The 144,179-nt window shown below is 40.3% G+C and overlaps 1 protein-coding gene across 1 annotated transcript; it reads right to left on the bottom strand.

Annotated features, from left to right (window-relative positions):
• Positions 1–23,617: 23,617 nt before the first annotated feature.
• STMND1 (stathmin domain containing 1) lies at positions 23,618–128,534 on the bottom strand. Its single transcript, XM_050788045.1, has 6 exons — positions 128,531–128,534; positions 51,037–51,126; positions 40,154–40,331; positions 33,881–34,032; positions 25,358–25,489; positions 23,618–24,314 (listed from the first exon to the last, which is right to left on the bottom strand). Exons 2-6 carry the CDS (start codon positions 51,115–51,117, stop codon positions 24,027–24,029), a joined length of 831 nt encoding a protein of 276 aa, XP_050644002.1. The 5' UTR covers positions 51,118–51,126; positions 128,531–128,534; the 3' UTR covers positions 23,618–24,026.
• Positions 128,535–144,179: the final 15,645 nt, after the last annotated feature.

The raw sequence follows: 144,179 nt of genomic DNA, 5'->3' as shown, positions 1-144,179 counted from the left end.
TGATTATGGTTTACATTGGTGCTTGCCTAGTCATCATTCCTTTGCCTTTCTCCCTTCTGAGTGGAAGTCAGTTTGATTCCAGAATCCACCCCTTACCTGCTTGCTTCAGGGAAAGTCATCCAATCCCTCACTCCAAAGGGAGATTTGATTGGCCTGTGGATAATTTCCACTCTCTAGATAGTGACTGGTTTAGGAATTGGCATGGATACAATCTGGGCATAAGGAATGCAAGGAGCCACTTTCATAGTCCCTTGGGAAATGTCCTTTTTGCTTTGATGGGAAAGCTTCCTGAAATGACCCTCTTCTGCTAGAAGGGAGGAACCATATAGCTCCAGTTGCTACTGAAAGTCATCCTATGACCACAAGGAATTTGCACCTTAGGACAAAGCTGATGTTGAGGTCAGAGGAGCCTGTTAAGCCCTGGATCAGCCAATCATGAACCTGCCTTATTTTTTGTGTTCTAGTTAAATACGTCGATATATTTATTTATTGTTTCAATTGATATGAGTTGGGCTTTTCATTATTTTTGGGTGAAAGCATCCTGAGTGATAAAATGACTTGGTTGGGGGTTTATTCCAGGAGTGGCAGTATTGTTCTGTATCAGTAAAAATGCTGATATAATTCATTCTATCAATGGGTTGGAGGAAAAAAGCAACATGTTCATTCAGATATGGAAAAACTCAAGATAATTCGTAGGTTACAGGTTCTCTCTTATTAAACGACGAATAGAAGAGTATTTTAAAGTCCTCTCAGAGAAAGCAGAAGCATCTGGGGGATGTAGCCATGTGAATGTGGCCCTCTCTTCTCCTTTACTCCCAGTCCAATCCATATGGATTTACTGAGCCAAAAAGCTGCTTAGGTCTACAGAAAGTGGGATGAAAGCACCGTCCTGGGTTTAATTGAACCAGCATAGGGTTTTCTCTCCCAGGGGTTAGATGATTGCCTGGAGACGAATTTCAGGGAGCTCAGGACTGACAAGGGTGGATATTGGGAAGAATGTAGTATTCAGAAATAACAGGAGCCCCTGGGGAAAATAACCACCTGCCCTGACAAATGGACCTGGTTACTGGGCTTCTAGGAAGGCAAGAAGCAGCTAAATGGGTCAGCTAAGGCCTCTCTGCCCTTGAGATGGGTAAAGCACGTGGAGACAGGGGTCAGGGAGCCTTCCTCCACGTACATCAGAAGGGATTGGCAGCCTGACTTCTTCCACATGTTAACTCTCTGGGATGGAGACTGATTTAGCACCCTCCTCCTGGGGTATTTAAATAATCCTATCCGGATCCTCTACCCAAACATCCAGCAGCAACAACAAATCCCACCTAATGACATTCAGCAGTCAAAGGCAGGATGATGAGTTATAACTAACAGAATATATAATCAATAGAATGAAGCTGCTGGAGGAGACAGACAACAATTTAGTGAGGAAAAAAAAGATCAAATAAGGAGGGTCACTGGCAGCACAGAAAAGAATTTCCGAAGTTAAAAAGCGTAATTTTCCAATTAAGCAATGTCAATAAGTCATTCCAATTAAGCAATGTCAATAAGTAGAAGAGAAATGTACTGTCAAGACACAACTTAGTTGCCAGGAAGAGCAAGTCCAAAAAATATCCCAGTGACCTGAGGGGAAAAAAAGTATATCAAGAGAGATGATGAAACTTGGAGAATAGGCCTGAAAGTCTAATTCTATAATAAAGCTTCTGAAGGAAAAGAGGCAGTCCTTTAAAAAATAATAAAAGAAAAGTTGAATCGATATCGGTGGCCTGTAGACAGAAACAGTATACGGATTTCCAGGCCATATTGATGAGAAAAGACTCATATCCAGGCAAATCCCAACAGAATTCCTGAATTCAAAAAATAAAGAGAAAATCATAAAATCTTAAGGCAAAAAGAACAAATCACTTCTCAAAGAAAAAGATTCTGACTGGCATTGTTACATTCCATCACATGCAAAGATAGAAGCTAGTAGAATTGAATCTGTAGACTTCTGAGAGATAAGAACTGAGAGCCACAATTCTATACCCAGCCAAGATATCGCATCTCCTGTGGTAATGAAAGAAATTTGAGAGTATATAAGAATTCAGAGATTATAAACCTAAGTGTTCCCAAATGAGGGATTTTCTTGAGCAAATACTCTAACCAAACTACAAGCAAATCCAAGCAGACATTGTGATAGCATAAGAAGATGAGAAGAAATGAGCATGAGCAGTGAAACTTGAGATATTTATATTCATCATCTATTCATATCTATCTATCTACCTAAATGACTAAGGGTAGACTGTCAATGAATCTGTAATATAAGTGCAAATATAGACTCTAGAAATAAAAGGGCATACTTTATGGGTAATTTAACAATATGAAAACAAAAATACTAAATTACCTCAGAAAAACTAGGAACTGGAGTGAAGAAATGGTAACTAAAATCATTCCCAAACTTTCACTTCAGACCGTGGAAAGAAGAAGACAAAAATGTATTGAAAACATTCACTGATCTCGTTGAGATGATGTGGGGATAGGGGAAAACAGTTAATTGGCAGCCAGCTCTGGAAGGGCTCAAGTTGGTTGATTGTTAGATTTCAGGAGGCATCTCAAGGGTCCTGGTGTCCCTCATTGACAGCCCAAGCTTTTCTTCCTCTCCCTACTGTCCTCACCCTTGTCTGAGGGGACCAGGGGTGCTGGCCATGCAGAACCCACAATGCTCCTATATCATACCTGAAATAGCAGGTTTTTATGAGACTGAATGAAATGAAATTACCAACAATTGTAATGTAATATTTAACCAAGCCAATAGTCTAAGGCCGTCTTCCAAGAACATTACTTTTTTCCTTTGCTGTACATTGTTTTGTGCTGGAGATGTTAGTTTTTCTAGCAACTGTTTGCAGACCAGCAATTGTTCACCTTGGACTGAGAACACAAGTCAAAATGAATATCTCTATATCAGCTGCAACTAGGATTACTTGTTTGTTTCTTTTGTTTGTTTGTAAATTTCCAGCATTCAGGCTGCACAGATTTTCGCAAGCTTGGAGGGACAAAGGACTAAACAGACCCTCCTTGGAACATTAAAACAAATGGTTCCAAGTTGTCTGAGCTAATTAAGCAGTCGCTGGTTGTCACAATATTTCTGTGGAAATGGCAATTCCCTGGCATTTGCCAACTTCCTTGTAATGTTACATACAAGATCCAAAATGGAATTTTTCATTTTATTTAACTTATGAGATTAAATTTAAGACTGACTTAATAAACCAGCCTATTTATGTGGACAGTAGAATTATTTACAATAACTCCTAATACTAATAAATTAAAAATAAATAAACTTCCAACAACAGGGATCAGCTAAATAAATAATAGTAATATCTTCTAACTTTTTTAGAATTGCAAACCCCTGAAGTGGTTTTAAAAATATTATTACCAATTTTGAATGGCACTTGAAAAAGAATGGATTTTTTTTTTTTTTTTTGACACAGAGTCTCACTCTGTTGACCAGGCTGGAGTGCAGTGGCACGATCTCAACTCACTGCAACTTCCACCTCCCGGGTTCAAGCGATTCTTGTGTCTCAACCTCCTGAGTAGCTGGGACTATAGGTGCGTGCCACCGTGCCAGGCTAATTTTTGTATTTTTAGTAGAGATGGGGTTTCGTCATGTTAGCCTGGCTGGTCTTGAACTCCTGACCTCAAGTGATCCATCTGCCTCGGTCCCCCAAAGTGCTGGGATTACGGGTATGAGCCACCATGCCTGGCCAAGAATGGATTATTCAATAAAAATATTTTTGGCCTGGTGTGGTTACTCAAGCCTGTAATCCCAACACTTTGGGAGGCCGAGGTGGGTGGATCATGAGGTCAGGAGATTGAGACCATCCTGGCTAACATGGTGAAACCCCATCTCTACTAAAAATACAAAAAATTAGCAGGGCATGGTGGCGGGCACCTGTAGTCCCAGCTACTCAGGAGGCTGAGGCAGGAGAATGGCGTGAACCCGGGAGGTGGAGTTTGCAGTGAGCCGAGATCGCTCCACCGCACTCCAGCCTGGGCGACAGAGCCAGACTCCGTCTCAAAAAATTTATATACATAATAAAATTTTAAAAAATATTTTATATATATGAATTTTTAAAATTTTGATCAACACATTAAAGATTGTGTTATAAAGTTTCCTTAAAATACAATAGCTGCAATTGGGTTTGAGAAGTTATTAGTTAATACAAATAGTTGTGAAATAGTAAGCTATATACATGTTGATCTCTGTCCCCAGTCCTGGGCACACAGCTCCTACAAGCCTTGTAATTTCCTGAGTGATGGGGTGCTGGGAAAATCTTTTGTTCTAATGTTTGGTCTCTGTCCCAGTTTCTGACACGGTGCTCTTCCTTCCCTTGAGATTTCCTGGGTGATAGCAGTCTTTTGTTCTAACGAGGTGACTCTTGATGGGCTCCTGGCTGGGGGCTGATCACCAGATAGACTAAGCCAGGATTAGAAGCTTGGAGCTTTCAGCACCGTCTCTCATTCTCTGGAGAGGGGAAAAGGGCTGGAAATGGAATTAATAATCTGTCATGCCTGTGTGAGGACAGTGCCATAAAAATCCCTCAACTATAGGGTTCAGAGAGCTTCTGGGTTGGCGAACACATCTCCATGCTCGGAGCGTGGCCCTCCCCAACTCCACAGGGACAGAAGCTCCTGCCCTTGGGACCTTTCTTTCACACCTTGCCCTATGCATCTCTTCCACCTGGCTATTCATCTGTAGCCTTTGTAATATCCTTTATAACAAATGGATAAATGTGAGCAAAGTGTTTCCCTGGATTTTGTGAGCCACTCTAGCGAATTAATTGAACCTGAGAAGGGGGCCGTGAGATCCCTGATTTATAGCCAGAAGTTTGGTAGTACTTAACAACCTACTGCTTGTGATTGGCAGCTGAAGTGGGAGGCAGTCTTGTGGGACTGAGCCCTTAGCCTGTGGGATCTGATGCTTTCTCCAGGTAGATCGTGTCATAATTGAATTGGATTAGAGAACAGCCAGCTGGTGTCTGCTAGAGAACTGCTTGACTGTTGGTGGAGGGAAAGCACCACCCATTTTGGTGACCAGGGTTGAATTGTTCTGTGCTGTATTGAGTGTATGAGCGTAGGAAAAGCACTTTGGCTTTTCCTAATAAGAGTCGATTAAGGAGTCTTGAGAAAAAATGCACATACATCTTAAATATTTTAACTTAAAACATTTATATATGCTTTCCTTTGAAAATACTTTGATGTGACATCAATGCATGATTACATTATGGATATAAACCATATCCATAATGTATTATCTATAGTTATAATTTTAGTCCCCTTAAATTAGAGGATGAAGTTTGGAAATTTACACTATGACGTGAGTGCAGAATCATCCTTTGAATATTTTTTGGCAAATTTGCCTATTCCTTTTCTAACTCCATTTTGAAAGAAGCTATTCAAAATTAAATATAAGAGCTGGTAAAATAGCATTAATAGGCCTTAGAATAGTTATAAGTGGTTCTTGGTAGGTATTCAGCTTGACCCTTGTGTACAGGGTATACTCAGGCATGCTGGAAAGTTGTCTCCTAGTCTGGAATGTGCATCTTATTGTGGGCATTGCTCAGTGTGTTTACAGACTAAATGGGAAGCATAGAGCAAACTTGAGCACACCTCAAAATCACCGGGAGGGGCCAAGTGAGGTGGCTCATGCCTGTAATCCCAGCACTTTGGGAGGCTGAGGCAGGTGGATCACTTGAGCTCAGGAGTTCAAGAACCCCTGGGCAACATAGTGAAACCCCATCTCTACCAAAAATACAAAAAATTAGTCAGGTGTGGTGGCACGCACCTGTGGTCCCAGCTACTCGGGAGGCTGAGGTGGCAGGATTGCTTGAGTCCAGAAGGCAGAGGTTGCAGTGAGCCAAGATTTTGCCACGGCACTCCAGTCTGGGCAAAAGAGTGAGACCCTATCTCAAAAAATAAAAATCACCTGGAGGCCTGGTTAAAATCCAGATTGCTGGGCTCCATGATCTGATGCAGATAATCTGGGGTGGGGCCTGAGAACTTGCATTTATAACAAGTTCCCAGGTGATGCTGATGCAGCTGGTTAGGAATCACATTTTGAGATCAACTGGAATAGGCCACATATGCAAAAGATTACAACTAGACCTCTTCCTTACACTATATACAAAAATTAACTCAACACGGATTAAAGACTTAAAAGTAAAAAACCTAAAACTATAAAAACCCTGTAAGATAACCTAGGTAATACCATTCTGGACACAGGCATGGGCAAAAATTTAATGATGAAGATGCCAAAGTAATTGCTGCAAAAGCAAAAATTAACAAATGGGACCTAATTAAACCAAACAGCTTCTGCATAGCAAGAGAAACTAGCAACAGAGTAAACAGGCAACCTATAGAATGGAAGAAAATTTTTGCAAACTATGCATCTGACAAAGGTCTAATATCCAGCATCTATAAGGACACAAACAACTTTATAAGAAGAACACAAACAACCCCATTAAAAAGTGGGTAAAATACATGAACAGACAGTTTTCAAAAGAAGACATACATGTGGTCAACAATCATATGAAAAAAAGCTCATCGCTGATCACTAGAAAATGCAAATCCAAACCAACATGAAATACCATCTCACCCAGTCAGAATGACTATTATTAAAAAGTAAAAACAAACAAACAAACAAATAAAAAACAGATGCTAGTGAAATTTTGGAGAAAAAGAAACACTTTTACACTGTTGGTGGAAGTATAATTAGTTCCACCATTGTGGAAGATGGTGTGGTGATTCCAAGGACCTAGAAACCATTTGACCCAGCAATCCCATTACTGGGCTATACTTGAAGGAATATAAATCATTCTGTTGTAAAGACACATGCACACATATGTTCATTGTATAACTATTCACAATAGCAAAGACATGGAATCGACCCAAATGCCCATCAATGATAGACTGGATTTAAAAAATGTGATACTTGGCCGGGCGCGGTGGCTCAAGCCTGTAATCCCAGCACTTTGGGAGGCCGAGATGGGCAGATCACGAGGTCCGGAGATCGAGACCATCCTGGCTAACACAGTGAAACCCCGTCTCTACTAAAAAATACAAAAAACTAGCCGGGCGAGGTGGCGGGCGCCTGTAGTCTCAGCTACTCCGGAGGCTGAGGCAGGAGAATGGCGTAGACCCGGGAGGCGGAGCTTGCAGTGAGCCCAGATCCGGCCACTGCACTCCAGCCTGGGCGACAGAGCGAGACTCCGTCTCAAAAAAAAAAAAAAATGTGGTACATATACACCATGGAATACTATGCAGCCATAAAAAGGAATGAGATCATGTCCTTTGCAGGAACATGGATATAACTGAAGGTCATTATCCTTAGAAAACTAATGCATGAAGAGAAAACCAAATACTGCATGTTCTCACTTGTAAGTGGGAGCCAAATGATGAGAACACATGGACACATAGAGGGGAACAACAGACACTGGGGGCTACTGGAGGGCAGAGAGTGGGAAAATGTAGAGGATCCAGAAAAATAACTAACAAGTAATAGGCTTAATACCTGGGTGATGAAATAATCTGCCCAACAAACCACCATGACACAAGCTTACCTATGTAACAAACCTGCACATGTACCTACCCTTGAACTTAAAAATTGAGGAAAAAAAAAAAGATCCACTGGCATAGGCCAATCAAGCAAGCTGGTAAGTGGAGGTCAGTTAAGTGATAACCTCTGTATAGTCTTTCTCTCATTTAACAAGTGAGCATTGCTGTTTATTTTAAATTAAGCAAGAAAAAGCATAAATTGTTGTCATATACATTTTTCCGTGATATGTTGTGTTTGGCTTAGGGATTGAACTACATTAATATAGAGAGAAAGTTTATGTATTAATTACTGGAAATTACTAGGAATTGAGTTACTGCTGTCATGACCTGGATGTTTAGGATGATTTCATTTTGTGCTTAAAAATAGCCAATCATTTGATTTTTGTGACTTACTTCTTGTTTCTAAATGACAAGAGAAAAAGTTTCAGACCCTTATCTACAAACACTTCTCTGCCAATAACATTTTGAAAATGTGGTTAGTCCTTATTCCTATCAATGGAAAGCCAACTCGGATATATGTAAATAACACTCATTTTTTTTCTCTTTATTACATGGACTTTTAAAAATCAAGCATACTTGAAGTCTCAGTGTGCTGAACTAAAATTGTCATGAGATGAATTCAACTTCCTAAACAGGAGAAGAGTCTGGAGGTGAATTTGCAAAACTGGTTGCATCAAGCTTCAGTGTTTGTTTACATTCATAGTCTTTGAGCGAAGAGCCCTGATCAAGAACAAAAACAATGGAAAGGGGTAATTGGGGAAAGTGAGAATAGCAGCTTCTGCTCTCTTCTGCTTTGAGGGCGGAAGTGTCCAAATTATTTCACTTTTCACCCATTTTCAAAACAGAAACGGAAGCACAGGTTTTTGACTGTCTTTAACTATGGGAAGCCTTAGAAACACAGTAGGAGAGATTAATCAATATTAAGAGAGACCATAATAGGAGAGACCATAGCATTAAGAATGGTACTGTGGAAGCAGATCTATTTATATGGGAAGATATTGTATTCTCTAGTGAAAAAAGCAAGATACCAAGCAGCTTATGTAGGATAAGTCTATTTTCGCAAGGAAAAAGTATTGAAGTACCTATAACACAATGTGGCAAGATCAAGAAAAATGGCAGATAGGAGGCAAGACTAAATTGCAGCTCCCACTTGGACAGAGGCAGCAGTGTGTGGAGACTCACACTGTGAATTTTTGCTTCAAGAACTACCATAGGAACATACCAGGAAACTCGAGAGAATCCACAGACCCTTGGAAGGAAGCAGCCTGCCAAGGAAGCAGGCTCCGTACTGTGCCTGAAAAACTGTGAGTGTCCAAAGTGTGAAAGGGGAAATGTCTGCCCCCAAATGTACATCCTCACTGGGGAACCTGAAGGACCGTATCATGGGAGAAGGATTTGACATTACCTGGAGCTGAGATGAATTTAGAGAGCCAAGTGAAATATAGGGGTAGAGGAAGCAGTGGGAAGAGCCTTGTGGGCACTCTTGGTCCCCAGGGAAGCCATTTCTGACTTTGTCTCACGGGGGTCCTTGGGTAGGGCTGCCAGTGGAACTGGGGAAAGACCACAGGGAGAAGGAAACTTCCAGTTAAATTTTGTAACAATTTTGACCAAACACAAAGTTTCCCGGACAGAATCGGTGGGGAGCAGGCAATCTGGGAGTGCAGATAGGAGCACAGAAGCCATTGCAGATGTGGAGGTGTGAAACCTGAAAACTCTGCTTGCTTTCTCAGTGGGGACGCTTGTAGCCTGGGGCAAGATCTCAGGCCTGCTCACTGGCTGCCTGGGTATAAACTTGGTGCTGTTGAGGGGACACAGTTGGAGTGAGAATGGCCTTGCTGGCTGCATGGAAGCTGGGTAAGGCCTGTCACTAACAGCTTTTCCCTACTCCCCTGGAGACCTGCATGATGCAGTAGAGGCAGCCATAATCCCACTGGAAACAACTCCATCAGCCTTAGAACCCCAACCCCAACCCCCACAGCAGCCCAAGAAGCATCTGAGCTCAGACATGCCTAGCCCTGCCCCAATCTGATGGTCTTTCTCTACCCACCCTTGTAGCTGAAGACAGAGGTCATAATCTCTTGGGGGCTCTGTGGCCCCACCCACCACCTGAGAAATCCCAATACATATCCAGGCAACTTTAGGGCAAGCTTTATCCTCCCTACACTACTGCAACTGATGCTCTCTTAAAAGTGCCACCTCTTGACTGGAGGTCAACCAACACTAAGCCAGCACACTAAACAAAACTACAACCAAGGACCCTCACAGAATCCACTTTACTTCCATGCTACCTCCACTGGAGCAGGTGCTGGTACTCACGGCTGAGACCTAAAGACAGATCACAATACAGGACTCTTTACAGATGCTCCCTAATAACAGCCTGGAGCCTGGTAGCTCGGCTGGGTAGCTAGACCCCGAAGAGAAATAACAATCACTGCAGTTTGGCTCTCAGGAAGCCCCATCCCTAGAGGAAGGAGGGAAAACATCACATTAAGGGAGCACGCTGTGGGACAAAAGAATCTGAACAACAATCCTTGAGGCCTAGATCTTCCCTCTGACATAGTCTACCTAAATGAGAAGGAACCAGAGAAACAATTCTGGTAATATGACAAAACGAGATTCTTTAACATCCCCAAAGATCACACTAGCTCATCAGCAATGGATCCAAACCAAGAAGAAATCTCTGAATTGCCAGAAAAAGAATTCAGAAGGTCGATTATTAAGCTATTCAAGGAGGCACCAGAGAAAGGTGAATACAGACTTAAAGAAATTTTAAAAAGTTAGAGGATATAGATGAACAAATTTCTAGAGAAATAGATAGCATAAATAATAAACAATCACAACTTCTAGAAATGAAGGACACACTTAAAGAAATGCAATATAGTAGAAAGTCTCAAGAACAGAATCAAACAAGCAGAAGACAGAATTTCAGAGCCTGAAGACAAGGTTTTCAAATTAACCCAATCCAATAAAGACAAAGAAAATACAATAAAAAAAGAAGAAAGCCTGCAAGAAGGTTGGGATTATGTTAGATGACCAAATCTAAGAATAATTGGTGTTCCTGAGGAAGAGAAATCTAAAAGTTTGGAAAACATATTTGAAGGAATAATCAATGAAAATTTCCCTGGCCTTGCTAGAGATTTAGACATCCAAATACAAGAAGCTAAAAGGACACCTGAGAAATTAATTGCAAAAAGATCATTGCCTTGGTACATAGTCATCAGGTTATCTAAAGTCAAGATCAAGGAAAGAATCTTAAGAGCTGTGAGGCAAAAGCATCAGGTAACTGATAAAGGAAATCCTATCAGATTAACAGCAGATTTCTCAGCAGAAACCCTACAAGTCAGAAGGGATGGGGGTCCAATCTTTAGCCTCCTTAAACAAAATAATTATCAGCTAAGCATTTTTTATCCAGTGAAACTAAGCTTCACAAATGAAGGAAAGGTACAGTCTTTTTCAGACAAACAAATGCTGAGAGAATTTGCCACTACCCAGCCAGCACTACAAGATCTGTTAAAAAGAGCTCTAAATCCTGAAACAAATCCTTGAAATATGCCAAAATAGAACTTCCTTAAACCATAAATCTCACAGTACCTATAAAACAGTATCACAATGAAAAGAAAAAAAAAAAACCAAACCAAGATATTCAGGCAACAACTAGAATGATGAATAGAATAATACCTCACATCTCAATATTAATGTTGAAAGGAAATGGCCTAAATGCTTTGCTTAAAAAACACAGTAGCAGAATGGACAAGAATTCACCAACCAAATATCTGTTGTCTTCAAGAGACTCACCTAACCCATAAGAACTCACATAAACTTAAGGTAAAGGGGAGGAAAAAGATATTGCATGCAAATGGACACCAAAGAAGGAGCAGGAGTAGCTATTTTTATTTCAGACAAAACAGACTTTAAAGCAACATTAAAAAAGACAAAGAGGGACATTATATGATAATGCCCCTTATCATTATATGATAAAAGGACTAGTCCAACACGAATGAAGAAGAATGAAACTGGATCCTCATCTCTCACCTTATGTAAAAATCAACTCAAGATGGATCAAAGACTTAAATCTAAGACCTGAAACCATAACAGTTCTAGAGGATAACATCAGAAAAACCCTCCTGGACATTTGGCTTAGGCAAAGACTTCATGACCAAGAACCTAAAAGCAAATGCAACAAAAACAAAGATAAATAGGTGAGACTTAATTAAACTAAAAAGCTTCTGCACAGCAAAAGAAATAATCTGCAGAGTAAACAGAAAACCCAGAGAGTAGGAGATAATCTTTGCAAAGTATGCATCCAATGAAAAACTAATATCCAGAATCTACAAGGAACTGAAACAAATCAGCAAGGAAAAAAACCAAACAATCTCATTGAAAAGCGGGCTAAGGGTCAGGCGTGGTGGCTCATGCCTGTAATCCCAGCATTTTAGGAGGTCGAGGCAGGTGGATCACAAGGTCAGGAGTTGGAGACCAGCCTGGCCAACATGGTGAAACCCCGCATCTACTAAAGACACAAAAAATTAGCCAGGCGTGGTGGTGTGTGCCTGTAATCCGAGCTAATCGGGAGGTTGAGGCAGGAGAATCACTTGAACTGGGGAGGCGGAGGTTGCAGTGAGCCAAGATCACGCCATTGCACTCCAGCCTGGGTGACAGGGCGAGATTCCATCTTAGCTAAAAAAAAAAAAAAGTGGGCTAAGGACATGAATATATAGACAATTCTCAAAAGAAGATATACAAATGGTCAAACAACATATGAAAAAATATTCAATATCACTAATTATCATGGAAATGCAAATCAAAACCACAATGTGACACCACCTTACTCTTGCAAGAACGGACATAATCAAAAAATGTAAAAATAATAGATGTTGGTGTGGATGTGGCAAAAAGGGGACACTTTTAGACTGCTGGTGGGACTGTAAACTAGTACAACCATTACGGAAAACAATGTGGAGGTTCCCTAAAGAACTAAAAGTAGGCTGGGCACGGTGGCTCACGCCTGTAATCCTAGCACTTTGGGAGGCTGAGGCGGGTGGATCACAAGGTCAGGAGATCGAGACCATCCTGGCTAACATGGTGAAACCCCATCTCTACTAAAAATACAAAAAATTAGCCGGGCATGGTGGCAGGCGCCTGTAGTCTCAGCTACTCGAGAGACTGAGGCAGGAGAATGGCATGAACCTGGGAGGCAGAGCTTGCAGTGAGCCGAGATCATGCCACTGCACTCCAGCCTGGGTGATAGAGCGAGACTCTGCCAAAAAAAAAAAAAAAAAAAAAAAAAAAAACTAAAAGTAGATCTACCATTGGACTACCATTGGATCCAGCAATCCCACTACTAGGTATCTACCCAGAGGAAAAGAAGTCATTATACAAAAACAATACTTGAGTTTATAGCAATTCACAATTGCAAAAATATGGAATCAGCCCAAATGTCCATCAATCAATAAATGGATAAAGAAAATGTGATATATATATATATATATATATATATATTCAGCCATAAAAAGGAACAAAACAAGGGTATTTGCAGCCACATGGGTGGTGTTGGAGACCACTATTCTAAGTGAAGTAACTCAGGAATGGATAACTAACCATCATATGTTCTCACTCACAAGTGGGAGCTAAGTCATGAGGACACAAAGGTATAAGAATGACACAACGGACTTTGGGACTCAGGGGAAAGGGTGGGAGGTGGGAGTGAAGAATGAAAGAGTACATATTGGGTGCAGTGTACACTGCTTGGGTGGTGGGTGCACCAAAACCTAAGAAATTGCCACTAAAGAGCTTATCCATGCAACCAAATACCACCTGTTCCCCAAAAACTATTGAAATAAAAAAATGTTGCTGCAGTTATTTTAAGGGGAGGGGAAAGCGTTGATTCTTGGTGTTGTTTTCTTCTTATAGTTTTTAATATTTCCTATTACATATTACTTATGTAATTTTTTAAAAACTGGCAGGGCGTGGTGGCTCATGCTTGTAATCCCAGCACTTTGGGAGACCAAGGCTGGCGGATCACGAGGTCAGGACATCGAGACCATCCTGTTCAACATGGTGAAACCCCGTCCCTACTAAAAATACAAAAAATCAGCCGGGCATGGTGGTGCGTGCCTGTAGTCTGCTACTCCGGAGGTTGAAGCAGGAGAATCTCTTGAACCCGGGAGGCGGATCTTGCAGTGAGCCGAGATTGTGCCACTGCACTCCAGCCTGGCGACAGAGCGAGACTTCGTCTCAAGAAAACAAAACCAAACCAAAGAGGCAGCTGTTATTTTTAAAAAGCAGATACAAGTGACACAAAGAGAATGTAACTGTCATCTTTCACAGTTTATTTTACAATAATGCCCTTATGGAGCTGTCTGAGATATAGGCTCCACTCTGCCCTACATGAAGGTTTTGTTTATACAGATTATGTGGATGCAAAAGTGATGTATACACTGACACAATTGAGCATTACACATCTTTAGAATGTAGTACTTACTGTATAAATTCTTCAAATACTAGCTATTTCCTGATAATGAAATAATGAACACAGAAATAGGCACAGTCATACATTTCTGGTAGTCACTATAGCAATACTGTGATAAATCTGATTTTATCCCTGTGATTACAAAATTACTTTTGCAAACCAAGTATCTCACAATGTGAGTTATTTCAAATATATGTGAAATATTTAAAAATACACCTCAAATATTATTTTAAATATATTATCTTAAATATGAGTTCTCCATAACTATTTTTTCCCACCTAGAATTAAAGAATTGCTAACTATCAAAGTACGTTCTGTTAGACACAGCAAGGTCCCCTTTCACAAGGAAAACTATACAGACATTTTTCAGTTGCTACCAATTCAGACGATTATACAGATTTACCTAATCATGTGTTCCCTGCCTCATAACTCCCAGAAGGTTGTGGTTTGATTTTAGTTGAAATACCCTGGTGGCTGTTCAAATATTTAGCTTTTAAGCATTAGAAAACCAACATTATTTTGATACATAAAATTGACATTATCCCAGAAGCTCTATTTTAGATATCTCAATCTTTCTTTTAGATTACTCATCAGTACAGAACATCCTTTAAGAAGAAAGAAAAGAAAGATGATCAGGGAAAAAGCCACATATACATTTGAAGTTTTTAAAAAATATTGAAGTAACGGAATTGATAGCATTTTGAAGGCCGAGTAGTATTCAAATACAAACTCCCTCCCTGGTTGATGGTAATGGCTCTGTGAGGGTGGGAAGTTGCTCAGGGTCTCTGATCTCTGTTTCCTTATCTCCAAACCCTGAGATGGTTTTTGTGAGTAGTAATGCACTTGGAACTTTAGAGAAGTTTCTGGAATCTAGGCACTCTGCAGTCTAATAATCGCTCTTCCCATCCTGTGAAAATGATATCACTAAGTAAATATACAAAGTAATACAAGGTAATTTCTATTTTATAAATTATCATAAATGATAATATGTATACTTTCCTATGATATAATTATATAAATGATATCATATAAATGATGATATACAGTACATTATAATCTGTGTATTTTCTTAGTGAAAATATACACATAAGAAAATATATTTTCTTAGTGAAAATATACAGATTATCATTTAGGATGTGTTTGTCTTTTGCATATGTAACTCTATATATGTAGAGAGGTTTTCAAGTCAGGATAGCAATGATAATGATAATGTTCACATTTATACCATAGAGGTGGTTTTTTTTTTTTTTTTTTTTTTTTTGCCAGAGTCTTGCTCTATCGCCCAGGCTGGAGTGCAGCGGCCTAATCTTGGCTCGCTGCAACCTCCACCTCCCAGGTTCAAGTGATTCTCCTGCCTCAGCCTCCCAAGTAGCTGGGACTACAGGTGTGTGCTACCACGCCCGGCGAATTTTTTGTATCTTTAGTAGAGATGGGGTTTCACTGTGTTAGCCGGGATGGTCTTGATCTCCTTACATCATGATCCGCCTGCCTTGGCCTCCCAAAGTGCTGGAATTACAGGCGTGAGCCACTGCGCCTGGCCTACCATATAGATTTTAATGCAATGAACATGTCATCTGAGCCATTATAAATAACAGGCAAGAGCATAAGATTATAAGAGAAAATATTATTTCAGTATTTGTCAAATTTGGGAATTTAATTTGGAAGTACTATAAATTTGGGTTGAACATATTTTGTGGTCATTTAAATTTTATTATTTGCAGAGATACGAATGATACCCAAATCTTTTTAAAATTGTCCTTGGATAATCATTTTAGCTACTCTAATATTTTCTAAGATTGACACATGCCACCATATGAACACTTCCATAGAAAAGTCTCAGGATGGGTGGAAAACATCATGTTGCTTACACAGAATTTTAGATAACTTATATGCTGTAAAATAGTGGCATATTCTAGTTTACATGCTGCATTTTATTATTTATTTGTGTTTTAAATCTGAGATAGATTTATTTTAAATTTTACTTATTTTTTCAACTTTTATTTTGGATTTAGGAGCACATGCACAGGTTTGTTACAAGGGTATATTGCATGACGCTGAGGTTTGGGCTATGAGTGATTGCATCACCCAGGTACTGAGCACAGTACCCAATAGTTAGTTTTTCAACCCTTGCTTCCTTCCCTTCTTTCCCCATCTAGTAGTCCTTAGTTTCTATCTCCATCTTTATGTCCATGAGTACCCAGTGTTTAGCTCCCACTTATAAGTGAGAGCATATGGTATTTGGTGTTCTGTTCCTGTGTTAACTCACTTAGGATAATAACCTCCAGTTCCCTCCATGTTGCTGCAAAGGACATGATTTCATTCTTTTTTATGGCTACATAGTATTCCATGGTATATATGTACCATATTTTCTTTATCCAGTCCACCATTGATGGGCACCTGGGTTGACTCTATGTCTTTTCTGTTGTGAAGAGTGCTGCAATGAACATACGAGGCCATGAGTCATTTTGGTAGAAAGATTTGTTTCTTTTGGACATACACTCAGTGATGAGATTGCTGGGTCAAATGATAGTTCTGTTTTCAGTTCTTTGAAGAATCTCCAAACTGTTTTCCATAGTGGTTGAACTAATTTGCATTCCACCAAGTGTATAAACATTCCCTTTTCTGCACAAACCTTGCCAGCATCTGTCATTTTTTGACTTTTTGATAGTAGCTATTCTGCCTAGTGTGAGATGGTATCTCATTGTGGTTAGGATTTGCATTTCTCAGATGATCAGTGATGTGGAGCATTTTTTTTCATGTTAACCACTTGTGTGTCTTCATTTGAGAAGTGTCTGCTCATGTATTTTGCCCATTTTTAATGGGGTTATTTGTTTTTTGCTTGTTCTATTGTTTAAATTCCTTATAGGTTCTGGAGATTAGACTTTTGTCAGATGCGTAGTTTGCAAATATTTTCTCTCAATTTGTAAGTTGTCTGTTTACTTTTATGATAGTTATTTTTCTGCGTAGAAGTTCTTTACTTTAATTAGCTCCCACTTGTCAATTTTTGTTTTTGTTGCTATTGCTTTTGAGGATTTTGTCATAAATTTTTTCCCAAGGCTGATGTCTAACGTGTTTCCTAGGTTTTCTTCTAGGATTCTTATAGTTTGAAGTCTTTTTTTTTTTTTTTTTTTGAGACGGAGTCTCGCTCTGTCGCCCAGGCTGGAGTGCAGTGGCCGGATCTCAGCTCACTGCAAGCTCTGCCTCCCGGGTTTACGCCATTCTCCTGCCTCAGCCTCCCGAGTAGCTGGGACTACAGGCGCCTGCCACCTCGCCCGGCTAGTTTTTTGTATTTTTAGCAGAGACGGGGTTTCACCATGTTAGCCAGGATGGTCTCGATCTCCTGACCTTGTGATCCACCCGTCTCGGCCTCCCAAAGTGCTAGGATTACAGGCTTGAGCCAACGCACCTGGCATAGTTTGAAGTCTTATCTTTAACTCTTTGATCCATTTTGAGTTAATTTTTGTCGATGGTGAAAGGTAGGAGTCCAGTTTCATTCTGCGTATGAATAGCCAGCTATCCCAACACTATTAATTAAATAGGGAGTCCTTTTCCTCATTTGTTATTTTTGTCAACTTTGTCAAAGATCAGATGGTTGTAAGTCTGCAGCTTTATTTCTGGGTTCCGTATTCTGTTCTATTGGTCTATGTCTCTGTTTTTCTATCAGTACCATGCTGTTCTGTTTATTGTAGCCTCATAGTATAGTTTGAAGTCGGGTAATGTGATGCCTCCTGCTTTGTTCTTCTTGCTTGGGATTGCTTTGGCTATTCAGGCTCTTTTTTGATTTCATATGAATTTTAGAATAGTTTGTTTCTAGTTTTATGGATTTTAGGACACTTTTTTCTAGTTGGTAGTTGTGATAGGAATAGGGTTGAATCTGTAAATTGCTTTGGGCAGTATGGCTCTTTTAACAATATTGATTCTTCCAATCCATGAGCATGGAATGTTTTTCCTTTTGTTTGTGTCATCTATAATTTCTTTCAGCAGTGTTTTATAGTTCTCCTTGTGGAAACAAAAAGGTATTTTGTTTTTGTGTGTGGCAATTGTAAATGGGATTGTGTTCTTAATGTGGCTCTCGGTATGAACGTTGTTGGTGTATAGAAATGCCACTGATTTTTATACATTGATTTTGCATCCTGAAACCTTACTGAAGTCATTTATTAGTTCCAGTAGCCTCTTGGTGGAATCTTTTTAGGCTTTTCTAAGTGTAGAATCTTATCATCTGTGAAGAGAGATGGTTTGACTTTTTTTTCTTTTTTCTATTTAGATGCCTTTTATTTCCTTCTCTTGCCTGCTTGCTCTGGCTCACAGTTTCAGTACTATATTGGATAGGAGTGGTGAGAGTGGGCATCCTTGTCTTGTTACGGTTCTCGGGGGAAATGCTTCCAGTTGTTGCCCATTCAGCATGATGTTCACTGTGGGTTTGTCATAGATGGCTCTTATTAATTGGAGGCATGTTCCTTTGATGCTTAGTTTCTTGAAGGTTTTTATCATGAAGAGATGTTAGATTTTATGAAAAGCTTTGTCCATATCTGTTGACATGATCATATAGTTTTTGTTTTTAATTCTATTAACATGGTGAATAACAGTTATTGATTTGCATATGTTGAACCAATCTTGCATCCTAGGAATGAAGCCTACTTGATCATGATGAATTAACTTTTTGATGTGCTATTGGATTTGGTTTTCTAGTATTTTGTTGAGGATTTTCGTGTCTATGTTCATCAGGAATATTGGCCTGTAGTTTTCTTTTTTAATTGTTGGCTTTGTAGAATGAGTTAGGAAGGAGTCCCTCCTCCTAATTTTTTGGAATAGTTTCAGTGGAATTGGTACCAGCTCTTTTTTGTACATGTGGAGAATTCCACTGTGAATCCATCTAGTCTGGTGCTTTATTTGGTTGGTAGTTTTTTTCTATTATTATTATTGATTCCATTTTGGAACTAGATATTGGTCTGTTCAAGGTTTCAATTTTTTCCTGATTCAATTTTGGGAGATTGTGTGTTTCCAGGAATTTATCCATTTCCTCTAGATTTTCTAGTTTGTGGGCATAGAGTTGTTCATAATAGTCTCTGGGGATCTTTTGTATTTCTGTGGGATCAGTTGTAATGCCACCTTTGTTGTTTCTGAGTTTGCTTATTTGGATCTTTTCTTCTTTGTTAATGTAGCTATCCATATATTTATTGATCTTGCTTATTCTTTCAGAATGTTAACTTTTGGTTGCATTGATTCTTTGTATGAATTTTTGGGTCTCAATTTTGTTCAGTTCCATTCTGATTTTAGTTATTTCTTTTCTTCTGCTAGCTTTGGGGTTAGTTGGTTCTCGTTTCTCTAGTTCCACTAGGTGTGACATGAGATCATTTTTGAGATATTTCTAACTTTTTGAGGTAGGCATTTAATGCTTTAAATTTTCCTCTTAACACTGCTTTTGCTGCAGTCCCACAGATTTTGGTATGTTGTGTCTCTGTTTTCATTTATTTCAAAGAATTTCTTGATTTCTGCATTAATTTTTTGTTTACCCCAAAGGAATTCAGGAACAAGTTGTTCAATTTCCATGTAATTCTGTGATTTTGAGAGTTATTCTTGATATCAATTTCTATTTTTATTCTACTGTAGTCCAAGAGTATGGTTGGTATAATTTCAATTTTTTTAAACATATTGAGACTTGCTTTATGGTTGATCATGTGGTCAATCGTGGAGTATGTTCTACGTGCAGATGAGAAGAATGTCTATTCTGTGGTTGATGGGTAATGTGTTCATTCTCTAGATATCTATTAGGTCCAATTGATTAAGTGTTGAATGTAAGTCCAGAATTTCTTTGTCAGTGTTTTGCCTCAATAATGTGTCTAATGCTGTCAGTGGGGTGTTGAAATCCCCTACTATTATTGTGTGGCTGTCTAACTCTTTTCATAGGTCCAGAAGTACTTGCTTTATAAATCTGGATGCTCCAATGTTAGGTGCATATGCATTTAGGATAGTTAAGTCTTCTTATTGAATTAAACCCTATGTCATTATGTAATGTCCTTTTATGTCTTTTTTTTACTATTGTTGGTTTAAAGTCTATTTTATCTGATATAAGAATAGTGATCCCTGCTCTTTTTTTTTATTTTCTGTTTTTGTGGTAGATCTTTCTTCAACTCTTTACTTTGAGCCTGTGGGTGTCATTATGTATGAGATGGGTCTCTTGAGACAGCAGATAGACAGGTCTTGTGTCTTGTTATTTTATCCAGTTTGCTTCTCTGTGCCTTTTAAATGGAGCATTTAAACCACTTACATTTAAGGTTAATATTGATATGTGAGGTTTTGATTCTATCATGAAGTTGTTAGCTGGTTGCTTTCCAGTTTCTATTGTGTAGTTATAAGGTCTGTGTCAACTTAAGTGCCTTTTTGTGGTAGCAGGTATTGTTCTTTTATTTCCATGTTTAGAATTCCAGTACAAATCTCTTGTAAGGCTGGTCTAGTGGTAACAGGTTACCTTAGTGCTTGCTCATCTGGAAAAGATTTTATTTCTCCTATGCTTATGAAGCTTAGTTTGGCAGGATATAGAATTCTTGTTTGGATTTTCTTTTCTTTCAGAATTCTGAAAATAGGCCCCCAATTTCTCCTGGCTTGTAATATTTCTGTTGAGAAGTCTGCTATTAGCCTCATGGGGTTCCCTTTGTACATGATCTGGGATTTTTCTCTAGCTGCCTTTAATTTTTTTTTTTTTTTTTTTTAATGTTGACAATCTGGTGACTGTATGCCTTGTTGATCATTTGGTATAGTATCGTGCAGGTGTTCTCTGGATTTCTCGTATCTGGATGTTTACCTATCTAGCAAGATTAGAGAAAATTTCTTGAATTATTCTCTCAAATATGTTTTCCAGGATTTTTTTTCTTTTTTTCTCTCAGGAATACCAGTAATTAATAGGTTTTGCCATTTTACATAATCCCATATTTCTCAAAGACTTTGTTCATTTTTAAAAATTATTTTTTCTTTATTTTAGTCTGACTGGGTTGATTTGAAAGACCAACCTTTAAGCTCTGAAATGCTTTCTTCTGCTTTATTCAGTTTATTGATAAAGCTTTCAGTTGTATTTGAAATTCCTTGAGTTTTTCAATTTCAGAAGCTCTGATTGATTTCTTTTTAAGATGTTTATCACTTCCTTTATTTTCTGGATTGCTTTAGAAGTTTCTTGGTACTGCTTTTTGATCTTGTCCTGTATCTCATTGAGCTTCCTTGCAGTCCATGCTTTGAATTCTTTATCTGTCATTTCTGAGTTTCCATTTTAGTTAGAAACCATTGCTGGAGAGCTAGTGCAATCCTTTTGTTTGTCACTATATTCAGATTTTTCATGGTGCAGAATCCTTGTGCTGGTTCCTTCTCATCTGGAGATACTGGCACTTCTAATTTTTGTTATTATTTTCCTGAAGATAGGGTTTTTTCTTTTTCTTTCTTTTCCTACTATATATATATGTACATATATAAAATATGTGTGTGTGTATGTGTGTGTATATATATATACTTGTATCAAGTATATATATGTATATACTTGATCTTTGTTTGTTGCAGAAGCTCTCTGTTGTCTTAGACAATGGGGTGATTTGTGGAATTCGCAGTGGTCTGAGCTCCCCTATGCAACCCTGGAGGGGGCAGAGGCAGGGGCCATGATGGGTGGGGCCAGACCAGGCAGGTTTGCCTGCACATTCCCCAGTGGCAGACACAAGCACAAGTTCTGAGGGATAATCTAGTGGGTGGCCACCAAGCATCCAGAGTTGTGCCTAGGTGTGGAGCTGGGAAACCTCTTCAGTCCCAAGTTTTCTGCACAGGGATGGGAGTTGGCCCAAATTCCTAATGCATGAGATTAGGTGCTCCAGATGCCTGAAGATCTGCCTGGGAGTAGAGCAGAGAGGGCCCCTCTGCACCAAGATCTCTGCACAGGAAGGGTGGGGTGATTCAGGCTGCTGTTCCAGGTGAGTGGGTGCTACGAATGCCTGGAGAGCTGTCTGGGCATGGAGTGGACAGGGCACCCCTGAATCAAGATATCTGCATAGAAGGGGTGGGACAACTCAGTCTGCTGAACCAGGCAAGCAGGTACACAGTATCTTTAAACACATTATTTCATTTGATTCAACTCTGTGACTGTGGCTATCCCAAATTAACATGTAAGGTAATCGAGATACAGAGAGCCTGAATGCCTCAGGGTCACACTGTAAGAAGTAGACTGACTCTAAAGCTTTTGGCTCTGCAATGAGTTTTGAAGAAGCCCCTCTACCCCCTTCTACCACCACCATCATACCTCACTGGCTGTAGGTGTCTGAAGTCCTACAGGCTATAGGAACATATACAACAGAGGTCCCCAACCTTTTGGCACCAGGGACTGGTTTCGTGGAAAACAAGTTTCCCATGAACGTGGGGGAGGGGGTGTGGATAGTTTCAAGATGATTCAAGTGCATTACATTTATTGTGCACTTTATTTCTATTCTTATTACATTGTCATATGTAATGAGATAATTATACAACTCACCGTAATGTAGAATCAGCGGGAGCCTGAGCTTGTTTCCCTGCAACTAGATGGTCCCATCTGGGGTGATGGGAGACAGTGACATCTGAAATGTGTTGCTTATGTCCAGTCTACTCCATAATCTCATTTTGTTTGCTGTCACTGCAGAATGCCCTGCTGCACAAAGATAGGATGCTGGAAATGGAAGCAGGCTTTTCAGTGCTTTTGTGGCAATGTCAGGATATTCCACCTGGACTTTAATTCAGAACATACGGAGATTTGACGTTGCCTCAAACATACTTTTAAGGCCACCAGATGCAGCTGTACAATTGAAGTACATTGACTCACTTGCCACTCTATAGCCTGTCACCAGATGCAACTTCATTGTCACTTGCCACTCACGGACTTTTGATATGTGTTTGCAAGCAAGTGAGGTGGGTGGATCATTTGAGCTCAGCAGTTTGAGACCAGCCTGGGCAACATGATGAAACCCTGTCTCTACAAAAACTTAGCCAGGTGTGGTGATGTGTGCCTGTAGTCCTAGCTACTTGGAGGTCTGAGGCTTGAGGATCGCTTGAGCTCCAGGAGGTCAAGGCTGCAGTGAGCCAAGATCATGTCACTGTACTCCAGCCTGGGTGACAAAGTGAGATCCTATCTCCACACACACACACACACAAAAAAAAAAAAAAAAAAAAGGGGGGCATCTAGAATCATAAGACCTGATAATTGATTGAATGTGAGTGGTAAGGGAGGGAAGAACCATGGTATATTGACAATAAGATGAGAACCAGCAGCTTCTCAGCTCAGCATGTCTGCAGGGAAGACAGACACTGGTAGCAGGCTGACTCCCAGTCTATCCCCACCCTCACAACTTCCTTCCTTCCACCCCAGCCTCAACTGAAGTTCTTCTGTTTGCACAAGAAGAAAACTCCATTCTTTATATAATTCTGAGATTACATATTGCTAACGTAAACTATATGGATAAAACTGTAATTCAACCAACTTCAAGACGTTGCTTTATTCCTTCACAACACGGAGAAAAAAATTTATAAAACCATAGACATACAGCATAAAAAACATACAAACCATTAAAATACTTAATACAAATCCATGCAATTTGTCTTAAAGGACCAGCAGAAGATGGACCCCGCCACAAGGCAGGAGTAAACAGGAAGGATTTCATTTGGCACGAACTTATTCATGTAAGCTGAAGGCACTTATAAATTAAAGACATCTCCATAATGTTTGAAGCCACACAAAGGAGAGTGCCAAATATCTATGCTGGTCAAGTCTCCCCCTCGCTCATTTTTTTAAAGCTAGCATAGCTACTTAATTTACTCAACTGATCTTCAGCCTGTGCAACCCACATAATCATCCTTAAGCCCAAGGCAGAAATCCCAGTGGAATGAGGTCAGTCAGTCAAAGAATATGAGACATACTACAAATGTCACAAATGGGGAGAATGGATGCTTTCTTATGAAATTCACAAAAAATGGCTTAGTAGACTATGTCATCTTCTTGGTTGTAGGACATGTCTGACTCCACGACCCCAAAACTTTCATCACTTTCGTTTCTATCAATCAAGGTTGCATCACTTTTACTCTTTTTCCTCTTCAATGGTTTTCCTCCCTGCAGGTCAGACGGTTCAAATCCAGCAGATCTCACCCTTTGAAGTCCTTTGGCAAATGCAACCTCAGCCCCACCTAGTTCAGCTGAATCTGAATGATTGGCTGAAGGCAAAAGTCGGTCACTCCGTAACCTTTTTCTTATTTCTTCTTCTTTGGTCTGAAATGCAGTATTAAAGAATGAAAAAGAGCCTGAATAACTCTCTACAAGTTGTGATTGATGTTGCTTGTATTGAACATTCATGGCTTCTCTATGTCATTATTCAGTCATATAACAAACATTTGTTGAGAAACTCTTGTTGAAGAAGGCAGACATGGGGCCTGCCCTCATGGAGCTTGGAGTCTGGTCCTTGCTCTCTGATAGGCCAATTAGAGAGCTGGGAAACAAAGGCTGTCAGACCCAGCTGTGAAGGCTCGGTCTGGCCAAGAGCACGTGGAGGGCTATGGGGGCCCTTGGTGAAAATGCAGTAGGAGTAATGCAGCCTGATGCTCTGCAGTGGTTTCTCTCAGTTTAACACCACACCCCAACCCTGCTTCTCCTCCTGCCCCCAGCCTCTATTGAAGTTTCTCTTTTTCCATATGAAGAATGCTCCATACTTCATTTAATTCCAAGAATTGGATGTTGCTTACTTAGGCTATATGGATGCAACTGTAATTTTCACCCAACCTGATTTATTCCTTTACAACAGAAAGGAAATTTTTAAGAAAAAACCACTAAACATATAACATATAATAAAAAGCATAAAGATCATTAAAATCCTAGCTATAGGCCAGGCACAGTGGCTCATGTCTGTGATCCCAACACTTTGGGAGACCAAGGCAGGAGGATCATTTGAGGCCAGGAGTTTAAGACTAGACTGGGCTACATAACGAGACCCCATCTCTAAACAAAATTTTTTTTTTTTTAATCAGCCTCATGTAGTGGTATGGGCCTGTAGTCCTAGCTACTCAGGAGGCTGAGACAGGGGGACCACTTGAGCCTAAAAGTTCAGGGTGGCAGTGAGCTCCAAGCATGCCACTGTACTCCAGTCTGGGCAACACAGTGAGACTGTCTCTTAAAAAAATTAGTAAAATAATAAAAAAAAAATACTGATTATAAATCCATGCAATTTGTCTTAAAATTGCTGATAGGAGAGGTCTGGCATGAGATCATTTTAGCAGACAGCGAACTCCTCAAGCCTGGAGCATCTGAGAGCTCAGTACCTTCCTGCGCTCCTCGGCGGCCTCCATCTTCTCCTTGATGTCCTTCATTGTGAAATCCTTCACTTGCTTTCTGATTGTGAGTTTTTTCAGTCTGGCAGGTGGCTTTCTCAATGGCTTCTCAGTCGTGGTCAACTGGAATAAAAACGTTTTGTTTTTACATGAAGAAACAATCATATTCACTGGCAGAGGAGAACGGCAAAAGAGAATAAACAATATAAAATGTACATTCTAGGCTGGGTGCAGTGGCTCATGCCTGTAATCCCAGCACTTTGGGAGGCTGAGGTGGGAAGCCTGCTTGAGCCCAGGAGTTCCAGGCCAGCCTGGGCAACATAGTGAAACCTCGTCTCTACAAAAATACAAAAAATTAGCCAGGTGTGGTGGTGTGTGCCTGCAGTCCCAGCTACTTGGGAGGCTGAGGGTGGAGGATTGCTTGAGCCCAGGAGCTGGAGGTTGCAGTGAGCCAAGATCACGCCACTGCACTCCAGGCTTGGCAACAGAGTGACACCCTGTCTCAAAATGAATAAATAAATAAATAAATAAATAAATAAATAAATAAATAAATGAATAAAGTCAATTCTAAAAATCTAACTTTTCAGGGGCAGATTTAAAAAACAACAATGTGAAAGTTGGTAACAACAGAATTATAATGATAAGATCTATTCGATGCCTTACAAGCACCAAGCTATTACAAAAAGGCCCTACGAATGCAGGTGTTCTTAGACTGCATAGAAGATGACCCCTTAGAAGGAAAAAATCTTGAGAATGAATATAAGATGAAAAGCAGTGGAGAATGGGGGTGAATTTGTAGTTCAAGGTGAAGAGTTCAACCTGATGATTTTATAATATTCCACAAACTACAAGTTACTTTCATCTGGGGTAGAGAGTAGTTCTCATTGCTTCTGGTTTTGTGGCAGAAAGAGATAATTAACGATTACCGAACAACAACTCTGTGCTGGGCTTTGCTGGAGGAACTTGACAAACATTTTCATGACAGCAAGGGAAAAAAATCTCACTTCATATGATCAACTACCCTTTTAACAGTGCAAAGTGGTAATAATGACTTTCTAATTATAATTTCTAGTTCCAAAATAAGTAAAGTTGTCATAAACTATTTATGAAGAAAGTTTCAATGTATATGTTTTTGTTTTAAAAATTGGTTTTAAGATAATATAGATGGATTATAAAAAATATAACTGATACATAAATCATCTCCTTATCCTCTATTTAACCACCTGGCCCCCAATCCCAGTCCTTAGCACGAATCTTTGTAAAGAGTTTAGTGTGTGTCTTCTCAGATATCTGCTCTGCACACATATATATACACATATAGATATGTTAAGGATATCTGTAATGTTAAACAAAACCTAAATGGAGTTATACTATACACACTGCTCTGCAATTCACTTTCTTCAATTAACTTAATACGGACATCTTTCTATATAAATATAGATTTATTACAACTGGGTGGGGGGTGGTTAACTCCAAGGCTGCATTACAAAATGAACTGAATATTGTTCTAGATAATTTCTCTAAAGACTTTTTTTTAAAGGCAAAGAAGCTATTAATATTCATTGTAATTTCTAAAAGACTGTTTTTCCAGACTATAATGCTGTAGGTACCGACAAAATAAAACAAAGAGAGGCAGTTTAGCGCAGAGTAAAACAAGGTACCAGACCGAGACTTAGTCAGCCCTGGGTTTGAATCCTGGCTGGACTATTGAATGACTTTTTTTGTTTGTTTTTTTTTTTGAGACCGAGTCTCACCCTGTCACCCAGGCTGGAGTACATTGACACGATCTTGGCTCACTGCAACCTCCGCCTCCCAGGTTCAAGCAATTCTCCTACCTTAGCCTTCCAAGTAGCTGGGGTTACAGGTGTGTGCCACCATGCCTGGTTAATTTTTGTATTTTTAGTAGAGACTGGGTTTCACCATGTTGGCCAGGCTGGTCTTGAACTCCTGACCTCAGATGTTCCACCTGCCTCAGCCACCCAAAGTGCTGGGATTACAGGCGTGAGCCACCACGCCCAGCGTGTGCATTGATTCTGTATGGTTCCATAAACTCTGCAATCTATGGTTTCCTCATTTGTAAAATAAGTTTAATAATACATATTTTGGGATTGGTTTTAAAAAAGAAAGAAAAGGATAAAGTAGCCACTCTGCAAATGATAGCTACTTTTCATTCGGTCAAAGCAGTGACTTTTTCCAAAGGCAGAACACAAACTCATAACCAGGACAAAGCGGACAGGGACCGAAGCACAGAGGGGAGGAAGCAGAGCCTGCAGCCCGGGGGGAGACCATCAGGCAGCAGGAACGCCCAGTGTGTAGTGGAGACCCAGGCAGCTCTTCTCTTTGGACTCAATTTTCTCAACTGTGAAGCAGCAAGGGGGTGGAGGCCTATTAAGCTTTCTTTCAGCTCTAAAATCTATGATTCTTAGAAAGTCTTCTAAAGAAAAAACACGTATTGACGTTTTGGCTCCTTTAGACCCATCGGACGGTTTATGCGGTGCAAAGTTTTTCACTACTTGAAAACCGTGGAATGTTTGTCAAAGCAAGTTCCCTCTCCCATCATCATTTTGTATTATTTTTATGACAATTGGCTCTTGAGTTTCCTGCTGGCAAAAACCACCCGCTGAAAAGAGGGAAATACTTGCTTTGGTGGCTCAACTAGAGATACTGTGAAATTAGCAAGAAAATGATTTTTTAGGGATGTTCATGCATAGAAGGCTAAAAGAAAATTAAGTAGTAATCCAAGATCCACTAAAGAAATGCCAGATTAGGCTATACATAGGAGCCTGAACCTTGACTAAAATTCTGAGATCAGGAGTTCTGAGAGAACTTGAATTTTTCTGTTTTGGTCACCTCTTCCCGTGGCTTAATCCTACAATGATCCTCCCCATAGAGGAAGTTAATCCTACCTGTGCAAGCCATGTTCTTTCTTGAGTTCCACATTTTAGGTAAAAAAATAAAAATCATCTAGAAAGATATCTGTATCCTTTACAATTGAATTTTATGAAGTCAGAATTTATCAAATGTTGGCACTTAAAAATGTTAACAATGGGCCGGGCACAGTGGCTCACACTATAATCCCAGCACTTTAGGAGGCTGAGGCAGGCGGATTGCTTGAGTTCAGGAATTCAAGACCAGCCTGGGCAATGTAGTCAGACCCTGTCTCTTTAAAAAAAAAAAAAAATAACAATGATCACCTTATGCTTAGAGAGGTGTTACCAGTGGAAACAACAACAAATTGGCCACAACAAAATCAACCTACAGAAGTTACCAGTTCAATTATTTTCTTAAAGAATACTTTTAGAGGACTGCCAAGTTCAAAATGCTACAATTAGATTAGAGTCCTGTTTCTAGCTACTAACTTGTATATTTTGCTTCTTACATACACTGTGCATTCCTCAGAGCTTTCTTAATTAACTATTGACCTACGGATGAACCTGTCTTCATTTTGTTCCCTTAAGGGAGTCTTGTGGATAGAACAGGCCAGTCCTGCAAAAGATCCTTCATTCTTGTTTTGTCACTGTTAGGCCTCCTGGGGAAGGTCACTCTGATCATTAGCTGGTGTTACTGAGTCCTAACTCAGTCAACTTCCTCCTCCTTAAAAACTCTCTGTGAGGTTCAACAAATAATGTTAGAGACTCTTATGCAATGTGAACAAACCCTCCAACTACACTTCAGGTTCCCAAGTACAGAAGTTGCACAGAGAAGGGAATAAACGTTACCAGACACAGAGGTCAGTAGTGAATTCACAGGGCCTCAGGTAGGGAGACCCCATGATGTGCTAAGTGGCAGGGAGAAATGAATTTGGGATAGAAGACGAACTCAATAATACCTATGTGGATAAGTGAGAGCCAGTCACATTTCTCTAAGGAGGTCTATAGCAATCCATACACATATTGACAGGTGTACATAAAACCAATGTTTGTTTACAATATAGTCACTTAAGTCTCATTAGAATGTTTAAAAATACACTGAGAGATTCACTTAACAATCTGATACTTAGCTTCTTAATCTTATATTTCTTACATATCATTTTCACTCTTAATTTTTTTTTTTTTTTTTTAAGAAATGGCATTTTACCCTGTTGCCCAGACTGGTCTTGAACACCTGGACTCAAGGGACACTCCCAGCTTAGCCTCCTAAAGCACTAGGATTACAAATGTGAGCCTAGCACATTTAATCCCCCTTTTTTTTTTTTTTTTAATTGGGTTTTTTGTTTGACAGGGTCTCGCTCTTTCACCCAGGCTGGAGTGCAGTGGTACAATCAAGGCTCATTGCAGCCTTGACCTTCTAGGCTCAAGTGATCCTCCAGCCTCAGCCTCCTAAGTAGCTGGAACTACAGGTGCACACCACCATGCCCAGCTAATTTTTTTTTTTTTTTTTTTTTTTTTTTAAGACGTGGGTTTTTACCATGTTGCCCAGGTGATCTCAAACTCCTGGGCTCAAGCCATCTGCCTGTCTTGGTCTCCCAAAGTGCTGGGATTACAGGCATGAGCCACCTAGCCCAGCCTGATTTTAACTCTTAAGTAAACATAAACCATTCTAGCATAAACATTCCTGAAAGATGGTTATCCAGAGAGTACTATGAAATTACTATGGTGTTCACTAGCAAGCTTACAAATAAAATTAAGAAAAAAGACAAAGGGGGCTCTGTGGTGGACACAGATCCTCTCCTTACCTCTAGGGAGAGACTAGCTTATGGGGACGCCCCTGCTTCGGAAGAGGGACCTTCATGAAGGTGAACCCTCAATTTTCAACATCCTTTATTCAATTTCACTCTAAATAACTCAATGAAAGATAATGACCTGGCTAAGAAGCAGCCAGATCTAAGTCTGAAATGCCCTCATATTTAATAACACTATTGTTCCACATAAGAAGTCTTATTTTTAAATTATTCTCCTTGGCTGCTTGGCTAGTTCAGTTGGTAGAGCATGAGACTCAAAGTATTTTCGCATTTATTCAATTTTCCCATAATATTTTATTTAAAAGAATGTTTTCCCCTAGAGCAATGAAAAAATAATATTTACATGTCTGTTAAGATTCACCACATTGTAGTAACTGCTGACATAATATCTTTTTATTGACTATCCCTTTTTTGTTTCCCTTGAATTCTTGTTTTGTTTGTAGCCAGTTTTATCAGCCTGGGTTTGAAAAACTTATTAAATATTAGATATTCAAAGTATTAATATTATTAATGATGAATATTATCTAATAATATTTCCATTCTTAAGACAGTTCCCCTCTCAGTCCTTCAATATTCATTCTCATCTTTTTACATTGGCCTCATAACTCTTCCCAAAATATGCAAGACACCTGGTGTCTGACACACATATGTTCTCAGTTACCCCTGAATTGAAAGAAGTTTTATCTGTGACACAGAAACTGCATCTCCTTTATTTCCTTAGGCTTCCTGAGTATAATCTTAGTTCCTATTCCTGAAATGGTATATTTTCAGGAATATTTCAGAATTCTCTTTCACAATGAATAGGGAATCAAGAATGATTTCAAATGCTTTAACCCTTCCCAGCTTTGGTAATGAATTTGGGAGCATTGCGTAGAGTTTTGGTGAAACTTCAGGGCAGTAGTTCTCAACCTGGGCTGCCCATGGGAATCGCCTGGAAGCTTTCAGAAGTGTGAAAGCAGGGCCACACGCCCAGGCTGTGTGGTAGGAAGTGGTACCTAGACACTGGGATGTCTGAAATATCCCCAGGTGACTCCAATGTACCGGCAGGTTAAGGAGCACTGGATTAGGCGATAGAACAAGAGAGCTGTGTGTTACTGCCTGGTCTGTTGCAAGACTGGCTTATGCTGGGATATCTTGGCCTAATACCAAAGCCAAAAAAACAAAATTGTGCCATTCCTGAAAGCTGTTACATTTAAATCCTTTTGAGAACATTCCCAACAACCATTCTATGCCTATATAATATGAAAAATAGTCTTCATCTTTGGTTCACTTAATGATGCTATTAAAAGTCCAGCCCATAGTTACTATTTTTTTAAAGGTGCATCTCTTTCACAAGGTAGTTTATATTAATTAACCTTGCAGGCTCCCTTGCGAAGTCTAAGTCAGAACTCATTCATCTCTGGCAGCTGAATCACGGAGAACGTTTTAATGTGATTCCTACTGGTGTATGTATGTAGACATCGAAGTCTCTGTAGCATTTTCCTTAAGAAGACATTGTTTAGCTACTGAATGTTTCCACAATCTATCTGCCTCCTCTCAAACTTGCTTTCCTTTTTCTTTTGACACACTTTCTTTTTTTCTGACCCTTACAGACTGACCTACAGCTAGAAAAAAATCTTTCCTCTCCCCTTTGATATTAAAAACCCATCCTTCTTCTAGTACTTTCAAATAAGATAAGGCACTCTAAAATGCCTTGTATCATGATAGCGTTGTGCAAATGTAAATTGTCATTATGTTGGCATTATCTTTTCCATTATATAATCCATTTTTACCTTCCTTTCCGCCCTCCCCCTACCCCCCGACATCCTCTTATTATTGGCAGCCTGATAATGTTATTCACAAGGTTTGGCAATCTCCTTTCCTTTCTCCCAAATACTTTCTGCAGGATTTATTTTCCTTTTTCAAAAGAAAATGCCACTTTGGCTTTTATTCATGAGTTCTCAACATTCCCCATACACAAAGGAGGAAATTAACTTTATTCAAACACTAAGTAACTCAGTCTAGGTGGCAAATTTGATTTAAATAATGAGTTTTTAATTCCTAATGGACTGTTTGCCCTACAACACAGGGATAGGCAACCATTAAGTAGCCTTTGGGTAATTTCTGATCTCTATTTCCACCATTTCCTTTTCTTTCTTTGCTTTTTCATTCATTTTTTTCTCTGGCTTGTTTTCTTTTCTTTTCTTTTCTTTTTTTTCTCTGGCTTCTTTTCACTGTTATTTCTTTTTTTTTTTTTCACTTTTTCTCTTCTGCCTGTACTTTAAGGACTACTCGGAGTGCCTGGGAGCATTGGCTTAAAAAAAAAAACCCAAACAAACAAGAAAACAAAACAAAATAACAGCAACAACTAAGTCTGCTATCTTCTTCACAGGTTTCCACAGAATTTATTTAAAAATTTAGAACTCAGTCAGAGCAGGGCGCAATGGCTCACACCTGTAATCCCAGCACTTTGGGAGGCCGAGGCGGGTGAATCACAATGTCGGGAGTTCGAGACCAGCCTGGCCAAGATGGCGAAACCCCATCTCTACTAAAAATACAAAAATTAGTCAGGCATGGTGGTGGGCACCTGTAATCCCAGTTTCCAGGGAGGCTGAGGAAGAAGAATCGCTTGAACCCAGTAGGCAGAGGTTGCAGTGAGCCAAGATCGCACCACTGTACTCTAGCCTGGGTGACAAAGCAAGACTCCATCTCAAAAAAAAAAAAAAAAAATTAGAACTCTAGACTTTAGCCAAGCTAGTTAAAATCAGAGTAAAAATATTATTCATGCTGAGGAAAAACTATGACAGATTAATCAGGATAAATTAACAAAGAAAAATAATAGTACAGCAATTTCTAGAATTCTATTTAATTCTTCATGTTTGATTTTGGGGTGTGCATATGGATAAATGTACAGCCATATTTGTTTTAGCTTTGGCATTTAGGCCTATTTATTTCTCTTTTAAAGTTTTACTTTATTTTTAATGGACATGGAATTGTATATATTTATAGGGTACAGTATGATGTTTTGATACATGCGTAATGATCAAGTCAGGGTAATTAGCATAGCCATCACTTCAAACACTTGTCAGGCCTATTTTCTTACTGAATAAATCAGATTCAGTTTTACATTTCTAATGCCCTGCACAATGCCTATTACATAGGTAGTGCTCAAGAAAAACATTTGAAAGAATGAAAGTATGTTATTCAGTGGGGCCTACTGTTTCTCAAATTTAGTAAAACCCAATATACATTTTACTGGATCAATTAATCATTAATAATTGGAGCAATTCCTGAGTCCACAAAGAAGGATGGTGTATTAGTCTGTTCTCACATTGCTATAAGGAAATACCTGAGACTGGGTATTTTTCTTTATAAATTACGTTTATTTATAATAACTTTATAAAGAAAAGAGGTTTAATTGATTCACAGTTTTACATGGCTGGGAAGGCCTCAGGAAACTTACAATCATGGTGGAAGGAACCTTTTCACAAGGCGGTAGGAGAGAGAATGCGTGCAAGCAGGGGAAATGCCAGACACTTATAAAACCATCAGATTTCGTGAGACTCACTCACTATCATGAGAACAGCATAAGGGAAACCACTTCATGATTCAATTACCTCCACCTGGTTCCACCCTTGACACCTGAGGATTACAATTCAAGGTGAGATTTGAGTGGGAGCACAGAACCAAACCATATGAGATGGTGTGTGGAGGTGGGGGGGGAATTTAAGGGACTTAAATAAATGCTGTTATCTGTATTGTAACTTGCATATGCTGGAAATAATGACTCATGATCCATCATATTCTATTGCTAATTTTAACTATAAGCTAATGTTAATTACAAAATTACTTGCCGTGACATCATATGATTCTCCATTTCTAAATACTTTGCTGTGGCTTTGTATAATTCCTTGAACAATTAGTTCCTCCAGGATATCTGATGACTTCTGTCGCTCTCGACTGTCTAGGGGTTGGGGTTTATTGATTAATCCATTGGTTACTAGATCTTCCAAAAAAGAGGAAAAGAAAAAAGAAAGCAAAATTTAAGAATCAAGGTTTTTTCAATCAAATGCTAAATGGATGCCTTACAAACCATGCTGCTTAATTAGATCTTAGCTTCAACACTTAATATATTTCTATTATAAGTCTTTGTAATCCTTCGAAGTTCAGATTCTTCATGTTCTTTTTTGTCTTTTTTTTTTTTTTTTGAGACGGAGTCTCGCTCTGTCGCCCAGGCTGGAGTGCAGTGGCCGGATCTCAGCTCACTGCAAGCTCCGCCTCCCGGGTTCGGGCCATTCTCCTGTCTCAGCCTCCTGAGTAGCTGGGACTACAGGCGCCCGCCACCGCGCCCGGCTAGTTTTTTGTATTTTTTAGTAGAGACGGGGTTTCACCGTGTTAGCCAGGATGGTCTCGATCTCCTGACCTAGTGATCCGCCCGTCTCGGCCTCCCAAAGTGCTGGGATTACAGGCTTGAGCCACCGCGCCCGGCCAGATTCTTCATGTTCTTACAGAGGATACACATCAACATAATATACCGTTTACTTAGCAGACCACATATTAAGATAACAAAAAGCCTTTCTGTGTGCTGCTGTGGACTGCCTCTTTGTGGTAACAACACTTACACACTTGGGTACGACGACGTTGGTTTGCTCGAGTAATTATGAAGCTAAACCACAGCTAAGAATCAGATATTCTTTTGGTGATTCTTTGAGTTGTGGTTTGGTTTCCATGCTTTGTATACAAAGGATAAACAGCGTGATGTTGCCAAGAGACTTCTAGTTCTGCAACCCTAAGTTTATAATTACGCCATCTACTAAGTCTACATAAGTAAAAGTGTGCCTTTTTGAAAAGAGTCTTTGAACCAAATCAGAATTGGAGTTAAGAGTGATATCAGCTAAATTTTTATTCATGATTCTAAATATAAGCACTGAAACAGTTTATGGGGGAGTCTTTATAAGCTGCACTAATGAGAGAGGCTCCCCCATCACAAATCATCCAATTACATAAACAAGCAAATAAGCAGCCACGGTTATGCCATCACATTATAAAACAAACGGCGCTGGCCTGTTGGGCCAAAGACAGTTTTGCTTTTCCTGTCTGTAACAGTGCAATAGGAAGTCCTGAGAAGTGAGCTATCTTCTATGCTGTCATCATCAGGAAGTCCTGATGTAACCAAGTCCATTCCATTTAGTGGATGGCATTTTCCCATAAAAAATTCTTTCTTTTTTTTCTTTTTTTTTTTTTTTTTTGAGACAGAGTCTCGCTCTGTCGCCCAGGCTGGAGTGCAGTGGCGTGATCTCGGCTCACTGCAAGCTCCGCCTCCCGGGTTCCTGGCATTCTCCTGCCTCAGCCTCCCCAGTAGCTGGGACTACAGGCGCCCGCCACCTCGCCCGGCTAGTTTTTTCTATTTTTTAGTAGAGACGGGGTTTCACCGTGTTAGCCAGGATGGTCTCGATCTCCTGACCTCGTGATTCGCCCGTCTCGGCCTCCCAAAGTGCTGGGATTACAGGCTTGAGCCACCGCGCCCGGCCTCTTTTTTTTCTTTTTGAGATTAAGTTTCACTCTTATCACTCAGGCTGGAGTGCAATGGCGAGATCTCAGCTCACTGCAACCTCCTCCTCCTGGGTTCAAGCGATTTTCTTGCCTCAGCCTCCCAAGTAGCTGGGACTACAGGTGTGTGCCACCATGCCTAATTTTTGTATTTTTAGTAGAGATGGGATTTCACCATGTTGGACAGGCTGGTCTCAAACTCCTGACCTCAGGTGGTCTGCCCACCTCAGCCGCCTGAAGAGCTGGGATTACAGGCATGAGCCACCTTGCCCGGTGAAAATTTCTAATCTCAGTGGTTAGCAGTGAGACCTTTCATGAATTTGTGCTGGGAAGATAGAAAACACACACACACACACACACACACACTCACACACAGTAATCAGATGTCTCTCACTTCAGCATATTAACCTCTCCGGTATAAGAGATTTCTAGGATTGGCCACTGCAAGTAACTCCAACAGTTTTCCTCCTGTCAATATCTGTCTAGTGCTGTTTTTTCTACTCTTGCAAGTGTTTGAAATAGAGCTGCTTCTGATTTTAAAGTGCTCTGTACAGATTTTGGCACGGTGTAGTAAAACATGTCAGAGGGGGAGGTCAACTAGAAACTTGAAACAATGGAGAAGATTTCAATGAAAAGGTCAGAAGTGAATCCCCTTCAAGGAATTGGAATGATTTTTTTGGTTAGAAGGTGGCCTTGTTTGGAAGGGTCAAAATAATAATAATGATCATTTACTGAGCACTTAGGCACCTGCACTATACTAAGTACTTGACACAATGTATGACATCAAATGTAAACATCAACTCAGAGTGCTATTATTATCCCTATTTTAGAAATAAACACTGATGTGAGAGAAGCTAATTAACTTACCATGGTGACACAGGTAGCATGTGTGTTACACAGGGCTAAATCTAAGTCTGCTTGGCTCCAACCTTCACTCTCTCAACTGTCCCAGTGTTCTCCCAAATACGTCATGTAAGCAGCTCCACTGTCAGTGGTTCATTTCTCTCCCAGGATGTTTCTAAAAGGAATGTCATGTTTGACATCTGTCGCTAACATAGTAAAATCATTGTAACCATTGCGATCCATTCTTTTTGGAGTTCTCTAAAGAATTTGGCTTGATATTTACAGCAGCTAACTTATACAGAGATTCCTGGAATATGTCAGTCATTTCAACAATTTTCACGCTTTCTTGGGACATTGGAGAATATTGGAGATTGTTTAAAAACCATGTTGTGCTTCTTTTGATTATAAAAGTAATAGTTACTGTAGTAAACTTAGAAAATACAGAAACTAGTAAAAGATTAAAAAAAATGCCTATGCTTTCACCACCCAGAGATTACCATTGTTAATATACAAAATTTTATTTTTATAAGTTCGACATCATACTGAACATACAGTTTCATTTCTTATCTAGCTAATATTTATATGAGCATTTTCTGATGTCACTGGAAACTCTTCATAAGCATAAGTGTAAAAAGTGAAATTATACAAGAAAACGCGGGTGAATTCATCTTTAACCTTGGTGTAGGGAAAGGCTTTCTAACTGTGACTCAAAATCCAAGTTGAATTTTAAACATTTATAAATGTTACTAGATTAAAAATGACTTTTGCAAAACAAAACTCCCCATAAACATAACGAGTTGAGTATAAATATAATGTACCTCCTAATTTTATGTATTAAGAAAGACACAATATCATTTTTGGTATTCTTGCTAAAATTGTGTAACCCTGGCTCATGCCTGTAATCCCAGCACTTTGGGAGGCCAAGGCAGGTGGATCACTTGAGGTTAGGAGTTCAAGATCAGCCTGGCTAACATGGTGAAACTCTGTCTCTACTAAAAACAAACAAACAACAAACAAACAAAAAACCTGAGTGTGGTGGCGGGCACCTGTAATCCCAGCTAGTTGACAGGCTGAGGCAGACAGAATTGCTTGAATCTGGGAGGCGGAGGTTGCAGTGAGCTGAGATTGCGCCACTGTACTCCAGCCTGGGTGACAGAACGAGACTCTGTCTCCAAAAAAAAAAAAAAAAAAAAATGCGTAACCCAAATCCAATCAGGAGGAAAGCTCAAACAAACCCAAATTGATAAACATTCTGCAAAATAAATGTTTTATACTTTTCAAATATATCAAGTTCATAAAAGACTAAGAAAAACTGAGGAGTTGTTCAGATTAAAAAAGACTAAAGACCATAGATGACTAAATTAAAAATGTGATCCTGGATTAGATAGATCCTGCATCAGAAATTCATTTATAAAGAATAGTTGTGAGACAATTGACCAAATTTGAATATGATCTATAGATGAGATAACAGTACTACATCAGAGGTAATTTCCTGGCTGGGCGTGGTGGCTCATGCCTGTAATCCCAGCACTCGGAGAGGCTGAAGCGGGCAGATCACCTGAGGTCAGGAGTTTGAGACCAGACTGATCAATCTGATGAAACCTCATCTCTACTAAAAATACAAAAATTAGCCAGGCATGGTGGCGGGCGCCTGTAATCTCAGCTACTCGGGAGGCTGAGGCAGGAGAATTGCTTGAACCTGGGAGGCGGAGGTTGCAGTGAGCTGAGATCGCGTCATTGCCCTCCAGCCTGGGCAACAAGAGCGAAACTCTGTCTCTTAAAAAAAAAAAAAAAAAAAAAAAAAGGGTAATTTCCCAATTTTGATCCTTGTACAGAGATTATGCAAAGAGTGTCCTTGTTTTTAGGAAATACGCAGCGGAGTATGTGAAAGCAAAGTGCCATTATGTCTAACTTATTAACAGAAAAAAATCTACTTGTATAAGGAGGATATGATAATGCAGTGTGGCAGAAGGTTAACATTTGGGGAATCTGAGTGAAAGAATATAGGTGTTCTTTGTTTTTTGCACCTTTTCTTGACTCTGAAAATATACAAAATAAATATTTTAAAAAAGGAAACACTTGGGGAATGTTAGTGTTAAACTTGATGGTCTTAAGAAATATCCTCTGCAGGGCCAGGTGCAGTGGCTCATGCCTGTAATCCCAACACTTTGGGAGGCTGAGGGGGGTGTGTATCACTTGAGGTCAGGAGTTCGAGACCAGCCTGGCCAACATGGTGAAACCCTGTCTCTACTAAAAATACAAAAATTAGCCAGGCGTGATGGCGTATGCCTGTAATCTCAGCTACTCAGAAGGCTGAGGCAGGAGTACTGCTTGAACCTGGGAGGTGGAAGTTGCAATGAGCTGAGATTGCACCACTGCACTCCAGCCCGGGTGACAGAGCAAGACTCTGTCTCAAAAAGAGAAGTATACTCTGCAGATTTGAAGAGCAGAGACACAACGAGGAGGATGCCAAGGGCTGAGACAGAGAGAGGAAACTGGGCAGAGGACAAATAGGAAGTTCAGGGTACTAGGTCCTACTCACTCTGTGGTAAGATGCTTCCTGAGGACTCCTTGATGCTGCATTTTAGAAACATCTGCTTTGGTGGCTGACTTCCTCCCTAGCTGTTCTCTCTCAACACCTTTCTGCTTACCTGTCACCCTCTTCATGCCATCTTTAACATTGTACATACACCTGGCAGCACTGACTGTCCTGGGTCACCAGGTCCCTGTGTGCCTGATACTCTGCAGTCTGTGACCAACGTTGATATTTAGCATTCACGTTGCTGTCTAGAGGGAAGTTGCATCAACAAAATCATTGGAAAGAAAAAAGATGTATTTGTCAACCTAACACATAGAAGGCAGGGAGAGGCCGTTCCTGTGCTGCATTCCTCAACCTCCTAGTCATTCTAAGAGGTCACGCTGACTACATCAGAACAGCAAGGGGAGGGCGAATAGAAAATCTGTGATAACCTGAGTGTGCCAGGAAAGTTCAAGAAATAGAATCGCATGTATGAACCCATCTGTTTTCCAATCCCAACTTGTACCTAGAGAAGAAACAACAGTGGTGGGGAGCAAAAGTCTTCCCCCCTGAAATAAAAAGAGTACTTTTCCTTGAGGGCTGTGAAGTTCAATGTGTTTCAAAGGCTGACCGAATATAAATAAGATGACTTAAATCGACACCAGGCGGTAATTCATGTTGAGGGAAAACACAACACAGGAAAACCCACAAATAGTTTCTAAATAGCACAAGTCAGTCATAACTACCTCTTTCACATTTCTGAAAGATTCTTTTGTTGTATATTTGCTGATACTTTGGATGCGGAAAGACAGGGAGAACAGTTTATTGTAGGTTTTATTTATTTGTGTAAACGTAGAACTTTCCCTTGGAAAGATATTATCATCGTGGGAGTTTAAATTCCTTGGAACTGTGCAAGTCCCATTCCTAAAGTCTGGCCTTAACTCCCAATAAAGCCTCTTAGTTTATTTATTTATTTATTTTTTAAAGATGGTCTTAATTACTTCATCGACAAGAAGATTAATGCTTAGCATTATTGACTCACGTAATGAAGGCCTAAGGCTAAATTCTAATGTTTCAGAGATAAAAACATTGCCATTTAACATACTTCATGGCCCAGAAAGCAATGATAAAAGGACCACCAAGTAAACCTTGTAGACGTATTTAGAGAAAGAGTATTTTGTGAAGGTCTATGTGAATGGGGGCAGAGGGAGGTTACCTGAATTTCCTCGTCTGTTTCTTTCACTAGGAGATGGAGAATTTTCTGAAATGGTTCCAGGTAAGCTTCCCATCTGGACTTGTTCCAGGCCTTCTGCAGGGTCCACAGTATTCTTGGTCAGAGCAGCTTCCATCTGGGGGCTGCAGTTTTCCCCACTATGAGGCACACCGACATCAGCCTGTGAAAAGGGAACAGCTTTGTTAGAATCAAGATTTCTCGGTAAATAAAAACAATGTTGCAGGGTCCGCTTTGTGAATATTTAGCCAGCTAGTATCTGTGGTGGGCTGTATAGTACCCAGAAAGCCATAGATCAGGGGTCCCCAGTCCCCCGGACCACATACCAGTACTGGTCTGTGGCCTGTTAGGAACCGGACTGCAGAGCAGGAGGTGAGGAGCAGGCTAGCCAGCGAAGCTTCATCTTTATTTACAGCTGCTCCTCATCACTCACATTACCCCAGAGCTCTGCCTCCTGTCAGATCAGCAGTGGCATTAGATTCTCATAGGAGCACAAACCCTATTGTGAACTGCACATGTGAGGGATCTAGGTTGCATACTCCTTTTAAGAATCTAATGAGGCCGGGCGCAGTGGCTCATGCCTGTTATCCCAGCACCTTGCGAGGCTGAGGTGGGCGGATCACCTGAGGTCAGGAGTTTGAGACCAGCCTGCCCAACATGGTGAAATCCTGTCTCTACTAAAAATACAAAAAAATTAGCGAGGCATGGTGGCGGGCACCTGTAATCTGAGCTACTAGGGAGGCTTAGGCAGGAGAATTGCTTGAACCCAGGAGGCGGAGGTTGCAGTGAGCCGAGATTGCACCACTGCACTCCAGTTTGGGCCACAAGAGTGAAACTCTGTCTCAAAAAAAAAAAAAAAAAAAGAGTCTAATGCCTTATAATCTGTCACTGCTTTCCATTACCCCCAGATGGGACTGTCTAGCAGGAAGACAAGCTCAAGGCTCCCACTAATTCTACATTATGGTGAGTTGTATAATTATTTCATTATATATTACAATGTAATAATAATAGAAATAAAATATACAATAGATGTAATGCCGTTGAGTTGTCCTGAAACCATCCCCCCAATCCTAGTCCATGGAAAAACTGTCTTCCACAAAACTGGTCCCTGGTGTCAAAGAGGTTGGCAACTACTGTTTTAAGCCACTAAACTTGTGTGAATTGGCTATAGCCAATAGAAAACGAATATAGTATCTAATAGGCATCTACCAGGTAAAAGCTACTATGCTGAGCATTCTGGAGGATACCAAGATAGACAAGTTCAGCCTTGAGTGTGAGAGTAGAGGTACTACGGCATTAAAACAATTTATAATAATGAAGCTATATTGTTTTTGCTGATTAAAAAAGTAATACAGATTGGATGTGGTGGTTCATGCCTGTAACCCCAGCACTTTGGGAGGTGGGGGAGGGAGGATCACTGGAGCCCAGGAGTTCGAGACCAGCCTGGGTGAGATGGGGAAACCCCATCTCAAAAAAAAAAAAAAAAAAAAAAAAGTGATGCTGACTTAGATTTATTGTAAAAAATAATTAAATAATATAAAAGAGAATTGCAGTGGTTAGTTTTATGTGTCAACTGGGCTAGGCTATAGTAGCCAGTTATTCTGTCAAACACAAATCTTAGTGGTACTGTAAATGTAGTTTGTAGATGTGGTTAATATATGTAATCAATTGACTGTAAGTAAAGGAGATTACCCTTGATAATCTGGGTAGGTCTCATCCAGTCAATTGAAAGGCTTCAAGAGTAGAACTGAGGTCTTCCTGAGGAAGAAGAAATCTGCCTGTGAAATGTAGCTTCAACTCCAGCCTGTTCTTTTCGACTGCCTGCCCTATCCTATGGATTTTGATTTTCCTAGCCAGCCTTCATGACTGTATCAGCCAGTTCCTTACAATTTACCTATCTACCTGTCTATCTATCTGTCTATCCTACTGGTTCTTTCCCTCTGGTAGAACCTTGATTGATAGAGAAACACAGTAGAAAGTAATAATATCTTCTAGAGAGAAGCACTACTAACATTTTAGTATATCATTGCCCAGATGTATTTGCTCACATAACCTTTAAAAATACATTGGAACTGGCCAATAAGCACACGAGAAGATGTTCAACATTATTAATCAGTAGGGGAATGCAAATCAAAACCACAGTGAGATACCCCTTCATATCCCCTAGGATAACTATAATGAAAATGACACATAATAACAAGTGTTGGTGAGGATGTGGAGAAATTGGAACCCTCATATATTGCTGGACAAATGTGAAATGGTGCAGCACTTTAGAAAACACTTTGAGAGCTCTTCACAAAGTGAAACATAGAGTTACCACGTGACCCAGAAATTTCACCCCACGTATGTACCCAAGCAAAATAAAAACATCTGTTCTTGCAAAAACTTGCACACAAATATTCACAATTATTACTTATAATACCCCAAAAGTGGAAACAACTTAAGTGTCCATCAGCTGATGAACGTATAAATAAAATGCGGTACAGTCATCCAAAGGAATATTATTCGGCAAGAAAAAGAAATTAAACACTGACATATGTTTCAACATAGATGACACTTGGAAATATTATGCTAAGTGAAAAACGCCAATCACAGAGGCCATTCATATTGAGAATAGGCAAATTTATAGAAACAGAAAATAGATTTATTGATTGCCTGTGCGGGGGGAATGAGGATTGACTATTAATGGGTAGTCATTTCTTTGCGGAGGGCAAAATGTTCTAAAATTAGATTGTGGTAATGGCTGTTAATTGTACATTTTAAATGGATGCTATGGTTTGAATGTGTCCCTTTCAAATTCAGGTGTTACCAATGTGATAATATTAAGAGGTGGGACCTTCAAGAGCTGATTAGGCCATGTGGGATCCTCCCTCATTAAGGGGATTAAGGTGTTATAAAGAGGAGCTTCACACAGATTTAGTTAACTTGCTCTGCTTTTCTGCCATGTGAGGACACAGAAGGGCAGCCCTCACCAGACAATCAAACCTTCCATTGCCTTGATCTTGGACTTCCTATAAAAAGAAATTTCTGTTTTTTATAATTTACCCAGTCCACGGTATTCTGTTATAGCAGCACAAACAGACTAAGAGAGGAGGTGAATCATGTGAATTACATTTTAATAAAGCTGTTTTAAAAATAAAATGAAAAGAATTATATTAAACGATATTATATTTCTGTAACCTGCTCAACAATATGTAAGAAACATTTACCTATATCAACATACATAGGCCTACCTCATTCTATTTAGTGATAAGGAGTAGCTACTTATCTGACGATGGCATTGGAGCTCATTATGTAACTATGCCACAATGTATTTAGCCAAGTCCTACTGAAGGACATGTAGGTGTTTCTAACTTTTCAATAATATAAACTGTGTTGGAATAATACATGTGAATATACATCACTGTGAACCCATGAACCCATCCAATCATTCCATGAGAATAAATTCCTGCATGTGGATATGTTGGGTCTAAGGATATGCACATTTTATATTAATGTATGTTTCCAGAAGGTTCTCCATAAATACTGCACTAATTTATAATCCCACCTTCTCCTTTCAAGGGTGTCTGTTTCTTCAAACCACAGTTCCATTGCTTGTAAATAGGTCAAAACAAAGCACAAAAATGGTCTCTCGGTGATTTAGTAAAAATCATTGATGACAAAATGCTGGTCCATGTTATATTTTTCACAGTTCCACAGCAAAATAAGAACAATGTAATGAGTTTTTCACAAAGCTGAATTAATTCAATTTAAAGAACTGTCATTTATTTTTAGAGTAAGTAAATTTTAAATGTCAATGTGTTCAGAAAGACTTTTATCGTATCTCCCTTGACTACCATGTCTTCTCTCTCCAGGTGCTGGCCCTCTTTCATTGCAAGTTTCCCACTTCTCATTTCAATGGATGTTATCAACGTCTTCTCCATCTAAGACACACATACCAGAGGAAGTCTTCTCAGTGTCTCCAGAAGCGATAAGAACACAAAGAACACATGCATCTTCCACTCGGTAATGTCTTCCCAGGATTCTTTTAATTTCTTTTTTTTTGTTTGTTTTTCTTTTTTTTTTTTTTTTTGAGACAGCGTCTTGTTCTATCACCCAGACTTGAGTGCAGTGGTGTGATCTCAGCTCTACTAAAAAATACAAAAAAAACCTAGCCGGACGAGGTGGCAGGTGCCTGTAGTCCCAGCTACTCGGGAGGCTGAGGCAGGAGAATGGCGTAAACCTGGGAGGTGGAGCCTGCAGTGAGCCAAGATTGCACCACTGCACTCCAGCTTGGACGACAGAGCAAGACTCCATCTCAAAAAAAAAAAAAAAAAAAAAAAAAAAAAGAAAAATGAATTAAAAATAAGGCCTTGTCATGAAACTTTTGGTAAAAATGAATTAAAAATAAGGCCTTGTCATGAAACTTTTGGTACTTTCACAGTAAAAGTCATACAAATTTTAAAAAAATATACAAGCATGTTTAACCACTTTCTGGAATTACTCTAACGTTTGAAGTTCCTCAGAGGCTAAGTAGAAATCGCAGTGGCTAGGTTATGGTGGTGTCTGTCACGATCAGGTTTTCATAATTCAGTTAGGGATTCTTGCATGCTTGTAGCGGGACTTAACATAGCTCCTTATCACTGTGTTTACACAGCTAAACCAATATCAGTTCCTTGTGTTGAGGGTTAATTATTTCTGTGTCTCAGGGCTACATAGGAAATAATGAAAAACCAACCAACCAAACAAGAAAGTAATCGAAAACTTAGTGGACATGAGATTGGAATTGGCACAAGGAGAAAGCCTAAAAGCAATGATGTGCTTTTCTCTGTCTCCATCTATCTGTCCTTCTTCATGGACAGTTACTGCCCATCCTGTCCCTGTAGAGTAAGCAGAACCAAGAAAGGAGCCTTTACATACAACATATTACATGTAACATATGTGCATATGTTATATATATGTGTGTTATATATGTATATAAAACATATAACAAAAGAAAAGGGGATTGGGAGCCCGAGGCAGGCAGATCACCTGAGGTCAGGAGTTCGAGACTAGCCTGGCCAACGTGGCAAAACCCCATCTCCAATAAAAACACAAAAATTAGCTGAGTGTGGCTGTAGGCACCTGTAATCCCAGCCACTCAGGAAGCTGAGGCAGGAGAATCACTTGAACTCGAGAGGCGGAGGTTGTGGTGAGCCGAGATTGCACCACTGCACTCCAGTCTGGGCCACAGCGAGACTCCATCTCCATCTCGAGAAAAATAAAAAAAAGAAAAGAAAAGAAAAGAAAAGAAAAGAAAAGAAAGGAGACCCTATCTGATGCTCACAGTTCATGCTAAAGGTAAAGATGCACATCATGTAAGTCATGTTCAACACTGTTTTCCTTCTTTCCAAATAAACTACTAAAAGCCAGTATCTGCGGTGACAGTAAGACAAGTATTTTCACAAGTTTATTTTGGTTTGCAGATCCATCATTTTTTGATCCTAGAGAAGCACTGAGTTACAAACAGGGTCTAGTTTTGTCATTTAACATTTCCAAGTGGAGACTCTTGGAAGACTCTTGGACTTTTTCCAAATGGAAAAATTTAATGATTTAACAATAGTAACAACAACAATAGCAAAATGCCTACACTGGAATTGAGAGCGAATCTGAGTATTTTCAGTCTAAACGATGGCTTTTCACAAAGACTTTCTGTACATTACAACTTGGCATAGATTTAAATACCACAACCTCAGTGACCTCACAATTGTGTTATCAAAGCTACTATAACTACTTGGATTTGGAATCCAGGCCTTAGCAAGGATCTCTACCCATCTGTTCTTATTTAGAGACAGTCTGCCTTTGAGCTCTGCTGGTGACCAAAACCTAAATTGTAGCAGACAAAACACAGTCTTTTATCACGAAACAACATAAACCAGTCTTCAGTTTCCAGAGCAGAAATTTAAGGTTCTTCTCTTTTGAAAACTCAGAATGTCTTTCAAATATCTTACCCATGTGTAACACATTCTGGAAATTTTAACCCAATTTCATAATGAGTGTAGACTTGAGAACAGACATAGTTTAAAGACCAGACATATTTATAAGTTAATTAGATCTATGTCTCTCAGGGATATAGCAGTGTTCGTATTCTACACATACATGAAGAATTTATATTTTCACACCAATAAGAAGTATACCTACATTAAGCCTTGGTAACATGGCGAAACTCATCTCTACAAAACATCAAAAATTAGCCAGGTGTGGTGGCTCATGCTTGTATTCCCAGCTACTCAGCAGGCTGAGGTGAGAGGATCTCTTGAGCCAGGGGAGACTGAGGCTGCAGAGAGCCATGATTGCACCACTGCACTTCAACTTGGGTGACACAGTGAGACCCTGTCTCAGAAGAAGAAGGAAGAAGGAAGAAGGAAGAAAAAGAAAAGAAGTGTATCTGCATTATTATACAGGTAATGATACTTGGGGAGGGGATGGGATGGTGAGTGGAATGCTCTATTTTTTCCTTGGGGGTACAGATTCAATGTGTTTCTACATTTTATGAACTTTATTTTATACCTCAGTATCTTGGGGATAACATTTTTTTAAATCAATTTTAGGTAGAATTAAAAAGTTGTGAATTATAAGCTAACAGCTATGCACAGAAATCATCAGCATTCCAAATAAGGTACTGCTTTAACTATGGACAGGTGTTTTTTGTTTGTTTGTTTGTTGTGTGTTTTTGTTTATTTGTTTTTTGGTATGGATGTACTACATTTATTCTATAGCTTTTGGGAAACATATTTACCAAACAGCTTGAAGGGAATAATTTGTCAAGGCACCCTGGAGTTAAAACCTTCTTAAGTCAAATTGTTGGCAGATGCATTTTGTGAATATATTTGTCTATAGACATATAGGAAGAATTTCTTCAAAATTTGATTTTTTTCTAGTTTACCTCTAATAAATGTAATTATAAATAGCAACTATACAAAGAACATTCAGAAATATGATTGCTTAAAAAGTTATATTTTAAGAAGTAATTTACTCCCCTTTACTGACAATCAACTAGAATTTTCTTATCACGTATTTGGAAAAAACTGTGCAGGGTCCTTGGAGACCATCTCTTCCAATCCAGCCTCTCCTCTCTTATAACAGGCAAGGAATTTTGGGTTATTCTTATAGATGAATAACATTTCTCCAACTAGGAAGTTTTCCATGCTTTTTCTTATTATTATGCATTATTTTATTACTGTATCTTCTCACCACTTTAGACTAAAGTAAAAGTGAAGGGGAAGTCTATATATAGGTTTCAAGAAATTTGACTTAGAATATTTTAAAGTGGTGTTACTAAGAAACATAAATATTTCATGCAAGCAAACATGTTCATTTCATTTTAAAGACACTGCTGAACTACTGCACCCTAAGCCTTATGCATTTATGAAAGCTGTGGAAGAAATTATTATCATTCCAATAGCTATAGAGTGTTTAATTAATGATAATCATACCTTTCCCAGATCAGATTTCCAAAGTCAAGTGCTTGGGGCTAGGAAAGAAGGTATATGCATGAACTGACTCTCATTCTGTTTTCAGATTATTTTAAAATTGAATTTCCTCCATGCAGACTGTCATTAGTCTAGTTATGCTACTAAGAGACAAGAAGACATTAAGGAATCTTGGAACCAGGAGGGACATGCATTCCCTCAAGAAATATTCATTAGTGCCTGATCAGTATCAGGCAATGTAGTAAGAATTGGAGATACAATGATTAAAAAACAGTGCCTGTCCTCAAGGAGGTAACTGCACAGGATGAAAGGCAAATACAGAAGCAAATAAATATAATAAAATGCTTTGAAATATGATAGTAGAAGGTATAAGATCAACCCTACCAGCATGGTGGCAGAGGTTGGGGGTGGGAGGTCGTGAAGAGCTTCAGGAGGAGTGACCTTGAGTGTCTTGTAAAATGGGTACACATTTATCATGTGACCCAGGAGAGGGAGAAGGAAAAGTCTGGAAGGAGAGGAAACAGTAGGTGCAAAGTCATGGAGCTAGGGACAGAATGGGCCTGGGGAACAAGTCCTAAGGTTTGTCTACGGTGTGAGTGTGGGGAGAGACAAGACTAGAGGAGTTAGCAGAAGTCAGCTCCAGGATGGGCCAAGACAGCATGCGAAGTAAGGATTTAGGTTTATTTTCCTTTCCCTATTCCTTTCCCTTTCCCTTCCCCTTTCCCTTTCCCTTTCCCTTCCTCTTCCTCTTCCTTTCCTTTCCTTTCCTTTTCAGATGGAGTTTTGCTCTTGTTGCCCAGGCTGGAGTGCAGTGCCATGATCTCAGCTCACCCTGCAATCTCCGCCTCCCCGGTTCCAGCTATTCTCCGGCCTCAGCCCCCCGAATAGGTGGGATTACAGGCATGTACCATCACGCCTGGCTAATTTTGTATTTTTAGTAGAGACGGGGTTTCTCCATCTTGGTCAGGCTGGTCTCAATCTCCTGACCTCAGGTGATCCACCCGCCTCAGCCTCCCAAAGTGCTGGGATTACAAGCGTGAGCCACCGCATCCGACCAGGATTTTATTTTATAATAATAATAGAAACAACTTATATCATGCACTTATTCCGAGTCAGCATTAGTATGAGCACTTTATGTATATTGAGTTTATTTAACCCTCACAACAACTCCACAAAATAAGTACAGTCATCCCCAGCATTAGTGGGGGATTGGTTCCAGGACCTCCCTCGGATACCAAAACCCATGGATGTTCAAGTCCTTTATAGAAAATGGTGTAGTATTTGCATATAATCCATGCACATCCTTCCGTATACTTTAAATCACCTGTAGATTATTCATAAATACCTAAAACAATGTTAATGCTATGTAAATAGTTGTTGTACTATATGTTTAAGGCATAATAACAAGGCCAGCAAAATAAATAAAAAATAAAAGAAAGATTTTTGTATGAAAAAGGGGACAAGAACAATGGATTAGCACTTTTAAGTGACATTAATGTATTTGTAGAAAATGGGAGAAAAAAGTATTTCTACATATTAGTCCAAAGTGATCATGAGTTCACCAGGCCAATAGGAGAGGGTAACAGGGAGGGTATCCCAAGAAGAGGGAATGGCACAGGTAAAGGCATAGAGGTGTGAGAAGCCTGGAAGCACTGAGCCCTGAGATTCATTTGGTTTAGCAGACCCAAGAGCCCATGAGTGACAGGTACTGGCAGAAGAGAAGAGAAGAGGATGACATTAGAGGGATAGGATAGATTATAAACTAAAGGGTTTTGCACACGAAGGGAAATTTTTCCCTTGGCAAGATAGGTGGCAGTGTGGAGGAGAAACTTGTTAGGATCCTGGCAGGAGAGGCAGAAAGACCCCATAAAAGGTAATGGGTCTCAGCAGGGTGTGGTGGGTTACAGGTGTAACCTCAGCACTTTGGGAGGCTGAGGCAGGTGGATCACGAGCTCAGGAGTTCAAGACCAGCCTGACCAACATGGAGAAACTCTGTCTGTAATAAAAAATACAAAAATTAGCCGGGCATGGTGGCGCACACCTGTCATCCCAGCTACTTAGGAGGCTGAGGCAGGAGAATTGCTTGAACCTGGGAGGTGGAGGTTGCAGTGAGCTGAGATGGCGCCATTGCACTCCAGCCTGGGTGACAGAGCAAGACTCCGTCTCAAAAAAAAAAAAAAGAAAAAAAAAAAAGAAAAAAGAAAACGTAATGGGTCCCTATACACAGACAGTGGCAGTTTCAGGATGGAAAGCAGAAAACAATGTTAAGATGGGTGGCCATTTGGGCACAGGCTTTCCCCAGGACACCAGGTACTAAGTCTGGAGTTAGCCTTCACTAGATTCTGGTTTGCTTGTTTCAAAATGTACTCCAAGAACCCAACAGATGTGCCCTACATGAAGTAGGTGCTGTAACTGGCACTTAATAGTGTCTTGCACAGTGCCTGCTGAGACCAAGTGTGCGGTCTTTGAACAGTAGCTCCAAAAATGACCTTCCAGCTATAAGTCCCAGTTTGCTGGGCTTCAGCCAGAGTCTTTGGGAAAATGTATTAATAGGGTTCCCTTTCACTCTTAAAAGCATAATTTTGATGACAAATTATATGGTAGCCTTATCTTTGGGTGTATCCCCTGCGAAGTGGACCTCTGAGGGTTGCTAGTGCTGTCTGTGGAATCTGGAGGGTGGCAAGGATGCAAAGAAATCATGGACCTCATTTCTGCCTCAACCAACTCATCCTTTTAGGTCTTGCTCTGGAAAAAATTCCCCATAATGTCTCCAGAATTACAGGGCATGCAACTTTGAGGAATTAGGGAAAAGAGTATTGGAACGAAACTCTTGAAAACTAAATTCTACCTTTGCTGTGCCCCCAAATTAGCTGTGCAGCCTTGGGCAAGTCGCCTGTCTCTCTGGGCCTCATGATCCTCATCTATGAATCGAGAGGACGCAGCCAGATAGGTTCTGAGATCTCTCCCAGCTTTAAGAAACGACCAAAGGGCCTATTTTCCAGAAGCCAATAATATATGGCAGCTCCTAGGGACTCCAACCTTCTCTCGAGAATCACGGTCAACCCTCGCTCTGTGCAGAACACACTGCTCATCCCGTTATTCCGTCCCTCTACCCTGGGGCGTGACCGCCTTCGCAATCTCTTTAAACTCCAAAGCCTCTCAAAATTGATCCTATAGCCATATATCTGTATCTATACTATCGATATAGATAATTTTGATATGTATCCATCTATCTGTCTAGTCCTGGTTAAGACAGCAGTTAAACACCGGCTCCCACCTGTTAACTAGGCTAGCTGTGGACCTCGACCCACCCTGCTCCAGCCAACTCTTGTCGCCCCCAAGCGTGGGAATCGCGAGACCTCCCAGCCAAAAGGCTTTATGTCTGTCTGTCTGTCTGTTTATGTATTTATTTATTACCTTGACTCCCTCTTTCCAAACCTTCTCGGGCGCGGGGACACGTCTCCGGTCTTCAGTAGGCTGGGAAGGTCCGCAGCCCATGCTGCGCGCGCGCGCGCTCCTCCTCCACGGGCTTGGCTGCTGTGCGCCCCCGCGATCGTTCCCTACCGCGCTCAGGCGCCGGTGGTCCCGCGCTCCTGCGCCCTGCGCCCCTGCCCCTGCGCTCGGGCCCCACGCGCCTCTCCCACTTGCCGCGCTTAAACCCCGGGCAGGACGCACTGGGTTTCTGGGCAGCTGCCAGGAATGGTTGCCACAATAAATTACGTCATGCAGACCTGGGACCTGGGCGGCGATGGGACTCTGGTAACTGAAAACTAGAAGGCTGGAGGCGTCTAAATCACAGCTAGGATGCAAATGGCAGCCCTAACCAGAGCGAGGGGCCAGGGGAAGGCCCGCTGCCTGGCTGCGTTACTTTGAAAAGTACCAGAGTCGCAAGCATCTTGCGGGAACCTCTTATTTTTCCTCTTTGTAAAACACGGTGTGTGTGACATGCCCCTACCCCTGGTGCCTGGACCACACCCTTGTTTTTAGATACTCTCTGAACTGTGTAGAAGGCGATCGTGTGGAATGCGAGGCAGGTGTCCAGTCTCTCTTGAGGGCCGGAGGACGGAGTGGAGGCGTGCCGGACAGCACCAGAAGGCAGTGGCACGAGGCGACCTCAGAAAGACGGTCGTACAAATGGAAACCCACACGATGAAGAAAAGCAGATATAGTTAGGACCATAAACAGCTCAGCAGTCACAAAATGGGTCACGCAAATCATTTTAATGGCAGGTGCATTTTATGAGCCGTTAGGCTGTATGGAAAGAGCATGGCTATGCATAATTCGAACAGAGAATTAAATCAAGAAGGTGTTATCCGTCAAAAAAGGCAGACCAGGAAGACTGCTCAAATGAGCAACAAGTTTGTCTTTTCTGGATATTTTCTTTTAATCTTAATTTTAATTTTTATTTTTTTTTAAAAAAGAATTAAAACAGGAACTAAAAGGAATCTTAGAGGTCTCCTATCAACTCTTTTTTTAGGTTCAGAGAAATTGAGTGACTTTCCTAAGGTCAACGGGAAGCTAGTTAATGAAGGTAGAATGAGGAACTAGGTGGCCTGACTCAGTTTCTCTGTGTCTCCATAATACCAGGAAAGTACAACTGAGGATTCTTGGAGGTGTAAAAATCCTGGGTCCTTCCAAGGAAACTAATGCTCAGCTCTGTGATAGGAACTTATTTCACTGTTACTGGATGTTGCTGTCAATTTTCCTTTTACTAAAATTGAGGAAGAGGAAAGATGAGGAAATGAAACTCAACTCAAAGTATTATAACTATGGAGCAAGAAACATTGAAGATTTATTGAATGAAGAGTTGAAACAAGGTTAAAATGGTGTTGGGGGAACAGCTCTGACAGTATTAACTCATGGGTGTCATAAGTCACATGTAACGCCCCAACTGGAAACTGGGGGAAATTCTCAATTAGAATATTCCAACACAAAGAACACCAATAAAATGTTCTTCAGCAAGTTCAAAATGGATATTTGTAGAACTGTAAGGGTAAAAATACAATTTTTTTGTTTTGTTTTTCTTTTAAGGCTCTCCGTGAACAGAGATTTGCTGAGAATGAGTAGGTGGTACCCAAGTGTGTTGTGCAGGTGTAGTCTGCAGCATCCTAGGACTACAGTGTGTAAACTAAAATAAAATCCTAAGCCCACCATAACAGAACAGACCCCCTCTGAACCAAGGGGACCCCAGAAAAACTTAAAAACCAAGTTCCTGGTTATGACAGAATGAGAGGTCAGACATGCCTCTTGGTTTAGATACAACAACTGATCCGCGTTAATGTTAAAATAGAGACCAGAAGATTGACAGAACAGGCGGTGGCTCACATCTGTAATCCCAGCATTTTGGGAGGCCAAGGCAGGTGGATCACCTTAGGTCAGGAGTTCGAGACCAACCTGGCCAACCTAGCGAAACACCGTCTCTACTAAAATTACAAAAATTAGCAGGTGTGGTGGCGGGTGCCTGTAATTCCAGATACTTGGGAGGTGGAGGCAGGGAGAACTGCTTGAACCCGGAAGGTGGAGAGTGCCATGAACTGAGATGGCACCACTGCACTACAGCCTGGGTGACAGAGTGAGGCTCTGTCTCAAAAAAAAAAAAAAAAAAAAAAAAAAAAAAAAAAAAAGATTGACAGAACAGACTTTTCGTGGCAGTAACACCAAATTATAAACAGAACCTAAGGCAATGCCAGGCAATGGTTAAGTCATACACCTCTACATTTAAAGAAGAAACTATGTTCTAGTCTTGCTATGAAGTTTTTCTTTCTCTCTAGCAGCTAAACAAGCACTGACCGGAAATAAGTAATACTGAAACAATTACAGCTTATCCAGCTCACAGACTCTAACTGACCTCGTGGGACACCAGCCCTAACTACAGGTTTGATTGGACAAGAGATCAATTTCAGTAACTTTCTCCTGATAAGAAGACCACCACCATGGACTGTTTCTGGCCAGTTGACAGAGGTTATATACTTGCGTGCTTCATTTCCTCAAAAGACATTTTGATGTATAGGATGTAATACATTCAAATGTTAAATTACCCCAAAGTGAACATGGGGTGATATGTTAACATGCATGTTTGTTTAATACCTATGCATCCGAACTACCTTTATGAATATTCATAGCTCCTCCTACAACCTGTTGAATATGTATGTTTAGCCAGCCTGTTCAGGATAAAGCTGTTACCCCAACCCCTCCTCCTTTGAAGTGCCTGTCTCTGGTCTTTGCAAGAGGCAAGCTTCCCAGCCTGAAGGATGGCCACCTTGCAGCCTGTAATCCTTTATAAGAAATGAAATTTTCTCTCCTTTCCACATTTCTAGATATTGTGTGTGTTTTTTAAGTTAACATATCAAAAATTGTGAAAAGGTCCTTTTTCTAGGGGTCTTGTTAGGGCCAGTTTTTACTGGCTGATGAGAACTGATTAACAGGAAATGTGGCCCCAGTTGTTAAATATAGCTGTTATTAAAATTAAATTATATAAACTTAAAATTCAACTGGCTATATTAAAAAAAAAAACCATAGGTAATAAATACAACCAGATTTCAAATAGCGAGGCTGTAGAACACCTCTGAATATTAAATCATTACTGCAAAAACAGAAAATAGAAAAGAAAAATGGAAGACAGGAGAAAGAAGTGAGGAGGAAAATGAAGGAGGAGAATCAAGACAAAGTCCATTAGACAATCAAGTATAGAAGAAAAGAAACACTGGCCTCATTTTATCAAGGAATTTTCAGTCTAGGAAGATCTTTATGCATAAAATTACAACTAGGAGCCCGGATGTTACAGCAGCTGCTTATTTCTCTGCCCTGGTAGAGAAAGTATCTTTGTATTTAGTGGGTCAGAGTGAAGAAGAAAAGAAAATCCTCGCCTGCCATCACCCAAACCTAGGAGTCGGTTTTCTCTCTGTTCTGGTAGAAAGTTAACCCACATGGGATGCAGGATAAACCAGAGAGCAGCCATGTCTCCCTGTGGCCCTCTGAGCAATAGTGTATTAGGGCAGAGTGAGTCATAGGCAGCCCAGAGGCTTCAAATTCCACAGTGGAAGCTTTCTGATTTCAGTTCCAACTCCAAGCTTTTCTAAGTAGTGGAAAGTCACACAGAAAAATCAGTTCTAATCCCAATACCACATTTACTGAGTTTACTGGCATTCTTCCATAAACAGAAAAATTATGTGCTGATTTTCATTCCCAAACATGTCTCAATGGACTAATTATTACAATAATAGCTAATACTTTGAGTGCTTGTTAAGGATCGGGTAAATGAGGGCAGCCAGTGGCTAATGTTGGCATTTCTACTTTATCAGTCCACTATTAGTCTAAAGCAAAGACTAGAAAACCTACTGACCACATCTTGCCCACTCTGTGTTTATAGGACACGTGAGCTAAGAATGGATTTTGTGTTTTAAGTGGCTGAAAAAAAATGGAGAGTACGATTTAGTGATTTCTGAAAATTATATGAAATTCAAATGTCAGTGTTTGTAAATAAAGTTTCATTGGAACACAGAGGTTCCCATTTGTTTACATATTATCATTAACGGCTACTTTTCTGGCACAGTTGAGTAGTTATGGCAGAGATCATATGGCCTGCAAAGCCTAAAATCTTTATTATCCAGCCTCTTATGGAACATATTTGCTGATCCCAGATTTAAAATGATAAAGTAACTCCCACAAACTTATTAAATCATTACGTGGAACCCAAGCAGCCAGAAAGAGTTTGTGCTACTTTCAGAAGGCCAAAAAACTCTGAGCGTATAAATGCCACACAAGGGAATTTATCTCATTAAATAACAGAATTCCCAAGCCTGTAAAACATGTTAAGTGGTTTCATTCAGCTGATAAGCCCTCCCATGCTTCGCTGAAGCACTCTGTTCAACAGGAGGGCTATAGGGTGGGAACGAAACTTCACTGTGTTGCCCTGCTGTTTTGCATTTGAGATGTAGTGCAGGGAGCAATGTGGCTTCTGGAAAAAGACAAGAGGGCACCAGCTTGTAGGAAACAGGTGGCATTTTGAGTGTCATCTTGAATTCAAGATCAAATTTTATTTTTAAATTAAACTTGTTTTATTCTATTTTGAGATGGAGTTTTGCTCGTTGCCCAGGCTGGAGTGCAGTAGCACTATCTCGGCTCACTGCAACCTCTGCCTCCTGCATCCAAGTGATTCTCCTGCCTCAGCCTCCCAAGTAGCTGGGATTACAGGTGCCCGCCACCACACCCAGCTAATTTTTGTATTTTTAGTAGAGACAGGATTTCACCATGTTGACCGGGCTGGTCTTGAACTCCTGACCTCAGGTGATCCTGCCTTGGCCTCCCAAAGTGCTGGAATTATAGGCATGAGCCACCGTGCCCAGCCTAGTATCTAATTTTAAAATCTCATGTTGTTCTGGTCCTTCACATCCCTTTGCCAGATATTTCAACCCAAACATTCCATTACTTGAAAATAGTCACCCCTCACCCCTCATATACATACATTGTGTTGCTCAGATATGAGGGGTCTCTGAAGTTTCTGGCTTCTGAACCTGCTGGGGCAGGTTGCCTCAGTAACTCTACCAAGCACATTTAGAAAGCTCACAAATCTGTCTATGAATAGTTGTGTGATAAAGAAAACTACTATTGCTAAAGGAAATTTGTATCGGAATATTATCATTAAATACACACACACACACACACACACAACACATTTGCATAATCAAGATTTTTGCAATTCATGTGCCAATGCTTGCAATAACACCAGTGATGAATGAATGGTGTTGCCCCCAAATACAGAGTCCAAGCATATTTTCGGTATCCCTTTAAGAGAGTTGGTTTGACAGATTCTTGCAGAGAACAACTAGAAATAAATAAATAAATAAGCTCACAAACAGGGGAACAATTGTTTGTTGAACCTTGGCATTAAGCCAACAATCTTGATGTTTGCTCATTCAACACAAACTGGGTAAATACAGAGAGTAAAACACCAATCTCAGGGTAATAACTCAGAGAATGGCAGCATAACAGTAAATTTAGCTGTAATAATCTCACAGAATTGTAAGACTTCCGTTTACATCTATGTTAAGAAGCAGTTCTGAACTGCATTTAGATATTGTATAGGTCTAATACTGTGCTGAGTTTAATGGGGATGTGTAAAAGTAGAAACAATACTTGCTGAATGGCAGTTGGAAAGGCAAGCTTGCTTTTTAGAAAGCTGTAACAACTCTTAAGGTTACACATGGCAATTTTCACACACTGATATTCTCACAATTAAAGAAAAGTAATATTTAAATGATTTTCACTGCTTCCAATTTTGGCAGTACGTGGGCACAAAGCACTGAGACTTTTCGAATTAGTAGTGTGAGTTTTCCGTGCTGGCCTGGAACATATTGTTTGACACTCCAGGGGAGTTTGGCTGCTTGAAGAACTGAAAAAATGAGGGGAAGAACAAAGCTCTCTCAGAAACCTGATTTTTTTCTCCACTGGAATGTGGTGGAAAGAATGCTGGGCCGGCTGGGTCCCTTCTGATCCCAGCCCTGTTCTGTTGTGGAGCCGCCTTGAGGAAGCCATTTAATCTCTGGGGGCTGGACTACGAGGTGCTGGATGTTTAATAGTTCCTGGAGCTCTGGTTCTCCAAGCGAGGCACTACAGCATCTGTTTTAGAATAGCCTCTGCTGCTTGTCATCAATGCATATTCCCAGCAACAAGAACAAGTGTGCTGGATGGGAACCTGCAGGACTGGTGCCTGGGAATCTGTTTTCAACAAGTACCTCAGGTTATTCACATGCACAGGGATAACTGACACATTGCAGAGAGCAGTGTAGAGAAGAACTTGGGCTTTCGAGGGAGATTGACTTGGTTTCACCTTTGACCTTGGGACGTTATTTCACCTTCCTAAGTCCTTGTTTACTCTTCTTTAAGAAAGGAGATAGTAGGCTAGGCACAGTGGCTCATGGCTGTAATTCCAGCACTTTGGGAGGCTGAGGCGGGCACATCACCTGAGGTCAGGAGTTTGAGACCACCCTGGCCAACACGATGAAACCCCGTCTCTACTCTATGAAAATCAGCCAGGCATGGTGGCGTGTCCTGTAGTCCCAGCTGCTTGGGAGAATGAGGCAGAATTGCTTGAACCTGGGAGGCAGAAGCTGCAGTGAGCCGAGATTGCGCCACTGTACTCCAGCCTAGGCAACAGAGTGAGACTCTGTATCAAAAAAAAAAAAAAAAAAAAAAAAAAAAAAAAGGAAAAAGAAAGAAGCTAGTAATAATACCTATATTCTATGGTTACTGGGAAAATTAAATTAGGAAAAAAAAAAGGTCTGAAAAGTGCTTCCTTCGCAATAATTATGCAATATATGGCAATTGAGATGATTTACACATTTGACATTTAGGGTAGATGCATTTTTTATTGTAAAAGAGATAAAATTATAAATTCTGGCTGAAATTCACAAACTTATCAAATTAGCCTTATTGCAAGTGAAGAAAAAGTTTTTTGTCAAATAATCTGGTTTTAAACAGAATTTTGTCTTTTTTTAAACCACAAGTTTGACTACATCTGATTTTTAGACCAACATAGTTCAACTGATATATCAAGCCACAAAGCTTTAGGAAAATCCGGGCTGGGTGTGGTGGCTCATGCCTGCCATGGCAGCACTTTGGGAGGCTGACACAGATTAACTGAGCCCAGGAGTTCGAGACCAGCCTAGGCAACATGGCGAAACTCTTGTCTCTACAAAAAAATTAGCTGGGCATGGTGGTATGTAGTCCCAGCCATCTTGTTGTCTGAGGTGGGAGAATCACCTGACCCTGGGAGGTGGAGGCTGCGGTGAGTTGAGATCTCACCACTGCACTGTAGCCTGTACTTCAGCCTGGGCGACGGAGTAAGACCCTGTCTCTAAATAAAAATAAAAAACAACAAATAAAATCAGAAAAGTGTGCAAGTACTGTATGGTATATATCACCAACTAGACTCAAGCATTACCCTCATTGCAGTGGCTGTCCTCACTGTCCCTCTCAGGAAGGTCCCTCCTGAGCACGGATGGGGTTTGTGTAAGTCCCATGATTCTCGCTTCTTTTGCTCACACCCTCCTTCCCTCTGTCTTCTCTCATTTGGCTCTGCAATTATAGCAGCTACAGAGAGCTGCCTGTTCTCTGTTCTTTTTCAGAACAAGCTGCAGTGAGGGCCTGATAGTCAAAATTACTTGGAAGAAAATTACAGCTCTTCTCCCCTAGAAAGTCTGCGAGTCTCACCAGGATAATCTCACAGGGAGGCTGCTACCAATTCTCTCTGCAAGTACTGTGAAACTCAGGTACAAGCCTAGTAGGGTGGGAGTAGGGTGGGGAAGCGAGGAAGGGGCAGGGGGAGGGGGGTGAGACAGAGAGGAGAGAGACAGAGACAGACAGACTGGGAGAGAGAGAGACAGAGAGAGAGACACACAGAGAGAGAGAGAGAGAGAGAGATTGAGAAAGGTTTGGGACACCTTTCTCAAACAGATGAGGGTGCATAAGTGTGCTGGGGACCAGCCTCCACTGGGAAAGAGAAATTCCATTCTTCAACCTTCCTCTGCCTGAAGGGGCTTCATCCCCACACCAGGTGGCACCAGCGTCATTGCTTGCAGAAGTGGCTCTGCCACTTTTAATTTCTAAAACATGTATTGTGCACCTATTATGTGCTCAGCTGGGCCCTCCTGTTGGCCCACCTTTCAGCTGTGTGTTGGCAGATGGAATCCTCATAATGACAACCATTAAGGGAGTAGAGGAGCCCCGGCGAGACTGATGCACTGTGAATATGAAAATGTCATTTATTCTTAAAAAAATAAAATAACAAAGTCAGTGCCATCTTGGAAGGGGAATGTGCCAGTGGAAAACTCTAGCTCAGTTTTGTAAATGGTCCTGTGCAGACACTGCTCAGGTCAGTTTTTAAATGTGGTTACCTACCTTGCCCACCACACTTCCAGGTGCTAATATTAAGTAAGAGTGTTGGTCAAAAAAAGGTTATGAAGTTTCACACTCCACAGGGTATACAGTCGGCCCTTGGTATCAGGGTATCTGGTGTCTGCAGGTTTCACATCCACAGATTCAGCCACCACAGATTAAAAATGTATAAAATAAGAATCCAACAGTAAAAAATAAAGCTAATTAAAAACAATACAGTATAACAAGTACTTATATAGCATTTACATTGTATTAGGTATTGTAAATAATCTAGAGAGGATTTAAGGCATATGGGAGGATGTGTGTAGTTTATATACAATGATATGTCGGTTTATATAAGGGACTTGAGCATCCATGGATTTTGGTATCTGCAGGGTCCTGGAACCTGGGGAGATCGAGGGACAACTGTACATCAGCCTGCTGAGAAATGTTTTGCAAGACTCATGATTGAGGATCTTCGTACTAAGCCTTTCTTGAGGGAGTGTCTCAGACTCAACCAGCCTCAATTTTCCCATGAATTCTTCTTCATTGCCTTCCTACATTGCTACTCCACATCTCAGCTGACCCCATACCAACAAACTCCAATAGCATCTCCAATTGCGTGCTGTGTTAAATTTTAACTTTATAACCAAACATCATCGCTACTTCCATCTGACCAAGCCCGTTTCCTTATGATGCACACACATTTGTTTAGCTCACAATTTGTTCTATATGCTTGCTTATTCATTCAGCAAGTATTTATGGAGCCCCTACTGTGCACCAGCTGCTGTCTCAGGTGCTGGGGAGACAGGAAGATCAAAATAGAACCCCTGCCTTCATGTGCCTTATTGTTTAAGGGTCAATAGAATAAACACGAAAGTGAATATATATCATGTGAGGTGGTAAAAAGGGCTGGGCAGAAAATAAAGGCTGGAAAAGAATGGAAAGCACTGGAGGGGTGGTGTGATTTTAGGCTGGAGCGTCAGGAAAAGTAGAGAAGAAATGACTGTTACAGACTAAGTGGGTTGAATGCTTCAAGCAGTGGGAACAACAAGTGAAAGCACCCCATGGTAGAAGCTTATGTGGCACGTGAGGGACTGCATGAAGGCCAGTGTGGCTGCAAGGGGGTTTGGAAGACGTAGGGACAAGGTCAGAGAGGTAGCCAATGCCAGCATCATTGCTGTTAGGACTGGGTGGGACCCCAAAAAAAGTATTAAATAGTACCGTCTAGTTTTTGTTCTTGAGGAGGTCACATGTTAATATACTGATTGTATGAGGTGCAAGAGAGTCAAAAAGGGGATAATGTATCGAGGTACAAGCCTAGGATATGGGTTGCTCCTGTTGCCCCTAGTCTACCATGCTTGTACAGATTCTGCTAGTTCTTATTCCCTTTGAAGAATTTCTCTGGCACTCAGCAGAGGATGATACCGTATTGCATGACAAAATGCCTTCATTTTTTTTTTTTCCAAATATAGTTTACTTTACAAACAGGTGGTGTTCTTAGTGATGGGGATGTTGCTCAGACATTGATGTAACTTCAGGAAACACTGCAGCAGGGAACATTCTTCTCCCCTGACAGGTTTTATAGCTAACAGCACCATCAGTCCTTTTTAGCACAGTCTCTGAAAACTTAAAAGGAGTAATTGAAGAATTCGCCATAATGGGAGGGCCTAAAACTTTCCTGCTGAATTTATTCTTGTTCCCCTTTAGAGTTAATCCCGACTGACTATTAATTAGACTGAATATTTACCGGATAAATGCAGAACGGACAACAGTGATAGATATTTGCAGTGATCTTCGCAAGGATGTTCGCCTAGCAGGGAGAATCTTAATTTCAAAGGATTCTACATAATGTAGTAAGATTGTACTTTCAATTGTTCAGAGCAGATGTGGTATCACCTCAAACTACTAAAGGGAAAAATTCAGCTTGTTATCTTCTTAGACTTTTAACTTGCTTTGAGTTAAATTCACCAATAATTTTACAATTCTTTTATTCTCATTCTGTTAGGAAAACAAGTTTTAAAATATTTATAAATTCCTGCAAGAGAAAAATAGATGCATCTCACCTGTCCCCTTTTCTCAGTCTATTATGTAAAAGAAATGGAGAGTAAAACAGAAAACTATCTCAATTGTATGATTACCATATATCTAGACAGCTTCTAAAAATTCAGTAGAATGATGACTCTCACCTGCCCTTTCTTCTGATGCAACATGGTTCAGATAGACAGCTGCTTCCAGTCAAGATAGAGTAACAAACACTAGATTTACTCTCTCAAGGAAAAAAATTAATAAAAAACCCAAATTATGTAAAACAATGGTTGTCAAGACATCGGACATCAGGCAATGAAGGACAGTGATCCTTGAGAGATGGAAAGCTAAGGGGGTGAGCTCTACGCTTAACCCCAGCTAACTACTTTGAAGGCATTTATAGATAGTAGTGCAGAGAGAGGAAACCCCAGCGGAGCCCTGTGGATTGCCTGAATTGGGGAGGAGGAGCTGAGAATCAAGGGAGGAAAAAGCGGCTCGAGTTTGCAGGGCAAAGTAGCTGATAGGAGACAGAGGGAGAATTCCGGAGAGTTGCCGAGGATCCCCTTGGGTATCCCACTGAGGACTGGTCAATACATGCATATGAGAAAGCTATCTGAGGCTGGGGAAATAACTACAGAAAGGCCTAGAGGCAATCATACTCAGAGCTCTCACGGTGCTTGTTCTTACCAATCAGACCAGAACATTCAAAAGGCATAGATTAGAGTACTAAGACAGGTTTGGCCTTGCTAGTGGGGAAAAATTAGCCCTACACTAAACATTGCTATGGTCCCACCTAACACACGGCAAAAGCAAGGACTGAACTACTGGAACTACCTCTCACAACAATGTTCAGGAATATTTATAGGAACACAAAACTATGTGGCACCCATAAGGTAAAACTGATAATGTCGCACATCTAATACAAAACTTAGCAGGCATGCAAAGCAGCAGGAAAATGTGACTCACAATTAAGAGAAAAATAAACTGATCAAAATCGACCCAGAACTGATGTTCAAATTAGCAGATGAGGGCATTAAAACTTATTATTACTGTATTCCATATGTTCATTATTACTGTATTCCATATGTTCAAAGAGCTAGAGAAAATAATGAATAAGTAGAAACGTGAAAGATATTAAAAAGACCAAAACTTTGAACTTTTGGAGATACAAACAGATTTAAATAAATACACTGAGTAGAATTAATGATCAGTTAGACTTTGCATAAGAAAAGATTAATGAACTTGAAGGCATAGTAAGAGAAACTATCCAAAATCAAACATACAGAGAAAAAAGACTAATAAAAAAAATGAACACAGTGTAAGTGAACTGAAGAAAAACGTCACACAACTGAATATACATGTAATTGGAGTCCCCAAAGGAGAGAAGAGAAGGCGGGGGCAGGAGGTGGGAACAGAAAAAATTTTGAAAAAATAATGGCCATCAAATTCCAAATTTGGTGTAAACGATAAACCCATAAACCGAAGATACCCAAGGAACACGTGGCATAAGAAACATTAAAAAAGGAAAAACTATATCAAGGAACATCTTTTCAAATTTCTCAAAACCAGTGATAAAAAGAAAAATCTTAAAAGCAGACAAAGAAAACAAGCTATGTGCCAAGGTACTTTAAAGTACTAAGCATTGTAAAATATTGAAAGAAAAATATGGCAGCCCATACTTTTATACCCTGTGAAGATATCTCTTGAAAACAAAGGCTAAATGAATACGTTTTTAGGCATACAAAAGCTGAAATAACTCATCACCAGCAGACCCATATATAAGAAACATTAAGTCTTTCAAGTGGAAGGATAATGATACCAAATGGAACCATTGATTTACAAAAAGGAATGAAAAGCACTGGAAATGCTAACTACATGTGTAAATATGAGTTTTTCTTATTGCTTAAATTTAAAGATAATTCATTGTTTAAAGAATAATAACAACAATACAGTGTGGAGTTCATGACATACGCAAATGTACAATATGGGATCACAATGATAGCACAGAGGCCAGGACGGGAGAAATGGAAACGTACTGAAAGTATAATGAAAAAACCAACAACATGATCTCTGGATAAGCTCCTATTTGGAAACTAAAAATATTCTCCTATAAATAACCCACAAGTCAAAGAAGCCATCAAATACTGGGCTAAGAGTCTTGACATCTGGGCTCTTTTCCTAGTACTTTGGGAAATTAAACACCAGTGAATATCATGTTAATATTTTTCAAGGTATTGGAGTGTATTTGTTTTCTATACCTGCATAACAAATTTCCACAAATTCAGTGGCTTAAAACAACACATATTTATTTTCTCACGGTTTCATGGTCAGGAGTCCAGGCATGACTTAGTTGGGTCTTCTGTTCAGGACTCATGAGCTGCAATCAAGGTGTTGGCTGAGGTCTCACCTGGGACTTGAGATCCTATTCCAAGCTCATGTGATTATGAGCAGCATTCATTTCCTTGCAGCTGTGGAACTCACAGCAACTTGCTTCTTCAAGGCCAGCAAGAGAGAGCCTCTGCTTCTCCTGTCTCCAACCTCTACAGTTTCCTTTAAAGGGCTCAGGCCAGGCGCAGTGGCTCACACCTGTAATCTTAGCACTTTGGGAGGCTGAGGCAGGCAGATTGCCTGAGCTCAGGAGTTTGAGACCAGCCTGGGCAACATGGTGAATTTGTCTCTATTAAAATACAAAAAATTAGCTGGGCATGGTGGTGCGTGCCTGTAGTCCCAGTGAGAAGTGACAACGTTCTAACAGCCCTCGCTCTCAGCGCCTTCTCGGTCTTGGAGTCCACTCTAACGGCGCTTGAGGAGCCCTTCCACCCGCCACTGCACCGTGCGAACCCCACTCTGGGCTGGCCGCTGCCGGAGCCGGCTCCCTTTGCTTGCAGACAGGAGTGGAAGGAAAGGCGCGGGCGGGAACCGGGGCCGCGCGGCGCGCTCGCGAGCCGGCGCGAGTTCCGGGTGGGGGCGGGCTCGGTGGGACCCGCACTGGGAGCGGCCTGTCGGCGTCGCTGGCCCGGGGCAGTGAAGGGCTTAGCACCCGGGCCAGCAGCTGCCGAGGGTGCGCTGAGTTCTCCAGGACTGCCAACCCCCCAGCGCCGCGCTCGAATTCTCGCGGGCCTACAGCTGCCTCCCGTGGGCTCCCGCGTGGCCCGAGCCTCCCCGAAGGGCACTGCCCCCTTCTCCGGCGCCCAGTCCCATCGACCGCCCAAAGGCTGAAAAATGCCGGCGCGCTGCGCAGAACTGGCAGGCAGCTCCAACGGTGGCCCTAGCGCGTGGTCCACTAAGAGCAGGCAGTTAGCCTCAGTGTGGTAGGGACTTGGAGAACTTTTATATCTAGCTAGAGGATTGAAAATGCATCAATCAGCACTCTCTGTCTAGCCCCCGGTTTGTGGATGCACCAATCAGCACTCTGTATCTAGCTAATCTAGTGGGGACTTGGAGAACTTTTATGTCTAGCTAGAGGATTGAAAATGCACCAATCAGCACTGTGTGTCTAGCTCAGGGATTGTAAGTGCACCAATCAGCATGCTGTCAAAACGGACCAATCAGCTCTCTGGAAAACGGACCAATCAGCTCTCTGGTAAATGGACCAATCAGCAGGATGTGGGTGGGGTCAGATAAGGGAATAAAAAGCAGGCTGCCAGCGTCAGCTGTGGCAAGTTCTAGGATACTATTTTGTGGTGTCAGGGTGTTGCTGTTTTTCTTTTTGCTGTAACTCAGTGATGAAGGTGTTGGGTTATTGCTGTAACACTGGTTGTGAAGGTTTGCAGTTCTTTCCTGAGGCCAATGTTAAACCACGAACCCACCAGGGAAAATACGAGCAACTCGAGACGTGCTGCATTTATGAGCTGTTTAACACTCATTGTAAAGGTCTGTATTTTTTTTTTTTTTTTGAGATAGAGTCTCCGTTGGTCACCCGGGTTGGAGTGCAGTGCGGCAATGTCAGTTTACTGCAAGCTCCACCTCCGGGGTTCACGCCGTTACTCCTGCCTCAGCTTCTCGAGTAGTTGGGACTACAGGGACCCACCACCACGCCTGGCTGATTTTTGTATTTTAAGTAGAGGCGGGGTTTCAGTGTTAGCCAAGACGCTTTTTCAGTTAGCAAGTACACATACACGAGAAGGAAGAAACTCTGGACACACTGTCTTTGAAGAACTGTTAACACTCACCGGTAGTAGTCCCAGCTTCATTCTTTTAAGTCAGTGAGACCGAGAACCTGCCAATTCCGGACACACCAGCTATGTGGGAGGCTGAAGGTACGAGAATTGCTTGCACCCTTCAACCTGGGAGGTGGAGGTTGCAGTGAGCTGAGATTATATTGCTGCACTCTAGCTTGGGCAACAGAGCTAGACTCTCAAAATAAAAATTAAGGGCTCAGCTAATTTGATCAGGTCCATCCAGGATCATCTCTCCTTTCATGAACTAAAAAGCTGATGTGGAACCCTAATTATATCTGCAGAATGTTTTCCTTTTGCCATGCAGTGTAACTTGCTCATGACTGACATTTCATAGTAATCACAGACAGGGTCTACACCTATCCAAGTGAAAGGGCTTATCCAGGGTATTATTCCAGGGGCTTGGAGTTTGAGGGGCCGTTTGGGAATTCTGCCTGTCACAGAGAGAAAAGGGCAGGGGAAGGATACCGTTTGTCAATTGTTGCTCACAATCGCTTTGAAGTGACTAAATACTGTTCTCTGATGCAAACAATGAGCTTTGACTGGCTTATTTTCTTCCTTGAGATCAATCGTAAAGTCTTGAATAACTATAAGAATGATTATGGTGGTGATGACAGCTACTGCTTATTGAATGCTTAATATGCGCCTGGCATAAGTTCTTTACAACAAACAGAGGAGGTAGGTGGTATTACACCCATTTTACGGATATAAAGGGAGGATCCTGAGGCTTAGAAATCGTTGAGTAACTTGCCTTACTCAGTAACGAAGGGATCAAGAATCACAGCCAGTTACTGTAGGATTCTTAAATCAGTGCTAGAGAGAAAAAAATGGGAATGCAGAAAGCAAGGAAGCCTGAGTTCCATAGCAAGTTATGCTTTGTGAACAACCATTTAACTGAATTGCTTCCATTATGGATAAAAGCAACTACCTCTGGCTTTTTGGAAATGCTTCTCTCTGTTGGAAAGAACATATAGCAAAAACTGCTATACATATTTTTTCAACTCGTCCAAAGTGTGTTCTATTAATTAGACACAAAATTTCCCATATCCACCTTTCTCCTGTTTCATCTTAAAGGCTAGAACCAGACTGTACAATTGTGAGTGGTTGAATTGTGTCTTGTGGATAAGTTTGATTTCGAGTGAGTGTGCATTTGGAAACATGAAACCAAAGTGCACAGGTGACACTTCCTAAGAGTGCACGGTAATCATAGGTAACTTCTGGCTGATGACTGGCAGTGCTTCTGTGATTTTATACATTTGAAACGTTTTTGCTGCCTGAAAGTCTAAGGCCATGGAATTGCTGCCTATCGGGTTGAACTACAGGTGTTGTTCTTGGAGACCACATGGTTTCATGATTCCAGATGTTGTCCGACTGAATGATGCCTAAGAAGAGACAGAAAAGTCTAGGGGAAGGGGAGTAAAGGAGTGGAGTGGGTCACCCTAAAGACAAAGGTGTGGGTGGGGTTGACATAGAGAATTTCAAAAAATGTTCTCATGCCCTTTTTGTCTCTAGTTTTTGTTTTCTTCTTCTTCTTCTTGAAACAGAACCTCACTCTGTCACCCAGGTTGGAGTACAGTGACACGATCTTGGCTCACTACAACCTTCCCCTCCCGGTTCAAGCGATTCCCTTGCCTCAGCCTCCTGAGTAACTGGGATTACAGGTGTGTGCCCCGGCTAATTGTTGCATTTTGAGTAGAGATGGGGTTTCACTATGTTGGCAAGGTTGGTCTTGAACCCCTGACCTCAAGTGATCCGCCCCGCCTTGGCCTCTCAAAGTGATGGGATTACAGGTGTGAGCCACCGCGCCCGGATTGTCTCTAGGTTTGTTTGGAGAGAAGCAAGTACCACAGTCCTCTGGGAACATCCTGGCTGTTATTTGAAGAGCAATAGCTCCCAGTCAGTCAGGGCTAAGTAATTAGCATAGCCACCAGGGGGCAATAATACCACAGCGATGCTGAAATAGTAATAAGCTTGACTTTATTGTGTCCAAATCACCTACAAGAATAATCTTAGGTGAATAGATTTTGTGCTACTAATAGACCACTATACAATTAAGTACTAATACACTAATTACATTTCCGATTTAAAGTAACAGTAATAGTCAGTGTACACAGCCTGTACAGTTAGGCAGGCTTCTGTGGGGAAAATTTATCCCCTTCTGCTGTCTTCTCCCTTAGAAAGAAATCCTAGCCCCAAAAGGGAGTGTAGTGGGAATTATGGGACAGGGGGTGTCAACAGGAGCAGGGAAAGGGGAAGCTTCTGGATAAGGAAGATGAAGCCCAGGCAGGGGGCGGTGGCTCACTCCTGCAATCCCAGCACTTTGGGAGGCTGACGTGGGCGGATCACCTGAGGTCAGGAGTTCAAGACTAGCCTGGTCAACAGGGTGAAACTCCGTCTCTACAAAAATACAAAAATTAGCAGGGCATGGTGGTGCGTGCCTGTAATCCCAGCTACTTGGGAGGCTGAGGCAGGAGAATTGCTTGAACCCAGGAGGCAGAGGCTGCAGTGAACCAAGATCTCACCACTGCACTTCAGCCTGGGTGACAGAGCAAGACACTGTCTCAAAAGAAAAAAAAAAAAAAAAAAAAAGATGAAGTCATGAGGAGTGAATTCCCCAGCATCATCTTCCTGGAAACAGGAATGCAGCCCCAAGACTCTGAGTCTCAGCTGCTAGGAACTCTGCGAGATTATGAGTCTTCTCAGTGAGAAGAGGGGCGTTGCCTTCTCTATGTGCCTTTGGCGTTTAACAGGGCTTATTGGGTTCCTAATGTGGGTAGGCACTGTGCTAGGCCCGGGGTGTATGGGAGAAATAATAATAATGCAGACATGGTTCTTGCCCCCAGGAAGTCAGGATGTAGTGGGGATACAGAAAATAACTATCAGACAAACATCTACTCACAAATCATATTAGGTGATATAAAGGAAAGTCAAGTAACTATGAGATCATATAATAAAGGGGAGGACACTTAACCTGAAGCTTGAGGGAAGAGAGACACAAACAAACCAAAAAAATGGGGAAAGGGTATTGTAGGTTGACCTTAAGGTATACTGGATTATATATAAAGAGGCTGGTGTCATTTGATGCAAGGTATCCTCTAGGCCACATAAAGGATTTGTGATTTTTATCCTAACTGCAATAATAAGTTTTGAAGGGTTTTATATAGATGATTGACATGGATCCAATTATATTTTTGTGAGATCATTCTGGCTTTCATCTGGGAAAAAAATTGAAGGGAACAAGAGTTAAAGCAGGGAGAATTGGCCGGGCGCGGTGGCTCATGCCTGTAATCCCAGCACTTTGGGAGGCCGAGGCGGGTGGATCACAAGGTCAGGAGATCGAGACCATCCTGGCTAACACGGTGAAACCCTGTCTCTACAAAAAATACAAAAATTAGCCTGGCGTATTGGCTGGCGCCTGTAGTCCCAGCTACTCGGAAGGCTGAGGCAGGAGAATGGGGTGAACCCGGGAGGCAGAGCTTGCAGTGAGCTGAGATTGCGCCACTGCACTCCAGCCTGGGTGACAGAGGAAGACTCCGTCTTAAAAAAAAAAAAAAGCTGGGAGAATTATTAGGAGTCATTGGGTGATAATGAATGCTTGGTAGCGAGCATAGGAGAGAGAGGTGTACAGATTTCAGATACCTTTTAGTGAGACTCAGTAAGACTTGCTGTTGTGTTGGATGTTGAGGGAGATGTCAAGGAAGACCTCACCAGATATTTGGTACACGTCAGGGTGGATGTGGGTGACATTTATGGAATTGGGAAAGGCAGATCAAGGGTTCAGTTTTGGGCATAATAATTTTGGATGCCAAGAGACATCCATAAGGGGTTATAAGGCTGGAGCTCAGGAGAAAGGTATAGGCTAGAGATTCAATGTTAAGGATCATCAGCATAAAGCCCTCAGACGAGATTGCCTGGAAAAATAGCATAGAAATAGAAGAGGAGAGGGCCAGCTACTTGGGAGGCTGAGGCAGGAGAACTGCTTAAACCTGGGAAGTCATGAAGGGAATGGAGACATGCAAAGGTGAAGGAGCTGCCCGATGTGTAAAAGAAAAACTAGGAGAATGTAGCTTCATGGAAACCAAGAACAGAAGATCTTTCACAAAGGAGGAGGCGTCGTCTGTGTTAAAAGCTGCTAAGTGATTATCTAGGATAAGGCCTGGAAAGGAGAATTGGATAAAGCAACGTGGAAGCCATTGGTTACCTTCCCAAGAGCACTTTCAGTTATGTGGTGGAAGTGGGAGCCAGATGAGAGGGTTTGAAGAGGATATAAGCACAGTACTCAAAAACAAATCACAGGTGGATTCAGGACTTATTTACAAATAAATGGAAGAATGTTTTCATGATTTTAGAGTAAGAAAAAACTTCTGAATACATAAGAAAAGGACAAATTATAAAGCTAAGACTCATACATTTGCCTAGCTTTATATTAATAATTTTAGTTTCTATTCAGTAACACAATAGGGTGACTATAGTTAACAATAATTTGACTGGGTGCGATGACTCATGCCTGTAATCCCAGCACTTTGGGAGGCCGAGGTGGATGGATCCCTTGAGGTCAGGAGTTCAAGACCAGCCTGGCCAACATGGGGAAACATCATCTCTACAAAAAGTGCAAGAATTAGTTGGGCATGGTGGCATGCGCCTGTAGTCCCAGCTACTTGAGAAGCTGAGGCAGGAGGATCACTTGAGCCCAGGAGATGGAGGTTGCAGTGAGCCAAGATGATGCTACTGCATTCCAACCGGGGTGACAGTGAGACCCTGTCTCAAAATAATAATAATAATAACTTCTGTGTATTTTAAAATAACTAAAAGAGTAAAATTGGAATGCTCCTAACACAAAGAAGTGAAAAATGTTTGAGGAGATACCACAATTACTCTGATTTGATCCTTACATGTTGTATGCCTGAATCAAAATATCACGTGTACCCCATAATTATATACAACTATTATGTACCCATAGTAATTAAACATTTAAAAATACAATTTTAAAGAAAGAGTTTCTGTTTTATTAAGAAAGTGAAACACACAAGTTGATAATGTGTATATCGGTGATCCTGCTATTTCACATCTCAGGATGGAAAGAAAATCTTGCCTATATTTCTTGGAGACATGTATAAGAATGTTCATAGTAAATTGCTTATAATAGCAAAAACGTAGAAAGAGTTCAAGTGACCAATCTCAAGAGAATTGATATGTCAATTGTGGTATAATTATTGAACCAAATGGTACACAACAACACAACATGTAATTAAAGTAAATGAACCACATGGCTGCCTCTTACACATACAACATTGAACAAAAAATTCGATGTGCAGAAGATTACATAAGGTCAGTTCCATAAGGTGTGTTCAGTTCCATAAGGTCTAAGAATATTATTTTAAAATATGACCATAAGTATCCAAAGAAAAAGCTAAAAAACCGGAAAGTATTTGCCCTTGGTCAGCAGACTTGGACTTAGAGAGTAAGAAAGGGGACTATATTTTCAATAAATACTTTGTAGTAATATTTGAATTTTTAAAAATATATGCATGGATTTTTAAAATACAAATTGTATATATAGTATGAATTTAAATATATATGAATATAAATATATATATATATATATATATATATATATTTTTTTTTTTTTTTTTTTTTGAGGCAGGTTCTCACTGTTGCCCAGACTGGAGTGCAGTGGTACTATCACAGCTCACTGCAGACTCAAACTCCTGGGCTCAAGTGATCCTGCCTCAGACTCTCTTGTAGCTGGGATTATAGGTGTGTACCACCACACTTGGCTAATTGTTAATGTTTTTGTAGAGATGGAGTCTTGCTATGTTGCCCAGGCTAGCCTTGAACTCAGCCTCAAGTGATCCTCCTCTTCAGCCTTCCAAAGTGCTGGGATTACAGGTGTGAACCATTGTGCTTGGCCAGAAATAATTTTAAAAGTGAAGGGAGGTGAGGAAATGGAGGCTACATGAGGGACAGCTCTGAACAACGTTTAAAATTTTTAGATGACTGATGAATTTTAAACATTTTTACTTAAAAACCAATAATACATATAAAAGGGATTAGACCACGAAGGTCAAATAGATTTTTACAGTAAATCAGAATATTTTCAATGGGCGATATTCTGATGACAAGAGGTGGTTCCAGGATCTCCCCCAAATTCCTGGGCAAGCGACCTGTTTGCTCCTTTTTGCAGAGAGGGATACGCATGTGACACAGTTTGGGAACTAATGACTTAGGCTATGGTGGGTGTGAGACTCACAAAGAAACCAAGCAGAGAATAGGAACCACATTTTTGGATTCCAAAGCATGTGATTTTTCTACCTTCCCACATAACATCTAACTCTTAAAGATTGCTCATTTCTGTGTTAAAATGTTCTATTAAAACTGTACTGTAAATGGTGTATATGATAATCAGGTATTTATTTTATCTAACAGACAGTGGTGAATATGGCTCCAGAATTCTGACTATAAATAGAATTTTATTAAAGCCCGTGGCAATCTCTGCTCGCCATTTGGCTGGTGGACTACTTCACTATTTTAGTCCTTTCTTTTGGTAAAATGCAGAGCTGTACAAATTGGACTGAAAATTGTACTAATTCTGGATTCTGTTTAGGGAAATACATTTGCATCTATATTATCCTTTCTGTTTGACAGATGAGTAAAAGGAGTCACAGAGGTGTTGCTTGCTCGAGATCCTAAAACTCACAAGCAGAAGCTGCTAGTTTCCTATTCTGTCAGAGTAAATGGTGCTACTATTTTTGGTTCAGTGTTCTTTTCCATTTCTGGTTATCGTGATCAGAGAGAGAGAAATTCTACTTTGTTTCTAAGATACTCTCTGATCTCTTTCAGGCAACTCACAAGCCACATATTGTCACAGGAACTCCCACATAGTAGGTTCCTTTGGTGGTGGTGGCAGGTGGGGGGATTACATGATAAGGTCACATGTAACAAAATAAATATAAAATATTACTCCAGACTCTGTGTGAGAAAATACAATGAAATCTGTGGACTTAACCCTTCTTTAATAACTTGTCAAAATCTGTTATCACCTCAATGCTCTGCCCTTTGAAAAGAACCAGAGGGGAATGAATCTCACGGTAATGAGTAACATTCATTGAAAACGCATTTAAAGGGTGTTTAAAGGGATAAAGATTATCTGAAGCATTTAGAAAAAACTAAAAATTCCATATGCTAAAAAAGGTAATATGAAAATAGAGTCTCATAACAAAGTAGTAATCAGATTAGGGAGAAATTTGCCACTGACAGGAAATAAGAGACTTGGAGCTGGCGCTATTGCCATCCTAGGAAGGGTTGGGTTTCATGGGTACAAAGGAGGTGCACGAAACCCCTGCAGTGACTCAGAAGACAAAAAGCAATTTGGAAGACAGTTATAGATAGATCCAGAGTTTTATATTGTGTTTTTCAACTGAAGGGGAGTATTTTATAATGCAGGGAATATGTGTAGAATGTTACCAATCTACTCTTCTCCCCATCATCTACCACTGATCTGTTACTAACTATCCCTAAGTGGGAATAAAAGAAAATGAGCAATAAACAGGATCTTCAGCATCGGATCAGATCTTCACTTTATAAGTGCTTGAATCCAGCATGCTCTTTCATGCATCCCTATCTTTATCCAGCCGTCTCCTCTGCCATGAACGTCCATTCTTTATCCTTCTCCACCTGGCCGACTCCTATTCGTCTTGCAAAAGTCAGTCATGACACTTTCCCCGAAACTTTCTTGAATAGTCAAGCTTTTCTGTCAGTGCTTTTTTTTTTTTTTTTTTTTTTTTTTTTTTTTTTTTTGGTCACCTTTTGTCCTATTTTCAGGATCACTGTATTGCCATTGATCATGTAAGTGTCTGACTGTTCCCTAGACTGTGAGCCCCTTGAGGGCAGGGGCTGTTCTTCATCTCTTTTCCCAGAGCCTCCTCCCAAACATGTTTCAATATTATTATCTGCCAATGGAGTAAACAGTGTCTGGAAGAGGAAGACTCAGGATATGCCTTCATGAATGTGCCAAGGATTTACAAACCCACCCTGGTCAACCTCATCATGAAAATTTAAGTAAGCAAAAGATTTGGTTCATTGCATTTCAGCATAGACAAAAGACCTTAGAAAGTGGGATAATTTGTTGCCAGGAAATTTTATTTCAATGAAACGAAATGAGTGAGTCCAGAATCTCTAAGGTATTGCCCTGCATTGCAACGTTTCCTAGATTGTTACCCCATTTTGCATCCATCATTGCTGCTCCACTTCCTCATCTCTCCTCACAGCATCATTATCCCTTCTTCTGTTGTTCAACTCTCTCCAGCCATGGCTTCCACAGTAGGCTCTGGAATCACTGTTGGGGTCTCTAGATAGTCAAGGTGGCTTCCTTACCTTTGCTGGTACTCCATTGAAATTGTCGTCTGTGGACACCTCCTGCACAGTACCTCTTGCAACATTTCTATCTGGGAGAGACTTTTGCTGGCTCTTCCTTTGCTTGGCAATGCCAGGCAGTTGCACGGTATGCCAGTGGTGCACTTGGGGATTCTGTTATAGCTTGGAGGGTTAAGTGTAAGGTCTCCAGTTAGACTGTATTTAAATCTACTACTTCCATTCACTAGCTGTGATACCTTGGATAAGCTAACTGTCTTAGATAGAGTTGCTATCTCAGTGGCTTGAACTACCTAAGTGCTACCTAAGTGGGTGGCTTGAACAACAGATATTTATTTACCACAGTTCTGGAGTCTGGAAGTCCAATATTAAGGTGCCAGTTGATTTAGTTCCCTGTGAGAGACCTCTTTCTGGCTTGTGGACAGTTGTCCTGTCAATGTATTCTCACATGGCAGAGAGAGATCATCTGTCTGTTTCTCTTCTTCTTTTTTTTTTTAAGTTATACTTTTAAGTTCTGGTATACATGTGCAGAACGTGCAGGTTTGTTACATAGGTATAAATGTGCCATGGTGGTTTGCTGCACCCATCAACCCGTAATCTACATTAGGTATTTCTCCTAATGCTATCCCTCCCCTTGCCCTCCACCCCTCAACAGGCCCCAGTGTGTGATGTTCCCCTCCCTGTGTCCTTGTGTTCTTATTGTTCAACTCCCACTTATGAGTGAGAACATGTGGTGTTTGGTTTTCTGTTCCTGTGTTAGTTTGCTGAGAATGATGGTTTCCAGCTTCATCCATGTCGCTGCAAAGGACATGAACTCATTCTTTTTTATGGCTGCATAGTATTCCATGGTGTATATGTGCCACATTTTCTTTATCCAGTCTATCACTCATGGGCATTTGGGTTGGTTCCAAGTCTCTGCTATTGTGAATGGTACTGCAATAAACATACGTGTGCATGTGTCTTTATAGGAGAATGATTTATAATCCTTTGGGTACATATCCAGTACTGGGATTGCTGGGTCAAATGGTATTTCTGGTTCTAGATGCTTGAGGAATCACCAGATCGTCTTCCACAGTGGTTGAACTAATTTGCACTCCCACCAACAATGTAAAAGTGTTCCTATTTCTCTACATTCTCTCCAGCATCTGTTGTTCCCTGACTTTTTAATGATCACCATTCTAACTGGCATGAGATGGTATCTCATTGTGGTTTTGATTTGCATTTCTCTAATGACCAGTGATGATGAGCTTTTTTTCATATGTTTGTTGGTCTCATAAATGTCTTCTTTTGAGAAGTGTCTGTTCATATCCTTCACCCACTTTTTGATGGGGTTGTTTGTTTTTTGCTTGTAAATTTGTTTACGTTCCTTGTAGATTCTGGATATTAGACCTTTGTCAGATGGATATTGGCTTTTGTTGCAATTGCTTTTGGTGTTTTAGTCATGAAGTCTTTGGCAATGCCTATTTCCTGAATGGTATTGCCTAGGTTTTCTTGTAGGGTTTTTATGGTTTTAAGTCTTACATTTAAGTCTTTAATCCATCTTGAGTTAATTTTTGTATAATGTGTAAGGAAGGGGTCCAGTTTCAGTTTTCTGCATATGGCTAGCCAGTTTTCCCAACATCATTTATTAAATAGGGAATCCTTTCCCTATTGCTTGTTTTTGTTAGGTTTGTCAAAGATCAGATGGTTGTAGATGTGTGGTGTTATTTCTGAGGCCTCTGTTCTTTTCCATTGGTCTATATATCTGTTTTTGTACCAGTACCATGCTGTTTTGGTTACTGTATCCTTGTAATATAGTTTGAAGTCAGGTAGTGTGATGCCTCCAGCTTTGTTTCTTTTGCTTAGGATTGTCTCAGCTATATGGACTCTTTTTGGTTCCATATGAAATTTAAAGTAGTTTTTTCTAATTCTGTGAAGAAAATCAATGGTAGCTCGATGGGAATAGCATTGCATCTATAAATTACTTTGGGCAGTATGGCTATTTTCATTATATTGATTCTTCCTATTCATGAGCATGAAATGTTTTTCCATTTGTTTGTATTTTCTCTTACTTTCTTGAGCAGTGGTTTGTAGTTCTCCTTGAAGAGAATCTTGAAGAGGTCCTTCACATCCCTTCTAACTTGTATTCCTAGATATTTTATTTTCTTGGTAGCAGTTGTGAATGGGAGTTCACTCATGATTTGGCTGTTTGTGTATTATTGGTGTATAGGAATGCTTGTGATTTTTGCACATTGATTTTTGTATCCTGAGACTTTGCTGAAGTTGTTTATCAGCTTAAGGAGTTTTTGGGCTGAGGGGTTTTCTAAATATACAATCATGTCTTCTGCAAACAGAGATAATTTGACTTCCTGTCTTCCTATTTGAATACCCTTTATTTCTTTCTCTTGTCTGATTGCCCTGGCCAGAACTTCCAGTACTGTGTTACTAGGAGTAGTGAGAGAGGACATCCTTGTCTTGTGCTGGTTTTCAAAGGGAATGCTTCCAGCTTTTGCCCATTCAGTATGATATTGGCTGTGGGTTTGTCATAAATACCTCTTATTATTTTGAGATATGTTCCATCAATACCTAATTTATTGAGTGCTTTTAGCATGAAGGAGTGTTGAATGTTATCAAAGGCCTCTTCTGCATCTATTGAGATAATCATGTGGTTTTTGTCATTGGTTCTGTTTATGTGATGGATTACGTTTATTAATTTGCATATGTTGAACCAGCTTTGCATCCTAGGGATGAAGCCAACTTGATTCTGGTGGATGAACATCAATGTTCATCAGGGATATTGGCCTGAAATTTTCTTTTTTTGTTGTGTCTCTGCCAGGTTTTGGTATCAGGATGATGCTGGCCTCATAAAATGAGTTAGGGAGGATTCCCTCTTTTTCTATTGTTTGGAATAGTTTTGGAAGGAATAGTACCAGCTCCTCTTTGTACCTCTGGTAGAATTTGGCTGTGAATCTGTCTGGCCCTGGGCCTTTTTTGATTGGTAGGCTATTAATTACTGCCTCAATTTCAGAACTTGTTATTCGTCCATTCAGGGATTCAACTTCTTCCTGATTCAGTCTTGGGAGAGCATATGTGTCCAGGATTTTATTCATTTCTTTTAGATTTTCTGGTTTATTTGTGTAGAGGTGTTTATAGTATTCTCTGATGGTAGTTTGTATTTCTGTGAGATCAGTGGTGATATTCCTTTTATCTTTTTTTTATTGTGTCTATTTGATTCTTCTCTCTTTTCTTCTTTATTAGTCTGGCTAGTGGTCTGTTTTCTTAATCTTTTCAAAAAACCACCTCCTGGATTCATTGATTTTTTTGAAGGGTTTTTTTTTTGCGTCTCTATCTCTTCCAGTTCTTTTCTGATCTTAGTTATTTCTTGTCTTCTGCTAGCTTTTGAATTTGTTTGCTCTTGCTTCTCTAGTTCCTTTAGTTGTGATGCTAAGGTGTTGATTTGAGATATTTCTCACTTTCTCTTGTGGGCATTTCATGCTATAAATTTCCCTCTAAACACTGCTTTAGCTGTGTCCTAGAGATTCTTGTACATTGTGCCTTTGTTCTCAATGGTTTCAAAGAAATTATTTATTTCTACCTTAATTTTGTTATTTACCCAGTAGTCATTCAGGATCAGGTTGTTCAGTTTCCATGTAGTTGTGTGGTTTTGAGTGAGTTTCTTTTTCTTTTTTTTTTTTTTTTTTTTTTTTGAGATGGAATCTCACTCTGTCTCCAGGTTGGAGTGCAGTGGCACGATCTCAGCTCACTGCAACCTCAGCCTCCCAGGTTGAAGTAATTCTCCTGCCTCAGCCTCCTGAGTAGCTGGGACTACAGGTGTGCACTACCATGGCCAGCTAATTTTTCTTTTTGGTATTTTTAGTGGAGACAGGGTTTCACCATGTTGGCCAGGATGGTCTTGATCTCTTGACCTCATGATCCACTGGCCTCAGCCTCCCAAAGTGCTAGGATTCCAGGCGTGAGCCATCATACCTGGCTTGAGTGAGTTTCTTAATTCTGAGTTCTAATTTAATTGCACTGTGGTCTGAGAGACTGTTACGATTTCCATTCCTTTACATTTGCTGAGGAGTGTTTTATTTCCAGTTATGGTCAATTTTAGAATAAGTGCTATGTGGTGCTGTGAAGAATGTATATTCTGTTGATTTGGGGTAGAGAGTTCTGGAGATGTCTATTAGGTCTGCTTGGTCCAGAGCTGAGTTCAAGTCCTGAATAACCTTGTTAATTTTCTGTCTCATTGATCTAATATTGACAGTGGGGTGTTAAAGTCTCCCACTATTATTGTGTGGGAGTCTAGTCTCTTTGTGGGTCTCGAAGAACCTGCTTTATGAATCTGGATGCTCCAATATTGGGTGCATGTGTATTTAGGATAGTTAGCCCTTCTTAATGCATGGATCCCTTTACCATTATGTAATGCCCTTCTTTATCTTTTTTGATCTTTGTTGATTTAAAGTCTGTTTTATCAGAGACTAGGATTGCAACTCCTTTTTTTTTTTTTTTTTTTTTCTTTCCATTTGCTTGATAAATATTCCTCCATCCCTTTATTTTGAGCCTATGTGCGTCTTTGCATGTGAGATGGGTCTCCTGAATACAGCATACTGATGAGTCTTGACTCTTTATCCAATTTGCCAGTCTGTGTCTTTTAATTGAGGGCATTTAGCCCATTTACATTTAAGGTTAATATTGTTATGTGTGAATTTTATCCTGTCATCATGATGCTAACTGGTTATTTTGCACATTAGTTGATGCAGTTTCTTCATAGTGTCATTGGTCTTTATATTTTGGTATGTTTTTAGAGTGGCTGGTACCGGTTTTTCCTTTCCATATTTAGTGCTTCCTTCAGGATCTCTTGGAAGGCTGGCCTAGTGGTGACAAAATCCCTCAGCATTTGCTTGTCTGTAAAGGATTTTATTTCTCCTACGCTTATGAAACTTAGTTTGGCTGGAAATGAAATTCTGGGTTGAAAATTCTTTCCTTTAAGAATGTTGAATATTGGCCCCCACTCTCTTCTGGCTTATTGGGTTTCTTCAGAGAGATCCGCTGTTAATCTGATGGGCTTCCCTTTGTGGGTAACCTGACCTTTCTCTCTGGCTGCCCTAACTTTTTTGCTTTGTTTTGGTGAATCTGATGATTGTGTCTTGGGGTTGATCTTCTTGAGGAGTGTCTTAGTGGTGTTCTCTGTATTTCCTGAATTTGAATGTTTTCCTGTCTTGCTTGGTTGGGGAAGTTCTCCTGGATATATCCTGAAGTGTGTTTTCCAACTTGGTTCCATTCTCCCTGTCACTTTCAGGTACACCAATCAATCATAGGTTTGGTCTTTTCACATAGTCCCATGTTTCTTGGAGGCTTTGTTCATTCCTTTTCATTCTTTTTTCTCTAATCTTGTCTTCGTGCTTTATTTCATTAAGTTGATCTTCAATCCCTGATATCCTTTCTTCTGCTTGATCTATTTGGATATTGATACTTGTATATGCTTCATGAAGTTCTCATGCTGTGTTTTTCATTTCTGTCAGGTCATTTATGTTCTTCTCTAAACTGGTTATTCTAGTTAGCAGTTTCTGTAACCTTTTATCAAGGTTCTTAGCTTACTTGCATTGACTTAGAACATGCTCCTTTAGCTCGGAGGAGTTTGTTATTACCTACCTTCTGAAGCCTACTTCTGTCAATTTGTCATAGTCATTCGCCATCCAGTTTTGTTCCCTTGCTGGTGAGGAGTTATGATCCTTTGGAGGAGAAGAGGCATTCTGACTTTTGGAATTTTCAGCATTTTTGCACTGGTTTTTCCTCATCTTCATGGATTTATCTACCTTTGATCTTTGATGCTGGGGACCTTTGGATTGGGTTTTTGCATGGACGTCCGTTTTGTTGATGTTGATGTTATTGCTTTCTATTTGTTAGTTTTCATTCTAACAGTCAGGCCCCTCTTCTGCAGGTCTGCTAGAGTTTGCTGGAGGTCCACTCCAGACTCTGTTTGCCTGGATATCAGCAGCAGAGGCTGCAGAACAGCAAAGATTGCTGCCTGCTCCTTCCTCTGGAAGCTTAATCCCAGAGGGGCATCTGCCAGATGCCAGCCAGAGCTCTGCTATATGAGGTGTCTGTTGACCCCTGCTGGGAAGTGTCTCCCAGTCAGGAGGCACAGGGGTCAGGGACCCACTTGAGGAGGCAGTCTGTCCCTTAGCAGAGCTCAAGTGCTGTGCTGGGAGATCTGCCGCTTTCTTCAGAGTTGGCAGGCAGGAACATTTAAGTCTGCTGAAGCTGTGCCCACAGTCATGCCTTCCTCCAAGTACTCTGTCCCAGGGAGTTGGGAGTTTCATCTATAAGCCCCTGACTGAGCCTGCTACCTTTCTTCAGAGATACCCCCAGAGAGGAGGAATCTACAGAGGCAGTCTGGCTACAGTGGTTTTGCTGTGCTGCGGTGGGTTCCACACCCAGTCTGACCTTCCCGGTGGCTTTGTTTACACTGTGAGGGGAAAACCACCTACTCAAGCCTCAGTAATGGCAGATGTCCATGCCACCAAGCTCCAGCATCCCAGGTTGACTTCAGATTCTGTGCTGGCAGCGAGAATTTCCAGCCAGTGGATCTTAGCTTGCTGGACTCTGTGGGGGTGGGACCCATTGAGCAAGACCACTTGGATCCCTGGCTTCAGCCCCCTTTCAGGAGAGTGAACGGTTCTGTCTCGCTGGGGTTCCAGGCACCACTGGAATGTGGGGGAAAAAAAAAAAAAGAACAACAACCAAAAAACCCCAAAATTCCTGCAGCTTGCTTGGTATTTGCTCAAATGGCTGCCCAGTTTTGTACTTGAAACCCAGGGCCCTAGTGGTGTAGGCACCCGAGGGAGTCTCCTGGTCTCAGTTGGAAATGCAGCAATCACCCACCTTCTGCATTGGTCTTGGTGGGAGCTGTAGACCGAAGCTGTTCTTATTTGGCCCTCTTCCCAGAATCTTGTGTCTCTTCTTATAAAGGCTCTAAATAGATGCATGAGGGCCTCCATCTTCATGACCTAATCATTTCCCAAAGGCCCCACCTCCAAATATCATCACATTTGAGTTTAGGGCTTCCAATATGACCCTAATACCAAACCCAGTAAAGGACATAACCAAAAAATAAAACTACAGACCTACAGACCAATATCCCAGATGAACATAGATGCAAAAATCCTTAACAAAATATTAGCTAACCAAATCCAACAACATATCATCAAAAAGATAATCCACCATTATCAAGTGGGTTTCATACCAGGGATGCAGAGAAGGTTTAATTTATGCAAGTCAATAAATGTGATATACCACATAAGTGGAATTTTAAAAAATCACATGATCATCTCAATAGCTGCAAATGTATTTGACAAAATCCAGCATCCCTTTATGATTAAAACTCTCAGTAAAATTGGCATACAAGGGACATACGTCAATGTAATAAAAGCCATCTATGACAAACCCACAGCCAGCATAATACTAAATGGAGAAAAGTTGAAAGCATTCCCTCTGAGAACTGGAACAAGACAAGGATGCCCACTCTCCCACTCTCACCACTTCTTTTCAGCATAGTACTGGAAGTCCTAGCCAGAGCAGTCAGAGCAGAGAAAGAAATAAAGGGCATCCAAATTGGTAAAGGGGAAGTAAAATTGTTTCTGTTTGCTGATGACATGATTATATACCTAGAAAACCATGAAGACTCCTCCAAAAAAAACTCCTGATAAAACAATTCAGCAAGGTTTCCAGATAAAAAATTAATGTACACAAATCAGTAGCTCTCCTATATACCAACAGTGACCAGGTTGGGAATCAAATCAAGAACTCAACCCCTTTTACAACAGCTGCAAAAATATATAAAATACTTAGGAATATACCTAACCAAAGAAGTGAAAGACCTCTACAAGGAAAACTACAAAACACTGCTGAAAGAAATCATAGATGACACAAACAAGTGGAAACACATCCCATGCTGATGGATTGGTAGAATCAATATTGTGAAAATGACCATACTGCCAAAAGCAATCTACAAATTTAATGCAATTCTCATTAAAATGTCACCATCATTCTCAGAACTAGAAAAAACAATCCTAAAATTCACATGGAACCAAAAAAGAGCCCGTGTAGCCAAAGCAAAACTAAGCAAAAAGAACAAATCTGGAGGCACCATATTACCTGATTTCAAACTATACTATAAGGCCATAGTCACCAAAACAGCATGGTACTAGTATAAAAATAGGGACATAGACCAACAGAACAGAATTGAGAACCCAGAAATAAACCCAAATACTTACAGTCAACTGATCTTTGACAAAGCAAACAAAAACATAAAATGGGGAAAGGACACCCTATTCAACAGATGGTGCTGGGATAATTGGCAAGCCACACGTAAGAGAATGAAACTGAATCCTCATCGCTCACCTATACAAAAATCAACTCAAGATGGATTAAGAACTTAAATGTAAGACCTGAAACTATAAAAATTCTGAAAGATAACATCGGAAAAACCCTTCTAGACATTGGCTTAGGCAAGGATTTCATGACAAGAACCCAAGAGCAAATGCAACAACAACAAAGATAAATATCTGAGCCTTAATTAAACTGAAGAGTTTTTGCACAGCAAAAGGAACAGTCAGTGGAGTAAACAGACAACATACAGACTGGAAGAAAATCTTCACAATCTATACATCTGACAAAGGACTAATATCCAGGATCTACAATGAACTCAGACAAATCCACAAGAAAAAAGCAAACAATCCCATCAAAAAGCGGGCTAAGGACATGAATAGACAATTCTCAAAAGAAGATATACAAATGGCCAAAAAACGTAAAAAAATGCTCAACATCACTAATGATCAGGGAAATGCAAATCAAAACCACAATGCAATACCACCTTAATCCTGCAAGAATGGCCATAATCAAAATATTTAAAAAAATAGATGTTGGCGTAGATATGGTGAACAGGGAACACTTCTCCAATGCTGGTGGGAATGTAAACTAGTACAACTACTATGGAAAATAGTGTGGAGATTCCTTAAAGAACTATAAGTATATCTACCATTCGATCCAGCAATCCCATCCTTGGGTATCTACCCAGAGGAAAAGAAGTCATTACACGAAAAAGGTACTTGCAAACTCATGTTTATAGTAGCACAATTCACAATTGCAAAAATGTGGAACCAACCCAAATGCCCATCAATCAATGAGTGGATAAAGAATGGATGTATTAGTCTGTTTACACACTGCTGATAAAGACATACCTGAGACTGGGAAGAAAAAGAGGTTTAATTGGACTTACAGTTCCACATGGCTGAGGAAGCCTCAGAATCATGGCAGGAGGCAAAAGGCACTTCTTACGTGGTGACAGCAAGAGAAAATGAGGAAGATGCAAAAGCAGAAACCCCTAATAAAGCCATCAGATCTCATGAGGCTTATTCACTACCATGAGAACAATATGGGGGAACCGCCCCCAGGATTCAAATCATCTCCCACTGGGTTCCTTCCACAACACTTGGAAATTGTGGGAGTACAATTCAAGATGATATTTGGGTGGAAACTCAGTCAAACAATATCATTCAACCCGATGCCTTCAAATCTCATGTCCTCACATTTCAAAACCAAGCATGCCTTCTCAATATTCCCCCAAAGTCTTACATCATTTCAGCGTTAACCCGAAAGTCCACAGTCCAAAGTCTCATCTGAGACAAGCCCAGTCTTTTCTGCCTATGAGTCTGTAAAATCAAAAGCAAGCTAGTTACTTCCTAGATACAGTGGGAGTACAGGTATTTGGTAAATACAACTATTCCCAATGGGAGAAATTGGCCAAAACAAAGGGGTTACAGGGCCCATGCAAGTCCAAAATCTAGTGGGGCAGTCAAATCTTAAAGCTCCAAAATGATCTCCTTTTACTCCAGGTCTCACATCTAGGTCATGCTGATGGAAGAGGTGGGTTCCCATGATCTTAGGCAGCTCTGCCCCTGTGGCTTTGCAAAGTATAGCCTCCCTCCCAGCTGCTTTCACAGGCTGACATTGAATAGCTGCAGCTTTTCCAGGTGAATGGTGCAAGCTGTCAGTGGATCTACCATTCTGGGGTCTGGATAATGGTGGCCCTCTTCTCACAGCTCCACTGGCCAGTGCTCCAGCATGAACTCTGTGTGGGGGCTCCAACCCACACTTCCCTTCTGCATTGACCTAGCAGAGGTTCTCCATGAGTGCCCCACCCCTGTAGCAAACTTCTGCCTGGACATCCAGATGTTTCCATACATTTTCTGAAATGTAGGTGGAGGTTCCCAAACTCCAATTCTTGACTTTTGTGCACTCACAGGCTCAACACCATGTGGAAACTGCCAAGGCTTAGGGCTTGCACCCTTGAAGCCATGGCCAAAGCTCTGCATTGGCCCCTTTGCAGAGGGGCTGGAGCAGTTGGGATGCAGGACACCAAGTCCTTAGGTGGCACACAGCACAGGGACCTTGGGCCCAGCCCACGAAACCATTTTCTCCTAGGCCTCTGGACCTGTGACTGAGTGGGCTGCTGTGAAGACCTCTGACATGTCCTGGAGATACTTTCTCCAATCCTCATTGTCTTGGGGATTAACATTCGGCTCCTTGTTACTTATGCAAATTTTTGCAACTGGCTTGAATTTCTCATAAGAAAATGGGGTTTTCTTTTCAATCACTTTGTCAGGCTGAAAAATTTCTGAACTTTTATGCTCTGCTTCCCTTATGAAATTGAATGTCTTTAACAGTATCCAAGTCACCTCTTGAATGCTTTGCTGCTTAGAAATTTCTTCTACCACATATCCTAAATTATCTCTCTGAAGTTCAAAGTTCCACAAGTCTCTAGGGCAGGGGCAAAACGCTGCTAGTCTCTTTGCTAAAACATAACAAGAGTCATCTTTGCTCCAGTTCCCAACAAGTTCCTCATCTCCATCTGAGACCACCTCAGCCTGAACCTTATTGTCCATATTGCTATCAGGCTTTTGGTGAAAGCCATTCAACAAGCCTCTAGGAAGTTCCAAACTTCCCCACATTTTCCTGTCTTCTTCTGAGCCATCCAAACTGTTTCAACCTCTGCCTGTTACCCAGTTCCAAAGTCACTTCCATATTTTCAGATATCTTTTCAGCAGCACCCTGCTCCTGGTATCAATTTACTGTATGAGTTCATTTTCATGCTGCTGATAAAGACATACCTGAGACTGGGAAGAAAAAGAGGTTTAATTGGACTTACAGTTCCATGTGACTGGGGAGGCCTCAGAATCATGGCGGGAAGGAAAAGGCACTTCTTACATCATGGCAGCAAGAAAAAATGAGGAAGAGGCAAAAGAGGAAACCCCTGATAAAACCATCATATCTCATGAGACTTATTCACTATCACAAGAACAGTATGGGAGAAACTGCCCCCATGATTCAAATTATCTCCCACTGGGTCCCTCCCACAACACATGGGAATTATGGGAGTACAATTCAAGATGAGATTTGGTTGGGGACACAGCCAAACTGTATCAATGGAATACTACTCAGTCATAAAAAGGGAAGACTTAACAGCATTTGCAGTAACCTGGATGAGATTGGAGACTGAGAGTTATTTCTAAGTGAAGTAACTCAGGAATGGAAAATGAAACATCATATGTTCTCACTCATAAGTGAGAGCTAAGCAGTGGGGATGCAAAGGCATAAGAATGACATAATGGACTTCGGGGAGTCGGGAAAATGGTGGGAAGGGGGTGAGGGATAAAAGACTACAAATTGGGTGCAGTGTATACTGCTTGGATTATGAGTGCACCAAAAACTCACAAATCACCACTAAAGAACTTATTCATGTAACCAAACACCACCTGTTCCCCAATAACCTAAGGAAATAATTTTCTTAAAAAGGGATTAGGGCTTCAACATATACACTGGGGGCAGGACAGGGGGACAGAAACATTCAGTCCATATCACTGCTTCTTTGTTCTTCAGTTTCCTTACCAGTAAAAATTGATAAAATGATAATAATAGCACTTATCATGTAGAATTTTTTTAGAGAGGAGTAAGTATATTAATATGTTTCTAAAGTTCTTGAAATAGTCCCTGGCACACAGGAAGCACTATTTAACCTCTTGCTCTTGTTGAAGATATCAAGGTTTGCCAAAGAATAAGAATTGTGTGAGAGGGGAGCCACATAAGTTCTGGCCAGGAAAATGCTAGAGAAACATCAGTACACATTTGATATTTTGTCATTGGGAAAATCCAGGCTACATTAAAGGAAGCAATTGTTTGAGTTTTGATGCCTATTCTCCCACTTTTGCTGCCTTTTCTATTTGGGTGACAAGATAAGTCCCCTTCTTCACATATCTCTGCATCCCAGCATTTCAAGGATCTTGATCATTATCCCCCACTAGCTAACGAACAGCTGTGAGACACAGTAAGTGGAACTTCCATTATTTTTCAAATGGGAAAACATGAAGCACTAAAATATAGAAGACCTGGTACGTGCATTTTTGCCTTCACTTGTTTAAATCCTTCTAGATCCAATCTTTCTTGTCAAATCTTCATTAATGATGGTAGTCCACATTAATTCATCCTTTTTCTAAAACCTGTAACACATTCATCATTCAATTATGTACTTTATATAATTATATTCTTGACATTCTGGTTCTCTGTATCATGCATATTAGTTATATTTAAGCAAGGATATTGAACTCTTACTAAGGCTCAGAACTATATCTTGCACAGTTATTTCCATTCCTCTTCTAAAACACCTGATGTTGAGCTCTGAGAGACAGGTCTTAGGGATATGGAAGGTAATGGGTGGAAGAAAATTCAACAGTCTGTGGCACTCTCAGAAGCAGTTAGGAGACCTTTCCTGGGAAGCAATATCAACTAAGTACATGCAGCTTCAACAGCTCTGGGCCCTGGTAAATTTGAGCATGGGAGTTTACAGTGAGCCCACCAAAATACATATTGTTCCTTCCAAACCGAGCAGACCTGTCCTTTGATGAGTCTTTGTCCTGATAATCATTTCCAATCTGTGGCCAATAGAAATCTGTTTTCCTTCCCAAGAAATGTTTGGTGTTCCTTGCTAAAGAATGCTTTATTGCCCTAGTTCACTCTGGCTCCATAAAAGTTAAGCTAAATCTTCTGAAAAGCTTGCACTCTTATATTTGAAACTATAGTATTAGTCTAATGAGCTTTGACACAATTGGAATTGGATATAAATGTAAGCAATGATGATTATATTTTATTTTCTAACTCCTGACTGGTCCAGCAGCATGCACCATTACCTACTCATTCGCACTAATGATTCATAAATTCTTTATTCGTATGGAATATACTCTAGTTGGCCAATTACAGTGATTCGTGGTAGACTGCACTTTGCCTTTACTTCATCTGATAGCATATGTTTGTTTTGCAATGTAGAGCGCAGATTCAGTTCCAAATTTCCTTTCTTACCATGGTCATAATGAACTGAAGCCCACTTTACATTCATGTCTCACATCCTTTTTGCATAACTCATTTTGCCTGGTTGACCCTACTTCAACTTTCCCTTCCCATATGAAATTGGCATTTTTAGAACAGGTGATCTCTATATTTAATCACCTCTGGTCTTGATGTTGCCCTGAGGCTATAGAGTGTAGGGATTAAAAATAAAATTTCAGGTGTTGGACACTGGTTGCAGATCATGGCTCCACAGCTACATGCCTTTGGTCAAGTCACTGATCCCCTTTAAGCTCATTTGATTCATGTATAAAAAGTAGTAATATGTCCCTCATAGGGTCATTGTGAGGATTAAAAGAATTAAAACACTTCTAGTCCTTAGTGCAGTGCCTGGGACATACCAAGTGCTTGGCAAGTGTCAGTTATGGTTATTCACTTTTCCTCCGGTCATTGGCAGCTATTTCCTCTGTATCTGAAGACTCCACCTGCTCCCTCACCAAACTAGTATAGTACTAGAACAAATGGAATGTTCATCCAAGACTCATGATTGATTGTTGGTGATGTTTGTGTCATAAATAATATTAGCCCACATTTGTATCAAAAGGAGGAATTATAACTGTCTCTACATGCCCTGTGCCCACTTTCTTAGGATGCTCTGCACTTGGTTGGTAATCTTGCTAGGAAATTCCTTACCTTGACTTGGCATCAACTTGCCTTTGTAGCCAACCCATGATTCCCGCAATCTCAAGCAATTCTAGTCTTCCTCCTTCCAGAGGCTTCCCAGGGTTGTTAATCAACACTATGTCCCCATCTCTTTAAGGATTTCCAGCATCAGTGTTGTAGTAGAGTCTATTATTTATCCCCTAACTCCTCCAGGAAGCCTACCAGGATTTATCAGAGGAGGTGCAGTTCCTCAACATTATTCAGGAAGTCATTGTCTTAATCATCAATTATTTAATGAGTGAGTGGTAAACACATGAACATTTCCACCAATCTCTAAGCAACTACTAATCTGCTTTCTATCTCTATGGATTTGCCTCTTCTGGATGCCTTATTTAAATGGAATCATACAAGATATGGTCTTTTGTGTCTGACTTCTTTCACTTAGCATATTTTCAAGGTTCATCCATGTGGTAGGATTTACTAGAATTTCATTCCTTTTCACGGATAGATAAATATCTGTCCATAAAATATATCATTACATGGATATACTACATTTTATTATCTTCATCAGTTGATGGACATTTGGATTGTTTCCATCTTTTGGATATTATGAAGAATGCTGCTGTGGACATTCATGTAGAAGTTTTTGTGTACACCTTGGGATTTCCTAAGTATATATTTTTAACTTTTTATTATGGGAAATTTCAAACACATCTGAAAATTGAGGAAATAGTGTAACTATGGTGTACCTATCATCTGGCTTCAAGAAGAATGATTAATTCACATCCCACCTTAGTTCACCTATACCCTACTCTTTTCTCATTGCTTCCAGATTACATTTTATGGCAGATTCCTGACAGCATGTTGCTTTATCCATAAATATTTCAGAAATTATTTCTAAGGGTTTTTTTTTCAAAAGCTTTATTGAGACAAAATTAAGATATCACAAAATCCATTGGTTCAAAGTGCACAATTCGATGGTTTTAATGCATTTTCATATTTCTCTAATGACTAATAATGTTGAGTATTTTTCCTGTGATTGTCAAATTTTTGTCTATCTTCTTTGGAGAAATGCCTATTCAAATTCTTTGCTGCCTATTTTTAAATTGGGTTATTTGTCTTTTTATTATTGAGTTGTGTTTTTAATATATTCCAGATATGCATCCCATATAAGATAACTGATTTGGAATTATTTTCTCCCATTCTGTGAGTTTTCTCACTTCTTGATGGTGTTTTTTGAGGTATAAAAGTTTTTAATTTTGATGGTCTCATTCATCTATTTTTCTCTTGTTACTTATGCTTTTGGTACCATATCAAAGCTCATGTTCCCTATCCCAAGGTTGTGAAGATTTACTTCTCAATTTTCTTTTAAGAATTTTATGGTTTTTAGCTCTTTCACTTAGGTCTGTGGCCCATTTTGAGTTCATTTTTGTGTACAGTCTGAGAAAAAGGTCCAACTTGATTTTTTGTATGTGGATATCCAATTGCCCTAGCACCATTTGTTGAAGGAACTATTCTTTGTCCACTGAAAAAGATCTTGGGACCCCTATCTAAAATCAGCTGATTATAAATGCAAGGATTTGTTTCTGGACTCTCAGTTCTATTCCATTGCGATAAGCTACAGTTTTGAAATTGGAAAATGTGAGTCTGTTAACTTTGTTTTTCTTTTTCAAGATTGTTTTGGCTATTTTCAGTGCCTAGAAATTCCGGAGAAATTTTAGAATCAGCTTGTCAATTTCTGCAAAGAAATTAAGTGGGATTTTGATAGTGATTTTCTTGATTCTATAGATTAATTTGAGAAGCATTGCCACCTTAACAATATTAATTATTCTTATCCATGAACATAGGCCTTCTTTTTATTTATTTAGGTCTTTAATTTCTTTCAAGAATGTTTTTGTAGTTTTCAGCATAAAAGTCTTGCACTTCTTTTGTTAAATGAATTCTGAAGTATTTTATTCTTTTGGATGCAATTGTAGATGAAGTTATTTTCTTAATTTTATTTTCAAATTGTTCATTGTTATTTTATAGTGATAGAATTGACTTTTATATATTGATCTTATATCCCAAAACCTTGGTGAATTTGTTTATTAGTTTAGTTTTAATCTTATCACTTTACCTTGAACTCGATTTTGGAATTGATCATCTTGCACAAGTCGCTTCCAAGATCCTGGGAGGGCCCCAGCAATCTGTTCATATGTTATAGTTCTTTTAAAATTGATGCATAATTTATGTAAAATACAATGCACTAATCTGAAATGTACAGCTTGATGAATTTTTACATATATTTACATCAATATAACTACTCCCAGATCAAGATATAAAATATTTTCATCACCCCAGTAAGTTTCCTCATGCATGCTCCTTTCCAGTTAACAAGCCACCCTCCACCAAATAAACAATTCTTCTGATGTTCATCCACTTAAATTAGTTTTTCCTATTTTGAATTCTATATAATGACATTATGCAGTTTGACTCCTTTGGATCTGTCTTTAATCACCCAACATAATGTTTCTAAGGTTTATGCATGTTGTTGCATGCACCAGTAGTTTTGCCTTTTTTTTTTCCTCAGTAGAATATCCAGAATTTGTTGATTCATTCACCTGTACATGAACATTTAGGTTCTTTTCAGGTTTGGGCTATATGAATGAAGTGACTATGAACATTCTTGTATAAGACTTTTGGCGGTGACTACTCATGTATTTTGGATGTGTACATATTGCTAGGTCATGTTAACTTTATTAAAAATGCTGACCATTTATTCAAATGAGCATGCCATTACACACATCTGTCATTAATGTATAATGGTTTCAGTTACTCCATCTCTTGCTGACACTTCATATTGTTAGTCTTTTTTACTTTTAGCCATTCGAATGGGTATTTGGTGGCATTTTTCTTAGTTTTAGTTTGTTTTTTGCTGATGCTTAATGATGTACAACAACTTTTCATGTTTTCATTAGTCATACAGATAACTCCTTTTGTTAGTTCCTCATTGAAGTCTCTTGCCTATTTTTAATTGGGTTGTTTTTCTTTTTATTATTGATTTATAGGAATTATTTATATATTCTGGATTGCAGTCCTTTATCAGATATATGTCTTATGAATATCCATTTTGTAGCTTGCTTTTCATTTTGCTAACTCCGTTTTATAATGAACAGAAGTTCAACATACTTCTTAATTTTCCTTTTGATTTCTTCTGACCCATGAGTTATTCAGTTATTTAAAAGTGTGTGATTTAATTTCTAAGTATTTGGAGTTTTTCCAGATATCTTCTTGTTATTTATTTCTAATTTAATTTCATTGCAATAAAATATACTTTGGGTGATTTGAATACTTTTAAATTTATTGTGACTTGTTTTATGACCCAGAATATGGTCCATCTTGGTACATATTCCATGTACTCTTTAAAATAGTGTATATTCGGCTATTATTAAGAGGCATGTTCCATAAATGTTAGTTGGGCCAAGTTGGCTGATAGTGTTATTCAAGTCTTCTCTGTCCTTGCTGACTTTCTGTCTACTTTTTCTGTTAATTACTGACAGTGGTTGATATCTGTGATTGTAATTGTGGATTTTTCTCTTTCTCTTTGGAATTCTATCAACTTTTGTGTCATGTATTTTGAAATTCTGTTGTTTTGTACATAAATGTTATATCTTCTTGATTAATTGACCTCTATCATTATGAAATGACCCTCTTTATCCCCAATAATATTCTTTACTCTGAATTCTCCTTTTGCATGATGTTAAGATAGTCTAACTTTCTTTTGATTGGTGGTCTCGCTTTTTAATACAAACTGAACATTTTTGCTTTTTGAGTGGGGTGTTTAGACCATTTATATTTAATATGATTATTATGGATGGACCATATCAAATTTCTAATTGCTTCATTTTTTGTCCCAATCTGTCCTGTTCCTCATTTTCTGCCTTCTTTTGGGTTTATTGTATGTTTGAAAAATTATTTTATCTTTTTTATCTCTATTGTCTGTTTTATTTTGGATTTTTTCAGCCTTCCTTTATTATTTTAGTTTAGCTCCTTTGTTGCTTAATAGGTGTAATATTTTGTGTTTGTGTTTTAGTGGTTGTTTTAGGACTTATGTTTTACATTTTTAAATTACCATAGTCTACATTCAAGCAATATTATATCACTCCATTCATAGCAAAAGAACCTTACTGCAGTTACTTCAATTTCTTGTCTCTGGCCTTTGCACTATTATTGTCATACATTTCATATAACATTACTATTTTTGCTTAAAAATGCCTTTTCTTTTTTTGAGACAAAACCTCGCTCTGTTGCCCAGGCCACAGTGCAGTGGTACGATCTCTGTTCACTGCAACCTCTGCCTCTTGGGTTCAAGCGATTCTCATGCTTCAGTGACCTGAGTAGCTGGGATTACAGGCATATGCCACAACCTCAAGCTAATTTTTGTATTTTTGATAGAGAAGGGGTTTTGCCATGTTGGTCAGGTGGGTCTCAAACTCCTAGCCTCAAGTGAGCTGGCCGCCTTAGACTCCCAAAGTGTTGGGGTCACAGGTGTGAGCCCTCACGCCTGGCCTAAAAATATCTTTTATAACAGATTAAATATGTTTTAAAACTCTTATATTTATGCCTATATTTGCCATTTCTGGTGTTCTACATTCCTTTGTGTAGATCCATATTTCCATCTGGTATTATTTTTCTTCTTCCCTAGGTACTTCCTCTAATATTTCTTGTAGTGTAGGTCTGATGGTGATAAATTCTTTTAGCATCTCACCTCTATAATCTTAGTCTCAGTGGGTTTGGACATCCTATTATTACCCAATGGAAGAATGCTTCCACCAGGGAACAAAGTAATGTTTCCATTAGATTGGGTGCTGAAATTACTCACTGATCATTTAGGGCTTCACATGCCAGAGAACTAACAGCTAGGGGTCACTGTACTTTCTAGAATCACCAGTATTGATTTCCTAAAGGGAAATTGGGTTGCTGCTATGCAGTGTGGGCAAGAAACAATATGTCTGGAACCCGGTAGATATATTGGAGAGCCTTTAGTACTTCAGTCCTTGTTAATGGAAAATTGGAGCAACCCAGTATAGACAGGACCACCAACAACTCAGATCCTAGAGTAATGATGAGTAATGGTTGGGATCACCTCAAGGACTGTAGCAGCTACATTTTATGCTAATTACTTTCTCTTTTTTTTTTTTTTTTTGTGCTACCTTCTTTGAAGATCACTGCTGTTAAATAACTTTATCATATTATATATCTCACATAACAGAGTTGCTGATGGAATTTTGTGCATCTGTCCTGTTGGAGAGATAAATTTTTCGCCGGGTAAAGCTCAAGCATGAAGGCTGAATGGTGGAAGAGGTAGGCTCTGATGGACATTACAGTTTACTCCTCTAGATCCACTTTTCCTCCCCAGGCCATGCTCCAGCCTGCTCTGTGCTTCAGCAAGTTGGCCTGTATGGACTATGCTGGTGGCTTCTTTGCACTCTGTCCTTTGGTTGGGCTTAGCCAATAAGAGGCACTGGCAGGGCTTGAGAGGGTGGGAGGAGAATGAGGTTGCATTATATATTTTCTCAGATCATTCTCTGCTGGCCTGCCACGAATTGGCCACCTCACTCCACCAAAGGTAGTTCTTCCTGTCAGGTAGCCCTTTCTATGCAACTCTCTTTGAGTTCAAGCAGCTTCTTCCTCTTCTTACACTTTAGATCAAGGGGTGGTAACAGCTCCTAGCCCTTGCTAGCCTGAGATTACTGTACAAATTTATTGGTTTTCTTGATGTTTGCCTGCACATTATTAAACTCTTCTCATTATCCAAGTTTGCAAATGCCTTCTGTTTCTTGCTGGGATCCTGACTGGTACGGTTAACCTGTGGATTGATTTCCTTAAACTCATTTTTTCACCCCTTATCCAATCAGATATGGTGAGGAGGTGTAAGTTTAAATACCGTAAGCACAACTGAAGGCCAGCTCATGCATTTCCAGTGAAAATACTTTTATGAATAGAGGGCGTTGGCTTGATGGAGATCCCAAACTTGGCATAACACCCAGAAAACAAGTTTGGACATTATTTTCACTTTATTTTGTAATAGCCCTGAAATCACTCAGTAGTAACGAGGATGTTGTTGGTGCAGTGGCAAGGGTGTTGTAATGAGATATCCCTGGCTATCGTCCTTGGGCAGTGAGATAGTGATAGGTGAGGAGACGGGATTATTGCACTGGGAACTGGATAGATTTTCAAATACTGATGGAGACAGCTTGAAGAGGGAGAGGAGGAGATGACAAATAACTGAGGGGACTTCTAAATACACCTTGATGTACTTCTCAAAGATAGAGGGTGGCCCTAAAAATTAGGTCTTAGAGTGTTGGCGGGGTCGGGGTCGGGGGTGGGGGGAGGAGGGTCTACAGGTAGAAGCTGACTAGAACTGTTTTTACAAGAGACCCTGAGAGATGTGTAGATGTGCTTTGTTGCCAAAAAGCTGGAGTATCACCCAGTTGCCAGCCTCCCATTTTTGTGAATAATGTGGCACAGCCCCGGAACACTGAGTATTTTGAACTGTAGTAGTTAAAAGCTATCTGTAAACGTTATCTATAAGACATCAGTGCCCTGGTCATGAAATCTGTATCCCCATCCAGAGGGTGCTTGTAGTGGAAGAAATGGCATGCCAGCCCCAGGAGGCGATGTGGACCATGGACATCAGTGAGGAGAGTGGCGCTGGGCATATATGAGGGGTTCTTCATGAGCACATGTGTGGCACCTAGGGGACTCCTGTGAGTAAGAGTGGGAGATGGAGAGCTGGATTAGCCAAATAGTGGAGATAAACTGTAAAGTCTGAATTATTTCTAGTACTATGACTTCATTCATAGCCACAGCCTGAGTGTAGGAGCATTAGGATCACACTGCCACATGCTCCTCTGTCCTCTGGACAATCTTAGTTCTCTGTCCGATTTTTTTTTCAGACTTCATGTTGTCATTTTGAGACTCTTTTTTCCCATCTCTTCCTTCAAGTGGGACCTGGAAATTCCTGCTAGTATATTTTCCCAGGTTTGGTACCCCTTTATTCTATTCATTTTTACATTTCATTTTTGTTTTTATTTTTAATTTTTGTGGGTACATAGTAGGTATATATATTTGTGGGATATTATGAGATATTTTGAGAGATATTACTATGAGATATGAGATATTTTAATACAGGCATGCAATGCATAATAATCACATCAGGGTAAATGGGGTGTCCATCACTTTAAGCATTTATCCTTTTTGTTTCAAACAATCTGATATACTCTTTTAGTTATTTTTAAATGTGCAATTAAATGATATTTTTTACTATAGTCATTCTGTTGTGCTAGCAAATAATAGGTCTTATTCATTCTTTCTAACATTTTTTTTTGTCTCTGTTAACCATCCCCACCTCTCTCTCCCACCCCAATACCCTTCCCAACCTCTGGTAACCTTCTTTCTACTCTATCTCTATGAGTTCAATTGTTTTAAGTTTTAGCTCCCACAAATAAGTGAGAACGTGTGATCTTTTAACACCCCTTTATTAATAGCCAAATTTTGGTGATTCATTAGTGTGCAAAGGTAGTATCTTTTCAGTTCCTACTATGTCATTTTCAGCACTGTACAATGCACAGGATAGTGTATAAACATTTTAGGTCAATTGAATTCTTTCTATTGTGTTTGGGTTTAGTTTTCTCTCCTTTCATATATTTACTTCTCTTCTGAAGAACAAAGCATAGAGTAGAAATAATTTCTATAAATATTATTATGCAAATATAAATGCTTGTATGCAATCCACTTCCAGATGTACCTGGGTATTAGATGAATATGAATTCTCAGTATTTCTAAAGAGAAGTATCTTATTTGCAAGTGTAATCCCTAACTGTTCCCAAATGCTTTCTAATAAATCCTTTTTATTCCTGAATATAAACTCATTTTCTCATAAGAAACCATCTGGAAGAGGCAAGAAAAGCCATGTCATCTTTTGCACATCTCACAGTGAATCTCTACCTTGTTATTTAATCAAGGTATCAACTCAAATTTTCGTAGCTTCTAGCTTGTGTTTAAAAAGTATTATTGAGGCCGGGTGCACTGGCTCATGCCTGTAATCCCAGCACTTTGGAAGGCTGAGGTGGGCCTATCACCTGAGGTCGAGTTTGAGACCAGCCTGATCAACATGGCAAAACCCTGTCTCTAACTAAAAATACAAAAATTAGCTGGGCATGGTGGTGTATGCCAGAAATTCCAGCTACTGGGGGTGCTGGGGCAGGGGAATTGCTTGAACCCGGGAGGAGGAGGTTGCAGTGAGCGGAGACTCTGCCACTATATTCCAGCCTGGGTGATAGAGCGACTCCATCTCAATAAAATAAAATAAAATAAAATAAAATGAAAAGTGTTATTGATGTTTACCACTGGATATGTACATTAGAAGTAACAAACTGAAGGCCTGGGGGATGGAGGGGACATGTGGATCTTCTCCATCAATCATAGTTATTCTGCCTGTTCCTACCAATCTGCAAACCTCTTCAACTTCTACAGCTTACTTTGACTCATCTCCTTCCCAAAAAGCAGATCTTTCACATAGGAGCACTGTGCCCTGTTAAGTTTGCCAAGTTTTCCGAGCTCAGTTAAGTTTATTGAGACTTGTCTATGACACAGCAAAAAGTAAAAATAGCACCCCACCCTCTTGGGATTGTTATTAGGATTAAATTAGTGAATACATGTAAAGGCTTAGAACATTGCCTAATGTATCTTAAGTGTTTAGTAAGTGTTAGCTTCTATTAGTGTTTTTATGATTATTATCATTTGACTCTGTGTCCTAAAGTGCTGAGACCAGTACTAGGGAATGAGGAGTTAAACTTGACACTGGGGAAAAACATGATTTCACAATACTAGTAATGTTTTAACAACCATTATAATTACATGTAAAATACTATTTTTGAATAACAAATCCAATCTGTGCTCATCATATTTGTAATGATCTTACCTACGTGATAGCTAGTGTTCTCGTGTGTGTGTATATATAAAAATAAATCTATATATATTATAAATTATATAATATAAAATACATAAATATGTTATATATAAATCTATATATTTATATATATATAGGTTTTATTAAGTTAGTCTATGGAGCAGAGTTCTTTCTGGAGTTCCAAATAACCCACTCTATTTATAATTGCTGGAAAATTCTAACTACTCATTACCTCATTAACCAAAACTGCTTATAGAGAGCATGAGATTCTTTGCATGAGATTCTCCCCCTCTAAATTCCCCCTAGAACTCATTCTTCATTGGAAATGTTTTATTTTTTGGTTGACTTAGAAGAAGAAAAGCATTGGATTAACTGCTCTATTTCCAAGGAAGCTTTTGAAAGTTTGAAAAGAAAGCACTGTGGTGAAAATATGCTATCCTTTATGCACCAGGAAATACAGGAATGTAGGTTTTGCCTAAAACAAGGCAATACCTTTTTAATATTCATCAGACAAGGGTCTTAGTTTGAATACATGAAAGATTAGGCCACTATATATTCTGCATTGGGATGGGACAGAGGAAGGTGTTGATTTACTACAGAAACCAGATTTTGAGTGTGTTGCTCTAATTTGAGACTTTGGAATAATCTTCATGGGGTGGGGATGAATGTGTTCTAGGAATTTATGAAAACACTGGGTAGTCAGGCCGGGCGCGGTGGCTCACACCTGTAATCCCAGCACTTTGGGAGGGCGAGGTGGGCAGATCACGAGGTCAGGAGATCGAGACTATCCTGGCTAACATGGTGAAACCCCGTCCCTATTAAAAAAGAAAATACAAAAAATTAGCTGGGAGTGGTAGTGGGTGCGTGTAATCCTAGCTACTCGGGAGGCTGAGGTAGGAGAATGGTGTGAATCTGGGAGGCAGAGCTTGCAGTGAGCTGAGATCGTGCCACTGCACTCCAGCCTGGGCAACAGAGCAAGACTCCATCTCAAAAAAAAAAAAAAAAAAGCAAACAGAAAAAAACACTGGGTAGCCAATAGGGAGAACCATGGCACACAGCAATTGTTGCCTATCCAATATCTGTTGCCTCCTTCATTACTAATATCAGAATTCTAAGTGTTTGAAATGGCAGGTCCAGCTAAAAATATACATTCCCCAGCCTCCCTTGGAGTGACAAGTAGCCATGTGAAACAGTCCTGGCAAACGAGTTACAAGTAGAAGTTGCTGGATGTGTTCCAGGCAACTTTCATCTCTTGTGGCCTGGAATGCAAACACTATCAGGTGAAGAGGCAGCCCTTTGTGACCATGAAGCAACAAGAATGAGGCTAGCTGGGCGCTGTGGCTCACACCTGTAATCCCAGCACTTTGGGAGGCTGAGGTGGGCAGATCACGAGGTCAGGAGATCGAGACCATCCTGGCTAACACGGTGAAACCCCGTCTCTACTAAAAAAAAATACCAAAAACTTATCCGGGCGTGGTTGCGGGCGCCTGTAGTCCCAGCTACTTGGGAGGCTGAAGCAGGAGAATGGCGTGAACCTGGGAGGCAGAGCTTCCCGGCAGTGAGCCGAAATCGCGTCACTACATTCTAGCCTGGGTGACAGAGCAAGACTCCATCTCAAAAAAAGAAAAAAGAAAAAAAAAAAAAGAAAAAAAAAAAAATGAGGCTAAAAGTCACATTTTAGGGATGAGCAAGAAGAAACACAGGGCTGTGAATACCCTGATATTGTTGGGGAGCTGCTGTACAAACCTAGAGCTCCTACCTCTGGAGTAGGTAATGTATAAGAGCATCATATGATATTTAATTAAACCACTGGAAGTTTGGTTTTCTTTCTTTTGATTTTTCAAGCTTTTTAGGTGAGACAGAATGTATAGCTGTCTACATGGAATCATTTGAGGAAGTATTAACAGATAACTTTGACCAAAACAAAATAATCTCTTCTATTTTCTTGAGTATTCCTGAGATACTACAATACATCTCATTTTTTGTTTTTTGAGACAGGGTCTTGCTCTGTTGCCCAGGGTGGAGTGCAGTGGTGCTGTCATGGCTCATTGTAGCCTCAACCTCCTGGGCCCAAGCAGTCCTCCCACCTCAGCCTCCTGAGTAGCTGGGACTACAGGTACACACCTGGCTAATTTTTATATTTTTTGTAGAGATGAGGTTTTGGCAACACTTACATTTTTCCTAATGGTTTCACGTTCATTTTAAAACTCAAAAACTTCTGAAAAACAACTGTGTCAGTTGAAATAATGATTATGTCATTTTATTTCCTGTATTCTTGATGCTCTGACATCTGGGGCCTTACTGACCCTGAAGGGATTGCCCCTTCCAGGGTTAGTTAATAGCTAGAGATAGCAAATCACCTGTCTTTGAGTGTGCTTTTGATATACAAACCAACCACTTCAGAGCCCATAGCTGCAACCTCCTCATTTTAGTGGGCTCTTACACTCTGGGCCACTAGCATCCTGCCCTAATCACTCCAGGGCCTGGTAACACATGACGAGGGTCCACTCTTATGCCTTGGGTTTGCTGAAATTATTCAAGCTAGTGAATCCTAAACCTGCTTAGCCTGCTTACCTTGCCTGGCTCATTCCTTCCCATGAAAACCACAGCAAAGCCTACCACCTTCAGTCCCTCCCACTCACTGACAGCTCATCATGCCTAAGTGTTTGCCATGTGGCCCCACATGGCATGCTTGGCCTTCTTTCTAGAGGACTTTGACTACAATTAAGACTTTCTCCTTCATGATAGTCATTTCCATGTCTGCATGTCTTACCATATCTGATTAAAACAAACTCCAAGTACTGGTTGGGTGTGGTGGTTCATGCTTGTAATCCCAGCACTTTGGGAGGCCGAGGCAGGTGGATCACCAGAGGTCGGGAGTTTTGAGACCACCCTGATCAACATGGAGAAACCATGTCTCTACTAAAAGTACAAAAGAAGCCAGGCGTGGTGGTGCATGCCTGTAATCCCAGCTACTCGGGAGGCTGAGGCAGGAGAATAGCTTGAACCCGGGAGGCAGAGGTTGCAGTGAGCCGAGATCGCGCCATTGCACTCTAGTCTGGGCAACAAGAATGAAACTCTATCTCAAAAACAACAACAACAACAACAAAAACCAAAAACCAAAAACAAACCAAAAAACAAATCCTAGGTACTGTTGAACAGGAAACCCACTCAAAGGGCTTAAACATAATGAGATGCATTCTTTCTCACAACAAAAAGTTCCTGGATAGGGCAGATCCAGGTGTGGTCAGTTCAGTAGCTAAATTATGTCTTAAGCCCAGATTCTTTCTTCCTTTCTGCTGTCTTCCTCACAGGCTGACCCCTGGCTAGCCTCAACCTTGTCCCTGGCTAGCCTCCTTTTGGTCAAAATATGGTTGCTTCTGTTCAAGGTGCCATTTTCAGACACTACAAAATGGAGCAGAAGAAGAGGGACTGCTTCTTCCTACGAAAGGAAAGATTTTCCCAGAAGCCTGCTCAGTAGATGTCTTCCTATCTGTTCTTCTCAGTTCTTCCCAGAACTGAGCAACCTGCACACCTTAACCTGTTACTATCAAGAGGAATGGGACCACCATGATTGTCTGAGGCTAATGAAGATTTACTCCTGAGTCGCAAAGAGGAGGGCTGAGCACCCCAACAAAAATAAGGGTTTGCTAATAAGGGAGGCTGGATAGAGAGCCAGCAGTGTCTGGAAAGTCCCTACACTTTCACAGTGACTTAGGATTTAAAGTAAAGGACATTCTTGTTTGCACAGGGAGAAAAGGTCCAAGAACATAAAACTCAGAATAAGCAGTCACTCTGTTGAGCTATCAGAGTACATTTTGGGAAACACAAATGTCCCCTCTTCTCCAATTTTGCCGGCAGATAAGTCAAGTAACACCAGGCTCCTCCTGAAGACCTCCCTGGCTCCTAAATGGCCCTCCTCAGCACATTCTGCTCCAACACTCATCTTTCCTCCACCCTCTCTCCTCTTTCTTCTCTCTCTCTTTGCTCTGCTAAAATCATGTGAATTTACTAAGCCATTTCTCTCTTCTTCCCTGAAGCTCTGCTTTCTAAGGGAATGTCATGGCTGCCCCAACTCATCCCTCTTTATTGTATTGGGATGGACAGAACTAAGGTTTCCACTTACTACAGAAACTGAGCTTTCCATTCTTCCATTTACTACAGAACTAAGTTTTCCATTTACTACAGAAACTGAGAAAATTATAGCTGTTGCTATAATTTGATGAGACTTTGGGATCATCTTCATGGAGATGGGATGAATGTGTGCCACAGCCATGCTTAATGACAGGGATAAGTTCTGAGAAATACATCATCAAGTGATTTTGTCATTGCATGAAAATCAGTGTGTACTTACACAAACCTAGATAGCATAGCCTGCTGCACACATAGGCTAGATGGTACAGCCTATTATTCTTATGCTACTAACCTGTATGGCATGTTACTGTACTGAATACTGTAGGCAACTGGAACACAATTGTAAGTATTTCTGCATCTAAACATATCTAAACAGAAAAGGCACAGTAAAAACACAGTATAAAAAATTAAAAATGGGATCAAGCGCTCATGTCTGTAATCCCACACTTTGGGAGGCCGAGGCTGGCGAATCACTTGAGGTCAAGAGTTCAAGACCAGCTTAGCCAACATGGCAAAAACTCGTCTCTACTAAAATACAAAAATTAGCTGGGTGTGGTGATGGGAGCCTGTAATCCAGCTACTCAAGAGGGTGAAGCAGGAGAATCGCCTGAACCCAGGAGGGGGAGGTTGCAGTGAGCCAAGATCGCAGCACTGCACTCCAGCTTGGGTGACAGAGTGAGATTTGATCTCAGGAAAAAAAAAAGAAAAGGATAAAAAATGGTATACTTGTATGGGACACTTACCATGAATGGAGCTTGCAGGACTGGAAGTTGCTTTGGGTGAGTCAGTGAGTGAGTGGTGAGTGAATGTGAAGGCCTAGGAGATCGCTTTACCACCTTAGACTCTATAAACACTGTACACTTAAGCTGCACTACATTTTTAAAAAAATTTTCTTCAATAACAAATTAACTTTAGCTTACTGTTAACTTTTTTCTAAACTTTATAAACATCTAAATTAAGAAAAACCTGTTGACTCTTTTGTAATAACACTTAGCTTAAAACACAAACACATTGACCAAGCATAGTGGCTCACACCTGTAATCCCAGGACTTTGGGAGTCCAAGGTGGGAAGATCACTTGAGCCCAGAAGTTCAAGACCAACCTGGGTAGCATAGGGAGACCCTGTCTCTACAAAAAATTAAAAAATTGGCCGGATATGGTGGCGCACTCCTGTGGCTCCAACTACTTGGGAGACTGAGGTGGGAGGATCTCTTGAGCCTAGAAGGTCCAAGCGGCAGTGAGCCATGATCATGCCACTGCACTCTAGGCTGGCCAATGGAGTGAGACCTTGTCTCAAAAATAAATAAATAAATAAATAAATAAATACACTGTATAGCTGTACAAAAATATTTTCTTTCTTTATATCCTTAGTCTATAAGCTTTTTTCTATTTTAAAAATGTTGAATATATTTGTTACTTTTACAACTTTTTTGTTAAAGATGAAGACACATACACATTGCCTAGGCCTACACAGGGTCAGGATGATCAATATCACTGTGATATTGACATCACATCAATATGTGGAGACATGTTGTCCCACTGGAAGCTCTTCAGGGGCAAGAACACCTGGAGCTGTCATCTATAACAACACCTTCTTCCAGAATACCTATTTTACAGTTAACTTTTATTTTTTTTAGTAAATAGAAGGAGTATACTCTAAAATAGTGATAAAAGGTATAATATCAACACGTAAGCCAGTAACGTAGTCATTCATTATCATTTTCAAGTATGTGCTGTTCCTAATTGTATGTGCCTTACTTTTATATGACTGGTAGTCCAGTAGGTTTGAGTTCACCAGTATCACCACAAAGACGTTGTGCTAAGACCTTATGATGGCTACAATATCACCAAGTGATAGGACTTTTTCAGCTCCATTATAATCTTATGGGACCACTGTCATATATGTGGTCCATCATCGATCAGAAACATTGCTATGTGGTGCATGACTGTATATGAATATATTGAAAGGTTGGTTAGTCAAAGGGTTGGACAATGGCAGGCAGTCAACAGAAATCTCTTTTCAACCAAGTATTCCAAGTGTTGGCCTCTTCAATCCTAATCCTGCTAATTTCTTAACAAATGGCAATTACTGTTAGAGACAGAAAAAACCAAAGTGTTTTTCCAACTCTTACATAATCAACACACAGAGTACTTCAGACCTCTGGTCACAAGAGTGTGTGTGGGGATTTTTCCCTGCACCAAGCAATTTTCCATGAACACCAGCTGATTGTCCCATAATCCAATTCTGATACTGTCTGCCTGGAGATAGGATCAGATCCCACAGGTTAAGGGCTCAGTCCCAGAAGACTGCTCCCGTTTCAGATGTTAGTAACAAACCCCAGGTTGCAATCTGTGCTTCTGAACAGCCAGCTGTAATTTGGGGTTCCCGGAGTTTGATTAGTTTGCTAGAACTCTGGGAAACATTTTATTTGCATTTGTGCATTTATTACAAAGGATATTACAAAGGCTATGGATGAGCAGCCAGATGGAACAAATGTGTAGAGTAGGGCAAATGGGAAGGGGCACAGAGCTTCCACACATTTTCCGGTGCACCACCCTCCGGGAATCTCCATATCTTCAGCAACACAGAAGCTCTCCAGACTCTGTCCTTTTGGTTGTTATGGAGGCTTCATTACTGATTACTTGTAATGTATGAATGATTACATCATTGGCCATTGGTGATCAAGTCAAGCTTCAGCCCCTCTCCCCTCCCTGTAGGTTGGGGGATGGGGTTGAAAGTCCCAACCTTCTTATCCTGCCTCGGTCTTTCTGGTGACCAGCCCCCATCTGGAAGCTACCTAAGAGCCCTCAGCTATCAGTCATCTCAGTAGCCTACAAAAGACACTCTGAGAACTCCAGAGATTTCAAGAGTTTTAGGGGCTGTGTGCCAGAAGCAGAGGAGCCAGGTGCAGAGACCAAATATGTATTTCTTACCATATAACAATATCACCCGACTGTAAGGGAATTTGCCAACTATATCCCACATGACAACATTTTCATTCTAATCACTTTATTTAGGAGGTTTGAAAATGTGGATAGTCCAAATTAAAGCCAGGGGAGTACAGAGAGTTGCAGTTACTCCAGATTTATCCCCAACTGGGGGCCTAAGTTAACTGTGGTGTGGGTATGACTGAAATCTACCTAGCTTCATTCAGCCATCTCTAAAGTAGATGAAGACCTCGTGATGCCAGGTGTGTTACCATAACATCAGATCGGAGACAGAATCTTATCCTGGTGAAAGGAAGAGCCCTCGAGCCAGGCTTGCCTGAGTTTGAAACCTGACATAGCTGTCACTTTAAATTTGGTCCATAATGTGTCTCACTTCAGTTTTCTCTTGTAAGTTGCAGATAATAATGGGATCATTGTAAAGGGCAAACATATGTACAGCCTCTACTTATAACAGTGTCTGGTATCGAGTATGTACATAGTAAGTGGAGGTGCTAATGTTACCATGAAAGTGCGTGCAACGTAAGTCACTATGTCCTTGTCTTGATTAATTGGTTAGAAAAAAAGAAGTCTTCCTTATTTCTAAGCTTCTTCATGCTCCCCTCTGGAGAATCTGCCCAGGGGACAGAATTACTGAGACTGCCTCCATCAACACTTCTCCATTTTCAGACTAGTATCAGACCCTTTCATTCAGTCTTGCATTATTTGTGAGCATGGAAACATTCATAGCCACTTAAATAAAAATAGTAGCATCTATATTTAAAAATTCATACATCATGGGTTAAAATATTAGAAGTGACAGCTGGAGTTAGAATGAGGTTTTGGTGATATCTTAATGGTGCAATAAGAAAGCTCCAAAATGCTTGCTTCATCCCTACCCTCAAGTCATCAGAATAGTCACTGGAAGGATTTTTATTAATAATATATGGGTCACCATATCGGACAAATAGCAATGGTCAGCTGTCCATAATTCTTTCCTGGACAGAGCAAATATAAAGCAACCAACCAATGGAAACTGTAATCTGGGAGTATTTTATCATGGCAATATAATTTTAAGTGGAAAATTTCTATATGCCAGTTTAATACACTTTTAAAATTTGCCCATTGTTGCATCAAGGCCATTTTTGTGTTGGTCTACATCTAAATCACCTTTGCCAGGCATGGACCTCTTACAAGGAAAAGGTATTTCTATCATTCCTCATAATATCCCGGCAAAACACTAGTAAATGTCCTAATAATAGGGACCTGGATGGTTGTAGTGTGATTTGATTTTTCTTCCATTTAAGTGTGATAGAATCACAAAATGGGAGAGCAAAATGTCTGAGATTTATAGCCACACAAACACTGTGTGGTTTGAAACCTTGGAAAACTCACTGTCCAGAGATGAATGCCAGATTATATTCTGTATCACGTGCTGAAAACAAGGTTGCAATCTAGGCCAATGGAGTGCTTTTCTTTTCATTCTAAAGCTGCTTAATGTGTGTAAAATATTGTCACAATTTTAATGCAGTTAAATATTCTTACACTTGCTGCAAATATAAGTATTATAAAGAGGTATGTCTCTCTGCTAGCTTCTCATGAAATAATTGCAAATCAAAGTGACACAAATGGCTCAGAAAGAAATGTGAAATGAAAGGGTTCATGTGTGAGAAAATAATGGTATATATTGAGTCTGATGTGAACCTACTTTAAAACCTGTATTTTTGTGTTATGTTTTCTTCTCAAAGAAAAGGTTTTCAAGGTCCATCTCTAAAGGCTGTTTAAGCATTATGTATCTGAGTTAGAGGCTTACTTGTACTGAAACGTGACTGTTATGTTTCTTTTGTTGCTGAAGGAAGGCTCCGTGGCATGTTAATTTTTTCAGTCACTGATATTTACTTTGAGCAGGAGCTATGGAAGAGCTGTGATAATGATCCAGGAGATAAGCAAGTGAGAGAACAAAATAGAGCAATGTAGAAAAGTTGCTCACGTTACATGGAAGCCAGGTGTCCAAAAAATGGAATTAATAGAAGAGGCAATTTTGTACCAGATTGAGGAAACTTTGGACTTGGAGCCAAATCCAATCTTCCACTTCAATTTAATCCTATGCATGAAACAAACAGCAAGAGACTATATTTTCATTTATGCCTATAGTTACCCAAGCACAATGAAAACATAAAACTGACCATTGGCAACTTCTTTAAAAGCCACAGAGTGTGGAATGGAGGCTGAGCCCAGACCATTCTCTCTGCAGCTTTTCATTTACATAATGCAATGTTGTCAGCGTTCTCACATGATTTCCTAAGCTGCTGATTGATGAAGTAGCAGGGCAAGGTAGTTTGATGTGGTGCAAAGCGCACTGGTTTTGGAGGCACAGATCTGGATTCAAAGCCCCAGGGGTCATTTATTAGCTATTTACTGTCTCTGAGCTTCAGTTAATCCTCCTCTTTTGCAAAAGAGTACTAGAGATACTAAGTTTCTTCTAAGGTTCTGGGGATGATTAAATGGGATGATTTATGGAAAGCATTTTTTACACAATAAACAGCAGTTGGTGTTATGCTAACTCAATGCTGTTGATATCATAAGTTTTGTTTTCGAAAACATCCCTTTCAAGATGTCCATGCAATTTCTGGGTTTGGTGCAGGTCCCTCAGGCCTTACCCTCCCACCACTGTCCTTCTGTTGTCACAGGATACTGCTGCTGATCCCTACAATGCCTGGGGACGTTTATCCTTCTGCACCCAGCTCTCCTCTGCTGCTGTCAATACCACTGCTATTGATGCCCCTGTGGCCTCCAGGGAGAGGGCATTGCTCTCCCTGTCTACCTTGTCACCAACTTGGAATACATTCTTTCTCTTAATTCCCCACTACAGGGCAGACACCAGCCCATTTCTTGGTGAGAGTTTACCGGGAGTTCTGAAGTGATGGACAGGAAACATAACTCAGAGAGAAATTTACGGACACAGCCTACTTCCTGTGCCATCCTCCGGGTGCCTTGCTGGGCCCCCAAAAGAAGAGCTCCAAAGTGCTCCAGATATCAGAGCTTGGGCCTGAGCAGCTCCAAGTCTCAGACAAAGGAGGAGATATTCCCTCATAACCAATTTGAGGCATGCCTCTGAGTCCTCTTTTCCTGTCTCATCATTATCTCTTCCCGGGGTGATTCTTGTAGGAATAAACTCAACCCCCACCAAGAAGAAGGTGCTCTGGTCATAGTAAAATAACAGCCCCAACAATAAATGGGTGAAGATGAGCCTCAGTCGAGGCATGTCATGGAGATACAGGACTTGTTGTGATCTGCCACTCCCTCCTCACCCCCTCACCCTCACCCACCTGCCTACCTGTCCAGCTTCCAGGTTTTCTGGGAAATCATTTGTTGAGATTGGTTGAGCCCCTGGGGTTGCCAAGCAAATGAGGCTGGCCAGTTGGAACCCGTACGTGGGTTCTGAGATTGGACTCCAAGACCCATCATATTGGTAGCAATGAGGTTGTGGCTATTCTACTTTCCTTTCACAACTGGCTCTGGAATTGGGCCAAAATGAAGCTACAGGAGGAAAGCAGGACATCGGTGGGTGACTGAAGGAGCAAGAGAGGGGAGAGATAGAAAAAACAAGTGTGTCATTTACATCAGGTATAACTCCCAATACAATCCCTCCCCCCTCCCCCCTCCCCGTGATAGGCCTCGGTGTGTGATGTTCCCCTTCCTGAGTCCAAGGGATCTCATTGTTCAGTTCCCACCTATGAGTGAGAACATGCGGTGTTTGGTTTTCTGTTCTTGCGATAGTTTGCTGAGAATGATGGTTTCCAGCTGCATCCATGTCCCTACAAAGGACACAAACTCATCCTTTTTTATGGCTGCATAGTATTCCATGGTGTATATGTGCCACATTTTCCTAATCCAGTCTGTCACTGATGGACATTTGGGTTGATTCCAAGTCTTTGGTATTGTGAATAGTGCCGCAATAAACATACGTGTGCATGTTGATGGGTGCTGACGAGTTGATGGGTGCAGCACGCCAACATGGCACAGGTATACATATGTAACAAACCTGCATGTTATCCACATGTACCCTAGAACTTAAAGTATAATTAAAAAAAAAAAACAGAATGATGAACATGAGGATTGGATGAAAAGAAGCGTAGGGCAAGATAAACGTGTTGTAAAAAGAATGTGTGTTCTGTATTACAAATTCTATTCTAAAATCAGTGCTAATTAAAAAGAAATCAACAAAGTCCACAGAGGAAAAAAAAAGAAATTTTAAATTATATTCTAAGTATTGGTTGTTACAAAGTATTAACTACAGAACTCAAAAGTGATGTAAATTTAAATAAACTTTGATACAGATTAAAAAAAAAAAAAGAAAAAACAAGTGCGGCCAGGGAAGTGTGTTTGTCTCCTTTGACTGATTCTCTCTCCCTTTCTCGTGTGTTTATGTGTGTGTGTGTGTGTGTGTGTGTGTGTGTGTGTGTAATTTATAAATATCAATGAATGGATATGCACACATATTAAATATTGTATTCAATGGAATATATATTTGAATACAGTATATGTATTGAATAGACACAGTTGAATATATGTATCCATTCGAATAGGTATACATATATACCTATATGCATATATAAGTGTGTATGTGTATATATATTCAACTGCTGTCTTTAAATCTTTGAGTCTTACTGCATCCCTCAGAATTTTTTTTCAACAGTATTTCCTTTCTTCCTTCTACTTGTCTCCCAATCTCCCTTTTAAACACAGCCACAATATGGAACAATAGTTTTAAAATTGTTTTCTTCTAATGTATTTTCCTGTTAACAGTTTTTCATATGCAAAGTGGCTGAGACTTATATTTGATATATATCTGTTTTTTACTTATGTTGCCTCTGGACATCTTTTTCCCATGGTCAGTAAACCTCTACAGAAAAATGTCTCCACCCTTGTTCTAAGTAAACACTGGAATGTCCCCCTTTGCAATGCTGCCTGCCCATGAAATGCTGGGCAGCAACCTCTGCCACCCAGCCATGCTGGCAGGGAAAACAGTCAAGAGGGCTCTGTGCTAGAGCAAAGCAGCAGGTTAGTAAGATGAAGGGCAGAAGCGGTAACACAGGCAAGATCTTGCTGGCATCTATGGGATCAGTTCCTACAGCTCTAATATAACTCGAGTTAATAAAGTACATGTTGTTGCAAAGTCAAGCACCACTAGAGCTGACTATTAAGATTGGCAATGGGGAACCAAAAACAAAGTGCTTGGAACAAATGGATGGCTTTTCTCCAAGACAGGCTGGGAAAACATACCCTGTTTTCATGCACACAGTTCTAATCTGTGCCTAAAAGTATGTGGAAGTAACTAAGGAGAATAGAATGCTGAGAATTTTGTCTTTAGAGTTAGAAAGATTCCAGTTCAAATCCCAGCTATGCATCTGCTACTTGAGCTGTCCTTAGCAATGTTACAGAGGAGATTTCAGACACTGGATCAGTTTGGTGAGAGATATAGTAAGGCAGATAAAACTTTCAGCACTTCTTATAATCAATTCCAATTTCCAGCTATATCTAAATAGGCCAGTCCTATGTTAGGTAATGAGGCAATACATTTTACCCATGAAGATTCTACTTAGTTCCAGGTTTCTAAGTGTGCTCCAGGACTAGGGCTGAGTTACAGGGAATTTCTGGCTCCAAAATTCAAGAACCAAAGCCAGCACATCTTTACAGTCTTGCTTCCTACCTAGTGCCGTATGGGAGGCACTAGCTCCTAACAGCCTAAGGTGAACGTAACTAGCTCCTGACCACTGTCCTCTCGCCATCAGACAATGCATTCAAGGTCTTAGAAATCTGAAACTGCACATATTCCTTCATCTGTCCTGGGTGGTGGAAGATAATTCTGAATTTTGATATTTAAATTATAGTTAATGTTAATTGAATATTAATATATATGCAATGTGAATTTATTAATCCTCTCCAAATCATATAATTTATTTTATTAATATTATTAATAAAATTTATTATGTTGATTTATTGTGTATTAATGCTCTCAACATAATTCATATAACTTCAAAATAGTTATCTTGAATTATATTTATTTTATTATCTTATTTATTTTATTAATCCTCTCAAAGGAGTTATTATTTTATTAATCTCCTCAAAATTTTATTCTTTTATTACCCCTCTCAAAATCATATAATTCAAGATAACTATTTTGAAATAAAATATTTGAAATTATATTTTGAAAAGTCACACTGCATACCTCAGAATGTCAAACTAGAATGAACAGCACTAAGATATATTCTAGTAAAATTGCTGTACCTTATAAAAGAGGAAAAAATACTTTGGGGGGATCTAACCAAAAGGATATACAATTTAGACAGGGGAATAAATTATACTATCATCAGACTTTCAAACAATAACAGATAAAAACATAATGTATACTATATATTCAAAGAAAAAAATGTGAGGCAAGGATCTTATATCCAGCAAAACTGACTTCCAAGCATAACCTGAACAGACTACTAAAGATGGAAAAACTCAGAGAATATTGTTGGCGTGAGGTCCTTCTCAGAATGATATTCAGACAACCAAAATAACTAGAGATATAATGACAGGAGATGAGCTGGTGAACGTTAAGTGTATTGTTATTTTTGGAACTAAGACTTAATGAGGCTCAAAAGAAAGAGAGTACACTATGTAATGGATATATGTTCTGACAACGTAGACACTGGACAACAATTAAAAATGGGAAGAACATGTGAAAATTTTAAAAAACACTTTTAGTATATATATTGGTAGTGGTAGTATTAGCTTGCTTATACTGTGTGGTTTGAACAAATAGCGATGGTATATTCTAATTGTATCATCCCCAGTATCCTTTAGAGCCAGGATTCTTGGTGTGAAAGAAAGAAAATACAGTTGTAATATAGAAAAGTGTAAGTAAAACATTTGTAACCCTGTATTTAAATATAAAGTCAATATGAACTTATTATTTTATCTCACATATAATTTTTCTAGCTCTATCCACTAAAAATGCCTTAAAACAATGACTAATCCAGTAGCAACAAGCATCCTAGTACCTAGGCAGTGGTACTGAAACACTACTAGATTTTTCCACTGAAGGATATCAAGGCTTCTTGGAGAAATGGTTGATTCTAGTTCTGGAGTAGGAATGCACAAAATGAGCCTGGAACATCTTGTCATGTCAGAGAGCAAGCAAGTTATCAAAGATGACTGGGTCACATCAAAAGGATTCAGGAGCTAGCTTGAAGATGCTCCCTGGTCAAATATGGAACAATATGAGCTTTAATAAAGATAATAATTGGAAGTGGGGAAAGAAACAAGCATTTATCCTCACTTGCCCATAAGAACTATTCCACTGAGTAACCAAATAGTAGGTGGAGAAATGTTTCTCTTTTAAAATGTACTTCAATGAATAAGGAAAGAAGAAGTTATAGAATTTAACATTGTCATTTTGCACCTGACAATGAATTAATGGATTATAGAGGTCTAGCATAATGGCTGCAGATTATAGAAAAATAGACAACAAAACATCATTTGCTTCCCAGTGGAAGAAACACAGTCACCTATAGTCTTGCAAAAGAGATCAAACCTGAGTCTTAATCCACGAAATCTAGAGTATGAGAAATATACTACAACTCAAATGGCCCAGCCTCTTTAACAAATACATTGTAAGGGGGAAGAAGGATGGAGGGAAACGTGTAGACTAAAAGAGATCTAATGCACATGTCAAATTTGGTTTAAATGAGAAAGACCAGACTTCTGTTTTCAGTTGGTGAAGGAAGCACACACTCTCTGTCCCACTAATCACAACTAAAAACACGGGGACAGAGTAAACAAAGCAACTGTCTGAGGACTCTGAAAATAAACAATAGCAGGTAGATTGGGAAGAGAATTAAAAATTTGAAAACTGGTGAATGGCATGCAACTTTCCTATTTCTTCTCTTTTCATATTTCCCTGATTAGTCTCTGGGTAGCCTGAATCCTGGAACTGCATAACAAGCAAGGGTAGAAAAATCTCCAGAAAAATCCCTGTTTTTCTAAGCAGAGGATAAGGAAGGGGTGGGGTACTTCAGGACAAAGACAGTAGGGGAAATCCCCTGTTTTCTTCCTCTCCTGCCCCCTCCCATGGGGCAAGACCCAGTCCTGAAGATGCATTACTGCAGCCGTGTTGGTGGCAGCAGTGGTGAACAGTCAACTAAATCCCTGAGAGAGAGAAAAATCCTCTCTGAGGAAAGAAACGAGGAAAAGGATCCCTGTTATCTGAAAGGGTGGGGAGAGCCTTTTGCTTCTTTTCTCTTGCTGCTTCAACCGGGAAGTGAACCATACCATGGAAAGTGTGTAACAGAATGGGGAGGATAAAATCCTGTATTTCTAACTAAGAGAGCAGGAAAAGGGGATTCTGAGAGCTGGAGAGCATAGAGATACCACAGAGGAGGGAGCTTGAGAAAAGAATTCCATAAATCTGTGCATGAAGTCTCAAGTCCACTCCCAGATATACCTGATTGGAAACAGAAAACAGAAGAGGGAGCACTTCCCAACTCATCTTAGGAGACCAGCATTGCCCTGATACGATAATGAGACAATGTCAGCACAACAAAAGAAAACCACAGAACAATATCTCCCATGTAAAGATGCCAACATTCTCAACAGAATATTAGCATATCAAATTCATCAATATGAAAAAAGAATAATATGCCACATCCACATGGATTTTATCTCAGAATGCAAGGCTGGTCCAACATTTGAAAATCAATGAGCTCCACCATATTAAAAGACTAAAGAACAAAAAACACAGTATCATCTCCGTAGAAGCAGAACAAGCATTTGAAAAAATCCAAAACACCTTCACGATGTGATCACTCAGCAAACTAGAAATAGCAGGAATTTTTTTTTTTTTTTTTTTTTTTTTTTTTAAGACGGAGTTTTGCTCTTGTTGCCCAGGCTGGGTACAATGGTACAATCTCAGCTCACTGCAACCTCTGACCCCCTGGGTTCAAGTGATTCTTCTGCCTCAGCCTCCCAAGTAGCTGGGACTACAGGTGTGTGCCACCATGCTTGGCTAATTTTTGTATTTTTAGTAGAGATGGGGTTTCGCCAGGTTGGCCAGGCTGGTCTTGAACTCCTGACCTCAGGTGATCCACCCGCCTCGGCCTCCCAAAGTGCTAGGATTACAGGCATGAGCCACAGTGCCTGGCTGGGAAATTCTTTAATCTGATAAAGGACCTCAACTAACAACCTACAGCTAATATCAGACTTACTAGTAAAAGACTGAATGTTGCCCCCTGAGATCAGGAGCAGGACAAAGGTGTCCACTTTCACTGCTTCTATTTCACATCATGCCGGAAATTGTAGCTCATGCAATTAGGCAAGAAAAATAAGGTGCAAACATATTAGGGAGGAAGAAATAATACAGTTTCTATTCAGAGACAACAGGATTATCTATATAGAAAATACTGTTATTTAAAAGTTCCTAGAACCAATAGGTGAAATTAGTAAGGTTGCAGAATGCCAGGTGATCATACAAAAATCAATCTTACTTCTACATCTTAGCAATGAATAATTGGAAACTGTAATTTTTTTTAAAGTACCATCTACAATAGCTTCAAAAGCTAAATAGGTATAAATATAACAAAAGACATATAGGATCTATATGCTAAAAAGTACAAAACGTTGGCCGGGCATGGTGGCTCACGTCTGTAATCCCAGCACTTTGGGAGGCCGAGGTGGGTGGATCATATGAGATCAGGAGTTCAAGGCCAGCCTGGCCAAAATGGTGAAATTCCATCGCTACTAAAAATACAAAAATTAGGCATGGTGGTGGGCACCTGTAATCCCAGCTACTCAGGAGACTGAGGCAGGTTATTGCTTAAACCTGGGAGGCGGAGGGTGCAGTGAGCTGAGATGGCGCCACTGCACTCCAGCCTGGGTGACAGATGGAGACTCCATCTGAAAAAAAAAAAAAAAAAAAAAAAGTACAAAATGTTGATGCTAGAAGTCAAAGTAGACCCCCAAAATGGAGAAACATGCTTTGTTAATGCATTGGAACACTAAATATAGTTAAGACGCCAATACTTGTCAAATTGATCTATAGATTCAGAATGATTCCAATAAGATAATCCCAGCAGAATTTTGTAGAAATATACAAACTGATTGTAAAATTTAGTGAATATTGAAGGAACTGCCATAGCCAAAGCAATTTTGTAATAGAACAGCCAGACGACTCCCATTACTGGATTTTATGACTTATGGTAATCTAGACAGTGATTTTTGCATAAGGATACACACATAGCTCAATGGAATAGAAAATACAATCCAGAAATAGAGCCACACAAACATGGTCAACTTATTTTTGATAAAGGTGTGAAGACTAAATGGAGACAGGAGTGTTGTTTTAACAAATGGTCCTGGAACAATTGGTCATCTATATACCTTATACCTTATAAAATATTTTACTTAAAATAGACTTTATACTTAAGCCTAACTTCTTTTTTATTACAAAAATTTTAGAAGAAAACAAGAGAAAATCTTTGTGATCTTGGATTGGGCAGTTTTTGGGATCGTGTCAACCAAAACATGATCTATAAAAGAAAAAATGATAAAGTGGACTTAAAAACTAAAAAATTTTGCTCTCTGGAGGACAATGGTAAGAGAATGAAACAAGCGAGAGACAGGGATAAAATATGTGCAAATCTCATATGCATCAAAGGACTGCTACCCAGAATGCATAAATAACTCTCAAAACTCAATAAACAATTTAAAAATGGAATCCAAATAGATGCTGTCCAAGTAAGATAGAAGGATGTCAAATAAGTACGTGAAAAAATGCTCAACACCATTACTCCGTGGGGAAATGCAAATTAAAAGCACAGTGAACTACCACTATGCATCTATTAGAATGGCTAAAATAAAAATAAATATATAAAACTTAACAATTCCAAGTGATGGTGAGGAAACAAAGCAACTCGAACTTTCATACACTGCTGGTGGGACTGTGGAATGGGGCAGTCGTTCTGGGAAACAGTTTGACAGTTATAAAGTAAAACACGCCCTTAACGTATGATCCAGCAATCCCACTCCTAGGTATTTAACCTAGATACATAAAAACTCATGTTCACACAGAAACCTGTACACATATGCTTATAGAAGCATTCTTCATAGTAACACAAACCTGGAAGCAATCCAAATGTCACTCAATGGATGAATGCATTTACAAAACTATGGTGTTATCTACGCAGTGGAATATTACTCAGTGATAAAATGATACTAACTATGTGGATGAATCTCAAATGCATTACACTGACTAAGAGAAGCCAAGATCAGGGCCACATGCTGCCTTGTCTCATTTATATTACATTTCGGAAAAAGACTACCAGTAATTGACCAGGGGAAAGGGTAGGGGGAGGTTTGACTACAAACGGGTAGTATGAGGGAATTTTCAGAGGCAATAGAACTGTTCTGTATCCTGATTGTGGTGGTGATTTCATGAATTTATGCATGTGTTAAAACTAATTGAACTATACAACCAAAAGAGCTACTTTTACAATATATAAATGTTAAAAACAAACAATACTATACTTAGATTATAAAGAACTTCAAGAAAGTGACTATAGCTGGATGCAATGGCTCACACCAATAATTATACCACTTTGGAAGGCTGAGGCAAGAGGATCCACTTGAGTCCAGGAGTTTGAGACCAGCCTGAGCAACATATTGAGAACCCCCTCTCTAAAAAAATTTAAAAAGATAAAAAAATAAAGAAGAAAGAGAGTATTATAAAATTCAGGATAGTGGTTGCGTTTGGTGAGGTGAAGAAGTTGTGTTTGGATTGGGGAATGTGGAGGAAATTTTTAGGATGGCTGGCAAAGTTTTGTTTTTCTTTACCTAGTACTTATTCCTTAGGCTGTACATTTTAGTGGCTTTTCTGTATCTATAGTTTATCTAACAATTAAAAGCTATGTAGATGTTGAGTAAATAAAGTGTCAACAAAAATTTCAGTATGGTTTTACATAGAATGTGTCAAGCTAAAGAAGAAAAACAGTAACAACGACTACGAAAGCATGGGGGATTGTGTTCCCAGATAACAAATATTATCACAAAGTTTAAATGATTAACATGTGGTTTTAGTTTAGGAAAGGACATGAGCTCATTGAGCAACAGAATAGAAGATGGAGTTGAGAAGCACACCCATGCATATGTGTCAACTTGAGTAGCACAGAGCAGATATTTAAGAGTTAAGGGAAAGGATGGATTATTTAATTACTTGTGCTAGAATAATTGATTATCCAGATTTTAGCAATTATCTCACTGCCTCATACCATATGCAAATATAATTTCCAGTACGGTTAGCAACTTAAACATAAAAGATGAAAATTATAAACACTTAATATAATATAACAGAATATCATTATGACTTCCAGGTAGGAAAGCATTTCTTAAGCTTCAAAAAGTGGAAAGCCTAAAAGGAAAAAATATGTAAATGGAAATTAAAGACATCTGTTTTATCAAACTCTATCATCAAACAACTGAAAAAAAATCCATAAATTAGGAGAAATTAGTTTCTCAAATTATGAGTGACACAGGACTAGTATCCAGAAAATTCAAATTAGAATGAAAATGAGATACCACTGCACACTAAAGCGACTGTCAGAAATCGAAAAGATAATACCAAGTATTGACAATGATATACAACATCAGGAACCTTCATCTACTGCTGGTGTGAATGTGTGAACGTCAACTGGTACAACCACTTTGGAAAACAATTTGCACTGCCTAGCAATGTAAGAAAAGTGCAGAAATGATTAACATGAAATTTGAAAAGGGAGGAAAAAGGAGACATCTGGATGGGAAATTCAGAGAAGTTCTAAGGTACTGGTAACACTCTGTCTCTTAAGCTGGATGACAAGTATTGGGGCATTTGTATTATTAGTAGACCTTAAACACTACGCATATGTTTTGTACACTCTTTTGTGTGTGTGATCTATTAGAAGGTTTCCAAAAACCTTCTAATGGCACATTATCAGCAGCATTTTCAAATATGCTGAACGACTCCATATTATTTAGTAAACATAGGTTTTCCTAAACACCTATGTTATGCCAAGTATGTGCAAGATCTTTTAAGGTATATAAGAAAAGTGTGATTTGAATATTTTACATCAAGAAGGTATTCATGTATTTGTATGAAAAGTTGAATGAAAAGTCAGAAAAACACAAAGCTTGTTTCCTGCATAAAAATTTAGAATTTTATTCAGGAGATGAGAACACACAAGAGGGGGCCTTGGAGACCTTTATTGCTCTTCAAGAGGGGGATATGGTATGTCAAAGATGTGCACTCTATGGGAGAACTAATGCACCATCACTGCACCTCAAACAACCTAGATCTCCACAGTCACATGTAAGGGAAATTTCATTAGGCTTTTAAGTCCATTTGTTCCACAATATAAAAACACTGGGCAATATATTTAAAATAGAAGTGCAACAGGCACATTGGCTATGATAAACAGAAATTTGTTTTACAGGCAGTTTCTTAGGGTTGCTCTATTCTAAATAGTGAAATACACCTACTTGTGTATTTAGCATAAAGAAGCTAAAGGAAGTAAGACTCCACTTTTTTTTTTCATCCATTCCATTTTATCATAGCTCACCTGCATTTCAACTTTCCACCATAATCTTGGCACCTTGATATCCTCCTACTTCCTGCACTCCTTTTAGAAATGGAACAGTGAAAGCTTATTAGCTTACTATTGGATTTGGAAGATCCAGTGGATTGCTCTCTGGTAATCTTTTGGGGCTCACAAAATGGTCTCCCATTGGGATTTCTGCATTCTCTTCTGAGTCTCACAGTTGAAGCTGAGTATAACTATCAGGCCATGGTGGGCACAGTGGCTCCTGCCTATAATCCCAGCATGTTGGAAGGCTAAAGCAGGAGGATCACTTGAGACCAGGAGTTTAAGACCAGCCCGGGCAACATAGTGAGAACCTGTCTCTACAAAATTTTTAAAAGTTAGCCCAGCATGGTGGCATGCACCTGTAGTCCTAGCTACTCGGGAGGCTGAAGTGGGAGGATCACTTGAATCCAGGAGTTTGAGGATATAGTGAACTGTGATTGTACCACTGTACTCCAGCCTGGGTGACAGAGCAAGACTCTGTCTCTAAAACAAAAACAAAACCGAAACCTAGGTGGGCATATAATTTGATATCCAAAATGGGACACTTTTGAAAATGTCATTGGTGATTACTTGAGGTAATATACTTGAGGAATATTCCTTCAGTGTGTAAATTAGGGCCATCCTAGACAAAAAGGGACACATGTCATCCTCATCATCACCAAACTAGAATGCATTGAGAAGCTCAATCAGGAGGGCAATGGGCACTGAAACTTTGGGTGAGGAGTGGTGACAGGTGCCATGATGTTTGCCCAGGTAAAGAGATGGAGACAAGGCGCCGTGACCACTTGGTGAACTGTGTGCACTGGGTGTGTAGTAGAATGGGACAGCCTCTGTAAGCCTGTGCTTTATGGCTCATGGATATACAGATTCCTACAGAACAGCACAGCACAATCAAGGTTGTGTGTGTGTTGGAGGTGACAGTGTCTCTGTTTGTGGTGTGAGTGTCTGCAGGTGAGGGTGTGTGGCAGAAGCGACTTTTGTCAAAGTCCCCTTCTTTTTGCTCACTTTCTGGATATTGCTCTATTTTTACAGTGATGCTGAGTTTCACAGAGTTGGCCCACTGCCCACCTTTCTTAAGTAGGCATAAAATCTGCATTCCTTCTACTTTTTCTTCCTGAGTCCTAACAGTTTATGAAGTTACACCCATGGGTCATGAGCGCATGTGGAGGTGCTGGTTAGATATCTCTGCTTGAGAGAACGGACAAAATCAGAGAAGAACAGAGGGCTATGTAAGGCACGAGAAAATAAATGCATAATAGACAGCCAAACAAGCAGAAAGTTCCCAGAAACAATCTTACCTTAATATACAGCAATTCTGCCCTCAACTCTTCCCCTCCGTACCTTGCTCATTAGTCTCCGCTCTGCACACACCTGATGTTCTTTCATTTATTAACTAAATGTAGTTACTGAGTCCTTGCTGTGTGCCATTCTACATGCTGGAGATAGAGTGTTGAACAAGACAGGCAGGCTGTATACCTTCACAGCAGTGGAGGCAGACAATAAACACACTAAAGTTGAGATGATGTCACAGAGCATGGTGTGCTTTGTAACTGTAGAAGCTTAATTAACACTTACTGAGTGCTTACTCTGTCAGATGTTGATTTACATGATCTGTGTCTGTTATTCACATAATCCTCCCAGCAGTTTTATGCTACAAGTGAAAATATTATCATCTCCATTTTATAGATGAGAAAACTGAGGCACAGAAAGAAGGATTAGGTCACTTTCCAAGGTCACACTGTCAATAAGTGGTAAAAGTGGTAAAACTAAAAGGTAAATACGGATCATCTGATTCTTGAGTCCACATTCTTAACTATTATATCACATGAACTTCTGCACTGCTTGAAGGACAACAGGCCAGCATAAAAGTAGAAAGTGCAAGGTGCTAAGAGGCTGTGTCTGGGATGAAGAGCTTGCTTTAAATAGGGTGAAGAAGGAAGATCTCTCTGAGGAGGAGGCATTTGAGTTGAAACCTAAGTAATGGGAAGTTGTTGAACATGCAGAGATCTGAGGGTAGAATTTTCCAGGCAGTGCAATCGGCTAGTTCAAGGATGCTAAGGCAGAAAGAACCTGAATTGTTTGAGGGACAGAAAGAGGGCAAATGGGGTGGTCATGATCTTTGTGAAAAAGGGATCCAAATTTAAAAGAGAAAATTCTGGTTTACTATCTTATCAGTTTCTTCATCTATATAAAGGGATGCCATGTTTCTTCAGCAACTATTTGGTTATTCAGTGGAATCGTTCTTACAGGCAAGTCAGGATAAATGCTTGATTCTTTCCCCCTTGCAATTATTATCTTTATTAAAGCTCACATTGTTCCATATTTGACCTTACCCACTTGTTATAGAATAAAAAGAGATCATGGTAGCCATTATTATAATCACTGTTATTAACAACACATCCATAGTAAATAAAGCCTGGCCAGCTTGCCTTTTTTCATAAGAACATGCCCCTGTTCTAGTCAATGCTTAATCAGAAAGGCACAGTGTAGTGAGCCCAACAGCCATGTAATTTAAAGTTATCACATCTGTCTTGTAAGGTAACTATTCTTGTCATCATGTAGATGAGGAAATGAAGGCTCTCCAAGGTTGAATAATATTACCAAAGTCAAATATCTAATGTAAGTAATACGACCGCAATTTTATTTTTTATTTCTTTGAGACAGGGTCTCACTCTGTCACCCAGGCTGGAGTGCAGTGGCATGATCACGGCTCACTGCAGCCTCAATTTCCCAAGTTCAGATGATTCTCCTGCCTTAGCCTACCGAGTAGCTGGGACTACAGGTGCACCACCATGCTCAGCTAATTTTTGTATTTTTTGCAGAGATGGGAGTCTCACTATGTTGCCCAGGCTAAGATTGCCATTTTAACTCAGTTTTGTCTTGCTTCTCGCTTCAAAGAAACTTATGTTTCTTCTACACCATTCCTCTTTGCAAACTCATCCGGAGCAGGCAGGGAGCAATGGTTTTATCTGTATTATAGTGTCGCCTGCAGATGCAGACACTGTGATAAATCATTTTTAGATGGAGAATCTGATGATCATGATGATAATACTGGAATGATGATGATAAAGTAGAACAAAGTGAATTGGAGAAATGAATTGCTTCAGCCATGTTCCTGTCCTCAGGTGTTCAGCTGCTTCTGATAAAAGCGCAATCTTCCACTGCTCTTAACGCTGTGTAGGCTTGGCCTGAGAGAATCAAGAATAAAGCTGATTGCAAACTTGGTGCATAACAGAGAAAATAAAGACATCATTTACTGACTGATTTGGACTAAGAAAAGATGTATTTACTTGCAGTTTATTATGTTGAATGTGACAGGCATACATTTGTGCTTTTTATTGAATGATGACTTACTACATACAGGAATTGGTGCAATTTGTAATGCAGATTATGTTTTTAAACAAAAAAGGGTGCAAATACACTGATGGCTGTCACATGACTCGCTCTGCACTTCTCAAAAAGTGGCTGGAGCGTGGGCGGAACGACAAATATACCCTAGATGCACAAATGTAATTTCCAAAGAAGATGATTCTGGGCAGCTTCCAATTCAGTCGGGCAGATTTAGACAGAAGAAATCCATGGCTAAGAAAAGCTAAGTATCCTAAAATAGCAGGAATTGGAGTAGGATCATGTGAATCACTCCCATTAACTGCTGAGATGCCTCCAGACAGAGCAAGAAGAGCCACAGCTAAAATCAGGATGTGGCGTGAAAGCGTCCATGTTGGATCTCTGTAAGATTCCCAAAGTTAAATACCTGGGAATCCCATTTTCCTTCTAATGATGGGAGGTGGGAGCACAGGAAAAACGGAGGAATCTCCATTCTATGTGAAATGCAATGGAATGAGGGCTTGGCTCACAGCTGATTTTCTGAGTAATGAGTTTGGTGACCTCACCAGCTTCTAGGCATTGGGCCAGATCTTGTCTCGTGATTGCACATTTGTACAATTCCTCGAGGATGCAGATTTGGGTTTTCCACTTGAAGTGGGTTTGTGAATTTACGAGTGGGCAGGATTCAGTCTATTTTCCCTGATAATCAACCATCATATTTGTTTCCCTCAAAACATAATTGCATTTAAAACATCCTAGTTTCTTTGAAATGAAGGCAAATTTTATTAATTGCTTTTCTTCATCTGACTGTTTGGGCTTTACAGCTCACTTCCTCCAGTGATCCAGCCATTAAGGAGTGTTCATTCATGCTAACAGCTTCCATTTAAACTGCTTCTGAGTAATATTAGTGGGAATGGATGATTAAAGGGGCAACCCATGCAAAGATTTGAAAATAAATAGAAACATTTTTATTCCGAGGCTTTTATTTGCCTTGGAGGAAGGCAAAGCTGGGCATGACATAATTTTCAAATTATGTTTTACGGCTTTCTCATCATTTCAAATATGAGTCTCTTTTGTTTAACGGAGATGTCGTGGCCTGGGAAAAATATCTCAGAATGGTTTCTTCTCTTACGATCTTGGCGCTTCACAATTATTAATAATTATTCTATGGAGATTTTGACTCTGACCTCCCCCAGTTGGGAATTTACTATAGGCAACTTTCACTCCTAATGATCTGTTATTTCTTTGATTTTTATTTCTTTGAGACAGGGTCTCACTCCCTACCCCTTAGCTCACACCTGTTGCAAAGCCCTGGCTCTTGTGCAAGAGCCCCCCAGTGCATTTCAAAGAAAGGCTCAGCTTGCCAGCTCTTCTCAAAAGTTACCACAGATCGCGATTCCATTTAAGGCCTGGGCGCAGCGTCGGAGGCTAGAACAACTCTGCGTCTACACTGCAAATCCCTGCCCAGAGAATTCATGCTGCAAGCAGCGCACAGCAGCGGGCCGGTGCCTGTTTTACACGGTGGTGAGGCGGCGGGTCTATTTTTAGGCAGCCGATGGTACATTTGCCTTCCACAGATCTGCTTTCCCCCCTCTGATTACAAAAAGAGGGCCTGCGTCTGTGCAAATGAAAATCAATGGGTGAACCAAGGAGTGCCAGCGCGCTGTGAGCCCTTTTTGTTCCTCAAAGGCTCCAAGACCCTGTGCGCCGATGCCCCGCCTTGCCTCAGAAACTGCTATTTGGACGCAGAGGTGTTTTGACCAAGGGCATTTGGTCTTTTGTTTTGTTTTGTTTTGTTTCATATTCCAGGCAGGACATGAAATAGGAAAAAGAGGAATGGAAATTGCCATTTCCACCCTCCCCACAACTTTCCTGCCATGAGCACTCGCAGGCATGGCCATGTACCTCCAGATCCCTGTAGGACAAGCCCGGGGGCTGCGTGGGTGGGGGCAGCGGTAAGGAGAAAGAAGCGGGAAGAGAGGCACCCACTTGTCCTCAAGTAGAAGCAAACGAGTGGCATCAGGATCCTTTCCATTCTCCTCCTGAACCACTGCCAGCTTAGGTGAACTTTCCTAGGACCAGTACTAGTGTCTGTGGGGAAGGGACTGCTGTAATAAAGTGCCACAGATGAGGGCTAAACAGGAGAAATGGATCTCTCACAGTTCTGCAGGCTGCAAGTCTGAGATGAAGGATCATCTGGGCTGGTTGCTTCTGAGGGCTGCGAGGGAGAATCTGTCCCAGGCTTCGCCCCTGCTTCTGGTGGCTTGCCTTCAGTCTTTGGCGTTCCTTGGCTTGTAGAAGCATCACCCCAACTATCTGCCTTCATCTCCACTTGGAGGTCTCCGTGTGTGGATGTGTCTGTGTCCAAATTTCCTCTTTTTATAAGGACACCAGTCATGTTGGATTAGGCCTGTCTTAATGACCTCATTCTAACTTGATAACCTCTATAAAGGTCATCAGAATGTGACCTTTTCCAAACAAAGTCACATTTGGAGGTTCTGGGGATTAGGACTTCAGCATATCTGTTTTGAGAGGACACAATTCAACCCATAACAGAACCCATGTTGAATTTCTTTTATAAATTCTATCATCTGTGCAAGTGCAACCTCTAGCACATTGGTCATGATGCTCTTCCCAAATTCGCAGCTGCTGCTGGTGACCTGGGGTGGGATGATGGGTGCTCTTGGCATTCTTTGAACCTGGCATGCCACAGAAGAGTGAGAAGTTTTCCTTGCCTCTGGCTTTATCTTTTCCACACTTCTCTCTGAAGAGAAAAGACAATACTGAGGCTATTAACTTGGCACTCGTGTCAAGGATCAAGGGAAGGTAGGTTTATTCAGCCAACGCTTGCTGTAAAGACCCACAGTAGCTGGCTGGCCCTGAAGGCAGAGCCCTCTGCTCCTACATAGGCAGAGGCAAATTGTACTGGCAGCTTCCCCTTCTCCCCAGATCTGCCACTCACACCTGTGCATCCTCCTTCTACCTGCACACCAGAAAGGGTGGGGGAGTCGGCACTGTTGTGGGTGTCCCAGATCAGAACTCACTTCCTGAGTCTCAGGTTTGCAAGTGGTATTGTTTCTTACCTGCTGGACTCTGCATCTGGCCATCCTGCCCACTGGGCCAGCTCTCCAAGCTATCTGGATCAATAGGGACTGCCTGATTCTTTATGTATATTTTTTTCTCAGGAATTTGATTTCTTGATTATCATAGTTATAACCAGATCCTACCTGGCAAGCAGGCTCTGGGGCTTGACCCCATCCATACTGAGCATTTCAATGTCCCCTCCTAGAATCTTTCCGTTTACCAGAGAGCCAATAGGTCAATGGATGTGGAAAGAAATTGTTGTCTTGCTTTCCTCACAGGCTCATTGGCTGGAACAAAGGCTTGCTGTGACCTGTATGATGTTTCACAAACATTACGTGCTACTATAATTAGATAGAGCTGATGACATAATATGCAATATAAACAGAACACTATATATTCTTGTCAACGTGTGGTTCTCAGGATAGCCCAGTGCATTATTCAGGGTTCTTCAGAGAAATTGAACCAATAGGATGTATATGTAGTAGATGGATATAAGGGGAGATTTATTATAGTAATTGGCTCATGAGATTATGGAGACTGAGAAGTCCTGTAATCTGCTGTCTGTAAGCTGTAGAACCAGGAAAACTGGTGGTATAATTTTATCTGAATCCGAAGGCCTGTGAACTGGGGTAGCCAATGGTGTAATTGCCTGTTGAGTCTGCAGGCCCAAGATCTACAATAGGAGCTCAGATGTTTGAGGGCAGGAGGAGATGGATGTCCAGGCTGAAGGAGAGAGTATTTGCCCTTCCTCCACCTTTTCGTTTTGTGTGAGCCCTCTGTGGACTGGAGGATGCTGCCCACAGCCATCATCACTTAGTGAGTGATCTTTATTCAGTCTGTTGATTTAAGTGCTAATCTCTTCTGGAAGCATCATCACAAACAACCCAGAAATCATGTTTTACCAGCTCTCTGGACATCCCTTAGTCCAGTCAAGGTGACACACAAAATTAATCATCATGCCCAGTAAGCTATTGGTCATTTCCATTTCCAAATGAAGAGGTGAAGATAAGAATTGAAGTGAAGGTGCAGAGTTAGTAAGGGATCCAAAGTTAAGATTTTGGATTTAAAATTAGCATTCTTTCCAATGTTCCAGAAGGGATGATCACAAAAATGTACTGCTCAGATCTCCTGCTGTCATTAGTATACACCACCAATGGCCACGACTGCTGTGCTCCAAGTCTATCTCCGTGTTCATGCCCAGGCCACATTTCCCCCCAGGTGCTACAGCCAGTGATTTTTCTGGCTCCCCAGGGTCCCGATGCAGCCTTTTCCTGAGAAGGGTCAGTCTCCTCTTTCTGACATTAGCTTGAGGACTCCACAGTCGCTGGATGGGGACTTTCTTGGAACTCTGCTGCAGTCTGAGATTCTCCCTGCCCCACCATTCCTCCTCTTTTTTACAAGGGTCTTCCTGCATTGTGTTCTAAATACTGTCCCCACCTCTATGGACTCTCTCCTCTATTTCTGTCACAGGCATTTACCCCAATAAATCTCTTGCAAGGCTAATTCTGTCTTGTTATCTGCTTCTCGGAGGATCCAAACTGATGCACTAGGCTTCCCCTTTCTCCCTGTAAAATGATGACTGCTAATGTCAATTCATTATTTGTGTAATATTTTTATGTACTCAATGTTTTTAAGGATTGGATGGGTGAGAGGAAGGAGAAAGAGAGCAAAGAAGGAAAGAAGCAAAAGGGAGGAATATGAAACAATTACATGCTGTAGTCTTTGCTTCTAAGACAAGACAATTGCACATGAATGAAACGTAAGGGAGACACAATATAGCTATATGATAAAGTGGCAACTTATGTGTAGAAGACTGTAGGAATGAGTGGAGATATATAATAAGAGACCTGGAGTTTTTAAGAAAGATAAGTCCCCAAGGAGATGGGTGAATGCCAGTAATTGGGCTTTGAAAGATGGGTAGGCCTGGGCTCAGTGGCTCACGCCTGTAATCCCAGCACTTTGGGAGGCTGAGGTGGGCAGATCACCTGAGGTCAGGAGTTTGAGACCAGCCTGGTTAACATGGCAAAACCCTGTCTCTACTAAAAATATAAAAAAATTAGCTGGGCATGGTGGTGGGTGCCTGTAGTCCCAGCTACTCGGGAGGCTGAGGCAGGAGAATTGCTTGAAACTGGAAGTTGGAGGTTGTAGCGAGCAGAGATTGTACCACTGCACTCCAGCCTGGGTGACAGAGTGGGGCTCAATCTCAAAAATAAATAAATAAATAAATAAAGATGAGGATCTTTATAACTACCAGGTAGGTGGGGTGGCATTTCAGGTGAGGGAAACAACATTGCAGGTAGAATAAATATGTCCCTTTCTATCTGTCTTAGACCGTTCAGGCTGTTATAGCAGAAAACCATAAATTGAGTGGCTTATAAACAACAGAAATTTATTTTTCATAGTTCTGGGGACTGAGAAGCCCAAGGTCAAGGCATTGCAGATTCAGTGACTGGTGAGGGCCCACTTCTGGTTCATAGACTGCTGCCTTCTTATTGTGTTATCACATAGTGGAAAGGGCTGAGGGAGCTCTCCAGAGCTTTTAAAAGGGCACTAATTCCATGTATAAAGACCTAATTACCTAACAAAGGCCCCACTTCCTAAGATCATCACATTAGGGATTAGGATTTCAATATGTGAATTTTGGAGGGACAACAACATTCAGTCCCTGGCATACAAAATACCTGGAAAATAGGGAGATGCACTATAGGGCTTTAGGCATTCTGAGATTAATAGACCAATTTGTGCCTCAGGTATCTCACATGTAACATGGCAGGTAATAATACTATTTCACAGAATTTTTAATGTGGATTAAAGAATTAAGATGTTTTAAAGCATTTAGAACAGTTCCTATAGCAGGGGAAGTGCAATTTAAGTGTCTATTAAATAAATAACTGGAAATAAGTTTAAATCTGGGAGGCAGAGAGAAGGAGTTTGAGGTGAAGAATGGAAAAAGCCAGAAAACAATGCAAGGAAATGCATTCTGGCAGGAAATGTAGCAGGAAATGAGAGTCACTTATTCGCAGAGGAGAAATAACATGATAGGGATGGCTTTAGAAAAGATTTTTTCTGGTACTGATATGAGGTAGAAATTAGAAATGGGAAACCTGAGACAAAGAAGACCACACCTCAACAAATATTTATTCTATCTTAAGAGCATATATACATGTATCAAGGGAATGAATAAAAGAGGAGAATTAAATATGATCCCAGACTTTAAAATGTGGATTATTGAAAGGATGTTAGTGTCATTAATAAAGACAGAAAAGAGAGGAGATGCTTGCTTGTTTGGGGAAAGAAGACAAAATTTTTGGATAGGATTGGATGGGGAAAGAGATCTGAAGTGACAGAGTTTACTGAGTAATTGAAGATATGGAACTGAAGACAAAGGAAGATTTCAGGATCCAGAGTTTGGATTCACTGGCATTAGCTACTGAGATAAACCAAGAGGGGAAAAGCTCATGACTTAGCCATGAAACAGCACTGCCATGCTGACCAGAGCAAATTCCCCAAAACTAGTTCTAGTTTACTGTCTACTGAAGGCAAAATAGTTCAATGACTCACAGACTAGTGATCACTGTGATACCTTTGTTAACATGTAAAAAACCCTGCAAGTATTGAAACAACTGAGAGCTCATTTAGTTTTAAAAGTATTCAATCTTACTAGGAATAGAGGTGAACTTCCTCAATTTGATAAAGATTATCCACAGAAAATCTACACCCAACACTATTCTTGACAGTGAGAAACTAGAAGCTTTCTCGCTAAGATCAAGAATAAGACAAGGATGTCCCCTCTCACCATTCCTTTTCAACATCATACTGGAAGTTCTAGCAATACAGTAAGACAAAAAAGGAAATAAAAGGTGTACTGATTGGGAAGAATAAATAAAACTTTTTCTATAGATGACATGACTGTCTACAGAGAAAATGCAAAAGAATCAATAGAAAACTTCTGGCACTAATAAGCAAATATAGCAAGATTGCAGGATACCAGGTTGGTATATGAAAATCAGTCACTTTCTATATTAGTCCATTTGCGTTGCTATAAAGGAATACCTGAGGCTGGGTAATTTATAAAGAAAAGAGGCTTATTTTGACTTATGGTTCTGCAGGCTGTATAAGAAGCATGGTGCTGGCACCTGCTCCTGGTGAAGCCTCAGAAAGCTTCCAATCATGGTAGATGGCAAAAGGGGGAGCCAGTATGTCACATGATGAGAGAGGGTGTGAGGTGGGGGAGGTTTCAGGCTCTTTTAAACAACCAGATGTCCTGTGAATTCATAGAGTGAGAACTCACTCATTACCACAAGGACAGAACCAAGGCATTCATGAGCAATCCACCCCCCTAAACCAAACGCTTTCCACTAGGCTCACCTCCAACATTGGAGGTCACATTTCAACATGAGATTTGAAGGGGAAAAAACATACAAACCATATCATTCAGCACATGCCCCCCAAATCTCATGTTCTTCTCTCATTGTAAATACAATTATTCCTTCCCAATAGTCCCCCAAAGTTCTAACTCATTCAAACTCAGCATCAACTCAATCAAAAGTCCAAAGTCTTGTCTGAGACCCAAGGTAGGTTCCATCTACCTATGAGCCTGTAAGATAAACAAACAAACAAACAAAAACCCACAAGCTATTTGCTTCCAAGATACAATGCTGGTACAGACAATGGGTAAAAATTCCCATACCAAAAGGGGGTAATCAGCCAAAAGAAAGGGGCAATGGGCTCCACACAAGTCTGAAACCCAGCAGGGCAGTCATTAAACCTTAAAACTCCAAAATAATCTCCTTTGACCCCATGTCTTGCATCCTGGGCACACTGATTAAAGGAGTGGGATCCCAAGGCTTTGGGCAGCTCTGCCCCTGTGGCTTTGCAGGGTGTAGCCCCATGGCTGCTCTCATGTATTGGAGTTGAGTGTCTGCAGCTTTTCCAGGCTCAATATGTAAGCTACTGGTAGTGCTACCCTTCTGGAGTCTGGAGGGTGGCAGCCCCTTTTCCACAGATCCACTAGGCAGTGTGCTCGTGGGGACTCTGTGTGGGGCCTTCAACACCATATTTCCCCTTGGCACTGCCCTAGTAGAGTCTGCGAGTGTTCCACCCCTGCAGCAGCCTTCTGCTGGGCACCCAGGTTTTCTGATACATCTTCTGAAATCTATGGAGAAGCTGACAAGCCTTCATTATTGCATTCTGTGCACCTAAAGACTTAACAACACATGGAAGCTAGCAAGGCTTACGGCTTGTGCCCTCTGGAGCAGTAGTTTGAGATGCAGCTGGTGCCCTTTGAATTCTGGCTGCAGCCAGGGTGGCTAGGATGCAAGAAACATTGTCCCAAGTGGTGCAGGGCAGCAGGCCCCTGGGTCTGGCCCCCCAAGCCTTCTTTCCTCTAGGCCTCTGGGCCTGTGATGAGAGGAGCAACCTCAAAGACTTCTGAAATGCCTTTGAGGCATTTTTCTTATTGTTTTGGCTATTGGCATCTGGCTCCCTTTCAGTTATGCAAATCTCACTAGAAAGAAAGCCAGCTTGTATTTCTCTCCTAAAAACACTATTTCCTTCTTTACCACATGACCAGGCTGCAAATTTTCCAAACTTTTACTCTCTGCTTTCCTTTTAATTATAAGTTCCAACTTTAAGTCATTTCTTTGCTCCTGTATCTGATTACAGGCTGTTAAAAGCAGCCATGCCACATCTTGAATGCTTCGCTGCTTACAAATTTCTTCTGCCAGATACCCTGGCCCATTACTCCTAAGTTCAAACTTCTGCAAATCCCTAGGACATGGACACAGTGCAGCCAAATTCTTTGCTAAGGTGTGTCAAGGACAACCTTTGCTCTAGTTCCCAATAAATTCCTCATTTCCATCTGAGACCTTGTCAACTTGGCATTCACTGTCCAAATTTCTATCAGCATTTTGGCCACAGCCATTTGATAAGTCTCCAAGAAGTTCCAAACTTTCCCGTATCTTCCTATCTTTTTCTGATCCCTTCAAACTCTTTCAACCTCTGCCCATTACCCAGTTCCAAAGCTGGTACATTTTCAGGTATCTTTACAGCAACACCCCTCTCCTAAGTGCCAGTTTTATGTGTTAGTTCATTTGCATTGCTATAAAGAAATACCTGAGGCTGGGTAATTTATAAAGAAGGGGTTTACTTTGGGTCATGGTCCTACAGGGTGTAGGAGAAGCATGTGCCAGCATCTGCTCTTTTTTTTTTTTTTTTTTTTTGAGACGGAGTCTCGCTGTGTGGCCCAGGCTGGAGTGCAGTGGCCCGATCTCGGCTCACTGCAAGCTCCACCTCCCAGGTTCACGCCATTCTCCCGCCTCAGCCTCCGAGTAGCTGGGACTACAGGCACCCACCACCATGCCCGGCTAGTTTTTTGTATTTTTAGTAGAGACGGGGTTTCACCGTGTTAGCCAGGATGGTCTCGATCTCCTGACCTCGTGATCCACCCACCTCGGCCTCCCAAAGTGCTGGGATTACAGGCTTGAGCCACCGCGCCCGGCCAGCATCTGCTCTTGATGAGGCCTCAGGAAGCTTTCAATCATTGCAGAAGGCAAACAGGGGAGCCGGCATATCATATGGTGAGAGAGGAAGCAAGAAAGGGGAGGTGCCAGGCTCTCTTACAGAACCAGATCTCGTGTGAATTCGTAGAGTGAGAACTCACTTATGACAGCGAGGACAGCACCAAGCTGTTCATTTGGATCCACCCCCATCACTCAAACACCCACCTCCCACTAGGCTCACTTCCAACATTGGAGGTCATGTTTCAGCATGAGATTTGGAGGGGACAAAACATCCAACCATATCACTTTCCCATATGCCAACAGTGAACACATGGAATTTGAAATTAAAAATACAATATTATTTATATTAGCATCCCCCAAAATGAAATACTTAGGGATAAATCAAAATATGTATAATATATGTATGAGAAAAATGATAAAACTTGGATGAAAGAAATTAAAAAAGAACTAAATGAATGGAAAGATATTACATATTCAGCAATAGGAAGACTCAATATTGTCAGAATGTCCATTCTTCTCAATTTGATCTATTGATTCAATAGAATTCAATTCAAAATCCTAGCCAATTATTTTGTAGCTATTGACAAATGAATTCTAAAGTTTATACAAAGAGGCAGTTGACTCAAATTAACCAACACAATATTGAAGAACAACAAACAAAGTTGGAGGACTGAGGCTCCTGACTTCACCTGTTACTATAAAGCAACAATAATTAAGACAATATGGTATTGGCACAATAATAGAGAAATAGATCAATGAATAGGATAGAGAGCCTAGAAATAGAGCCACGTAAATATAGTCAATTGATCTTTGACAAAGGAGCAAAAGGAATACAATGGAGAAGAGATAGGCTTTTTAATAAATGGTGTTGGAACAACTGGAAAAAAATCTAGGCACAGATCTTACACCCTTCACAAGAATTAACTCAAAATGGATCACAGTCCTAAACATAAAACACAAAAGTATAAAACTCCTAGAAGATAATGTAGTGGAAAATCTGAATAGTCTTATGTTTGGTGGTAACTTTTATTTAATATACCAAAGGTACAATTCATGAAAGAAACAATTGATAAGCTGAACTTCATTAAAATTAAAAATTTCTGCTCTGTGAAAGACACTGTTAAGAGAATGAAAAGAAAAGCCACAGGCTGGGAGAAAATATTTGCAAAAGACATATATGGTAAAGGACCATTATCGAAAACATACAAAGAAATCAAACTCAACAACAAGAAAACAGCCTGATTTTAAGAGTCCAAAGGCCTTAACAGACACTACACCAAAGAAGATACACATAAGGTATATAAGCATATGAAAAGATGCTCCACATCATATGCCTCAGGAAATCAAATTAAAACAACAGTAAAATACCACTGCACACCTGTTAGAATGGCCAAAATCCAGAACACTGACAACACCACATGTTGGTGTGGACATGGAACAACAGGAATTCTCACTTACTGTTGGTGGTAATACAAAATGGTGCAACCACTTTGGAAGACAGTTTGGTGGTTTCTTACAAAATGAATCATACTCATACCATGCAATCCAGCAATCTCACTTCATATTTACTCAAAGAAGTTGACAGCTATGTCTACACAAAAACCTCACATGGATATTTATAGCAGCTATACTCATAATTGCTGAAACTTGGTCAAAATCATGATGTCCTTTGGTAGGTGAATGAGTAAATAAATTGTGGTACATCCAGACAATGGAATTCATTCAGCACTGAAAAGATACGAGTGATCAAGCTATGAAAAGACATGGAGGAAACTTAAATGCGTATTACTAAATGAAAGAAGCCAATCTGAAAAGTCTGCATGCAATATGATTCCAACTGTATGACATTCTGGAAAAGGCAAAACTATGGAGACAGTAAAAATATCAGTTGTTGCCAGGTGTTTGGGAGAGGGAGGGATGAACAGGTAGACCACAGAGGATGTTTTGAGGGCAGTGAAACTACTCTGTATGGTACTATAATGGTGGATGCATGTCATTATGCATTTGACCAAACCCCCAGAAGGTCCAACATCAAGAGTGAACCCTGGCTGGGCGCGGGTGACTCGTGACTGTAATCCTGGCACTTTGGGAGGCTGAGGCGGGTGGATTGCCTGAAGTCAGGAGTTCAAGACCAACCTGGCCAACGTGGTGAAACCTCGTCTCTACTAAAAATACAAAAAATTAGCCGGGCATGGAGGCGGGCATCTGTAATCCCAGCTACTTAGGAGGCTGAGGCAGGAGAATCGCTTAAAACTCGGGAGGTGGAGGTTGCAGTGAGCCGAGATTGCACCATTGTACTCTAGCTAGAGCAACAAGAGGGAAACTCTGTCTCCAAAAAAAGGAGTGAACCCTAATGTAAACTCCAGACTTTGTGTGATCATGGTGTGTCATGATGTGTCAATGTAGGTTCATAGTTGTGACTCTGGTTGGGGGTTGATAATAGGGGAAGCTGTGCATGTAGGGGAGTAGAGGGCATATAGGATATCTCTGTATCTTCTCATTTTTGCTGCAAACCTAAAACTGCTCTAGAAAAGATAAAATCTTAAAGTATTCCATCTTTATTCCACAATTCTGTTTCTCAAGCAGGGCTATATGTGGAAAATCTCCATGAGAGAAGCTGTAAGCCTTAATTCATTCATATCTAGCCACACCGCAGCCTGGATTGGTTTATTACATTAGCTCACAGTCATCTGGGAAAAGCAGAAAATATTTTAAACATAATGACTAACCTGGCTTCCTGCCCTAGATCCTTGAGTTTCAAACCAGGAGTTTTCAAGCTTTTTTTTTGACAGTAACATTAAGAAATAAATTTTACATCACAACGTAAGACACATATACTTAATGCTGAAATCCTTACGATGTGCAATGCACTTTGTTATTTTTCTTTTCTAGGCTATTTTATTTATTTTAAAGAGTGCTAACTGCAACCCATGAAGCCAATTTCATGATCACTGGATGGGTCATGACCTGCAGTTTGAAAAACAATGGTTCAGGCTACAGGAGCATCCGCTGCAGGCTGAGCCCTACTAATCCGGCAGAAATTCAAACACAGCTGAATAGTTTGAGGTCAAGGTTGCTGCTTGGCCAACTCTCACCTTAAGTCCTATTCTGGTAATTAAGCTCTTGCTTTGTTTCTTGTACTCCAATTCTAATACAGAATCACTATTTTGGATCCTAGAACGATAGTCTTTTTTATGCTCTATTTCTCTTACCTTAAAGTCTTGCTTCATGTGGCTGTGTCCCCACCGCACAGAGCATCTGAGATGGAACGTCAGGGCACAGTGAAGGAAGAGGCTGGTGGCCAAGATAATCTTCATAGGATAAATACACGCAGAGTAATGAGGCCCACAGACCTGGCACTTAGTACTAACTCTTCAACTTCTAGCTCTATGGCTCATTTTATGCACCTGTAAATTTGGAATCTTATTAGCACTTTTTCAGTGGGTCTGTTGTAGGGATAAAGTGAAATAATGCAGTTAATGCAACTAGCAATAATTATTTCACAATTTTGCTTGCAGCAAAGTTTGGTAACAATAGAGTTCCTAGACTGTGGCTATGGCCAGTGTTCAGCAGATTCTGGTGTCCTCTTCCTCCTTTTAATATTACTCTCCCTTCTCACAGCCTACTACCCTAAAAAGGATTCTTCATTGGTTATTCCTGTTATGGTAGTTGGTGAGAACCCCCTTGAAAGCTATCCAGCCTGTGGGTGTTGACATTTTGAGAGAAGATGAAGACTAGAGGTCTTACAGAAATAAATGGCTCCTAATTGAACTTCGGTCATCATGATGAGAGTAAAGGGTGTTATTTTGGCTAGGAGAATCTCAGTGATTGGCACTCCTCAAAACATTGTAATTGGGGTGGAATTTAGGTTTACAAGTTGGCACCGTAACTCAAGGCATCTATTTATACACTTGGCTTTGACCCTAATGATATTAAAGCAGAGGTTAAAACATTTTCAGTGTTGCTCAAAGATCAGATATATCCACAAAGTGTTTAAGACTTTTCATATTGTTAGAGAAAATCGATTAAGTCAATAACTACACCATGAAACACTGGTGCATATTTTGTATTATTTCATTTAGTTAATTCTAATTATTAATTAGTTTACCTCCCAAGAACTCCATCTCCCCCTCTCTCAAACTAACTCTTGCAACACTTTAATTTTTCAAGTACTACGCGGGGAAAGTCTGCGTAAGGCATGTGTAATTTTAAAATGGATTAAGTACTCTTATATCACACTCTTCTGTTTACACTTCTCTCAAGATGGTGTGTATGTGTGTATTTGTGTGAGATGTGTGTGTATGTGTGTGTGTGTATATTATATATATGAAATCTGGATATGTTTATAATATTCAGACATATGCTTATAAATATTCATGAGGCAATTCATACATAAATGAATAATTTAAGTTCCCTAACATCACCCGATCTGTTTATAGAATTCCCTTTCTGTCCCAGTTGAGCATCACCTCATAAAGTTCTTTACAGACACCTTTTCTCAGCTAGCACTCTGTTAAGTAGGTGAGTACGTCTAATGCCACTGATAAAGTCTACAGAATAGTATTAATTTCCTAGTCTTAAAACCATACACATTATTATCTTACAATTCTGGAGATCAGAAGTACTAAAATTCATATGAACGTTAGGATTTGTGTCCTATTTCTGTAAAAATGACATTGGAATTTTGGTAGGGATGACATTGACACTGTAGATCACTTTGGGTAATGGGTTATCTTAATGATACAGTCATATGTCACTTAAGGACAGGAATACGTTCTGAGAAATTCATTGTTAGACGACTTCATAATTTTGTGAAATCATAGAGTGTACTTACACACACCTAGATGGGATAGGCTACTACACGCCTAGGCTATAAGGGATAGCCTGTTGCTCCTAGGTTACAAACTGGTACAGCATGTTACTGTACTTAATACTGCAGGTAATTGTAACACCGTGGTAAGTATTTGTGCATCTGAACATATCTAAACATAGAAAAAGTAAAAACATTGTATGAAAGATAAAAAATGGTCCACCTGTATAGGGCACTTACCATGAATGGAGCTTGCAGGACTCAAGTTGTTCTGAGTGAGTCAGTGAGTGAGTGGTGGGTGAATGTGAAGGCCTAGGACATCACCATACACTACTATAGACTTTATAAATACCATACACATAGGCTGCACTTGATTTGTAAAAAATATTTTCTTTCTTTAATAATAAATTAACCTTAGCTTTCTGTAACTTTTTTGCTTTATAAACTTTACAATTTTTTAAAACTTTTTGACTGTTTTGCAATAACACTTAGCTTAAAACACAAACACATTTTAAAGCTGTACAAAAATAGTTTCTTTCCTTATATCCTTATTCTGTAAGCTTTCTTCTATTTTTAAAATTTTGATATATTTTTTCCTTTTTAAACTTTTTTGCTAAAAACTCAGACACAAACACACATATTTGCCTACCTTTACACAGGTCAGGGGCGTCTATTACTGTCTTCCATCTCCACATCTTGTCCCACTGGGGGGTCTTCAGGGGCAATAACAGGCATGGAGCTGTCATCTCCTATGATAACAGTGCCTTCTTCTGGAATCCCTCCTGAAGGACCTGCCGGAGGCTGTTTTATAGTTAACTTTTAAAAAATAAGTAGAAAGAGTACACTCTAAGATAACAGTAAAACTTACAGTATAGGAAATACACAAACTAGTCACACAGTTGTTTATTATCATTATCAAGTATTGTGCACTGTACATTATTTTATGTGCTATACTTTTTTTTTTTTTTTGAGATGGAGTCTCGCTGTCACCAGGCTAGAGTGCAGTGGCACAATCTTGGCTCATTGCAACCTCTGCCTCATGGGTTCAAGCGATTCTCCTGCCTCAGTCATCCGAGTAGCTGGGACTCCTGGTGCGCTCCACCATGCCCAGCTAATTTGTTAATTTTTAGTAGAGATGGGGTTTCACCATGTTGGGCTGGATGGTTTCTATCTCTTGACCTCGTGATCCATGCATCTTGGCATTCCAAAGTGCTGGGATTATAGGCGTGAGCCACCGCACCAGGCCTTTATGTGCTATACTTTTATATGATTGGCAGTGCAGTAGGTTTGTTTACATGAGCATCACAACAAACACGTGAGTAATGTGTTGCACTTTGTTATTACAGTGGCACTGATGTCACTAGTCAATAGGAATTTTTCAGTTTCATTAGAATCTTATAGACCACCAGATGTGTGGGCCGACACCAAAGTGTTGTTATGCGGTACATGACTGTATTAATTCTTCCAATACATGAAAATGAGAAATCTTTCCATTTATTTCTGTCTTCTTCAATTTCTTTTATCAATGTTTTGTAGTTTTCAGTATACAGAAATTTCATCTTTTTGGTTAAATATATTCCTAAGTATTTTATTCTTTTTGATAATATTACAAATGGAATTTTTTTTTTTTAAGCTTTGGGGTTTTCTTTTAGATAGCTCAGTGTTAGTATATAGAAACACAGCTGATTTTTTTCTTTTTGAGTCAGGGTCTCACTGTCACCTAGGTTGGTCTCAAACTCCTGGGCCCAAGCAATCCTATTGCCTCAGCCTCCTAAATACCTTGTACTGCAAGTGTGAGCCATCATGCTTTGCTAGTTTTTAAAAATATTTTGTAGCAACTAGGTCTTGCCATGTTGCTCAGGCTGGTTTCAAACTCCTGGGCTCAAGTAATCCTCCTGCCTCGGCCTCCAAAAGTGCTGGAATTATGAGTGTGAGCCACTGCACCCAGCCTCTACTAAAAATTTAAAAATTAGCTGGGTGTGGTGGTGTGTGCTTGTAGTCTCAGCTACTTATGCAGCTGAGCAGGGAGGATTGCTTGAATCTAGGAGTTCAAGGTTGCAGTGAGCTGTGACCATGCGACTGCACTGCACGGTAGTCTCAGTGGCAGAGCAAGACCCTGTCTCTTAAGAAAAGGAAAAAAAAAAATAGATGAAAGGATAAAGAAAAAAAGAGGGGAATCCTGTTATTTGTGACAACGTGGATGAGCCTAGAAGACATTGCATTAAGTGAAATAAGCCAGACACAGAAAAACAAATATTGCATCACCTCATGTATGTGAAGAATCTGAAACAGCTGAACTCATAGAAATAAGAGAGTAAAATGATGGTTCCCAGGGCTTTGGGGGTGGGGAAAATGAGAAGATGTTGGTGAAAGAGTACAAACTTTCAATTATAAGATGAAGTTCTGATGCCTGTAGTCCTAGCACTTTGGGAGGCCAGGGTGGGCGGATCACGAGGTCAGGAGTTCGAGACCAGCCTGGTCAACATGGTGAAACCCTGCCTCTAACAAAAATACAAAAATTAGCTGGTTGTAGTGGCATGTGCCTGTAGTCCCAGCTACTTGAGACGCAGGAGAATTGCTTGAACCCTGGAGGCAGAGGTTGCAGTGAGCTGAGATCGCGCCACTGCACTCCAGCCTGGGCAACAGAGTGAGACTCTGTCTCAAAAAAAAAAAAAAAATAGATGAAGTTCTGAGGGTCTGATGTACAGCACGAATGGTGGTATGTTACTTCATTTGATTGTGGCAGTCCTTACACAATGCATATGTATATCAAATCATTATGTTGTATACCTCAAATATGTTCAATTTTTATTTGACAATTATTTTTTTAAAAAAACTTCTACATTAAAAAAAAAGTATAAAAGGTGTCAGCAGGGTTGTGTTCCTTCTGGAGAATCTGCTTACTTAACTTTGCTGGCTTCTAGCAGCTGCCTGCATTTCACAGCCTCTTCCTCTATCTCTCTTTTTTTTTAATTTTTTTTTTGAAATAGGTTCTCACTCTGTTGCCCAGGCTGGAGTGCAGAGTGACACCATCTCAGCTCACTGCAACCTCTGCCTTCTGAGTTCAAGCAATTCTCTCACCTTAACCTCCCAAGTAGCTGAGATTACAGGTTCATGCCACCACAGCCAGCTAATTTTTTGTATTTTTGGTAGAGATGGAGTTTCACTATGTTGCCCAGGCTGGTCTCAAACTCTTGAGCTCAAGCGATCTGCCCGCCTCGGCCTCCCAAAGCATCTTCTTCCATCTTCTAAGCTACCAACATGACATCTTCAAATCTCTCTTTGTTTCCATCCTCACATTTCCTTTTCTGACTCTGACCCTCCTGCCTCCTCTTAGAGGAACTCTTGTGATTTCATTAGGCCCTTGGAGAACCCCAAATCTCAAGATCCTTAAGTTAATCACGTTTACAAAGTCCCTTTTGTGATATAAGGTAACATTCACAGGTTCTGGGGACTGGGACATGGACATCTTTGGAGGGTCGTCGTTCACCTTTCCCTCTGTACCATAAGTACAAAGGGAAACAGTGTCACATAATAATTTCCTGTATGGCAAACTATTTCTTGCCAATAAAAGGAAAGGAGTTTGCTCATGATGGTATGAGTGCTTATTCTAACTCTCTAGATGTCATTCCAAATGCCTTTATCATTTTAAATACCAAATATATATGGCATTCCAAGTGATGAATAACAGGAGACTATAAATAGGCCTCAAAGGCTGGAAGGTCTTAACAACAGAACGGGAAAGTCTAAAGTTACTTAAAAATTATTAATAGTGCAGTCCCTTTGCTTAATTTTTAAAAGTGTTAGGCCTTAGATGCTTAGGATAAAAAGTCATCACCATCTTGGTATTCTCTCTACTTAAAGGAAATCCATGTCTTTTAAAATCAATGTCTTTAAAACCACTCATTCTTCATTAAATTGTTGATTTAACCAATCAGTGTTTACTGAGCACTCACAATGTGCCAGACACTGCAGTGGGCACTGGGCATAATACTGACCAAGATCAATATGATTTTCACCCTTATAAGCTTACAGTCTCGAGGGAGATAGGAAAAGCAAGGAAATTATCACCACACTGTGCAATTAGCGTGTGATAGAAATGGTTCTCACTGCCGTCCAGTTACACCCCAGTCTTAGTGCTGGGCACTGTCCCTTCCATTTCACCATCTCATTCCTGCGTGTCAGGGTCCCATCGCCCTCTCATGGAGGAAAAACTAATGACTATTCCGAGCTCTTGATAAATGGAAGGGAGCAGCAACAACCCACACATTTCAATGGGAAAGCAACAATTTATGTATGATAATGGAAACTGTCAAGGAGAAGATGCACCCTTTTGGGGTACTGTGTGGTATGCCCTAGAATGGCAATGAATGGTTAGCAGACATTGGTTGGGCTTTAACATGAATCCTGGTGTTGTTTACCATACAGTTAGTGATTCTGATGCTTGCCCCACTGCTGTTTGTTCTGCCAGGTCGAGCCTCTCATTCCTACCCCCACCTCCTCTAAGGCCATGCACTTCTTCCCTCGCCCCATCACTTTCCTGCTGCTCCACCCAATCTCCTCCACTTACAGGCAGGGTAGGGAGGGGAGGCTTCATTTTCTTTCATCCTCTTTCTACTGTTTTTTCTATGGTCTAAACTGTGTTCTCCGATTCCCTCAGGACATATCTTCAGATATTCAAAATCCTGTTTAGAAGTTTTTAAAAAAAGAAACACTGAACATTGACTGTTTCCTGCTTTTTAAATTCCTGCTTTAACAATCCTCCTTCTCCTCCAGGCAAAGTAGATGCCTCTGACAACGGAAAAGTCACGCAAGCACAAGGATGCTGGGAAAAGCAAAGCACAAAGGCTGATGTTTGGAGATATTATCAGGCGCTTACTGTTATGACAAGGGAAGTTCAGGATGCAAAGGGGCCAGAGGCATCGTCTCCAATCAGATCCCACAGGGCCTTGTAAGGAATGCTAAGAGAGCCTGTCTTTGCTGTGAGAGCAGTACAGAGCCACCTAATGGTCTTGAGCAGGGAGGTGTCAGGATCAGATTTTCACGTTAGAATATCAGTTTGGTAGCAGTGTGGAGAAAAGGAGAGAAAACACTCAGCATAAGGAGAGCAGCAATAACACAGATGAATACTTCAAGTGAGAAATGAAGGTGACTTGCACTGGGATAATAGAGCGTGTTTGGAAGGGTCTGGATGCTTTTGTGAGATATTTAGGAAGTCCAGTGGGCAAAGCTTAGTGGCTGGTTGAATGTGGGAGATGCAGGAAAAGAAGAGGGGTCAAAGATGATTTCCTGGGGATCCCTTGTGAACGACTGAACTTCTTATTTATGCGAGACAAGGAGCATGGGAAGATGAGCAGGTGGGGTGGAGGAGGGGAGCCAAGAAAGTGAGTCCAGCTTGAGGCGTGTTGAATCTGGACATTCAAGTGGAGAAGTTAAATAGGCAGTTGGATATCAGATCTGGGGCTCAGGAATGAAGTTCGGGCTGAAAATAGAGATTTGGGATTCATCAGGGTAAAGCTGATAATTACAGCTACAAGAAAGATTGAGAATATTTGGGGAAACATTTTGAGAATGAGGGCATGTAAGGGGACCAAGTCAGGACCTTGAAGAATATTGATATTTTAAAGATAGAGAGGGAAACAAGTCTGTCAGGGAACCTAAAATGGAACTGTAGGCAGAGAACCAGGAGTGTGGCATGTTGCAGACTGCAAGGAAAAATTGTGTGTGTGTGTGTGTGTGTGTGTGTGTGTGTGTCTGTGTGTGTTGTTTAAATGGGTATGGCAAACAACAACAAAAGCCGTGGAGAAGTCAGGAAGGAAAGAATAGTATGTCCCAGCAAAGTTATTAAGCAGTTTCAGAACCTTAGAGGGGCAGAAACCAAACCACAGTGGTTTATAAACTGAAGGGAATTTAAGAAAATGAGATCATTGATCGTTAGAGAAATGCAAATCAAAACCACAATAAGATACCATCTCACACCAGTTAGAATGGCTATTATTAAAAAGTAAAAAAATAACAGATGCTGGCCAGGTGTGGTGGCTTATGCCTGTAATCCCAGCACTTTGGGAGGCTGAGGTGGCTAGATCACTTGAGGTCAGGAGTTGGAGACCAGCCTGGCCAACGTGGTGAAACCCCGTCTCTACTAAAAATACAAAAATTAGCCAGGCATAGTGGCACGTGCCTGTAGTCCCAGTTACTCGGGAGGCTGAGTCAGGAGAATCGCTTGAATCTGGGAGGCAGGCATTGCTGTGAGCCAAGGTTGCCTCACTGCATTCCAGCCTGGGCAACAGAACGAGACTCAATCTCAAAACAAAACAAAACAAAACAAAAACAAACAAACAAAACAGGTGCTGGTGAAGTTGTGGAGAAAAGGGAACACTGAAACACTTTTGGTGGGAATGTAAATTAGTGCAACCATTGTGGAAAGCAATATAAGCAGCATGGCGATTCCTCAGGGAGCTAAAAGCAGAACTAAATCCCACCCAGTAAACCGATTACTGGGTCTATACCCAGAGGAGTATAAATAGTTCTACCATAAAGATACATGCATGCGAACATCAATTGCAACACTTCACAAGGGCAAAGACATGAAATCAACCTAAATGTCCATCAATGACAAATTGGATAAAGAAAACGTGGTACATATACACCATGAAATACTATACAGTCATAAAAATGAAGAAGATCATGCTTCTGTGGGAACATGGATGGAGCTGGAGGCCATTATCCTTAGCAAATTAATGCAGGAACAGAAAACCCAATACCTCATGTTCTCACTTATAAGAGGGAGCTAAATGATCAGAACCCATGAACACAAAGAAGGGAATAGCAGACACTGGGGTCCACCTGAGGGTGGAGAGTAGGAGGAGGGAGAGGAGCAGAAAAGATAACTATTAGGTACTAGGCTTAGTACCTGGATGATGAAATAAACTGTACAACAAACTCCCATGACATGAGTTCACCTATGTAACAAAATTTTACATGTACCCCCCAACCTAAAATAAAAGTTTTTTTTTTAAAAAAAGAAAGAAAATGGGATCAGTAAGGGAAGACAGATTTTTCCAGAAGTGTGACTAAAAACGGGAGGCAAGAGTTGGAGGGCAGGGATGGGGTGTATGATTTAAAGTCTAAGGAACAAGTATTTCTAAATGCTATTAGAATTTGAAAAAATCAATGGGCATTTCTAAGCTAAACAAATTTCATATTATACTTTTCCCAAATATTAAATATCCAAAATAATTTGATTCATGAGTAAATTATGTGGCTTAGTTAAATAAAATCTTTCTTTTGCCTGAAATAGCCAGAAAATAAAATGAAGTTAACTATGAGGTGTTTTTTAATTGGTCTAGTAATTTTGAATATATTATGTGTTAAAAGAATGAGACAGTATCATTTCAAATAGTTCATTCTCTTAAGATGTAAAATGAAAATATCTAACATTCTTGATTTGGCTTTCTACTTGTTCTTGTATTGATATATGTATGTACATCATACACATAACATAACATATATATGTTATGACATTTTTACATACTTATGGGTTACATGTGATATTTTGTTACATACATACAATGTGTAGTAATCAAAATAGAGTAATTAGCATATCCATCACCTCAAACATTTATCATTTCTTTGTGTTGGGAATATTTCTTTTTCTTCTTTTTCTTTTTCTTTTCTTTCTTTTTTTTTTTTTGAGATGGAGTCTCTCTCTGTCACCCAGGCTGGAGTGCAATGGTATGTGCAGTGCAGCTCACTGCAACCTGTGCCTCTCAGATTCAAGCGATTCTCCTGCCTCAGCCTCCCGAGTAACTGGGATTACAGGCACCCGCAACCACACCCAGCTAATTTTGTATTTTTAGTAGAGATGGGGTTTCACCATGCTGGCAGGCTGATCTCAGGTGATCCACCCACTTCAGCCTCCCAAAGTGCTGGGATTACACGCATGAGCCACTGAGCCCTGCCTGTTGGGAACATTTCAAATCTTCTTTTCTAGCTGTTTTGAAATATACAATAAATTATTATCTATAGCCAGCCTACTGTGCTCTTGAACACTAGAATTTATTCTTTCTATCTACCTGTATGTTTGTATCTGTTAACCAAACTCTTCATCCCCATAACCTCCACCACTTCCCCACACCCTTTTCAGCCTCTGGTAACTCTTGTTCTATTCTCTACCTCCACAAGATCCACTTTTTAAATTAGCTCTCATATGTGAGTGAGAAGATGTGATATTTGTCTTTCTGTACCTGGTTTACTTCACTTAATATAACGACCTCCAGTTCCATCCATGTTCTGCAAATACAGGATTTCATTCTGTTTTTATGGCTGAATAGTATCCCATTGTGTATTATACCATATTTTTGTATCCATTCACCCATTGATGGACACTTACGTTGATTTCATATCTTGGCTACTTTAAATATTGCTGTAATAAACATGGGGATGCAGGTATCCTTTTGATACACTGATTTTCTTCCATTTAAATAAATACCCAGCAGTGGGATTGCTGGAATCTATGGTAGTTCTATTTTCAGTTTTTTTGAGAAACTTTTATTTTTCCATAATAACTGTACTAGTTTACATTTGTAACAACAGTGTATGAGTTACCTTTTCTCCGTATCCTTGCCAGCATTTGCCATTTTTTTTTTTTTT

Source organism: Macaca thibetana, chromosome 4, assembly GCF_024542745.1.
Source record: "Macaca thibetana thibetana isolate TM-01 chromosome 4, ASM2454274v1, whole genome shotgun sequence".
NCBI classification, from domain to species: Eukaryota; Metazoa; Chordata; class Mammalia; order Primates; family Cercopithecidae; genus Macaca; species Macaca thibetana.
This window is presented reverse-complemented; position numbering and strand designations above follow the sequence as displayed.

Excerpts from the sequence above, each read along its gene's own strand:
- STMND1 (XM_050788045.1), bottom strand. The coding sequence starts at position 51,117 with ATGGGCTGCGGACCTTCCCAGCCTACTGAAGACCGGAGACGTGTCCCC. Across the intron at positions 40,332-51,036 it reads TTTGGAAAGAGGGAGTCAAG|GCTGATGTCGGTGTGCCTCA; the intron begins GTAATAAATAAA and ends CCCTTTTCACAG. Across the intron at positions 24,315-25,357 it reads CCGCCGAGGAGCGCAGGAAG|ACCAAAGAAGAAGAAATAAG; the intron begins GTACTGAGCTCT and ends ACTGCATTTCAG.